The sequence below is a fragment of the Cydia amplana genome, chromosome 27 (genome assembly GCF_948474715.1).
Source record: "Cydia amplana chromosome 27, ilCydAmpl1.1, whole genome shotgun sequence".
Classification (NCBI taxonomy): domain Eukaryota; kingdom Metazoa; phylum Arthropoda; class Insecta; order Lepidoptera; family Tortricidae; genus Cydia; species Cydia amplana.
In genome coordinates, this window is record NC_086095.1 from 7,119,123 (window position 1) to 7,263,301 (window position 144,179).

At 38.8% G+C, this 144,179-nt stretch overlaps 8 protein-coding genes across 9 annotated transcripts in view; 2 read left to right on the forward strand and 6 right to left on the reverse strand.

The window, feature by feature from the left end:
• Positions 1–6,757: 6,757 nt before the first annotated feature.
• LOC134660438 (protein rtoA-like) lies at positions 6,758–7,905 on the forward strand. The gene is made up of 2 exons (XM_063516181.1): positions 6,758–7,728; positions 7,848–7,905. Exons 1-2 carry the CDS (start codon positions 6,758–6,760, stop codon positions 7,903–7,905), a joined length of 1,029 nt encoding a protein of 342 aa, XP_063372251.1.
• Positions 7,906–7,957: 52 nt separating this feature from the next.
• On the reverse strand, positions 7,958–13,292 carry LOC134660583 (uncharacterized). Of its 2 annotated transcripts, XM_063516360.1 has the most exons (4): positions 13,000–13,292; positions 12,286–12,375; positions 10,636–10,743; positions 7,958–8,105 (listed from the first exon to the last, which is right to left on the reverse strand). In XM_063516360.1, the coding sequence occupies exons 1-4, from the start codon at positions 13,225–13,227 to the stop codon at positions 7,965–7,967; spliced, it is 567 nt and encodes a 188-aa protein (XP_063372430.1). In that variant the 5' UTR covers positions 13,228–13,292; the 3' UTR covers positions 7,958–7,964. The 2 variants fall into 2 exon arrangements, with proteins under 2 accessions (XP_063372430.1, XP_063372432.1); XM_063516362.1 differs by lacking the exon at positions 12,286–12,375 and having other exon boundaries at positions 13,000–13,290.
• Positions 13,293–23,507: 10,215 nt separating this feature from the next.
• Positions 23,508–40,877, reverse strand: LOC134660439 (uncharacterized). Its single transcript, XM_063516182.1, has 3 exons — positions 38,739–40,877; positions 24,257–24,378; positions 23,508–24,138 (listed from the first exon to the last, which is right to left on the reverse strand). Exons 1-3 carry the CDS (start codon positions 40,530–40,532, stop codon positions 23,508–23,510), a joined length of 2,547 nt encoding a protein of 848 aa, XP_063372252.1. The 5' UTR covers positions 40,533–40,877.
• A 2,715-nt stretch (positions 40,878–43,592) lies between these two features.
• LOC134660566 (cullin-2) lies at positions 43,593–69,309 on the reverse strand. Its single transcript, XM_063516342.1, has 18 exons — positions 69,149–69,309; positions 68,202–68,358; positions 66,203–66,327; positions 63,957–64,052; positions 62,929–63,022; positions 62,426–62,500; positions 61,226–61,387; positions 60,572–60,725; positions 58,389–58,561; positions 57,997–58,137; positions 53,985–54,187; positions 52,854–53,001; positions 52,227–52,397; positions 50,824–51,033; positions 48,673–48,807; positions 47,431–47,584; positions 45,449–45,570; positions 43,593–43,809 (listed from the first exon to the last, which is right to left on the reverse strand). The coding sequence occupies exons 2-18, from the start codon at positions 68,262–68,264 to the stop codon at positions 43,648–43,650; spliced, it is 2,388 nt and encodes a 795-aa protein (XP_063372412.1). The 5' UTR covers positions 68,265–68,358; positions 69,149–69,309; the 3' UTR covers positions 43,593–43,647.
• A 16,094-nt stretch (positions 69,310–85,403) lies between these two features.
• LOC134660565 (putative fatty acyl-CoA reductase CG5065) lies at positions 85,404–94,115 on the forward strand. Its single transcript, XM_063516341.1, has 11 exons — positions 85,404–85,608; positions 86,024–86,181; positions 86,620–86,710; positions 87,461–87,606; positions 87,808–87,917; positions 88,431–88,623; positions 89,329–89,405; positions 90,424–90,586; positions 91,589–91,739; positions 92,888–92,994; positions 93,965–94,115. Exons 1-11 carry the CDS (start codon positions 85,411–85,413, stop codon positions 94,062–94,064), a joined length of 1,494 nt encoding a protein of 497 aa, XP_063372411.1. The 5' UTR covers positions 85,404–85,410; the 3' UTR covers positions 94,065–94,115.
• A 3,219-nt stretch (positions 94,116–97,334) lies between these two features.
• LOC134660563 (putative fatty acyl-CoA reductase CG5065) lies at positions 97,335–117,618 on the reverse strand. The gene is made up of 13 exons (XM_063516335.1): positions 117,532–117,618; positions 116,789–116,905; positions 116,100–116,257; positions 104,573–104,663; positions 104,169–104,314; positions 103,580–103,689; positions 103,241–103,324; positions 102,965–103,073; positions 102,108–102,184; positions 100,883–101,045; positions 99,618–99,726; positions 98,177–98,325; positions 97,335–97,477 (listed from the first exon to the last, which is right to left on the reverse strand). The coding sequence occupies exons 1-13, from the start codon at positions 117,604–117,606 to the stop codon at positions 97,342–97,344; spliced, it is 1,524 nt and encodes a 507-aa protein (XP_063372405.1). The 5' UTR covers positions 117,607–117,618; the 3' UTR covers positions 97,335–97,341.
• A 17,782-nt stretch (positions 117,619–135,400) lies between these two features.
• LOC134660453 (adenosine 5'-monophosphoramidase HINT1-like) lies at positions 135,401–138,814 on the reverse strand. Its single transcript, XM_063516202.1, has 2 exons — positions 138,380–138,814; positions 135,401–135,638 (listed from the first exon to the last, which is right to left on the reverse strand). The coding sequence occupies exons 1-2, from the start codon at positions 138,707–138,709 to the stop codon at positions 135,477–135,479; spliced, it is 492 nt and encodes a 163-aa protein (XP_063372272.1). The 5' UTR covers positions 138,710–138,814; the 3' UTR covers positions 135,401–135,476.
• Positions 138,815–141,013: 2,199 nt separating this feature from the next.
• LOC134660567 (putative fatty acyl-CoA reductase CG5065) overlaps positions 141,014–144,179 on the reverse strand; it is a 16,737-nt gene continuing 13,571 nt past the window's right edge. The window contains exons 8-12 of the mRNA XM_063516343.1: positions 144,115–144,179; positions 143,220–143,309; positions 142,555–142,719; positions 141,816–141,914; positions 141,014–141,181 (exon numbers count right to left, since the gene is read on the reverse strand). The exon at positions 144,115–144,179 is cut by the window's right edge and continues 82 nt beyond it. Coding sequence (XP_063372413.1) covers positions 141,025–141,181; positions 141,816–141,914; positions 142,555–142,719; positions 143,220–143,309; positions 144,115–144,179 — 576 coding nt within the window. The 3' untranslated portion in view covers positions 141,014–141,024. The remainder of the gene's footprint in view (positions 141,182–141,815; positions 141,915–142,554; positions 142,720–143,219; positions 143,310–144,114) is intronic.

Genomic DNA, 144,179 nt, shown 5'->3' on the forward strand with positions numbered 1-144,179 from the left:
CCGCAACACCAGAAGGGTTGCAAGCGCGTTGCGCGTTGCCGTCTCTTCCCAGAGTGTCACTTGCCTACGTCACAATAACATTGCCACTTTATTTCAACATAACATGTTACATGGGTACATTATATCTATGGTTAATAAGTTAAAATATTTCTTTATAATTTTCATTTATATGTATTTTATCTTAAATTTTACAATAATACGTCATTTTTAATTATTCGTTAGCAATATCTTCCGATTCACGAAAGAAATTTCAGACGTTCGGGTAATTCTGTTTACACTACTGGCAACACAGGATAGCGCTGTCACATTTGACAATCCGCCATTTTGTCCCTGACCGTCATCCTTGTCGAACGCGTGTTAATTGTTATTTCCTTCTCGCTCAGTGTCAGCAGTCGCAGTGTTTTCCAAACTTTTCACGTCGTAAGCTTGGTAATTAATGTTTTGTTACGAAAATGGTTGGCCGCTCTATTCGGAACTGTAAGAGTAGGAGTGAAAAGTGCAGTATAGATTTGTTTTATTTTACTATGTTTCTACATGAATAACTTAAAATTAATGCCGTTAAAATAATTTTCACCGTTGGTTAAAATTCTCCCACATTTTAAAGTTTGAGAACCTGTAAACAGCATGATGACGTAGGCAAGTGACAGTTAGGTCATTCGCGAATCTCGGAAGAGAGTACCAGGCGGAGTATATTATTATACCATGGTAGAAGGGTAAAAGCAGAGAACGGCCGTCATACTCTGCGAGATATGTGTATATTTTATCGTCATGTGCAAGTCATGTCTTATAATAATAATAATGATAAAACCGCTCTGACAATGACAGACGTCTCGTAAATCTTATTTGCTATAATTATATTTTTATACGTTTTTATTGTTAAAACTATTGTGTATTTTGCCATCAAATGAACCTTTGACCTGGCTAAATATGTGAAAACATAAAATATCGACTATAATACGTGTGACTCAAACTCTATACACACGCCACGGACATGACATTTGTTTGACAAAACGGTCAACACAATATTACGGCAAAACGGTAAAAAAGTATGAAACGATGATTACGAGGAGTCAAAAACGTGCAGCGGAGTCGACCAACAACGCACGCCCACCACCCCCGCCCGCCTCGTCCACTTCCTCGTCCACACCGTCGTCAGGCGACGAGTTCGCAACGGCGCCTGACACAGACGGGTCCAGTGACGAGAGCGGGCCGCCGCCGCCGCCGCCACGACCACCTGCGCGACGAGGGCGGCCACCGCTGCCGGCACGCTTGGGGCCTGCGGGACATCCTGCCCCGCCCACGGCTCCCGCTACCGGTGGTATAGTGCGACGCATGAGATGGACTCAACAAATGAACGAGAACGTCATGCGCGCCTATTATGGGGCTACAGAGGGGGGAACACAACTATCCGCATATCGTTCAAGAATACTGCCTCTGTTTCAGGCTCTTGAACCCACCATCACCGTGTCGGAGCAGCGATTATCGGATCAGGTGCGCGTCATTCAGCGGCTAAAGCGGTTGGATGACTCGACACTTGATCGGCTTCGCCTGGAGGCTCTCTCTGCTTGCGCGGCCTCCACCTTGGCGCAGGACCCGCCCGCGACGTCGCCGGATCCGGTGCCGACACCCGACCAGGCACCGGGGGCACCGCGGGTGGATCTCAACGCCGACGAGGAGGAGATCGCGCAGTGTGTGAGTAGTACAGCCAATGAGCAATTGAGGAGGACTCTGGATGAGGCGATTACGCAGTATCGCTCCACTCCCAACACTAGGCCACGATTACCACGTTTGCCTATGAATAGACGCAATCTAGCGCTAATGGGAGCCCTAAACGCTTTACTAGAGCCATATCTACGGACTAGTAAAGATTTAGATGATACGCACGCGATCATGTATTGCGGAGCCATCGCGGCGTGCCGTGTTGCACGAGTCAAGCTTCCGGACTCTGAACGTGCACCTAGGACCGACGGAGGTGCCCCCGCATGGCAAATACGGATCGAGCGACGTATCAGCTCTTTTAGGACTCTTATTGCAAAGCTGATCTGCTTTAGGGGGGGCAATAACCGCCCCCGAGTAATGCGCTTTGTAAACCAGGCGTTCGCGGGGACGGATATCAGGCCCCGCGACTACATGGCCAACGTTACGGAGCGCATTGACTTTCTAAAGCAGAAAGTCTATGCATGGGCAAACCGTATTCGCCGCTACAGAGAGCGTGTGGATCGATTCCAGCAGAATCGTCTTTTCCAGAGTGACCAAAGGAAGGTGTACCGAAAGTGGGAGGAAACCAACCTTCGTGAGTCCGACACGCAGCCGCCGGATCCTACTGTCATGACTGACTTCTGGCGTAGCATCTGGTCGGTGCCTGTCGGACACACCGAGGGGAGTTGGATGAATGTTGTCGAGCGTGAGTGCGAGTCCATCGAACCTATGGGGGTAGTCACTATCACCCCCGATGACGTAAGTTGTGCCATCCGCACGACCCAGAACTGGAAAAGTCCTGGGCCGGATGGATTGCACAACTTCTGGCTAAAATGGTTCCGATGCTCGCACTCCTGCTTAGCAGCACAATTTCAACAAGCCCTCGAGCTTGGTTCTCTCCCACCTTCCTTAACAACTGGTGTCACCTTCCTGCTCTTCAAGTCCGGTAGTACCACGGAAGCAAAAAACTACAGACCCATCACATGCTTGCCTACACTCTACAAGCTCCTTACATCCATTTTGAGAGCAAAAATCAACGCGCACATTGTCGCAAATAATATTTTGGCTTCCGCTCAAAATGGATGTAGGGTTGGGTCCCGTGGTACTAAAGAGCTCCTCCTCATAGACATGACCATATGCCAACAAATCCGGCGGAACAAGGGGGCCCTCTCAGCCGCTTGGATTGACTACAAGAAGGCCTATGATTCGGTGCCTCATTCATGGCTGGGGAGGGTCTTAGAGCTGTATAAAGTTGATGCAACTTTGAGAGCCTTCCTAAGCGCGTGTATGGGGCGGTGGACCACCGTCCTTCGTCAACCAGGAGGCGGGAATGACCGCTCTGGTCCGCAGGATTTTATAAGGATTGAGCGAGGAATCTTTCAGGGTGACAGTCTGAGTCCCCTGTGGTTCTGCCTAGCTCTGAATCCCCTCAGCACCCTGCTGAAAGATTTGGGACTAGGTTGCCGGCTTCGGAGAGAGGGTGAAGTCATTTCTCACCTTCTGTACATGGATGACCTCAAATTATTTGCACCAAATAACCAAGACTTGTTGGACCTACTGAAAACTACCGAAGTCTTCAGTAGTGCCATCAACATGGAGTTTGGTGTCGATAAATGTGCGGTTATACATGTAGAGCGGGGGAGGGTTGTAAATTCAACAAATTTACAACTCTCTGAGACAATGGCTTTCAGATCTATCTCTGAATCAGAAACCTATAAATACCTCGGTATGTCACAGTCGTTGGGTATTGAGGACGAAGGTATTAGACGGTCGGTGAAGGAGCGCTTTTTCAGTCGGCTCACAAAAGTCCTTAACAGTCTTTTGTCAGGAGGCAACAAAGTGCGCGCCTTCAACGCCTGGGTAATGCCCCTACTCACATACTCCTTTGGCATACTAAGGTGGACTCAGACCGAGCTGGACGCCCTGGATCGGAGGGTCCGATCACTGCTTACCGCACATCGCATGCTACACCCACGCTCGTCAGTTATGAGATTGTACATCCCACGGAAATGTGGAGGCCGAGGCTTCCTAAACGCCAAGGATCTCCACAACCGCGAGGTGTACAATCTCAGGAATTATTTCCTTAACAACGAGTGTGGGATGCATCGTGATGTGGTGGCAGTAGACAGGAACCTCACGCCGCTCTCCTTGGCAAACGAGAACTGGCGCAAACCTGTGGTACTAAGTACTGCGGATCGCAAGGCGGCATGGGAGAGTAAGGTGCTACACGGGCGGTTCTACAAGGCCCTCACGGGACCCGATGTGGACCTGCTCGCGTCGGTGAACTGGCTACGATTCGGGGACCTCTTCGGAGAAACCGAGGGTTTTGCCTGTGCAATTGCGGACGAAGTAATGATGACGAACAACTATCGGAAATATATCCTGAAGGACGGTACGGTCGACATTTGTCGGGCATGCCGCCGTCCCGGAGAGTCACTCAGGCATATCATTTCCGGTTGTTCTCATCTTGCTAACGGCGAGTACTTGCACAGACATAATCTCGTAGCCAGGATTATTCACCAACAGCTTGCTCTTCTATACGGTCTTGTGGACCGCGAAGTACCGTACTACAAGTATTCACCTGTGCCAGTTCTTGAGAATGGTCGTGCCACGCTCTATTGGGATCGATCTATTATCACTGACAGGACTATTGTAGCCAATAAGCCTGATATTGTGATAATAGATCGAGCGCAACGCCGGGCCGTGCTCGTTGACATCACCATCCCCCATGATGAGAATCTCGTGAAAGCCGAGAAGGACAAGTCCAGTAAGTACCTAGACTTGGCTCACGAGATAACCGCCATGTGGGATGTTGACTCGACGATCATTGTCCCGATAGTTGTTTCAGCGAACGGTCTAATAGCGAAGAGTCTCGACCAACATCTTGAGAGACTCTCGCTAGGTGGTTGGATCAAGGGCCAGATGCAGAAGGCGGTGATCTTGGACACGGCGCGGATAGTCCGCCGGTTCCTCTCTCTGCGGCCCTGACCACCGGTAGCTTGGGCCCTGCCCCGCTGCCGGCGGCATTCTAGGTTAGGTTTTTTATAATGTGTTTATATGTATTTTTTATTGTTTTGTAAGTGTTTTTATATTTTACTTTTATATTCATATTATAAATAACCTAACGTAAGAGGAAAGATAAATAAATGAATAATGATAATAAATACCATAAATAAGCATATACTACAAACAATTTTTTTGGCTACTATTTGTTTGTGTAGGTATTCTGTAATTTGTATGTTATAATTGTTTTATGTGTTAGTGTTAGATAAAATTGCAATACCCTTACAGGGTGTCATATTGTGAAACATTATTAGTTAAGAACATCTGTATGAACACCAATATGAAAGCAATAAATATTATATTATTATATTATATATATTAACTTACACATCGATATCTAGGCCCGATTTTATAGAGCTACAAAACTAGTAATATTACCTAAGTCTAGGTAACACCGGTCATAGGTCGCATTGCTCATCATTGTGTGCAGATTGTGAGTCAATCGCATGAATGTTGTCATATTCCACCTAATTAAGAGGCAACAGGAGTGGTCATTTCTCCATACAAACGTACTCGACTGTTTCCTCCGTGGGTTTTGAAGCTAGAGCAATGATTTTTTCAACACAGATTAATATTGTCAATATCTATGTCGGACCGTTTTGCTTTTTTTTGATATTTTTGTTTTTTAAGGCGCTAGAGCCCTTCAAAAATGGCCAAAATGGCCTAATTGACTATGCCGCAATGAGAGGCGTGCTATTCAAAACTGACATCAATTAGTCAAAAAAGCAAAACGGTCCGACACAGATAACGTCATAATCATTTAGATTTCCAAATTTGGTTACGATTGGTTAAGTTTTGGAGGAGGAAACAGTCGAGTACGAAACCTCGATTTTTGATATTTTTACGCAGGATTTTTCGCCTTGTCCTTATCGCACTAGTTTTAGGAGCCGCTTCCGTTAGCGAGACGGGTATATTTACCTAAAATATTAAAATCTTAGCTCCTGTTGGCTCTTAAGTATAATTTCTAAATGTGTTATACTCTGCTAGTGTAACAGGCTATTGGCTATGTAATGCAGGAAATTCGTGTAAATATCAGATATTTTATGTTACAGAATAATTTATTTTATCAGTTTAGTCAAATAGAGTTAGGTCAAATAAACATAATACAATTTAAACTAGTGGCTCTGTGAGCTGTAGACCTCGCGAGCAGAGCTTAAAACTGAATAAATGTATGGCAAAAATATTTATTAAAATATAGGTATAGTACATGTAATATAAACAAAAAATTAAAACTACATAAAGCTACAAACAAAAATTAAACGCATACGCATTTTCAAAATAAAAAAATAAAATAAAAAACGACTATACGAAATTTAAGTATAAAAAAAATACAAAAAGTTATGTAGCAGTATACAATTACTGGGGATGGAACCAGGGACCTGCCGATGCAAACAAAAAAAGCGAACGTTTGCAAAATACGCCATTATAGTTCTTACTAAAGCTGACGAAATTTAGCTACTCATTCTCAAGTAAAAACGAAATATCTAAATACCGCCAAAACCAGCGATACAAATTTTCTGAATTTTTGGCCATTTAATCTATAAACATATCTCAAAAAGAAAAAACTCTTATGATACCGATACGACTATTTGTTTAGGCGGGAGCTATCACGACTCCGCCATTTTGAAAAATTTCCAAAAACCGGATCGACAAAAAAAATATTTAGTCATAGAATTCGGTCACAAAATTTCACGAAAATCGGTTAAGAATTGCGACCTGTAGAGGAGAACATCCGGACATACAAAAGCAAAATGCCCGAGTCAAAACGTAGACCTTCGCTACGCTTCGGTCAATAATAACCATTTTCAAAGCTTTAACGATTCGTAAAAAGCACGTCAGTTGGAAATATATGACTGACAAAACGAAGAATGTAGACAAATCCAATAAAAGTCCAGATTATTCCGAAATAAGTCCGGAAAAGCATAAAATCGACTAGATAAAGAACCAAATGCAGTAAAGCAGTGGTGGAGCGTAGAGGAAAGTGGAGAACCGAGGGATGGGCTCAGCTAATCCAGGCCGTTCCTGCGCTGCGGGCACAGCTTCTGCTCAGAACCGAGGGATGGGCTCAGCTAATCCAGGCCGTTCCTGCGCTGCGGGCACAGCTTCTGCTCAGAACCGAGGGATGGGCTCAGCTAATCCAGGCCGTTCCTGCGCTGCGGGCACAGCTTCTGCTCAGAACCGAGGGATGGGCTCAGCTAATCCAGGCCGTTCCTGCGCTGCGGGAACAGCTTCTGCTCAGAACCGAGGGATGGGCTCAGCTAATCCAGGCCGTTCCTGCGCTGCGGGCACAGCTTCTGCTCAGAACCGAGGGATGGGCTCAGCTAATCCAGGCCGTTCGTGCGCTGCGGGCACAGCTTCTGCTCAGAACCGAGGGATGGGCTCAGCTAATCCAGGCCGTTCCTGCGCTGCGGGAACAGCTTCTGCTCAGAACCGAGGGATGGGCTCAGCTAATCCAGGCCGTTCCTGCGCTGCGGGCACAGCTTCTGCTCAGAACCGAGGGATGGGCTCAGCTAATCCAGGCCGTTCGTGCGCTGCGGGCACAGCTTCTGCTCAGAACCGAGGGATGGGCTCAGCTAATCCAGGCCGTTCCTGCGCTGCGGGCACAGCTTCTGCTCAGAACCGAGGGATGGGCTCAGCTAATCCAGGCCGTTCGTGCGCTGCGGGCACAGCTTCTGCTCAGAACCGAGGGATGGGCTCAGCTAATCCAGGCCGTTCCTGCGCTGCGGGCACAGCTTCTGCTCAGAACCGAGGGATGGGCTCAGCTAATCCAGGCCGTTCGTGCGCTGCGGGCACAGCTTCTGCTCAGAACCGAGGGATGGGCTCAGCTAATCCAGGCCGTTCCTGCGCTGCGGGAACAGCTTCTGCTCAGAACCGAGGGATGGGCTCAGCTAATCCAGGCCGTTCCTGCGCTGCGGGCACAGCTTCTGCTCAGAACCGAGGGATGGGCTCAGCTAATCCAGGCCGTTCGTGCGCTGCGGGCACAGCTTCTGCTCAGAACCGAGGGATGGGCTCAGCTAATCCAGGCCGTTCCTGCGCTGCGGGCACAGCTTCTGCTCAGAACCGAGGGATGGGCTCAGCTAATCCAGGCCGTTCCTGCGCTGCGGGCACAGCTTCTGCTCAGAACCGAGGGATGGGCTCAGCTAATCCAGGCCGTTCGTGCGCTGCGGGCACAGCTTCTGCTCAGAACCGAGGGATGGGCTCAGCTAATCCAGGCCGTTCCTGCGCTGCGGGAACAGCTTCTGCTCGGCCTGCTCGGCGCGCCGCGCAGCGCCCGCCAGCTGCCCCGAGGCCGCCGCCGCGGCCGCGCCGCATGTCTCTGCTATTTCTTGTATTCCAAGCGATACCTGCCCCAAAACAAATCATGATCAAATCTCTCATTTATAAAAGTACATTTATAAAGGATTGAACGATTGCAAAAACGATTTACTAGACATCTTGCGTATCGCTTTGGAACGGGCTGCCAAGGATATAATACAAGACTAAAACAATTTAAATTAATATCTCTTAGTAGTAGGCGTATTATGCTGGACCTAATGTTCTTGCACAAGCTTCTGAACGGCAGGATTGATTGCATGCATATGGTTAGTCAGATAGGGCTGAAAGTGCCGTCTCGTTTGCCACGTTACCCTTGTGCCTTACTCTATGTGCGTCGTAGTCGAACTAACCTATTAGCTCATTCCCCTTTGCCTCGCCTGGCTCGCCTATACAACAAGCATGCTAACAATGTCCCCTCATTGGATGTGTTTCACGACAGTGAAGCCTTATTTAAAAACAAATTATTATCTGTTGGCAACCTCGGCTAGCTCGTCTAACTCACCTTAGTTGCGTTGTGTGGAAAATTTATTGTTAATGTTAAGTTGTTAATTAGTATTTTATAGGTACTTTTTAGGGTTCCGTAGCCAAATGGCAAAAAACGGAACCCTTATAGATTCGTCATGTCTGTCTGTCTGTCTGTCCGTCTGTCTGTCCGTCCGTATGTCACAGCCACTTTTCTCCGAAACTATAAGAACTATACTGTTGAAACTTGGTAAGTAGATGTATTCTGTGAACCGCATTAAGATTTTCACACGAAAATAGAAAAAAAACAATAAATTTTTGGGGTTCCCCATACTTTGAACTGAAACTCAAAATTTTTTTTTCATCAAACCCATACGTGTGGGGTATCTATGGATAGGTCTTCAAAAATGATATTGAGGTTTCTAATATCATTTTTTTCTAAACTGAATAGTTTGCGCGAGAGACACTTCCAAAGTGGTAAAATGTGTGTCCCCCCCCCTGTAACTTCTAAAATAAGAGAATGATAAAACTAAAAAAAATATATGATGTACATTACCATGTAAACTTCCACCGAAAATTGGTTTGAACGAGATCTAGTAAGTAGTTTTTTTTTTATACGTCATAAATCGCCTAAATACGGAACCCTTCATGGGCGAGTCCGACTCGCACTTGGCCGCTTTTTCTAAATTATTGTAATTTATGCTTAGTTAGTCTTTTTCTGAGAGTTAACTTACAGTTTAAATTAAACATTATAATACTTAATGCATGCTGTGATTGCCTTTAAGTGGGGGATCAATAATAAATGTGCCCTCTTAGTTTGTAACGTATACTCGTATGTAAATTGTATCTTCTGTTGGTGATCCTAATAAATAAACAAATACACTGAAACTTAAAAAAAAACAAAGTACATACCAACTGGAAGATTTCTAACATCAACTTGACCAATGGTGGAAATTGTCAGTAACAGTTTGGAAGATGGTAATTTCATACAATATGAAAAAACCTTGTATCGGACAGGGACCGGCCCGATATCCCCTTCGAGGGTTTTGGACGGGGTATTTCGTAAGCTTTGCTTAACAAAGCCGTTGCTCTCTAAACCCTTTCATTCGGGTTTTAAAGCGCTTCATAATACGGGTTAGCAGTTCTCTTTGAATTTGAATGCCTGATACCCGTTCCTAAGCGTTGAAAAGGTATCCCTAAAGGGATTACCAGTTCGCCGGACGATATCAGCCTGTCAGTTAAACGCAAAGGGTGACTGTTCCGAACGACTGACAGGCTTATGTCGTCCGGCAGACTGGTAATGGTATACCATTTTGAACGTTCTCTTCATAAAAATAAAACCAATATTGATAATTTATGTTTAAAGTGAAGGACTGGGTGTCTAGCGCGTTAACAGCACAGGTGTCATACTTTTTTGAATTGAAAAGGGGATACCCTTTCATTTGTAGTAGCTCTGAAAGGGAACCTCTTCCTTGAGCTAAGCAAAATGAACGGGTAGTCAATTCAAAGGGAAAGCAAATCGTTTCGATAAACGACAGCCAGTTAAAGGCTCTTTTCGGTGTTGGGGTGGACGGGTCCCTGGTATCGGATCACTCTCTCACCGTACCATCGAATCGTACCTACGATAAGGAAAACCCCAAACAAGCAAAACGGTGTTTAGACGAGGCACTTTTGTACTAGGTAGTTTTCGATGACAAAATGGCTGTATAAAATACCAACAAGTATGTATCCGGACAGATAGGCAAGACAGAGGACTTGACGAAGGTGGTTTTAGGGTTCCGTACCCAAAGGGTTAAAACGGGACCCTATTACTAAGACTCCACTGTCAGTATGTCTGTCACCAGGCTGTATCTCATGAACCGTGATAGCTAGACAGTTGAAATTTTCTAAAGAAATTAATAGGTTTATTAGAAAACACAATTCCCTCAATGAGGGCGCCACTGGACGGACGATATAATCTTAAATGTACTTAGCTATAACCGCCTGAGATAAGTGGTAGACCTAATAGACTAGACCTAACATAAACAATGATATACTTAACTAAATTATTTAATTTAATTTTTTACATTTTCTACCTCAAATTTAACATATACTTACTGCGTCTGCTTCAGCTTTTACTTCTGCTGCAGCTTGGTGCATGTTATCAACAGTTGCCTGCATTTCAGGAACATGCTGTATTGGTTCAGACTCTAATACTGGAACAGCCTAAAAAATAATAATTTAAAAAGTACAATAAAGACTACACTTAAGCCCTTGCTACACGGTCGCCGACAAGCCTTCTAACCGTCTGTCCTTGGTCTGACCTTGGTCAGTTTTGGTCAAATTTTGTTGGAAACAACTGTCTACACGGTCCGTCCAGACCAAGGCCACGCGGTCTGAGGGGCTTGTCGGCGACCGTGTAGCAAGGGCTTTAAAAAGAAATGTTCGTAAATTATTATTTCTACATATTAGATTCTTATCCTTTAAAGTTAGATTCTTATTCAATGGTCAAATGGTGAAAAGCTACATGAGATAATTGAAAGTTTGTACTTTGTACGGAAACCTCGGTGCGCGAGTTAAACGGAGCTGCGCGTTAGATTTGGGTCGATTCGTGTCATATCAAAATATACATAAATACATTCACATTTTGTCGCGCATAGAGTCTGTGCGGAAAGAGTCGTGGAATGTATAGAGCCCAATACATTCCACGACTCTTCTTTTTCCGAACAGACTTTATCAGGCCGTCAAGGGAAGAAATTAATTTAGTTACTCGGCATGGATTCTTTTTTATAAACCTGGTTTATAACACTTTCAGGTTTTTTAATTAGGTAACACATTGGCTGCCATGAACATCACTGTGGGATCAAGAGCTCATTACCTCTTTATTAGCCTCAGTAATAATCCAATGCTGTGAGCAACATTAAATTTGTTTGGGGTATGGGAGCAACACTTTAGGTGAAGTATGGTGGCCAACCAACATGTTAAAAACAAATTACTAAATCCCTATAAGCATGGTAATAAACTTCCATTGACATACCTAGGTACTCAATGTACACTGCTTATGGTTATACATGTATATTATAATACAGTAAAACCCGCTTAATACGATCACGTTTAATACGATTTCCCGCATAATACGCCATTTTACGCCGGTCCCTGCAACTTTAGGCCTGTTTTCATACATTTTTTCACGGTTAATACGACTCGCATCCCGCTTAATACGCCATCTAAAATTATATATTACTTATCCGTCCCGTTACGTACTATCTGCACGTTTGTGTTTTGACATAACCGTCGTATTGTTATGCAATCCGCCGTTAGCCAACATTTTTTAATGTGTTTATTACCAACCTTAGGTTTTTTGTTTCGTCTAATATCTTTTGTCGGGTCCTGCGGGGTTTTGTCGGATGTGCGTGAGAATGCGATGCCATCTGCTTGACCGTTATGGACCACAGAGTGCAAGCTATCGCTCCCAGATTTATTTGCAGTCAGTTACTCCACGACTTTCTAGTTGAGCCTATCGTTAGATTCGTTAGTGTTCCTAGATTATTTAACCGCGTGTGAACTTATACCTACCTACACTTAGATTTCATTCGCTCATTATCACCGTTATTATAGTTCACGTTTAATACGATTTCCCGTTTAAGACGCTTTTTTTGCTAGGTCCCCTCAGAATCGTCTTAAGCGGGTTCTACTGTATTAATATTAAAAAATACAAGCTGTGAACAAAGTAGGTTGTACATATTATTTGGTGTATTGATCAGTAACCTGTTTACAGCGGTGCATGCAGAAGCAGTGGTGGCGCAGCACGGGCTCCGCAGCTGCCACCGCCTGCTGGCGCTTGTCGCTCTGCTCGCTCTGAACCAAAACAAATATTTACATTTCTAACAGCTACAATACTTTTGTTTAATGATTCTGAAACTAAAAAAAAAACCATAAATATTGAAATAGGTATTGTTTTTGTAAAAGATCAATATTAGGATTTATTTCGTAGTAAATTCATACAATCTTTAACTATGGTTATCTCCATAACCATGGGGTTCCGCGCCATGGGGGTTGGACTCACGTCACCCTCACGGGTAGCCCTTTGCTTCTCTACCCCCAACACCCCCTCCAAATCGACGGTCCATAAAGTAAAGTTTATTTTTGACACATATTTGATGGCAGATAAAACTGTAGTAAACACTACTTCATAAATTGTGGCGGCGCGCCAGATGATGCTCAGGCGGTCTAGCACAACTTGCGTTCTCGCGCGCGAGTCCATACTTGAAGTCGCGCCTGATGTATGCGCCGCGCCGCGAGAACGCAACTCATGCTAGACCACCAGGTGACATTAGAAAGACGGCAGAGCCAACCTGTCATACAACCTCCACAATCAATAGTACATGCCCAAGAAAGGGGCATATGTCGAGCAACGGACGTGAATATACAGAAAAGAAGAAGCGAGAGAGTTATAAATTATACGTTTTAAAATTCTCTTACCATTTCAACGAAATTTGGGTCGGTGTAATTATTCAGTTCATTGGCCATATTCACAGCTTCAGTGAGCTTTTCGTGTCCCACTGTGGCACTGTTCATAGTTTGAGCCGCGTTTAGTAAATGGCTGGTAGCAGAATCTCCCTGTTGACCGTCTGGAGTCGAACTCACAGCTAAACCTAATTTTGCTTCAAGTTGTTCAATTCTACTTTGTAAAACTGTGATTGGATCCATTTCAGAAATGATCGAAACAATTCAATATAAAAAAACGAAACCAATATAATTTGTTACACCGAGGACTGCAAGTAATGTGATAAACTTATATTCTTTTCTTGAATTAAATATGACACTGACACATGAGTATGACAAGTGTCATTATGACAGTACAATTTTCACTAATAGGGTCTATAGTGTCTATGGACTATTTTTTGTTAGGTTGGCGTGCCTGCTTTTGCCTGTACAATAATTCAGTTTCTACAACGTGTGTGCTTATACCATAGATATAGTATTTTAGGGTATGCGCGCACGGGCAACTTAGTCGCCAGGTGACTTATTTGTCTCTTACGTCAAATTAATCGCCTCCTCGCCGTGATGCGCGCACGAGAGCGACAGCAACACGACTTTTTTCTACGCAGTCATCAACATGGATTTCAAAGAGACGGCTGTGGTCGTTGCACTCGTTAAAAATAACCGATGAAAACGTCGAAAAAATCAATATTGGGTGCATCCATTATGCCTATGTTGTTGAAGTTAAATAAAGGATTCTACTTAATAAATAATTATTACAAAATATATAGAGGTCTCCATTCCACTTCTTCAATTAGCCTACTATTGACGATTATCATCTTCTACGACCGGCATTTTACTTCGTATTGAATGCGAGCGCGTATCCGTACACGTACACATACAAGCTCTCGCCGCGGCGGTCGAGTGGCATCTGGCCGGCCGGCGACTTATTTGTCGCCCGTGCGCGCACTAGCATTTAAACCAATAGGGAAGGAGACAGTTGCGTCGCGGGCTTGTCTCCGAACCCGCGGACAAAAAAGTCTCCCGGGAGTCGCGTCGCTACGTGTGCGCACTTCCATATTAACCCATAGACTTGACGTGAGAGACAAAATAGTCGCGGCGACAAAAGTTGCCCGTGCGCGCATACCCTTATGCAACCGTTGTTTAAGAGGGGTCAAAAAAGGCGAGTGGCGTGAGTAACAATTTGAGGCGAAGCCGAAAATTGTTAATAAAGACGCCACGAGTATTTTTTGACTCGGTTAAACAACGTTGCATACAATACTTTTTCTACGACCAAACACTTACTTTGAAATAAAATTGTAAATTTAACAAATATTTTTCATGTCATCTAGTGGACTTCTACCGGTATCTACCTGTTTTTAGTGATTATTGTGCTATTACTGATATTTCTTCAGGCGTAGACACTAAGTTTTTGTCTTCATCCATTTTAACTTGAAAGACAGACTGTTTTTTAACACAAAAGTTAAGTTTTCATTCGACAGGCACAATAGTATTCATCAGGGGGGGGACACTAGAAATGTAGTTAACGTCAGTAAAGATGCAGGCGATTTCTATATTTTGCCCCCGACAACATACTATTGCGTAAAGTTGACTTCCGATTACACAAACTACGTCACCAGATGGCACTATAAAATTCATATAATTTTAGTGGCATTAATATTAAAATTAAAATAAGTACGAATTAATATTTTTAATTATTATAATTTTCAATTAATTTCACGAAAAAATAAGAATTTTGTTAAAATGTGATTTAATTATGCTGTTTGTTTATGCTGGCAACACTTGCATAACCGCCTAGACCATAGATTGGCTTATAGGTCTCGTAACCAGGCCATAAAAAAAAAAAAAAAAAACAAACAAGACCATAGAGGTACAATCATATATAGATGAAATGGGCAAGGAGCCAGTTGACCGAACAAGATGCACTTAATGGAACTTTTAGTATGAGTAGCAGAGAAAGCGCTTTTGAAATAACCCGACCAAATTACGTAGGTTATGTTTGGTAGGTTGTCAGGAACGTCAAAACGTGTTTTTAATTTGGTCGCATTACGTATGTTCTGTCCCTCACGGACGCACGCGTATAGCTCATCTAAGTATATAATACTAGGTGTATGGCCAAGACATGCAATTTTTTAGCTGTCACTGTAAGAGCGTAAATTAAAAATATTTTAGTGATGGTTGAGCCATTTTCTTCGTTATGGTTTGGTTATGGTGCTGGAGGAAATTAGATTAAAGCCCGAATGAAAACACATGCCTGCCCTGCCCTGCCATGCCCTGTTGTGAAAACCTCCAGAAAGTGCGTTGAGTTCTGTGTTATTTTGTGCAATATGGACGCTATTTTAGAGTAAATTTATTTCGTGGTAGGTATCTAATAAGTACCTACTTTTGATAAGTTACGCCACTATCGATAAATCTGCTACAATGCCTAGACTATGTGCTTGTATTGTGCATAGTAAATTATTCAAATTTTCTTTTTAACATGTATTTTCTTGTGTGTGAATGCTTTTTCACCACACTCGCTTTCTTTTCTATTGTTTACCTAAAATTGTACTTTCCTAGCGATAATGTGATGTAAAACATGTATGCAATAAACATATTGAATTTAATATTCTGTTTTTTTCTTTATTCCATTATTGATAACATTAACCTTTTCCACATAATGTTAGGTCTACTTGGGCGGTTTACAAGTACATTTTTTGTTTGATTTCTTGTAAACAATGAAAGGTTTTTGTTACAAGAAACCAAACAAAAAATGGACTTGTAAACCGCCCAAGTAGACCTAATATTATGTGGAACGAAAGTACACGTATGGATGCATATGTAGTTGTGCACGCACACAAACATACTTAGTTTCGGCGGAGAATCAGAGATGGTGCGTTCAAATGAGTTTCCATAAAATGCTTCAAGAGGGCTCTCTTTACCTATATACTTACTTTACTCTTTGGTATTCATATTCAAGAAGTAGCAAAGAATGGAGGGTACGAGCGGGAAAAGAATGAATGAAATTAAAAAAAAAATGTCTATGGTTCACTTATTTGTCAGATATGATATTCACATCCATAGATGGTAGTATTTCTATAGATGTGGCCTACCGCGTGCCCCCGTAAGGGATAGACATAGATGACGTCACAAACCCGGGGATACCATATAGGTAAAAATTACCCCAATATTATCAAATATTGGGGTAATTTTAATCACGTTCGCGAGTTGTTCGCCTACGTAAGACGCAGCGATAAATAAAATATCAATGAGACAATTTTTTTTTTATTTATTTAGAAAACAAACAGCCTTTTACAAATAAGTCTTACAAAAATGACTAAAAATAGGCCTAAAGTTTCATACGTTACTAAGTTGACTATTACAATGAAAAGTCAATAGATTTAGACCAAGAAAAGTCTGCAGCGATTTTGATAGCCCACGCAGTGCAAGTGTTATTTTCACGTCATAAATTTTCATAGAAGTTTGACATTTAAAATGACACTTGCACTGCGTGGGCTATCAAAATCGCTGCAGACTTTTCTCGGTCTAACTCTAGGTTACTTAATTATAAATTACCCGTAGGTATAGTTGTGAGTACAACACGCAAATAAAGTAAGAAAACAATGCAAAATATTTACTTGAAACAATTTTCCAATTACTAGTAAACAAAATATGCCGAACTTTGTTCTTGAAAACGAACAAACTATGAACAAAAATGCCTATATCATTAAGCGATTCATTATACATATTACAAGTACGCCTAAAGAAATAATTTTTAGCATACTGTGTGCCACAGGAAGAAATAGAAAAGGTAGGTTTTCGTAATATGCTTTGATCATATGCGGCAGTTTTGCGTCGGTGCCCAGTTTCTCCTTCCGGTTGCTAAAATCCATTTAGCACGCGTGCCTGCATCGTGGAAATCTGGAGGTAATAAACGAAATATTCATTTTCTAATCTGTCACTCTTATTGCAAAATTAAGAATTAGTGCCTGCAGCATATCATAGAATTAGATTCTCTGAGTCATGGCAAAACCCCCTATAACGTTAGAAAGAATCCGTAATGCTTAAATAAATATAATTTACATTCTAATTTAAACACAGTTCAATTTTATTGTTCGTACCTATATGTCCAGTTCTACAGCAAAATTATTTATAAAAATGTTATTAAAATACAAAATACCCGAATTTTGGGGTAATTGTATGCATCACGGGCTGGTATCCCTCGAATAATAGCAATGCGACTAAATTGAATACACGTTATTAAAAGGGTGACGGCTTACTGTCAATATGCGTACGTAATTTGGTCGGTTAATTTATCAGGAAATATTTATAGGTTAATTTTTTTACCCGAGTTATTATTTACTGTAAATGCTTTTTCTACTCAGATTTTAATTGATATAGATTGTAGGATGCTGTTACTAAGCATGATAATGTGACCGAAGTATAAAATACTGTATTTACCTGTGAAATGTTACGTTGTCCTGTTTTTGCCGGCAGTCACTTGTACAGCGCAAAACTGAGCAATTCACCATATTTGTTGAATTGTTAAGTACTACTACATGCACACTAAACACTGATTTCAATATTTTTCCTGATAATCTTTGCACTGTTCATATGTTTCACACCAATTTGACGTTTACGCATTGTTTGTATCCCACCATAAACTACGGTGGGGAATAAAAAAATATGAGACTGTGACAAAGACAAACAATAATAGCGCTTTCTCTGCTACTCCTAGTGTAAGATACATAAGACTATCCCGTTCTGTCAGTTATCCCCACCACTCATGCCATGCCCTCGTTCACATCCATAAGCGAGAGCGAGAAAGATATATTTCTTTCTCGTTCTCACTTATGGGTGCGACGAACCAAGGTCGCATTGCGGTGCGACAGTGTGTTATGACTATAAGGTTGGCAACAATGTATTTTTGAAGATGCCATTACACGAAGTATTGTAAAAGAGCCAAAAAGCTTTTTTAGGGAATAGACTAAAGACTTGTCTTGACAACTTTAAGATAGGGTTTTAAAGATGTGTGCACATAGAATTAATATGACTAGAACAACTGTCAATCTTCAAAAGTGCGACCAAAAATGAAATGCAAGTGTGTGCGTAAATTGTCTATGTGAGATCGAAAATAGTGATATCATGTTACAACATATTAATAATCTGTCGATGTTTGATTGCTTTATCGACTACTTTTTCAAATGTGTTATTTTAAACGTTAAAATTCTACGACATTATGACGTATAAATAACACTTGCACTGTGTGTACTATCAAAATCGTTGCAGACTTATCTTAATGTAACTCTTACTGTGTTGGAAAGTGAAGTTTAAATTTACCGCTAAACATGAGCACCTTCAAAAAGGTATAACAATCGTTATTATTTGAAGTCGGTTATAAAAGCTAATATCTTAATGATGTCTTGTGAAGAAATAATTACATAGCTATTAATATACCGACAAGTTATCGATACTGTCATATGAACATTTTGTCAAGCCCTAGCGTAAAGTAACAGGTTATGTTTTTACACAAAATATTTTAAATTATAGGCTAATATGATAAAATATTAGCACACAAATGAAGAAAAACTTATAATGAACTTTATAAACCGGCTTCTTACACTTTTTACGCTGTTAATTTGACAAAATATCGTTATGAAAATTTCGCTAGGAATATCATAAATCCTCTGAAATTAGTGTTTGCTTGGATTATTTGGCACTGTAACACTGAAATCCGGCACACTACAAGACACAATCTTCACTGAATTACTTTATTTAATACTTTTCGTCCTAATCCGTGTATATTTTTCAATTTGAAAATTACTGTGATACGCTCTTGGCCGTCCGCGGCCGTCGTCAAAGTCAAAAGTGGTCACGTTTTCTCATTGGTAGTCTGACTCTTTCGCACTCATGGTATGTTCATATACGTGATGGCTTCCCTTTCGCACACTTCAGCTGTCTGTCAAGCGCGAGCGCGAAAATGACAAGTCTGTGTGTGTGCACGACCCTTTAAATGACAAATAAAAGTACGGGAGTAGAAAAAGACATTTATGCATTAGTAAGCCCTCTATTGCGCAATAGAACAAGCTTTATTTGTTCTACTCGACAATAAATGGCGCTAATCTAACGATTACGCTTAAAATTGCAAATTGTTGTAAGTTTGAAATTGTAAAATTGTCATGAATGTTAACGCGCATTAGCGAATTTCCCTTTTTTCAGGTATTATTTTCCAAAATTGCTGTTCAATGTTTCTCATAAACGTGGAAATGTGTACTTTGGATGCCATTGTCTTGTGAATAGGCAAAATTGCTGAACAGTTAGAGTTAGACCAAGATAAGTCTGCAACGATTTTGATAACACACGCAGTGTTATTTTAAACGTCGAACTTCTATGAAATTATGACTTAAAAATAACGCTTGCACTGCGTAAGCTATCAAAATCGTTGCAGACTTGTCTTGGTCTAACTCTGTGGATTTTAGCGTTGAGGGCTAAATTAGATAAAAATAAAACAAGGTGTTTGCTTTTTGTTACAGTGTATTTAAAAACCGAACCTTTTCCTTACATTAATGCCAAACACGTAATTTATTCACATTTTTCACCAAAATATGTGCCATTCAAACTGTTTAAGGGCCGCCACAGAGACATGTGAATTCTTATCTCCGTTTTCAAATCTACTTGTCTATTGGTTACATAAATCTGTCAGATAGAATATAGTCTGTCAAGCCATTTCCGTCAGTAGAAAAGAGCAGCAAATTTAAAAAATGTAGGTGCGAAGGGTTATCCTCCCAATAAATTCATAGAACATTTGAATTTCGCGCCTTTTTCTACTGACAATGTTATTTGACCGGCTGAATGTCATCCCTCTGAACCGACGACCTACCACAAAGCAGAAAAATCGTAATTTCGTCATGCTCTCGACAAGAGTGATAGAGGCAGATTACGAAATTTCGATTTTCTTGTTTCGCGGTAGGCCCTCCGATTTCCGTGACTGAACTTTCAGATCAGAATGTAGATATCTGTGGCCTATTTTATAAAGCTACAAGTTACAATTTACAAGCGGAAGTCTCGTTCTAAGACATAGGGTTAGAAAGAGACTTCCGCTTGTAAATTGTAACTTGTAGCTTTATAAAATAGTCCACTGCTAGCCCTTGAACATTTTACAAAGTTTAAAACAAAAGTCTGCTATATATAGTCTGTCAAGCCAATTCCGTCAGTAGAAAAAAGCGGCAAATTTAAAAATGTAGTCGCGAAGGGTTATCGTCCCATAGACAATTTGAATTTCACATCTTCTTCTACTGACATACTTGTCTGACCGGCTATATATGTTAATTTCTGAAATTTTAACTCTTTATGATATTAACCTAAAAAACAACAAATAATAGTACATATAATTAAGTATAGGCTGTTTTTTATATTTTGATGGAATATTTCGAATAGGGGGTATTACTGCAATGTTCTGCCGCCAGAATGCAGCACTAGCGCCTATCGTAAACCATAGAGTAACTTATACATACTGTGCCTTAAACTGTTTTTTGACAAGTTTTCACAGACAATAAAATATGACATTGATACATCAAGGCGGTTTGTTTACAAAGGGCCTCTACCGGGAAACGCGAAAATCGAAACTCATCTATCTGCCTCTTTATCGCTCGAATATGCAAGAGTGATAGAGAGGTTAGATAACAAAATTTCGATTTTCTTGTTACGCGGTAGACCCTTAGATTGTGATGGATTATGGTAGGGGCGCCCCTTACGCAGAGTTTAGCGTAATATTCCCTATTACTCAAGAAAATTTAGTCACAAATGCACTGTTCTAACTCTAAATAATATTTTATAAACCATAGATAACAAAATATAATTCCATTATAACTAACTTTTATACACTTCAGGATAAAATGTGTGTTTGTCTGTCTCGCTTTAAATTTTCACTATTTTATCCTAAATTGATGATTAACAAAATATGTTAACAGAAAATCACAATATTACAAATGTTTACAACACTTATTATAACAAATAATATCAAAAGAAAAGGAACTTACATACAATTTACAGTGTCCATGGTAACATTACAAACTTTTGTATGAAAAAAACATTTTTGATAGGTACTTTAAAATTATTCTAGAGACCTGAAGAGATCCCTTAAAGGGATAAGTCCGCATTTGAACATTATTTTTAGTTTATTTATGTAAAATATACCATACAATACGAGTTTGCTATTTTACCAGTATAAAATAAAACTTTTTAGCAAAGAATCTGAAAATAAAGTCATTTCATAGCGTAAGGCAAGTTTAGTTTACATACAATTTATACACGAATATATTATTTTATATACATCTTTATATCTATGATACAGCTTTTTTTACAAATAAGGTGATTATTTAAAACTTATAATTTAAAGTTTCAATCACAAAAACATGCTACCTCGACGTTTCGGCCTTTTCATTCTATTGTTTTTAAACCTAATGAATGCTTTAAGTGATGTTTTTTTTTAATTTTAAATAAAATATATACTTTTAGCTTTGAGTATATAGCCTATGGAGATGTGATACACGGGCGACCCCTCCGGCAAAGTACATTGGTCAACTGTTAAAACACGTTATATAAAACTACTTGAAGTCGCTTCACCGCCATTTTGCATCGTTCCGTGTCGCGAGACGTTTCTCTTAAAAAATGGTGACTTGTGCAGTATTATCATGTAAAAGGCGATCTGATAGCTCAAATTCGCAACAAGATCGCGTTTCCTATCATAAATAAGTATTTATACTAACTATTAAATGTATATTGAAGTACAATCTCCATTTAAAGAAAAAACCGTTGCGATACATAAACGACAGAAAAATGTAAACATGAATACAGTGGTACGGGGACGGATCGGTCTTAAGGGATGTGACAAAGTCAAAAAAGCGACTCAACATTTGAATGACTGAATGAATCATTCATTCATTCAATCACGGCAGTTTGTTTAATATAGCTGATCAAGCAAATAATGTCAGTAAAAAAATTCAAATTTTCTATGGGACGATATCTTTATTCTTTACCTATGTATCAGCCCGGAAAACTCGCGGGCGACAGTTCATTCCACAGTTTAGCTGTGCGTGCTGGCTAAGACACAAAGACACATAAATACAGACAGCCATACATCCAAACAATCATTTTATTGACTACCTCAAATCTTCAATGTACAGAATTTTCACTTTTACAATTTATAATAAATAGTATAAGACAATTCAGTTCAATCATCAAACTGATTTGACTCATTCTTCAGATGTGACACATCACTATCATGTTCGTATGTATGCTGCATAGTTATGTGAAAACTCTGTGTGCGTGTAATTTTTTTGTAGTGTGCGTTTGTCGCAACAGCAAAATCTGTGTCTGTTGAGTTACTTATCTTTTGGTGGTGTGCTGTAGGTGTTTACCTCGCCCCCCGCTTAGTGACGAAAAAATTTGTTCGAAGAGTTTACGCTATCACATCTCCATAGGCTATATACTCAAAGACTTTTAGGCACTCCGCATCCTCTTATAGAGATAGGTAAATAAATCTCATATTATATGTTTATTTTTATTTCAATAAAATATAAGATCGTAGTGTAAAAGAAAATTAAAATGCAAATGTGTGAAATAAAAGTGATGGGGCGTTTCCAAAAAAATAACAATAAATATATTAATTTTCTTAATATTTGTTGAATTTATTGAAATGGAAAGTGAGGATTTTTTAAAGTTTTTCGTGTTTTTTTTTCAAATGGTTTTACCTACTTTAAGAAGTCAAAGGTACATTTTGTAAACACGGTGCTTTTAAAATGATGTACCGTTGAATGTTTCTAAAATTGCAAAATTTACACATGAGCGTTTTCCAAAAAAAGTGTACATTTCATTCATGTCTTCAAAATATTGACTTCTTGGGCTCATTTTACTCAGAATCATTTGTACATTCACGCCTCATACATGAAAAAATGTGTCCCAAAATTTTGTATGAAAAAAATTTTGTCCAGTGCGTCACGTTCATAAAAAAAAAAATTATTTCATACAAGAATGTGACGACCTGGAAAGGAATTTTTTGGACACATTTTTTTATGTATGAGGCGTGAATGTACAAATGATTCTGAGTAAAATGAGCCCAAGAAGTCAATATTTTGAAGACATGAATGAAATGTACACTTTTTTTGGACAACGCTCACATGACAGAATTTCAAATTTATAAGTTTCCGGAATGGAAAACTTACTTAATTTCCTGAAATTTTCGGAAACTTTATCAACTTTTTGGAAACTTTCCGCAACTTTCAATCTGTAATTCCTTAACTTTCGGAAGAATCAAAACTTTCAGCGCAAACAGCGCAACGTTGCTAGGTGCGATCTAAACACTAAAAGCTTTGATAGAAAATTAGTAAGCATTTTCCAAAAAAAACACAGTCTAAATAAAATATACAATTCTTAAATTCATCAACCTAAAATATTTTTGTAGATTTTTTGAATGTATTTGACAGTTACATCGACATAATGAGAGAGTGTCATGTGTCTACAACAAGTTTGGATGCTAAAATAGAATTCGCCTTCGACTCGGATTTGTCATAAAAATCGCACTTCGCCAATGATTTCGCTATTTTATCTACATTTAAATCTATCTTTACATCATTTACTTTTTCATGTGTTTCATCTAATTTAGGTTCACAATCTTTGTCACCAACATTAAGATTTATATTATTACCAACTTTATTTTCCAGTGTTTTCAATTGTAATTTACTTTTACTCGTTAATTTCTCGTTATTAACATCAAGATCTGCGTTATCTACTTTCTCATTGATTAAGCCATTTTCATAAACTCCATTAATATTATTTAAATCGTTATCAACCCCATCAACTTTTACTTCAACACTATTTCCACTTTCTGTATTTCCTTCATTTACATCTCTACTAACATCCTTACCTTCATCTTTCTCAGCTGTTAACCTTTCTTCTTCTATCCTCTCATCTTCTATTCTCTTCTCTTCTGCTAGCCTATCTTCTTCTTGCTTCCGCTTCCTCTCTTCTACTTCCAGTCGTCTCTGCTTGTTCCACCATGGCATGAAACGCTGGAACATGATTCGGCGCCGGTGTTGGGGCTTCAGCACCCACGATACTGCCATGTCCACGTCCGCAATCCTGAAGAAAGAAAAAGTCAATGATCAGTTCATGCTAAAAATGTGCCGAAAACTTGCCGATATGGTTGCATTTCAGTGTTATAACGTTGCCAATTGGCAACTAAATGTGCAATACTCACTTCCGCTTAAATCTGTCCCGGTCCATAGCATCCTGCTCCCAGTTGCCTCGGCGCGCCTGCCTCGCCGCGAACGACCACACCCTCATTACGTGCACTTTTGGAGGCTTCTCCGAGAAGGACACCTGAAAGGAAAGAAATTGTCATTAAAGCCTTGTTATATTGGACCTTATATTCTTAACTTTATAAGTAACCGAGTTCGCCAGTGGCAAAAGACAGATTCAAACCGATGTCTTTTTATATAGCTAACCTCTTAACCTTGGTAGACATTTAGTCTTATGTCTAAATTTGACCCATTTTGTACCTTGTATGAGCGACTAGCGACTTTCATATTTATTGTCAATGTGACAATGTACGAAGTGGGTCATAAATTAATACTTTCGACCATACAAACTACAAAGTCGCGGGTTGATGATTAGTTATTCATATATCTTTAAAGTCATCTTGCGCGCTAAAACAAAGGAGCATTGTTTTGACAACTGGCCAAGCGTCCATTGTATATGCCTTTATATCTTTATAATTAGACAATCATTGTTTTTTTAAGCTCTATGCTTACTGTGGGGCTAAATGGATCTGTGTCAAATTGTAAACATTTATTTACGTATGTTCCCCGATGAATGTAACTGTAAAACTTAGACTTACAAGGACTCAACGCATTTTGTTTACACTCTGCCGATTTCCAGACTATGACGTAACGATTAAAAAAAGTCTACGTCATGAGACTCATGATTGGCAATGAAGTCCAAGTGTAAACACCCGGATGAGTCACGCGTGACGTCACGAGATGACACGACAGGGGACTGGGTCAATGAAACCATACAATTCATCGAGTAACGACGTTGCTTCGAAAGATACACATTTCTAATTACAGTCGCGATCAGATATATCAGAGCGGCGAAGGCGCTCACAAATATCTGAACACTATTATCAGGGCGCTAGAGTGCGTGTTCAGATATTGCGAACACCTTGGCCGCTCCGATATATCTGATGGCGATGTACACATACTATATTTAGACATTGCAGACAGCTCTGGTGGCCTTGCAGACAGCGGTAAGAGCGTGTGACTTGCAATCCGGAGGTCGCAGGTTCAAACCCTGGCTCGTACAGTCGTACCAATGAGTTTTTCGGCACTTATGCACCAAGTTTTCCAATTTCTAATTTGAACCTTGTTCTATAAGTAAATTGGAACGAATTTCGTTTATTAACACGCAATGAAATAAGAGAAATGCTACTTTATTTGTTTCATGTAAGGTTCAAATTAGATTGCAACGAATATGTACATTTTAATGTACATTTAGACTCACGAGGTTACGAGTAAAATACTTATGCTAAGGTATTTTACACGTCACAAAAGTCCCTGACTATAATATATCCTCTACATTACTTTCAAACCCTCAGAAACCAAGTACAACCAGTAAAATGATGAAATAAGTGGTTCGTATTGCGATAAGGTTATCTGTATGCAGTTAGTTTTACTGTATAAAACAACTCTACTATAATTAGCTCCAGTATACGAGTAAGTTGACTTTTTAACTCCCTAATAGAGAGATTCTACGTGATTACGACTAGGTATCACTTCACTACATACCTACATAGCATAAAAAGTCGCTTTCCGCAGTGTGTCTGTATGTATGCTTAGATCTTTAAAACTACGCAACGGATTTTGATGCCGTTTTTGTAATAGATAGACTGATTCAAGAGGAAGGTTTATGTATAATTTGTTAACCCGAAGCCGGGGCGGGTCGCTAGTTATTATCAGGGGTCGGACAAAAAGTGCCGATCACGTAAAAATGACGTAATCTTGCACACAGGATGATGTTTGAGTTTGTATTTAAACTTCCGTGTGACATGTAGTAACAAAGTAGTATTAATGAAGTAACAAAATAATCGTAAATAAATCCATGGAATTAATAATACAGGTGGTAGGGTGATGTAGTGAATAAAATAAATGTCTTCGTTGGTATATCTTGATTACAGCAAGAGCAGTATACGTGTTTGTCACGTACCTCCAAAAACGGAAAATTGCCACAATATTCGAGTACAGATGACATTTTAGAGCGTTTTCTTATACATTAGTAAATATACATTTTAGCTAAATATAATCGTGAAGATACAATAGCTAAACAATAACGAAGTCAATTTATTGTTCATCCGGCCCCTATTTCACCACGCCGACATTTGTCAGTGACATATGTCGAGTCACAATTGTCAAGTGACAGGTGACAAGTGACAACTTCGTAAACTATTTTTGTATAGAAGTGCTTATAGACATGACAGGCATTTAGTTACAATTGTCCATCTTTCATTTAATGACAATGATTTGGTGAAACAAGAGTAGTTTTTATAAGTCGACATATTTGTCAATTTGTCGGTAATTCTTGACATGAGATCGGAGCTGTGTCAGGCTTGGGTGACAATTGTAGTGTTTTCGTTGTTAGCAAACCCCGTTATCAATGTTGCAGTTCATTGAAAATAAACGTTGGCAAAACTTTGTACCCTAAATTCGCCTTTAGGGTACAAATAAAAATCGCTTTAAATCGCTATTAAATTCTTCTTAACTAGCATTAAATCATAATTCCATTATAAATTGTAATTGTTGCCTATGAAGGCGTTTAGTAATTCAACATTTAGGATTTGGAATAAGTTTTCATAATTTAAAATTATAATGCGAAGTTGGGGACCGGTAGCGAAATTAGGTATGTTTAGGTAGGTATTGTTTTTTTAATAATTTACTTGGGCGAAGTTGGGCACTAACAGTAAAGTTAGGGATTTGTTTAGTTAGAAAATGAATATCCGCGAAAGCAATATTATTAGTGGTGATATTCTTATACAAGGGAATATTTAAAGTACGAATAGATTCCTACTTTGACCGCACTGACTTTGCATTTGCAGAAAAAAATACTTAAAACAACAAACAAAAAAATAATTCTTTGACGCCTTGTCAACAAATAATGTAGGTATACGCTGCATTAGATGGGGTCGGGACACAGATGGGATCTCAATCAATATCATGTTAGTGATGACAACACGGCACATCGAAAGCAATTAACGATCTCTTGTGAAGAATTGACAAATATGTCGACTAGTAAATATTACCCTTGTTTCACAAAATAATTGTCATTAAATTTAAGATGGACAATTGTACCAAACTACCTGTCATGTTTATATGAAGTTCTATACAAAACAATTTACGTAATTGTCATCTGTCACCTGTCACTTGACAATTGTCACTCGACATATGTCACTGACAAATGTCGGCGTGGTGAAACAAAGGTTGAAACATTTTTTTGACAATTGTCGTACCTGTCAGCTTGGTGAAATAGGGGCCTGATTGACAATGTGTCAGTCAAAAACGTACTTACTCATTTCAAGTGGGGATATCGTTTAATAAAGAGGTTGATAAATGATAAGTGATAATTGTTTATGAAAATCAAAAATACTATTTGAAATCATCCTATAAGTGGTTTGACGTCATCCGCACTTTTTGTCCGACCCCTGGTTATTATATATGAATTGACGCAGCCGGCACCAAAATATTAGCACATCAGGAATTTTGTCAGATAAGGTCAATGTGGCTAATTCCGTCATAGGGACTATTCCGTCTACTAGCGTTTTTCTCAAACAACGAACAAAATTTATAATTTCATCGACAAAGCAGCGATTGCTTTTAGGGCCACCCCACATCTAGCGTCTTTCGAGCGTCGGCGTCTGGTCAGCGCTATGGAAAATGACGTTGCGTCGACGTTCGACCATAGAGTTGTAGACGCCGACGCTCGAAAGACGCGAGATGTGGGATGGCCCTTAGTTTCAGCAATCAAAAGCAATGGTTTTTTTACTACGATTGTAAAGCAAAGAAATATACGCTCGTGGACGGAGTAGCCCCTATGACAGGTTAATTCAAAATTTGTATCTGGTACTGGTAACCGTAGGGTAGGGTAGACGCAATTGGCCCATGTTAGTCCCACTTTATGATGGTTACGGTCTAAATATGTCACCGATCTGGGTTCATCGACCTTCCAGACAATGCTACAGTATTCACGAACATTCAGGTCTTGATGTTATCGGTGTCAATTGGGTCACGCGGTCAACAGTGAAAAACAAGCCGTATTATTTCAGGATTTACTGGTAGAGAAGGCCATTTGGCATTAAGTCCGCCTTACGTCCATTTTTCTTTGGTTTTGTGCAATAGATAAATGAAATTAAGGGCTACACAACTCAGAGTATTATATAGTATACTATTAATAATATTATTGCGGTGCTATGCGACGTAAGCGCCAGCCGCCATAAGGTACCTTTTCCCGTAGAACGTCACCTTTGTAACTAGTAAAAAGTCAGTGACCCCGACAATTTACCCACTTGATTCATCCCTTGCACAAGTAAACCTTGTTTTACACTCAGAATGACGTGGCATAAAGCTTTTGTCTCTTTCTTACTACAGCATGATTACAATATTGCCGACTCTTTCCCACATGACGGTTATGTGTCATATATTGCGTGTGAACTGCTGAATTAGACTTTGGATCAATGATCTATTTGTAATACATCACTACATACTATAAAACAAAGTCGCTTCCCGCTGTCTGTCTGTCTGTCTGTATGTATGTTTAGATCTTTAAAACTACGCAACGGATTTTGATGTGGTTTTTTTAAATAGATAGAGTGATTCAAGAGGAAGGTTTATGTATAATTTGTTAACCCGCGCGAAGCCGGGGCGGGTTGCTAGTATCTTATAAGTACCTTTAAACGAGCGATTCTTGTGTAATGTAGATATTGACGATGCAAAAGCGATCCAACAGAGGATATGAGGACTTGAATAAATGGATTTTTTCTTTATCTTTTATATATTTCGGGGATCTCGCAAACGGCTCTAACGATTTCGATGAAATTTGCTATATGGGTGTTTGCGGGGCCGAAAAATCGATCTAGCTTAGGTCTAGTCTCTAGGAAAACGCGCATTTACGAGTTTTAAATGTTTTTCGAGCAAGATATTGACGTGTGACGAGCTGATAGTCGGTTGAGACGTGGGAGTGGTAGTATAGATAAATCGGTACTTTTTTTATCTACGTGCAGCTTGGAGGATACAACTAAACGCAGTAGCCATTAACAGGCTTTCCCCTCTGTCGAAAATAGGCGGCCAACGGTCATACACAATGTATGGACTGATGTTTATCTGACATGGCTATTTTTACGTTACGCATACATTTGACGTTCCCCTCCCCCGCAAAAATCGGCAGACTGTTTTGTACAGAAAATTACAGACATGGCGTCTCCGTTTGATTATATCCTCCAAGACGTGCAGTTCCGTTACTTAGATACCTACTCACGAATAGTGTCGTACCTAGCTTACGGGTATTAAACTGGATTTGGCATGAGTGGTGGGGATAACTGATAGAACGGGATAGTCTTGTCTATCTTTCAGTAGGAGTAGCAGCGAAAGCGCTATTATTGTTTGTCCTTGTCACAGTCTCACTTTTTTTTTATTCCCCACCGTAAATTAGTATGATGATTGGTCGAATTTATTTGTTGCCCACCATAACAAATAAATTCGACCAATCATAGCCGCATAGCGTCGCATTGCGTATGTTTTGTCCCTCACGGAGGCACGCGTAGACCACTTCTATAGGATGCGGGAAGTGTCAATCTCAAGTTTAAGTTGCCAATTTAGGCCACAAGATGGCGTCGTAGCGCGCACGGTCCTATATATGTACTAAAAACTTTTTTGTCGTTAAGAATTACAAGCAATGTACGATTTTCTTATCAAAAACTAATTAAATTGAAACATGTTCGTGACAACACATGTGTAGTTGTATAGGTACAAATAGTGAGTGCAGGTGTGAATTTATCAAGCTGATAAAACGGTCACGCCTTCTGCTCGCGTCACTACAAAATACACAATCACACATACATTGGGAATACCATACATTCCTCTCAAAAGGCTGGCATAAAGCATTTTTGATAAATTGTACAAAAACATGGTGATTTTGAATACGGTCAAACATAATCGTCATCTTCCTCGCGTTGTCCCGGCATTTTGCAACGGCTCATGGGAGCCTGGGGTCCGCTTGGCAACTAATCGCAGGAATTGGCGTGGGCACTCTGTTTTACGAAAGCGATTGCCATCTGACCTTCCAACAGTTCCAACCCAGAGGGTAAACTAGGCCCTTATTGGGATTAGTCCGGTTTAGGGTTTGCTCCCGGGAAATACCGGTACCGAAAGTACCGGGAATTCCCGGGATTTAGAGCCAAGCAAAGAACCGGGATTTCAAAATTAAAATCCGGATTTTCGGGACTAAAATTTCCGGTACAATATTTGACTGCTTCCTGTTACTTAGCATGAAATATCATGTTTTATAAGGAAAATAAATATATTTTATCAATCTAAGGCTGATGGTAATACTTTTACGGCTGACCACTACATTAAAATAAATTTAAAAAAATGTCAATGGCTTTGACAAAGCCGACAATATAAAATTGCGTAATTTGATACTTTAAGGGCATAAATGTTTGTACGATAAATAATTTTATACGAACAATTAGTTATTTCATATTTGTATACTAACTAGAAGCAAAAATAGAGACAATGTTGTAATTAATAAAATACTACTTTTAATTCAAATTCAAACACGGTATAAGAAACTCACATATGATAATGATATTGTAAATATATTAATAATTGTGGCTGAATAATTTCTTGATTTGTCGTATTGATAGTTCTGTTATTATATGTTCGAAAATTATCAATTTTTTTATCCTTTTTCACAAAACGTCTTACATATTTAAAAAAAATGATGTTATTACTGAGCCACAATTCAGTTTTTGCCATTCAACAAAGATAGTAAAAATATCATGTAGTTTAGGAAAAAAAAACAAATTATATTAATGATTGTGTGACTTAAAGACACATATTATGGTACAAAAGAAGTGTGTACCTTCACTGTGCTACTTTTTTATTGTTTTAAGAAAGATTCGTGGTCGTTTTACGCTTTTTTTTTTACTGAAAATTGATGTGAAAACTAATTTTTGAAGGCAGTCCCGAAAGTACCGAAAATACCGGGAAATCCCGGTTCCATTTTTGCCCGGTACCGAAAATCCCGGTTCTTTTAAATAGTACCGGTTCTGCAATCCCTAGTCCGGTTTCCTCACGATGTTTTCCTTCACGGAAAAGCGCCTGGTAAATATCTAATGATATTTCGTACATAAGTTCCGAAAAACTCATTGGTAGGACCCGGGATTTAAACCCGCGACCTCCGGATTGCAATCGCACGCTCTTACCGCTAGGCCACTAGCGCCTTAAAAAAACGTTCTGTATAATATTAGATATAGTTTGTCAAAGGACTGTCTCATTTCAAACATAGAGAGAATCATACTGTTTTTGTCTTACACTAGTATTACTTGCACCCAAAAGAAAAGGATGAGTATAGTTTTTTTGTTCTTATTTACTGACAAATTGGTTTGACCAACTATAGGTAGATCAACTGTGGACAGAGACGAGAATTCCAACGTGACGTCATTCAAGGTCATATTTCACTAACACGAGACGAGATAACAAGACATCCCTCCTAAGTATGTGTGTCACATTCATTCATTAGTCGTTCGTTACGTTCGTACACTAAACTGCCAAAGCGATAAAATCTCACACGTCACTGCGTAGATATACTGGACACATTCTTATCAACGAAAAACTATAATCCAATATCCATTCGTCCACAATTCCACATATGGGGCATTATCTATGAAAAGGGACGTTATTGTCGATGGCGCTTACGCCGCTCAGCGTCGCGCGGCATTCTATTTATATCAGAGCATCGTTAATAATGGCGTAAGCGCCATCGAAAATAAGGTCCCTTTTCATAGATAACGTCACACATAATGAGCGAGCAAAAGGCGCGTACTGGACGGGAACGGCGCGCGGCGCGTCGAGCCAATAAAAGCCAGGCCACACCGGCTGCGTGTGCGTAGACGTGCACGTGCGCTAAAATGTTGGAGACGCACACGCACACGTCACGCCAGCGGTGCGTCGTCTCTCATAAAGAACTGTATATTACAACGCGCACGCCTACTCTACGCACACGCACCCGGTGTGCACAGGCTTTAAGACTCCACTGGCCATCTGTCACCACCACCACCATGGTCTGTCACCAGACTGTATCTCATGAACCGTGATAGATAGACAGTTCGAATTTTCACAGATGATGTATTTCTGTTGCCACTATAACCAAAAATACTAAAAACGGAATAAAATATTATTTAAGTGGGGCTCCCATACAACGTGTTTATTGCCGTTTTTTGCGTAATCGTACGGAACCCTTCGTGCGCGAGTCCGACTCGCACTTGCAGGTTTTTTGTATATCTAAAGGGGCCCACTGATTACCAGTGCGCCGGACGATAACGGCCTGTCAGTTAAACGAAAAAGGTGACAGTTCCGAACAACTGACAGGCCGATATCGTCCGGCGGACTCAGTGGGCCCCTTAAATGTGTAGTTGTGTCTGTCTTATTACGAGGGTGAATCAAAAAGTCCTTAGAACTGGCTGTTTATAAAAAGTTTTTAAATGAAGTTTTTTTTTATTTTGAAATGTCATTATAACGTAATATTTGACAGTTGGTTTCATTCGAATTGTTCCCGCCGTTACATGGTAAATCAATATTTTGCGAAATAAGTCGACTAAAACGTCCCATTATGGAAAAAATGAGTTACGTGCCGTGATAAAGTACTTGTGTATGAAAAAAATGACTACCAAGGAAATTTTTTTGGATATTCAGCAAACCGTAGGCACTAGTGCTGTATCCTATTCCACCGTCGCTTTCTGGGTTGCCGAGTTTAAAAGAGGCAGATCTAGCTGCGAAGACGACCCCCGCTCCGGCCGGCCATCTACCTCAGTTAACGCAAAAACCGTTGAAAAAATTGAGAAAATGGTTTTGGACGACCGGCGACTAACAATTAAATACATAGCAGAGACTCTAAAGATTTCGTTTGGTAGCGTACATTCAATACTAACCGATGTTTTGGGTTTTAAAAAAGTGTCAGCAAGATGGGTTCCGCGAATGTTAACGCAGGCTAACAAAGACTTGCGTTTAGAAGTTTCGAAGCGGAATCTAAAGAAAATCTTGCATGGTCCGGACACTTTTTATCGTCGTTTCGTAACAATGGACGAAACATGGGTTCACCATTTTGACCCTGAAACAAAAAAGCAAAGCATGTCCTGGAAACGGCCATCCTCCCCTCCAATAAAGAAATTTAGAGTATTTCCGACAGCAGGTAAAGTTATGGCCTCAGTTTTCTGGTATGCAGAAGGAATCCTTTTTATTGATTATCTGCCTAAAGGGAAAACCATTACAGGTGCCTATTACACCGATTTGATACCAAAAGTGCGTCAAGCAATCAAAGAAAAACGTCGAGGAAAATTGAGTGCGGGAGTGCTTTTTCACCATGATAATGCTCCGGCTCATCGATCACAAATGGCTCTCACTGCAATCCGCCAAGCTGGTTTTGAGATCTTTGATCATCCGCCCTACTCGCCAGACTTAGCTCCTAGTGATTTCCACTTGTTTCCGAAACTAAAGGAGCACATTCGCGGAACTAAATTTGACGACAACAACGCGGTCATGGGTGCCGTAGAGGAGTTTTTTGAGACTCAAGAAAAATCGTTTTTTATGATGGATTAAAAAAACTTGAAAAACGGTATAATAAATGTATAGAACAAGAAGGAAATTATGTTGAAAAGTAAAAAAAATAAAAATGATATTCGTTTGTTTTTGACCCTATTTCTAAGGACTTTTTGATTCACCCTCGTATACTGGTCGCCTCAAACACTCGTCATGTCGGCCATTGGAATATAATTCCAATGTCGAGCGCGTGCCAAAATATTCCACGAACGCCATGATGAATTGACGGACGCCATAGGCTTTTTTGACGGACTGACACCAAAAAGGTAATAAATCTGTTGTCTTGTATGACGCGAGTACGCGACATAGCTGGCCCACGTTTTACCATTGTGACCATTTTCATTGTCAGGTCCGCGCCACAACCCATAATAATAGAACTATTATATACTAAGTACTAGTCAAATCAGTTTCTTTTTTCGAACTGTCAAAACGATTAGGCTACTATGGAATTTATATGAAACACTAGCATGTGACGTCAGAATCAAATTACCTACTGTTTATAGTTTTATACGGGTTTTAAAATAAATAGTGTGGCTAAAAATAACTGCTGTCTACGTTTCTCCATTAATCTTCTGGTGCTTTGTTTAATGCATGGTGTAAAATAATTTATCTTAAATATGTACAGTGAAATACCCTATTATAGAATAGAATAGAATAGAGAGCGTTTATTCGTGACCAAAAATAAGTAAAGAGAATAACAGGTAACATAACAACAAAGTCACGAAATGGCATACCCTTACATACCAAGCGAAAAGAATGCTTCCAACGTCACGGCAGCACACGCAATATACATCTGTGATCGATGCGGCAAGAAATGCCGATCGGCCATTGGTCTATATAGTCATCGCAGTCGATGTAGGCTCTAGACTACCTCCTCAAAATACTGATGATGATGATTACCTACATACGCATGAAAGACGGCATAATTAAAAGAATCCCCAAGTAAAAAGAGACGATTAGTGGAGCCAGGGGGTTCCCGAAAGTCTACACCTCACAGAGCCTCTAATACAAAATATTTAAGATGAAATTGAAGACATAATACACGATAACCTTTAAACAGACATATCCTTTGTTAAACAACAACAAAGTATTTCAAGCATTTTAAGTCATTCATTACTTTATCTGTTTATCATTAAATGTAATTATCGTTAAGGGTCCAGGTTGTATAAAAACAAAGTCATTACACTCATTAGCAACTGCATCATTTAGACTAATCACCGCGGCCACCAATTATATGAAGACTTCGAAATTAATTTAAAGAAACAGGCGTAAGAGTAGTGTTTTTGTCTGCGACTCTGCGTGTGTACGGCGCTTTATACTACACTTAAGGTTCCGTCACACAGGCGCGTTTTCCGGGCGGGGTGTGAGCGTTTTATAAGTAAAAGCGGCGCGCTCCGCTCACGCCCCGCCTGGAAAACGCGCCTGTGTGACGGAACCTTTAGTCTAACACGCGCCTACACGCGCTTACAAAAACGACGCTCGGGTTATTCGTCGACCGCCATTTTGGTAACATCGCCTCGTGATTAATTTCTTTGTTTTTGCTTATTAATATTGTTTAAAGTGTAATATTGATAGCGTATTATGCAGTAAACTAATGTGGAAGTGTGCAGATAATGAATGATATAATCATGAAACGCGTTTAACCACCATTCTGGCGTCAACGCCGGGAGGCCCACGTGGGTTCTTGTAAAGTCCAGCTATTGCCTTACAAGAACTGAGAACCCCTACTACCGAACAACGTCGTGCCCTAGAGCATTTATTTTGGTATTTCTACTTCTAACCGTGGCTGGCTAGAGGCCATAATTTTATACTTTTATACCGTACACTGGCAGAATTTTATTACAAATAATATTAATTCAATCCCACGTGGGATCCACTTTGACGTTGGCGAAATCATCGATAGTATCGATGGAGCCATATTACCCAAAGATTGAATTGAATTGAAAACGACGCGCGCGCGTATAAAACGCTAGTCTGAAACCGCCCTAATATTAGGGCGTTTATAGTTTAAATTTGACTTTAAAAGGCTCGAGTCTTACACGTTTCCGTGTTATCGTGACGTTGCAATCTCACAATGTAATCTATCGTATATCGACCCCAGATTTATGTTCGTTGTCGTGCCAACTGAACATGAATAAAAAGCAGAATAAATACGATCCGATTCCGATTGTATAAGACGTAATACTTTTGGCACACGGTGCACGCTATCTGTCAAAATGTTTAAACGAATCAAATGTAGCTAAAAAGTAGCGTTTAATTAATGGAGTTGTTTTTGCTGAGATTCAATACCCAGAAGATTCGAGGACTGTTGTTTCTAACAGTGTTTATCTAGACTTAGTTTTACTAAGCGCCTGTGCACACCACATGCCTGTACGTGCGCGCTGTAATATACAGATGTTTAAGAGAGACGGCACACCGCTTGCGTGACGTTTTAGCGCACGCGAACGCTTTAAAGGTCCCGTCACACAGGCGCGTTTTCCGGGCGGGACGTGAGCGTTTTATATGTAAAAGCGGCGCGCCCCGCTCACGTCTCGCCCGGAAAAACCGCCTGTGTGACGGAACCTTTACAGTGACGGACCGATTGGTGTAACCGACCTTTAAGTCTTTACCGGAAATGTTTCCATTCATTCTTATTGTTTTATTGTATTTTTATCACTTGAACACGCAATGATTGCATGCAACATTACAAGTGCACGGTAACGTAACATGCTACCTCTGTCTTGCAGGAAGTGGTGGCAATCACATATTTTAGCAATGCAAAGTGTTTTATAGAGTAACGTAAGAATTGTTTTGGACTGTAATGAATTGACCCATATATGAAGAAAATTTGATAAAATTACGAGATTTTTTCATTGGGCCTTCACCTGCGCCTATAATTTCACATAAATATAGGTCTATTGCATACCTAGTCAGCAGCAGAAGTTGCTAAGCGGGCGAGGTGTTCTAAATTACCTTGACACGCTCGTATTCCCTTATGGCTCCTCTACACGATGGGCCAACGCCGGCCACTCCAAGGGACGCAGCCATGCAGTAGAATGAGATAGCAATATCACTTGCTCCCTCTAACGCATAAATGCGTCCCTTGGAGTGGCCGGCGTTGGCCCATCGTGTAAAGGAGCCATTAACAATAAAGTCGCGTCAAGATCATTTTGAACACCTAGCCCGCTTAGCAATTTCTGTTGCTGACTATACAAATAAGTAGACAAATTGACAAGGTAATCTTGGTTTTGTACCCTCAATGGAAACTACCACTTGGATGTATTGATCGTACCCATATTAGTAAACATTATTCGAAAGAGATAAAGTTACTATAATTATGAGTCATTAATAACAATAAACATATGATTCCTAATTTCCTAGTATATTTGTTAGAGATGCAACGGATAGTTGTTTGGCCGGATACCGGATATCCGGCCTGGACACTGGCCGAATATCCGGTATCCGGCCGCCGGATATTTGGCCGGCGGAACTATACCTATATTTTGAGTTTTGCAGGTGCGCGTCGTCCTGTTTCGTAGTGAACGTTCGCGCGGACACATTTCTAGGATCGTAACGAGTTTTATCATGTCATTAACGTATCACAATTTGCCTTTGATGGATTTCCAATATTAAAGACAAATAATTCGTTTTTTTAATGATCATCAAACTTAATTAAAATTGTTTTATTAAAAAAATATTAAGTTAATATTGTTTTAAAAGAATAAACTGATTCGACTATGACCGTGACCGTGACTGTTTCAGATTCCATTTTTTACCCCAAAATGTGTTAATTTTACTATCCGGTATCCGGCCGGATAGTAGGTCGCTATCAGGTATCCGGCCGGATACTAAAATAACGGCCGGATAGGCCGGATACCGGATAGTAACCTGATATCCGGTGCGTCTCTAATATTTATTTGTCCACTTTTCCTCTAGTTATTAATTTTGAATATTTCATCTATGTGGTTCAGGCGGTAAATTTTACAGAAATGTAATTACCCGACTACGGCGAAGCAAAAGGAGGGTTATGACTTTGAGTGGTATGTTTTTAACTTTAAAGACTTTTGCACATATTAAAGGTACATAACGACTATTTTATATTATATGTACTAGCGACTCGCCCCGGCTTCGCACGGGTTACACAAAACAACAAATTATACACCTAAACTTTCCTCAAGAATCACTCTATTGATCGTATGAAAATCCGTTCAGTCGTTTTTGAGGCGCGGCGGGGGACTTCGTTTTATAAGGTGTAGTGACTATAAAGTATTAACTAAACCTTGCGATGACACACGTCCACAAAAGGTCAGTCAGTGTGTTGATACTTTTCAAGGTCAATTGACAGGTTCCGGAAATTATTGCTAATTCATTATTATCCTTTATGTGTAACATGTTCTTGTGTGGATTGTGATTCATTGGTCGATTTATATATTTACACTACAGACGCCATCAGATATATCGGAGCGGCCAAGGTGTTCACAATATCTGAACACGCACTCTAACGCTTCGACAATAGAGGCGTGTTCAGATATTTGTGAGCGCCTAGACCGCTCCGATATATCTGATGATACTTTACGTGCTAGTGACCGCACTATTTTCAATCGAATTTTTCGATATAGGCACGTAAACTCGTAATCAATAGGCAGATATATTTGTTTCATGCATATGCATATACATAACATTGTAGCCATAATGATGTATATTTATACTGGTTCTGTATCTCATGAATAACAGAACTAAACTAATAAGTCTTTTGGAATCTAAAATCTAAACTAGTAAGAAAAATCGTTTCCCCAAGTTAGTCAAACCCAAAACATCAAAATCAAGTAAAAAAACACTCACCTTCTTAGGTGGCTGCTGTCTTCTCAATAGTTTCTTAGCGTCATTCAGAAGCAATCCTGTGTTCACCTCCTCTGCCAAATCCAACTCCTCACAAACTGTCACACTGTCCACTTCATCCCCACTCTCCTCCCGCACTGTATCGTCAAACAAACTGTCATCCGTCAAATCCCCAACGGTCCGGGTCAGCGAATGCGACAATTTACATGACACACCTGAGTCACTAACATCCGAATCAGAGTCGCTATCGACTGTGGAGTCACCAAACACATCGTGAGATGTGTAGCAGCTGTCTGGCGAGTCCTCGAAGACGATGAAGGAGTCTTCGGAGTCGCAGTCGGATACTGCGCAGTGTCTTGCCGCTTTCGGGCTGTCGGTGAACACTATTTGGAATGAGTCGTCACTGTCTGTTGACGTAGAACGGAAGCGACCATGGACTTCATCAAAATATTCAGGTTCCGGCTCAGGTATCAGCTTCGGTAAGTTGATTACATCACTAAGCTTAGTCGGTGGTAATATCGGAGAATTATCAGGGCTTGAGACTTCAGTGTCTAAAGAGTTACCGAAACACATATCGTCTTGAATATTCTTAATTAATTGCGATTGCTTTCTTTTATCTGTACTCCTCGCCGGGTTTTTAAAGTGCTTATCCTGTACTTTGTTTTTTATGTCTGTTACGGGTTCCAAGACAGAATCTGATTCAGTTTTCGTTCTAGATTTAGGTTTTCGGCTTTGCAGTAAAGCTTTTAGTCTGTTTACTTTGTCTTCGCATGCTGCGATAACTTCTTGTTTTTCTTTCGCTTCTTTTACAGGTAAAACATTTGGTAAATCTGGTTTAACTTCAATTTTAGCTTCTATGTTGTCTGTTGTTCCTTTTGATTCAGTTTTTTGACTGTCATTCACATCTACTTGTGATTTTACTTGAGTATTAGCTTTAGCCTCCCTTATTTCTACATTTTGACTGTTAGTTTTTTCTACTGGAGCAATTTCAGCGTCCGGCAGAGCCTGGATGATGTCCATAACTTCCTTCACCTCCGTCTTGACTTTCAGAGCTGCGGCTTCTATCACCTCTTCCTTATGATGGTTAGACAGACTGATGTACTCAATATGGTCGCTGTTTGAGAGTCGGACAAAGTCTTCGGGTGAGAAGGCATCTTCGAAGGATTCCTCAACCGAACCGGGCTCGACAAAGACTCTCTTAGGCTTTCTTCTGTATTTTGGGGTGGTGGGAACAGGTTTGCTGGTGAGTAAGTGTCTTACTCGGTTGAGTTTGTCCTCGCAATGCGCCGCGGCGCTTCGACAATCCGCACTCATGGCGTCGTCTTTCTTGAGCGACTGCGAGCGTGTAGACTTATTTAAATCCGCTTCGCTGGCCGTCTGCCAGCTCGGGTCGGGATCAAAACAATCGTAGTATTGGTGCGCTGGCTCGCGACGCCTAAAAACGCCGCTCGATATTGCACTAATAACCCCCGAGAAAAAACTACCAAAACTAAAAGAATACTCAGTTCTAGTCTGTTCTTTTTCCATTTTTGGCTCTGGAAATGCTTTAGACTCCAATTTAGGCCCTGTAAATGGTGGTTTTGGCTTTTCTGCTGTTGGTATGGTGTCCGCTAAGTTCTTTTGAAGCGGATTTGGCATCATATGCAAGTTGTGTATCAACATTTCTTCGGCGAAAGTCTTTGATAAGTCTGTCTTTGATGTATCGGTACTATAGTTTGCTATTGAGTACATGTTAAACGCTGGAATAGGGCTCAAATTGAGCTGATTGCGCCTATTGCGCCACTGATTAGTATGCATTGTGGTTACGTTATTTTACTAAGACACTACGCAAAGTCTGTGAGGATGCTAGGCCATTTTAGCACTCAGGCTGCCATAGGGTCCAAAAATCTTGCTGTACAAGGATCTAGGAACGGCTTATCAGTGAGTCTACACCACTTTCTAGAGCACTTCAAGGAAGGATACACTGATATCGAATCGAAAGAGTTCAAGGGAATCACTATTTCGCGACCAAACACTGTATCTCCTCGTGAAACGATGTCCAATACGACTGTAGAACTTGTAGATTTGTTTTCTTCGTAATAACTAACGTTGTTGGGCTCCATTATTGCAAAATTGCGAAAACACATTAAACACACATCTTTACACTTCGGCCATTTTGAGAATAATAAAGGACAAAGATAAGGAAATAGTATTTATAAAAATCTGTAGTCTATGGTCAGAGTGGCTGATGTAACAATAGTGAATCGGTATAATTTTCACATTAAAAACACATATTAAACCATGATGACCAATACAACAAAACAAATAAATAATACAATCGTACGTGAGTCATGTCACGAGTGTTTATGGTCAACATGTCCGAGGACTTTTGGGTGCCATCTCTTTTACTCTTGCGACGTATGTAGTTAGATAGAAAGAGAGAGGTAGCGAAAAACATTGTGACGTATCGTGCTACCACAGATAGCACTACATTTTACAAATAACTGTTGTATCGGCATATCCGACACAAGATGACGCTGAATGCAAGACTGAATATTTAGAGTGCATTTTATATTATATTACAATGAAATTGAGATTGTATTGCATGTGTTTCATCATTTTACTGTTATTGGTCATGGTTTATTAAATACTCGTACGTATTGTTTAAGTCATTATTTCGACAGACCATACCAACCAAGTAATAAGCTGGTAGAAGTTTTAGTCGGTTAACATTTTTTATCGGTATGTTTCCGTCCGTTCCGTATGCTATCGGTCGCATTTTTATCACTTGTCATGCTATGCGTCACTTTTGCACTTACATATTTGTTAGAACGTGACAGACAGCCATAGTGACAAATGATAAAGAGCCGGCCATCTTAGCCCTACAGCTCTAGTTTCCGTCCACTTGACGGAGTAGCAACTATACGAAGTGTCATTTAGTATCTGACACAACTGCTGGGACATAAATAAATAGATATAGATAGATATTATAGGACATTCTTACACAGATTGACTAAGTCCCACAGTAAGCTCAAGAAGGCTTGTGTTGTGGCATAGAGAAAAAATACATAGAGTGCTCACTCCATACATCAGTTCAGACTATTAATTTCAGTGTCTACATCTAGCATCGAGTAGCGGAACTATCAGTACTGCTACTTGACAATAGATGTAGCACCGACCGGAAAGTCTTATCTCAACAGCATAAGACTTTCCGGTCGGTGCTACATCTATTGTCAAGTAGCAGTACTGATAGTTCCGCTACTCGATGCTAGATGCTAATAGTCTTTTTGGTACTAAAACTGATGTATGGAGTGAGCACTCTATGTATTTTTTTCTCTATGGTTGTGGGTACTCAGACAACGATATATATAATATACAAATACATAAATACATAGAAAACACCCAAGACTCAGGAACAAATATCTGTGCTAATAACACAAATAAATGCCCTTACTAGGATTCGAACCCAGGACCGCGGCTTAACAGGCAGGGTCACTACCCACTAGGCCAGACCAGTCGTCAAATAAATACACAGCCAAACACAGGTCTTATAAAGTAAGGAAGGACCCTAATCACTAAGAATCTCGTACATTGATCCGCCATTTCCTATCTCTTTCGCACGCGCCTAATTATATTGCTGTCCCGTCCATGATTCGGTCAATGCCACTGTGCGAGCGGGACTGCAATATAATTATGCGCGTGCGATAGAGAAAGGAACAGGCGGTTCAATGTACGACATTCTTCGTGCTCAGCGTCGTTACTTTACAATGAAATTGTAACTTGTAATTAAACAATACGCTATATTTTGTAATATATTTATTGGCCCATAACATAATCAACTTTACACAGTACAATACATCTACATTACTCTAATATATTATGAAACTTTATTATATTGTAAAAGTTAAAAATAACATGTCTCGCGCGTCATACAAACTCATTCACCAAATTGGGTTTTATAGTTATAGTTGGTCAAACCAATTTGTCAGTCAGTAAGAACCAGGGAAACTATACTCATCCTTTTCTTTTGGGTGATAGTACTAGTGTAAGACAAAGATTGTATGATTCTCTCTATGTTTGAAATGAGACAGTCCTTTGACAAACTTTATTTTATTACATTTTATAAGGTTATTGGGGTTATTCTGAAAATAAACAGTGGAATGAACTGTCGCCTGCGGTATTTCCGGATCGATACGACGTTCAAACCTTCAAGAAAATAGCGTACTCCCATCTTAAAATTGTCGATTTGTCGACTTCGAAATAACTCGCGTTTTGGTATGAAAACTGATGTATGCAGTTACCACACTTTCTTTACTTAATCTGGGTGACCGAGCTTCGCTCGGAAAACATAAAAACTCGAAAATGCGCGTTTTCCCAGAGATAAGACCTAGCTAGATCGATTTTTCGCCCCCGAAAACCCCCATATAGCAAATTTCATCGAAATGGTTAGAGCCGTTTCCGAGATCCCCGATATATAAATCAATATACAAGAATTGCTCGTTTAAAGGTATTCGATATTTCTCTATGCTTACGGCGGAGCGTCAAAAGGCAAAGCCAATTACCCCGCTATTTACGCATTTTCGTAGATTATTACCATAGAGAAAAAATACATAGAGTGCTCACTCCATACATCAGTTCAGACTATTAATTTCAGTGTCTACATCTAGCATCGAGTAGCGGAACTATCAGTACTGCTACTTGACAATAGATGTAGCACCGACCGGAAAGTCTTATCTCAACAGCATAAGGCTTTCCGGTCGGTGCTACATCTATTGTCAAGTAGCAGTACTGATAGTTCCGCTACTCGATGCTAGATGCTAATAGTCTTTTTGGTACTAAAACTGATGTATGGAGTGAGCACTCTATGTATTTTTTTCTCTATGATTATTACGAACGAGACACGACCTAGGTAGTCTAAAGACGTAGGCTAAATCTAAGCTAAATAACTGTAAGTATCAAGACGTCCCGGCGCGCGTTCCAAGTACTGCTTGTCTATGAGGGCCTCGATACATTTCTTGATCATTGCGACGGAAGGCGCGAAAGAGCCACGCGCTTGTGACACCACTTCTTGGATTAGCTCGTTGTGGCGGAGTACCTGGAAGAAAAGATTCGCCGTTTGAGGATTGTTACAATAAATAAGTTTTTGGCAAAAATTTAATTTTTGGTACAAGCTTTTATCGCTGACTGTACTTTTCTTACGACAGACAACTAATACTCATCGAGACAATTCTAAAAACCCCAAACACAATTAGGTTGCGTTGTTTGATCACAGAGTTCCTATGGCCGCCTCCTGTCTCCATCATCAGATCAGCTCGATGGTACCATAATATTGCATTGTCACCCGACTTACATGTGTATGCAAAATTTCAGCTCAATCGGTAACCGGGAAGTGGATCAAATTTAACTTGCAAGATTCCATTACATAGTTACATACAGGTCGACCTAATAAAAGCTTGTTAAAAACCGGCCAAGTGCGAGTCGGACTCGCGTTCCGTACGTTAAGTCCGACTCACGCTTAACTGCACATTTCTAATAGGTTTTCCTGTCATCTATAGCACAGAATAAATAATAGTACTAGTACAGAAGACTCACTCTCTAACAAAACGCGTTAACAGATATGGCCGCTAGATGGCGACAGCGCCACGCGCGGCTTATGGCTTTCCCCAAAATTGGTGTGGAACGAATGTACTTTTAGCTACCTGTAGCAAAGCGACGAAATCGCGGAGTGAGCCACGCCTGTCTATAGGTAAAGAATTATTATTTTTTTTTCAAAATTTTAGACCCAGTAGTTTCGGAGATAAAGGGGGGGAATGGTAATTTTTTGGCTATATCAAATTTTCTATGGGACGATATCCCTTCGCGCCTACATTTTTCAAATTTGCCGCCTTTTTCTACTGTCAAGATCTGCTTGACCAGCTATATGTACCTTTCTCCGCTTCATGACTCGTACTAGCGAGGCCTGCAGGTACAGTCAGCAGCAGAAGTTGCTAAGCGGGCGAGGTGTTCAAAATTACCTTGACACTTTATTCTCTTAACAATAAAGTCGCGTCAACATCATTTTGAACACCTCGCCCGCTTAGCAACTTCTGCTGCTGACTGTACATATGCGGTCGCCGTCGAGTCCGGGTTGTAAATATGGGGCATTATCTATGAAAAGGGACCTTATTGTCGATGGCGCTTACGCCGTTCAGCGTCGCGCGGCATTGTATTTATATCGGAGCATCGTCAATAAAGGGATCATCCATTAATATACGTCACACGAATTTCTAGGTTTTTTGACCCCTCCCCCCCTCCTTGTCACACTTGGTCACATTTTGCAAATCCCTCCCCACCTGGTGTGACGTCACATTTTAGGCAATTTTGTTTTTAACGAAATCAGCAATACTAACTCGGCATTATTTTTTAATAAAAAAATATTTTGAGAAAACAAATATTAGTAATTTTATAACACAAAACCAATTAGGAACGAAAATTACCTACTTCCAAAACCTCATTATTTAAATGTACAGCGAATAAAAAAATATAAATTAATTTTCGGTTACTGATGAATTGTGATGAAATTAAAATGACGTCACAATGTTTGTGACTCCCCCCTCCCCCATGTCACAACATGTCACATTTTCTTGACCCCCTTTCTCCCCCTAAACGTGTGACGTAATTAATGGATGACCCCAAAGGCGTAAGCGCCATCGACAATAAGGTCCCTTTTCATAGATAACGTCGCATATATGTACCTTTCTCTGCTTCATGACGCGTACTAGCGCGGCCTGCAGGTACATCTTCCGATCGTCGTCACAATGTGTGGGTTCCGTTGAATCCGGATTGTTGGTGGCACTGTTGCCCGTGACGCTGGGACCTGCTGCAACATTTATACAATACAATACAAATACAATACAAATCCTCTTTATTGCACAACCTCAGAATAAATGTACATCATCTTCCTCGCGTTGTCCCGGCATTTTGCCACGGCTCATGGGAGCCTGGGGTCCGCTTGGCAACTAATCCCAGTAATTGGCGTGGGCACCAGTTTTTACGAAAGCGACTGCCATCTGACCTTCCAACCCAGAGGGTAAACTAGGCCCGTATTGGGATTAGTCCGGTTTCCTCACGATGTTTTCCTTCACCGAAAAGCGACTGGTTATAAACATCAAATGATATTTCGTACATAAGTTCCGAAAAACTCATTGGTACGAGCCGGGGTTCGAACCCGCGACCTCCGGATTGCAAGTCGCACGCTCTTACCGCTAGGCCACCAGCGCTTCCTGAGAATAAATGTACATGGAAACACAAATAATACATGAAGAGGGTAATACATTTAACAAATTGACACATATCAGTGAGAGAATAAGGATCAAAGTCAAATGGCGTTCTAACAGTTTTAATTTTCTGTCGAAAGATGGCAGTAAATTTACTGTGACTACATAATTTACTTTGACAGTAATCATTAAGAAAAAACATCCTTTTTACGATTTGAAACAATGTAGTTTGTTTGATTCCTAGTAAAGCGTTAAAATACTTAGTTATTTTCGATACAAGTGCGAAAAAGTGGAAATTTGAAACGAGTGGCGATAAATTAAAACACGACCGAAGGGAGTGTTTTAAATCGACACGAGTTGCGAATTACCCATTCGCACGTGTATCGAACAACGTTTTACAGTACATATGGCACTTTAAAGTTTCGACATACGCACAAAGCGCTATTTTACGCACTAGTGCGGAAAAGTAGCCCCATATGTACTGTAAAAGGTATTTCCTCAAACATGGTTAATTCTTCAATAGCCCATAACTAGGCAATAGTGACAGGAGAAAAAAAATGTGTGTACATATTTATGCCTACTAGTACTATAATTGACCGGAATATAAACAAATTCCACGACCTCAATTATTTGAAGTGAAAACTTCTTTAGCGGCGCTGTGCACTTTTTGAGGTGGGGAAAAAATGTTAAACTCGAGACAGCGTAAGACGATCACGTGACCGTAAGATTTAGATGGCATTTAAATCAATAAACAAAAACTTAATGACATTACCTACATGAAAAACTGTTACATGTAATGTCATTGAGTTTTTCTTTATTGATTTAAATGCCATCTAGTGAGTTTCGCTGTAACTGGTATTAATATAACTCGAGTACTAACAGTGATCTGCTTAGGGGTTTCAAGTAATTAACGCTAACGCTAGATGTCGTCTCAATTATACATAGTGCATTTTGACTCTGCCGGCACTCCCTGAGTGCAACCCGTTGTTTTTAGGGTTCCGTACCCAAAGGGTAAAAACGGGACCCTATTACTAAGACCCCGCTGTCCGTCCGTCCGTCCGTCCGTCTGTCACCAGGCTGTATCTCACGAACCGTGATACCAAGACAGTTGAAATTTTCACAGATGATGTATTTCTGTTGCCGCTATAACAACAAATACTAAAAACAGACTAAAATAAAGATTTAAGTGGGGCTCCCATACAACAAACGTGATTTTTGACCGAAGTTAAGCAACGTCGGGCGGGGTCAGTACTTGGATGGGTGACCGTTTTTTTGCTCGTTTTGCTCTATTTTTTGTTAATGGTGCGGAACCCTCCGTGCGCGAGTCCGACTCGCACTTGGCCGGTTTTTTTTTCCTTGTCCGCTTGACGTGAAATGCCCCTATATTTATATAAATATAATTTATATTTTAAATATAATTTATATTTATATATACCTACAGTCTATCTCTATGTACCTACCCTGGTGTGTGGCGGCGGTGGTGAGCCGTATCTTGGTCCGCTTGGAGCTGAGGTTGAGGTTGAGCGCCAGCACCCCCTCCCCGCGCGCCGCCCCCCCCTCCCCCCCCTCCGTAGACGACTCGGATTCACCCTCTGCCTCGTTTTCCACGTCACCCTGTATGTTTTTAACAACCTTTTATTAGGTCGACCTGTATGTGACTATGTATAATTATATTGAGTTATTTTTTTATTTAGCATAGTCATGATTTATTCTTTTTTTAGGCATTCTCTACAAAACCTTTGGGCAATGCAAATAAGTTGTAGACGCTTTATTCGGAACGTCAGGCCGTATAATAAAAAAAAGTTTACGCGATTACGTCGAGTATTAAGCCCTTGTTACACGGTCGCCGACAAGCCTTCTAACCGTCTGTCCTTGGTCAGTTTTGGTCAAATTTTGTTGGAAACAACTGTCTACACGGTCCGTCCAGACCGAGGCCACTCGGTCTGAGGGGCTTGTCGGCGACCGTGTAGCAAGGGCTTTAGTTTTAAAATTATGAATGAAAGTCGTCTTAGCTTAAAATTTAAATCAAAATAAAATTCGGACCCCCAACACCTAGAAAACGACATACACGACTTTTACCAAGAAGCATCAAGAGTTGCTAAGCGCCCTTATTCTCCTTACAATAAAGCCGCGTCAAGATCATTTTGAACACCCGGCCCGCTTAGCAACTTCTGCCGCTGAGTGTACCTGTGCTAGGAGCAAGCCGGCATCTAGAAGCGGTCTCAGTTGTCTGGTCCACGCGTCTCCCGTCAGCTGGAGTCTGGCCCTCAGCTCTTTGAACACCCGGCCCGCTTAGCAACTTCTGCTGCTGAGTGTACCTGTGCTAGAAGCAAGCCGGCATCCAGAAGCGGTCTCAGCTGTCTGGTCCACGCGTCTCCCGTCAGCTGGAGTCTGGCTCTCAGCTCTAACACCCGGCCCGCTTAGCAACTTCTGCTGCTGAGTGTACCTGTGCTAGGAGCAAGCCGGCATCCAGAAGCGGTCTCAGCTGTCTGGTCCACGCGTCTCCCGTCAGCTGGAGTCTGGCTCTCAGCTCTAACACCCGGCCCGCTTAGCAACTTCTGCTGCTGAGTGTACCTGTGCTAGGAGCAAGCCGGCATCCAGAAGCGGTCTCAGCTGTCTGGTCCACGCGTCTCCCGTCAGCTGGAGTCTGGCTCTCAGCTCTAACACCCGGCCCGCTTAGCAACTTCTGCTGCTGAGTGTACCTGTGCTAGGAGCAAGCCGGCATCCAGAAGCGGTCTCAGCTGTCTGGTCCACGCGTCTCCCGTCAGCTGGAGTCTGGCTCTCAGCTCTTTGGCTGCCAGAGAATCCACCGTCTCGAAACATAGGAGGAGGGCGCACTGAAACAAATATCCTGAGTTAGAGAACAAGAAGTGTAATTTTTTTAAAGTACAAAACTTGATTTCTTCAAATTCATGTTTTTAGGGTCCGTACCCAAAGGGTAAAAACGGGACCTTATTTCTAAGACGCCACTGTCAGTCTGTTTGTCTGTCACTGTATCCCATGAATCGTGATAACTATACAGCTACAGTAGAAATTTTCATAGATGATGTATTTCTATTGCCGCTATAACAACAGATACTAAAAACAGAATAAAATAACGCACTTGGTTGGTTTTAAGACTGTGTGTTTTAACAACATATGTTGCATGAAATAAAATTCTAACCGCTGAAGGAGGCGCGGTGAAAGGCCTCGAATTACAGACTTGAGTTTCCGAAATTAACTAACTCACAAAACTAATCACACACTTCCTAACGGTGACAAACTGAAACACGAATTACTAACACTGTCACCTACTTTTTAACGGTGACAAACTGAAACATTCTTGAGTGTACTACCTGAACGAATTGCCTTTTTTCAGATTATTTATATGATAGAATAAATAGTTTTTCATTTTTTCATTTTTCAATACGGTTAAGACCTTAAGATACCTGCGGAGTGCTAGCGCTGAGATGGTACGGGCGAGGCGTGTATCTGGTCCTGAGTTCGCCCGTGCACAGGTGGTGCAGCCAGGCGAGGCGGCGGCCGCTGAAGGAGGCGCGGTAGAAAGCCTCGAATTACAGACTTGAGTTTCCGAAATTAACTAACTCACAAAAGTCACAAAACTAATCACACACTTCCTAGCGGTGATAAACGCGAATTTTACTAACACTGTCACCTACTCCTTAACGGTGACAAACTGAAACGTTCTTGAGTCTACTACCTGAACGAATTGCCTTTTTTCAGATTATTTATATGATAGAATAAATAGTTTTTCATTTTTTCATTTTTCAATACGGTTAAGACAGATGTTAAGATACCTGCGGAGTGCTAGCGCTGAGATGGTACGGGCGAGGCGTGTATCTGGTCCTGAGTTCGCCCGTGCACAGATGGTGCAGCCAGGCGAGGCGGCGGCCGCTGAAGGAGGCGCGGTAGAAAGCCTCGAATTACAGACTTGAGTTTCCGAAATTAACTAACTCACAAAAGTCACAAAACTAATCACACACTTCCTAGCGGTGATAAACGCGAATTTTACTAACACTGTCACCTACTCCTTAACGGTGACAAACTGAAACGTTCTTGAGTCTACTACCTGAACGAATTGCCTTTTTTCAGATTATTTATATGATAGAATAAATAGTTTTTCATTTTTTCATTTTTCAATACGGTTAAGACAGATGTTAAGATACCTGCGGAGTGCTAGCGCTGAGATGGTACGGGCGAGGCGTGTATCTGGTCCTGAGTTCGCCCGTGCACAGGTGGTGCAGCCAGGCGAGGCGGCGGCCGCTGAAGGAGGCGCGGTAGATAGCCTCGAATTACAGTTGAGTTTCCGAACTTAACTCACAAAACTAATCACACACTTCCTAACGGTGACAAACACGAATTTTACTAACACTGTCACCTACTCCTTAACGGTGACAAACAGAAACGTTCTTGAGTGTACTACCTGAACGAATTGCCTTTTTTCGGATTATTGACATTATAGATTTTTTTTTTTTCAATAACATTAAGACAGATGTTAAGATACCTGCGGAGTGCTAGCGCTGAGATGGTACGGGCGGGGAGTGTATCTAGTCCTGAGCTCTCCAGTACACAGATGGTGCAGCCAGGCGAGGCGGCGGCCGCTGAAGGAGGCGCGGTAGAAAGCCTCGAATTACAGAATTGAGTTTCCGAAATTAACTCACAAAACTAATCACACACTTCCTAACGGTGACAAACTGAAGCACGAATTACTAACACTGTCACCTACACCTTAACGGTGACAAACTGAAACGTTCTTGAGTCTACTACCTGAACGAATTGCCTTTTTTCGGATTATTGACATATGATAGATTTTTTTTTTTTTTTCAATAACATTAAGACAGATCTTAAGATACCTGCGGAGTGCTAGCGCTGAGATGGTACGGGCGAGGCGTATATCTAGTCCTGAGCTCTCCAGTACACAGATGGTGCAGCCAGGCGAGGCGGCGGCCGCTGAAGGAGGCGCGGTAGAAGGCCTCGAACTGGCGCGCCGGGCGCTCCAGGGCGGCCGGGGGCGCCAGCGGCGCCATGGCGCCACCTAGCGGCCACGCGCCCGCTTGGAGCACCTGAGGAACATCATTTCAAGCTGAGAATATCGTTTAAATCCATATCTGGAAGACCGAGCTTCGCTCGGGAAACATATAAAAACTCAAAAATGCGCGTTTTCCCAGAGATAAAACGTAGCTAGATCGATTTATCGTCCCCGAAAATCCCCATATACAGCAAATTTCATCAAAATCGTTAGAGCCGTTCCCGAGATCCCCGAAATATAGGTATATATAAATAAATATACAAGAATTACTCGTTTAAAGGTATTAAAGGTATAAGATTTTGTTATCAGTAACGTAATATTTTGTCAATTGGACACAAATACAAATCGAATTATGTATTCCTCGACAGTCTTAGTCATATTAAAATTAAAATGATAAATAGTTTATTTATAAAGTGAGGATACAGCACAGAAATATAGGGTAATCGTTAAATATATACGATCATCATTTAACAAAAAGGTGACTGTTGATGTACGCTCAAATGTTGCTGGGTTTTGTTGTTGAGGTCAGCTCTGAAAAGGTCAAGATACACAGTCCTCCTCGCTTCGCTCGGGTCGTACCTGCAAATTAAACCCTGGCATCCCCGCTTGCGACTGTTCTTGTTTTCTCAGATATTGTTGCAACTTGTTCTTGAGGTCAGCTCTGAAAAGGTCAGGGTACACAGTCCTCCTCGCTTCGCTCGGGTCGTACCTGCACGCTGAACCCTGGCATGCCCGCATTAGGTTGTTTCCTGCTCTCTCAGATGTTGGAACTTGTTCTTGAGGTCAGCTCTGAAAAGGTCAAGATACACAGTCCTCCTGGCTTCGCTCGGGTCGTACCTGCACGCTGAACCCTGGCATGCCCGAATTAGGTTGTTTCCTGCTCTCTCAGATGTTGTTGGAACTTGTTGTTGAACTCAGCTCTGAAAAGGTCAGGATACACAGTCCTCCTCGCTTCGCTCGGGTCGTACCTGCACGCTGAACCCTGGCATGCCCGAATTAGGTTGTTTCCTGCTCTCTCAGATGTTGTTGGAACTTGTTGTTGAACTCAGCTCTGAAAAGGTCAAGATACACAGTCCTCCTCGCTTCGCTCGGGTCGTACCTGCACGCTGAACCCTGGCATGCCCGCATTAGGTTGTTTCCTGCTCTCTCAGATGTTGGAACTTGTTCTTGAGGTCAGCTCTGAAAAGGTCAGGGTACACAGTCCTCCTCGCTTCGCTCGGGTCGTACCTGCACGCTGAAGCCTGGCATGCCCGCCTGAGGTTGCTCCTGCTCTCTCAGATGTTGTTGGAACTTGTTGTTCAGGTCGGCTGAGACAGCAACATCGGTGAACATGCGATGAAGTTTGTTGGTGAATTCGTAACCGCAGGCAGCTTTCAGACGGTTTATCATTGCTTCTTCCTAAAAAAAACATCTTATGAATTACTAAAGTAGGTACGCTGAGCACGAAAAATTTTATACATTTCTTTTATTTAAAATATTATTAAGGGACATCTTACACATATCAACATAGCCCCAAACTAAGCAAAGCTGGTTCGAACCCAGGACCATCGGCTTCACAGGCAGAGCCACTACCCACTAGGCCAGACCGGTCGTCAAACATTAAATGTTTCCACTATTCATAAATTTCTAAGCTTTACCAGGCGTGGCTCACTCCGCGATTTCGTCGCGTCGCTACAAGTACCTACAAGTACATGCGGTCCACACCAATTTTGGTGTCTAGCCATAATAGTTGCCGCGCGCTACGGAACGGACGCCTCGCGCTTGCGCCACCTAGCGGTCATATCTGTCGTAATAGACGCGTTTTGTTAGAGTGGCCCTTCTGTACCTAGTACTATTATTATCCTGTGGCTTTACCTGTTCCATACTAGCAGACAGCTGATGTATGAGCCGCCTGGCCAGGGCCCTGGCGTAGTACTTCTGAAAGACATCCTTATCGTCGATATACTTGAAAACCAAGATGGCGGCGGCGAGGCGGGCTTCCGGTTCCGCTTCGCTTCCGCGTCTGTCAATAAAAAGCTATTTTAAATCGCAGTTTTTACAAGCTTTTATTTACTTTCACCAGTCCCGTTGTCTGTCGGTCTGTAATCAAATCTTGCAAGTTAAATTTGATCCACTTCCCGGTTTCCGATTGAGCTGAAATTTTGCATGCACATGTAAGTCGGGTGACAATGCAATATTATGGTACCATCGAGCTGATCTGATGATGGAGACAGGAGGTGGCCATAGGAACTCTGTGATGAAACAACGCAACCTAATTGTGTTTGGGGTTTTTAGAATTGTCTCGATGAGTATTAGTTGTCTGTCGTAAGAAAAGTAGTCGGCGATAAAAGCTTGTACCAAAAATGAAATTTTTGCCTAAAACTTTTATACAAGTCTTTTCTACTAAATGTATGGAAAATATTTATCTTTTTTCCGATTTTTTAGCACCCTCATCTAGAATAAATATGGGGATGATTCAATCTAAACTAATATCCCTGTTTCTAACTAAAGAATCTCGCCTCAGTAAAGTCCACCCTGTATACAGGGTGATCAATAAATGAGTAAAAATAAAAACAACCGGCCAAGTGCGAGTCGGACTCGCGCACGAAGGGTTCCGTGCCATTACGCAAAAAACGGCAAAAAAATCACGTTTGTTGTATGGGAGCCCCACTTAAATATGTATTATATCCTGTTTTAGCATTTTTTGTTATAGCGGCAACAGAAATACATCATCTGTGAAAATTTCCACTGTCTAGCTAGCACGGTTCATGAGATACAGCCTGGTTGCAGACAGACGGACAGCGGAGTCTTAGTAATAGCAGGCGTGTGTCACTCCGCGATTCCCCAATTTTGGGGAAAGCCATAAGCCGCGCGTGGCGCTGTCGCCACCTAGCGGCCACATCTGTGCTGATCGTAACAGACGCGTTTTGTTATAGAGTGAGTCTTCTGTATTTAGTACTATTATTTATTCTGTGCCTTTGGGTACTTAGCCCTAAAAAAACTTACCTTCTAAGCAGTGCGTCGCAGTACCTAGCCAGCAACTCAGGCGCCCTAGGCGGACTATTGTCGTCTGGTCTAGAGTTGACGACGCTAGAACAAGCCCGGTCCAGGGCACCTAGGAACGCCTGGTTGTTGTCGAACACTTCAGCGAAAAGCGCCGAGTATTTAGTGTGAAGGGACACCATGGACGAGACGAAGTGTGTGTGGGCCTGAAAAAAAAAAACAATGACGTTCCACGGGAAAAGGTACCTTATTGCGTACGTCGCATAGCACCGCAATAGCAAAGACGTATGTAACTCCGTATTGGCTACGTGCGAAGTACATGGTGGGGGTGAGTAAAGCGATCGCAGCGCATGCGGTGGTGAAAATTGGAACTAAAAAAACAACGGGTTGCTCTCAGGGAGTGCCGGCAGAAGTGAAAACTCAATGACTAGCGCAAAATGTCTGTATAATTGAGGTTAACGCCATCTAGCGTTAGCGTGAATTACTTGAAACCCCTAAGCACATCACGGTTAGTACTCGAGTTATATTAATACCAGTTAGAGCGAAACTCACTAGATGGCATTTAAATCAATAAAGAAAAACTCAATGACAGTACATGTAACAGTTTTTCATGTAATGTCATAGTTTTTCTTTATTGATTTAAATGCCATCTAAATGAGTGGCCATCTAAATCTTACGGTCACGTGATCGTCTTACGCTGTCTCGAGTTTAACATTTTTTCCCCACCTCAAAAAGTGCACAGCGCCGCTAAAGAAGTTTTCACTCCAAAAACAAATGTGACGTTCCACGGGAAAAGGTACCTTATGGCCGCTGGCGCTAGCGTCACATAGCACCGCAATAGCATAGACATATGTAACTCCGTATTGGCTACGTGCGTAGTACATGGTGGGGGTAAGTAAAGCGATCGCAGCGCATGCGGTGGTGAAAATTGGAACTAAAAAAGGATAGTCTTTAACATTTCATACAAGTTATATGACTCGAACTGGAACTTTAATTTACGATTACTCCTGAGATATTTATTTAAATTGTATGGTGTACCATTGTAATATGTATGAAATGCTTATTTTAACTAACGTAATTAATTTGATAATAATTATTGCTGCATCCGTGTAAATGTACATACGACGTAGGTCTGCGCTAGACAGAGATAGATGTATAACTCACCTCGTCTTTAGTATGCTTGTGTTGTAGTAACTCTGTCCCATCTTTGGCACACTGGGCGTGGGCCGCGTCCACCAATGGGCGCAGCGCGTTCGCCCCGAGCGGCCGGAGGTGTACATACGACACAGGTCTGACAGGTCTGTGCTAGACAGAGACAGATGTATAACTCACCTCGTCTTTAGTATGCTTGTGTTGTAGTAACTCTGTCCCATCTTTGGCACACTGGGCGTGGGCCGCGTCCACCAATGGGCGCAGCGCGTTCGCCCCGAGCGGCCGGAGGTGTACATACGACACAGGTCTGACAGGTCTGTGCTAGACAGAGACAGATGTATAACTCACCTCGTCTTTAGTATGCTTGTGTTGTAGTAACTCTGTCCCATCTTTGGCACACTGGGCGTGGGCCGCGTCCACCAATGGGCGCAGCGCGTTCGCCTCGAGCGGCCGGAGGTGTACATACGACACAGGTCTGACAGGTCTGTGCTAGACAGAGACAGATGTATAACTCACCTCGTCTTTAGTATGCTTGTGTTGTAGTAACTCTGTCCCATCTTTGGCACACTGGGCGTGGGCCGCGTCCACCAATGGGCGCAGCGCGTTCGCCCCGAGCGGCCGGAGGTGTACATACGACACAGGTCTGACAGGTCTGTGCTAGACAGAGACAGATGTATAACTCACCTCGTCTTTAGTATGCTTGTGTTGTAGTAACTCTGTCCCATCTTTGGCACACTGGGCGTGGGCCGCGTCCACCAATGGGCGCAGCGCGTTCGCCCCGAGCGGCCGGAGGTGTACATACGACACAGGTCTGACAGGTCTGTGCTAGACAGAGACAGATGTATAACTCACCTCGTCTTTAGTATGCTTGTGTTGTAGTAACTCTGTCCCATCTTTGGCACACTGGGCGTGGGCCGCGTCCACCAATGGGCGCAGCGCGTTCGCCCCGAGCGGCCGGAGGTGTACATACGACACAGGTCTGACAGGTCTGTGCTAGACAGAGACAGATGTATAACTCACCTCGTCTTTAGTATGCTTGTGTTGTAGTAACTCTGTCCCATCTTTGGCACACTGGGCGTGGGCCGCGTCCACCAATGGGCGCAGCGCGTTCGCCCCGAGCGGCCGGAGGTGTACATACGACACAGGTCTGACAGGTCTGTGCTAGACAGAGACAGATGTATAACTCACCTCGTCTTTAGTATGCTTGTGTTGTAGTAACTCTGTCCCATCTTTGGCACACTGGGCGTGGGCCGCGTCCACCAATGGGCGCAGCGCGTTCGCCCCGAGCGGCCGGAGGTGTACATACGACACAGGTCTGACAGGTCTGTGCTAGACAGAGACAGATGTATAACTCACCTCGTCTTTAGTATGCTTGTGTTGTAGTAACTCTGTCCCATCTTTGGCACACTGGGCGTGGGCCGCGTCCACCAATGGGCGCAGCGCGTTCGCCCCGAGCGGCCGGAGGTGTACATACGACACAGGTCTGACAGGTCTGTGCTAGACAGAGACAGATGTATAACTCACCTCGTCTTTAGTATGCTTGTGTTGTAGTAACTCTGTCCCATCTTTGGCACACTGGGCGTGGGCCGCGTCCACCAATGGGCGCAGCGCGTTCGCCCCGAGCGGCCGGAGGTGTACATACGACACAGGTCTGACAGGTCTGTGCTAGACAGAGACAGATGTATAACTCACCTCGTCTTTAGTATGCTTGTGTTGTAGTAACTCTGTCCCATCTTTGGCACACTGGGCGTGGGCCGCGTCCACCAATGGGCGCAGCGCGTTCGCCCCGAGCGGCCGGAGGTGTACATACGACACAGGTCTGACAGGTCTGTGCTAGACAGAGACAGATGTATAACTCACCTCGTCTTTAGTATGCTTGTGTTGTAGTAACTCTGTCCCATCTTTGGCACACTGGGCGTGGGCCGCGTCCACCAATGGGCGCAGCGCGTTCGCCCCGAGCGGCCGGAGGTGTACATACGACACAGGTCTGACAGGTCCGTGCTAGACAGAGACAGATGTATAACTCACCTCGTCTTTAGTATGCTTGTGTTGGAGTAACTCTGTCCCATCTTTGGCACACTGGGCGTGGGCCGCGTCCACCAATGGGCGCAGCGCGTTCGCCCCGAGCGGCCGGAGGTGTACATACGACACAGGTCTGACAGGTCTGTGCTAGACAGAGACAGATGTATAACTCACCTCGTCTTTAGTATGCTTGTGTTGGAGTAACTCTGTCCCATCTTTGGCACACTGGGCGTGGGCCGCGTCCACCAATGGGCGCAGCGCGTTCGTCCCGAGCGGACGCAGGAGTGTGTACATACGACGCAGGTCTGTGCTAGACAGAGACAGATGTATAACTCACCTCGTCTTTAGTATGCTTATGTTGGAGTAACTCTGTCCCATCTTTGGCACACTGGGCGTGGGCCGCGTCCAGCAATGGGCGCAGCGCGTTCACTCCGAGTGAGAGGAGTGTGTACATACGACACAGGTCTGACAGGTCTGCGCTAGACAGACAGATGTATAACTCACCTCGTCTTTAGTATGCTTGTGTTGGAGTAACTCTGTCCCATCTTTGGCACACTGGGCGTGGGCCGCGTCCAGCAATGGGCGCAGCGCGTTCACTCCGAGTGAGAGGAGTGTGTACATACGACACAGGTCTGACAGGTCTGCGCTAGACAGAGACAGATGTATAACTCACCTCGTCTTTAGTATGCTTGTGTTGTAGTAACTCTGTCCCATCTTTGGCACACTGGGCGTGGGCCGCGTCCACCAATGGGCGCAGCGCGTTCGTCCCGAGCGGCCGGAGGTGTACATACGACACAGGTCTGACAGGTCTGTGCTAGACAGAGACAGATGTATAACTCACCTCGTCTTTAGTATGCTTGTGTTGTAGTAACTCTGTCCCATCTTTGGCACACTGGGCGTGGGCCGCGTCCACCAATGGGCGCAGCGCGTTCGTCCCGAGCGGACGGAGGAGTGTGTACATACGACGCAGGTCTGTGCGGTGCTGGAAAGATATCGATTTTAATTAGTATAAGTACAAATATATATTTTTTATACCACATCGGTGGCAAACAAGCACACGGGCCGCCTGATGGTAAGCAGTCACCGTAGCCTATGGGCGCCTGCAACTCCAGAGGTGCGCGTTGCCGACATTTTAAAAACCTGTACACTCCTTTTTGAATGACAATTAAGTTGCCCCAATTTGTCAAACCGATCTTGCATTCATAATCATTCATCATTATGGGGGGGTGTCACCTGAGCGTTGTCGGGCCTGGTGTCGTCCGTGGCGTGTTTGAGGAGGGTGGCGCACTCGGCGTGCAGGGCGGGAAGGTGCGCAGCGACCGCCGCTCGCTCGTAGCATCCCCTAACCGCCTCACTAGAGGATGAGTGGAGAAAACGGGCCCCTAGGGCTACTTCACGTTGGAGACCTGGAAAGAGGATTAGTTTATTAATTACTAGCGACCCACCCCGGCTTCGCACGGGTTAACAAATTATAAATAAACCTTCCTCTTGAATCGCTATCTATTAAAAAAAACCGCATCAAAATCCCTTGCGTAGTTTTAAAGATCTAAGCATACAGACAGACAGCGGGAAGCGACTTTGTTTTATACTATGTAGTGAAACTACACCCCTAGGGAGTAATACACTTTTCGTCAGTCGCGACACTCGTGACATCTAGTGTTAAGTAGCAGTACTGATAAATCCGATACTTGACGTTAGTAGTAGTAGTAGTAAACACTTTATTGCACAAAACAAGTACATAACACAGAGATAATCCAGTAAATGTGTACAAAGGCGAACTTATCCCGTTAAGGGATCTCTTCCAGCTAACCTTTAAGTAACTGAGAGATACATTATGAAATGGTAGTCAAACTAAGATAAACTGTACATGACGGCGAGACTTAAAAGAAGTAGCTAACCCTAGAAACATAACTAAATACGATGCGATGCATTAGGTGCAAAGGCATATACATGTATAAATATACGAAACAATTATATATCCATAAAAATATTAATACATACATTTAAATAAATATATATATATATTTAAATACCTACAAATATACTAATATATATAACCGCACAATCCTACCTACGTGTCGTTCAATTGACATTAATATTATTGCCATAACCTCTTTAATTTTGCCTTCAGCGACGCTACAGACTGACACTGCCTCAGCGGAGATGGCAACGCGTTCCATAGCCTCACAGAGTGTATCGTGAATGATTTATTGTAGGACCGGTGTTTGTGGGGAGGAATAGCGAGCGAAAGATCCGCACTAGATCGCAGCCGGTGGTCACTTCCATCCGCCAGAAATCTAAACCGTTCTGCAAGGTAAGCTGGAGAAGAGGGGCAGAACAGCACCTTATAAAGTAGAGATAAGGTGTGCAAGTCTCTACGGCGGCGGATAGGTAACCACTCAAGCTGAGAACGGAACGATGAAACATGGTCAAATTTTCGCAGGCCAAATATAAATCTTATGCAGACGTTCTGCAGGCGCTCCATCTTATTAAGAAGTTCCTCATTAAGGTCCAGGGTCGCAATGTCCCCATAGTCCAAAAGAGGAAGCAAGAGAGAGCGGGCAAGGATAACCTTCGTTCGAAGTGGGAGAAAAGTTTGTAGGCGCCGCAGGGAGTGCAGTGAAGCGAAAAGTCTTTTGCTGACCTCGGCAACGTGAGCTGACCAGGAAAGAGTCTGATCCATGATAATGCCTAAGTTCTTGACAGTAGAGGAGAAGGGAATGTGAGTTCCATCAAACAAGATATTAGGCATTATCTGACCAGCCAACTTGGAGATGAAATAATCACCACCAACCATAATTGCCTGCGACTTCTTAGCATTTATCTTCAAACCAAACGATTCCGCCCAGTCACGAATAGAAGTTAAATCGTGATTTATTTGGCTTATCAACGACTCCACATCATCAAGGCTAGCCGCTGCGTATATCTGCAAGTCGTCTGCGTATAAATGATATGACGAATTCAGGGATTTCGTGATACCATCAATGAAAATTGATGACGTTAGATGTCGACTACGAAAATAACTCGCGTTTTGGTAAGAAAACTGATGTATGGAGTTAGCACTCTTTCCTTACTTATATTTTTCTATGGTAATAATATAAATGGGGCATTCTCTATGAAAAGGGACCTTATTGTCGATGGCGCTTACGCCGCACAGCGTCGCGCGGAATTGTATTTATATCGGAGCATCGTTAATAATGGCGTAAGCGCCATCGACGATAAGGTCCCTTTTCATAGATAACGTCGCAAATATACCTCTATTTGAAAAAGTATTTCAGGGTGACAGATATTTTGGCGCTTTGTTTGATCCGCTAATAGCCAACCATACCCTGCAACACCCACCCTCGTGTACAAACCACCCACCCACACCACCCCACCCTCCCTCACCCTCCTATGTCCTAGTGTCCTGTACCCACCTTGCAATACGTCCCGCATGTAGTGCGAGATATCGCCCGCGCGCAGTAAGTCCGCCGCGAGCCGCGCGTGGGCCGCCTGGGCTTGGGTCAGGTACGGCTCCAGGACTAATTGCTGGTACAGGGCGAGGGGAGCGCGCACTCTGAACGATTGTACCTGTGGGACAAGGATAGAAATGTTAATTGAAGGTATTTTAATTTTTTACCACACAATACGGATACGGATAGGGCCCTTAACTTAAAAATGGTGCTTTTACCGTGATAATAACAAGTTAACTAAGTTAAGGTTGGAATTACTTACATCTACAGCACTATGGATGGCGCGGCGAAGTACAAGTTGCGAGCCTTACTAAGCGCGGCCACTATACGGATACGGACACGATACGGATAGGGGCCTTAACTTGCGTATCACAGTAAAAGTACTGTGATAATAGCAAGTTAAGGTAAGAATTACTTACATCTATAACAGCACTATGGATGGCGCGGCGAAGTACAAGTTGCGAGCCTCGCTGAGCGCGACCACTATATGGATACGGATACGATACGGATACAGATACGTACAAGATACGGATACAGATACGGACACGATACGGATAGGGACTTTACAGGGGTTGATTTTACTATGCATAATAGTAAGATTAGGTAAGAATTACTTACATCTACAGCGCTATGGATGGCGCGGCGCAGTACGTCGGCGTGTTTGGGGTCGGGTGCTGAGTTGCGCGCCTCGCTGAGCGCGGCCACGATACGGGACGAGAGGGCCGAGGACAGGGGCCGGATCAGAACCCGCTCCCAGATCACTAGGCCCAGCTCGCCGACCTGGTAATTGTTAGGATTTCTGGTGAGTTAGGAAATTTTGAAATACACCCTAGGCGAAAAGTATGGAAACAAACTTATATGACGACCGGTCTAGTGGGTAGTGACCCTGCCTGTGAAGCCGCGGTCCTGGGTTCGAATCCCAGTAAGGGCATTTATTTGTGTGATGAGCACAGATATTTGTTCCTGAGTCATGGTTGTTTTCTATGTATTTAAGTATTTGTATATTATATATACCGTTGTCTGAGTACCCACAACACAAGCCTTCTTGAGCTTACTGTGGGGCTTAGTCAATTTGTGTAAAAAAATGTCCTATAATATTTATTTATTTATGACAATAAAAAACTGTAATTTTCAATTTATTCTATTTATTGACAATTCAAAAACAAAAGAGTAAAATGATAGTAGAACATTTTAAGATTATTTTACTTATAATTTTCTTTAATAAAACTGTAAATTCAACCTTTCGTAGAAAAACAATTAAGAAGGTTGATTTGTATGTTTTTTTTTTCTCTCAAATTTATATTTTTTTCGCATATATTAGGATGTTTTAATACTTTGGGTGCTGTTTTAATCTTATAATGCTGCCTAAAGTAATTTTTGCGTTACCAGTACACAATAATAATAATGGAACTACTTTGTTTCCATACTTTTGGCCTGGGGTGTAATATAGTTTACTAGCGACCCGCCCCGACTTCGCACGGGTTAACAAATTATACATAAACCTTCCTCCTGAATCACTCTACCTATTAAAAAAAACATTGAACAGAATAACTTGTTTTATTACAACAGTAATTAGTAGGAAAAAGAATTTAAAAAAAAAGCGGCCAAGTGCGAGTCGGACTCGCACACCGGGGGTTCCGTACTGTTAAGTATTTGTTGTTATAGCGGCAACAGAAATACATCATCTGTGAAATTTTCAACTGTCTAGCTATAACGATTCATGAGATACAGCCTGGTGACAGACAGACGGACAGCGGAGTTTTAGTAATAGGGTCCCGTTTCTACCCTTTGGGTACGGAACCCTAAAAATTAACTTACTTCCAGTTGACGCGAGTCACTGTCAGGACAGCTGACAGTTGCGGCCGAACCGTAGATTATCTCAGCGTCTGACACCTGCAAAAAAAAACTCACATCAGTTGGTCTTGATTCAAATAAATAAGTTCTTCTTACACATACGGCATTATCTTATGGGGAAAATGATTTAGTACATTTTTCTTACTTATCTAGTTAGTTCTTGACTAGAGGCTATTTTAGTGACAACAAAGATACGTACAGTCAAGTGTAAAAATATGGGTGCACTCATCATACTCAAAAATATGTCCCATAGCTCTTATGTCAGCGAATTAACAACTTTGGGACATATTTTTGGGTTAGTTGTCTACACCCATATTTTTACACTTGATTGTACAAATACATACCTCCTGCCTTTTATGTTACTATACTGCAAGTTTCTTACCTACTCCGCGTATAACGCTTACGTGCATCCTTTTTTCTCATATGGCATTATAGTATGGGGAAAGAAAACATACATAAAAACATACCTTCTGCCTCCTGACGTGCTGTAAGTTCAGGTAAGAGTAGAGGCTGTTCAAGTAAGCCACGCCTTCGGAGTATTCGCGCCACGCGTCCACGTAACTGACAACAGACATACAGATATGTCAGTAAATAAGTCAAAAGACTGACACCAGGCTCCTATTTCACCACGGTGACAGGTGCGACAATTGTAAAACATCACTGATGCTGACGTCACAGGCATCCATGGGCTACGGTTACCGCTTACCGTATTCCTGTTTGCCACCATAACAAGATTTAAAAGAATTTTCGGTAATTCTTGACAGGAAATGAATTCTGTGTCGGAATTTCGTGACAATTGTCGTGTTTCTTGTGACAATTGTAACTTTCGCAAGTTCGCAAGAGAAATATCCGTTTTTAGGGTTCCGTACCCAAAGGGTAAAAACGGGACCCTATTACTAAGACTCCGCTGTCCGTCCGTCCGTCCGTCCGTCTGTCACCAGGCTGTATCTCACGAACCGTGATAGCTAGACAGTTGAAATTTTCACAGATGATGTATTTCTGTTGCCGCTATAACAACAAATACTAAAAACAGAATAAAATAAAGATTTAAGTGGGGCTCCCATACAACAAACGTGATTTTGACCAAAGTTAAGCAACGTCGGGCGGGGTACTTGGATGGGTGACCGTTTTTTTGCTTGTTTTGCTCTATTTTTTGTTGATGGTGCGGAACCCTCCGCGCGCGAGTCCGACTCGCACTTGGCCGGTTTTTTTTCCGATATAATAAAGTTTTTTTTAAATAATACAATGATGGTGGCAAACAGGAATACGGCCCGCCCGATGGTAAGCGGTAACCGTAGCCCATGGATGCCTGTGACGTCAGCAACAGTGATGTTTTACAATTGTTACAATGTGAAATTGGGGCCTGATAGCATTAATATTAGTACTGGTGGTTACCATGGTTACCAGTACAATTTGACACTGGGTTAACAGCTTAACCCTGGGTTAGCGGGATTGGGCAAGCGGGCCTAAGAGTGTTGTTTGTGCTCATAGTTACCGGTCTAGTAGTCCATCGTAAGGATCGTTGTTCTCGAGGGGGGACGTGCCGCGGACTCTTTCCAGCAGGCCCTCCACATGCTCTTCTAGAAATCGTCTGAAACAAGAAATTGTATAAATATAACATTTATTTCACAAATTCCAACAGTAATAATGGGAAATAAACATTTCTATTTCAAGTGTAATTTGAAGCGCAGAATGCTCAAACAAACTGAATGCTTATACATAGTATGAAGGTAGTTATAGTTTTTTCTACTCCCGTACTTTTATTTGTCATTTAAAGGGTCGTGCACACACCTTTAAACCCCTATTTTATAGTTGTCAAGACAGGTCTTTAGTCTATTCCCCAAAAAAGTATTTGTGCATACACGCAGTATCTTTTTGGTACTTTTACGATACTTCGTGTAATCACCACTTAAAAAATATTGTATGAAATACATTGTTGCCAACCTAATTTTAATTGTCATCTCTGACAGATGAGTACTAACTAGTAGAAAAATAAAATTGCTTCAGAAGTCGGAAACGCGCATGTGACACCCGTAATATAGCAAGATCCATAGACTACGAACACCGCTTAGCGTTTGCTTGTTAGTCTCCATAGCCTACTGTGGCCTAAATCGAGAAAAAACTGTCCAAAATTGTAATTTAACTAAGAGCAAGTACCAGGGCCTCATGAGTTACAAGAAGGTGTCGCTGACCAACCGGTCGTGGGGCGCGGGGCGCGGTGGCCGGGTCGCGTATCTTAGCTGTATACTTTTGGTTTGTTTACCTACATACTTATATGTCCTATATGATTCCACTTGTTTAAAGTATTATTTTTGTTGAATGAAAAATATTTGTTAAATTTACATTTTTTTTTTCAAAGTAAGTGCTTGGTCGTAGAAAAAGTATTGTATGCAACGTTGTTTAACCGAGTCAAAAAATACTCGTGGCGTCTTTATTAACAATTTTCGGCTTCGCCTCAAATTGTTACTCACGCCACTCGCCTTTTTTGACCCCTCTTAAACAACGGTTGCATAAAATACTATTTATTGCATGTTTTATTTACTTAATCTATTAATGTATAGTTATATCTAGTTAGAAGTAGTAAAGTAGTGTAAAAGCCTCGAACTGCTTGAATGTTGTTGCACACCTGTTATTGGTGCATAAATATTATACGTGTCTACTGTCTTATGTAACTTTACTTGCTCTGTTTATGTACTGTTGGTGTGTCTAATGAAAAAATAAAAATAAGTGCTTTACCGGCTGGAAGCATTCTACGTTACTCTACAGATTCTATGGGGCATAACATAATTTAACCTACTAGTGATACCCCTAGCTTCATTTGTAACTGTATATTATTTGTAAGTATTATTCCAGGGTCAAATACAATGGTTATTTTTATGATAATAGGAGGCAAACGAGCAGACGGATCGCCTGATGCTAAGCAGTGCCCGTCGCCCATGGACACCCGCAACACTAGAGGGGTTGTAAGTGCGTTACCGGCCTTTAAGATGGGAGTACGGTCTTTTCTTGAAGGCTTAGGGTGGGCCACGCAAGATTTCACTGGCATACAATGGTTATGTGCGTCGATTTTACTCATACTGCACTATATTATGGGGTAATTCCTTTAGTAGTTATTTAATAACAAAACTTCCGTTAGACACGGGTCACTCACGTATTTTAAGTCAGAAGAATTATTTCTTATCACATACCTAGTTTCGTCATAAAGCCGATCCGCTAGCGGTTCAGGGTGGGCCACACAAAACGCGTAAACTCACGTAAACTACACTGGCGTACTACGGTTATGTTCGTCGATTTTACACATACAGCACTATTTTATGGGGTAATTCCTTTAGTACTTTTAGTAGTTATTTCTTATCACATACCTAATTTCGTCATAAAGCCGATCCGCTAGCGGTTCAGGGTGGGCCACACAGAGGGCGTAAACTCACGTAAACTACACTGGCATACTACGGTTATGTTAGTCGATTTTACACATACGGCACTATTTTATGGGGTAATTCCTTTAGTAAGTATTTCTTATTACATACCTAGTTTCGTCATAAAGCCGATCCGCTAAGGATACAGGGTGGGCCACACAAAACGCGTAAACTTCACTGGCATACAATGGTTACGTGCGTCGATTTTACCCTTATGGCAATATTTTATGGGGTAATTCCTTTAGTAGTTATTTAATAACAAAACTTCCGTGAGACATGGGTCTCTCACGTATTTTAAGTCAGTAGAATTATTCTTATTAAATACCTGGTTTCGTCATAAAGCCGATCCGCCAGAGGTTCAGGGTGGGCCACACAGAGGGCGTAAACGTCGCTGAAGCGGAGGTTCCACACGCCGCGCTCGACCGCGCGGAGACCCACCACTCCTGCCACCTGCAGGGAAATAGATTTGATAGCAATATTGAAAAAAAAAGGCAAATACGTAAATATTAATTCAACCAAATATCTTCATTAGCCTTCTTGAAAAATTGGTAATAGAATTAAAATGTTCCAATTACGCGAAAGTCTGCGTAGGGGGCGCCACTCCCAAAACAAGTAAACAATCTAAGGGTCTACCATTACTAACATTTGCTGTGCCCTAACAGGGTTCATGTGTGAACTTACCCTGATGTAATATCTGTCCTGTACTCGTACCACATGATTATTATGCAATAAATTATGAATTATTATGAATTACCACAAACGAGAGAGTCGACATTTTGTTATCTAACCTCTCTATCACTCTTGCATATTCGAGCGATAAAGAGGCAGATAGCTGAGTTTCGATTTCGCGTTTCTCGACGATCTACCCTTTGTAAACGAACCGCCTTGATGTATCAATGTCATATTTGATTGTCTGTGAAAACTTGTCAAAAAACAGTTTAAGGTACAGTATTTATAAGTTACTCTATGGTATACTTAAGTCACTAGTGCTGCACTCTGGCGGAAAAACATTGCAGTAATACTCTCTATTGGAAATAATTTAAATTACACAGAAGTTATTAGTCCTATGGATAGAATGTAGAATGGTGGGTCTTAGAGGCCCAGTCCGCCGGACGATATCGGCCTGTCAGTTGTTCGGAACTGTCAACTTTTAATCAGTGGGCCCCTTTAGAAGGCTAAGACGCGTAAGGTACGCGCGAGACCATAGAAGGTAGCATCCTATAGAAGTGGTCTACGCGTGCCTCCGTGAGAGACAAAACATACGCAATGCGACGCTATGATTGGTCGAATTTATTTGTTGCCCACCATAATCCATACTAATTTATGGTGGGGAATAAAAAAAAATTGTGAGACTGTGACAAGGACAAACAATAATACCGCTACTCCTACTGAAAGATACATAAGACTATGCCGTTCTGTCAGTTATCCCCACCACTCATGCCCAATCCAGTTTAATACTAGATTCATGCGCGAGACGCTTTCAATATAGATTTTCGTACCTAGACCGGCTGTTGCCATCTCTATTGCACGCGCATAATTTATATTGCTGTCCCGCCGATGATGCCGGTTGTCAATGTCACTGTGCGAGCTTGACAGCAATATAGTTATGCGCGTGCAATAGAGATAGCAACAGGCGAGTGGAAAGTCTCTGCTTTAGTACAAAATAATTTCCCTTATAACCAACTCCAAGTGTGACAAAAAAAAGAATAATTTTATAAGTAACATTTCATGCCAAAGACAACCTTAAGCAGTTGCCATAAGGAACTTATTTATATGGAAAGCCACAAATAATCTGCATATTGCCTCACCAGTCCCCAGAGTGTTTTAGGTCACTGTTTTAACACAATGCATATAGGTGAATCGTATTTACTTAAATAAATATTTAAATTCTGTTTTGGTACAACAATCCTTCGGGTGTGAGTCTGACTTGCAAGTGATTCGTTTTTGAGTTAAAAAAAAAAACATTTCATCATCTTCCTCGCGTTGTCCCGGCATTTTGCCACGGCTCATGGGAGCCTGGGGTCCGCTTGGAAACTAATCCCAGTAATTGGCGTGGGCACTAGTTTTTACGAAAGCGACTACCATCTGACCCTACCCAGAGGGTAAACTAGGGCCGTATTGGGATTAGTCCGGTTTCCTCACAATGTTTTCCTTCACCGAAAAGCGACTGGTAAATATCAAGTGATATTTCGTACATATGTTCCGAAAAACTCATTGGTACGAGCCAGGGTTCGAACCTGCAACCTCCGGATTGCAAGTTGCACGCTCTTACCGCTAGGCCACCAGCGCTTCAAATAAAAATTTATTAAGTTGAATGTAGTTACCGTCTCACGCAGGTTGGCCCAAGTCTCCTGGAAATCAATGTTCCTCGGCTTCAGAGACATCATCGGAGTTGATGCTTCTCTAGCCTCTCACTCCTTCTCTCTTCTCTTTCTTACAAAGGCTTCTACAATAGGTTTCGGTGTTCTAATTGTTCTGTATCTGAAAATAGGATAAAACAGTGAATAAGTCAATAAAGGAAATGATTGATGGTTCAAGCAGACAAATTGCCTAATGGTAAGCAATGACCGTTGCCCATGGACACCTGCAACAAAAGAGGGGTTGCAAGTGCGTTGCTGGCCGTTAAAATGGGAGTACGCTCTTTTCTTGAAGGTTTGATGGTCATATCAGTCCAGAAATACCAACATTCATTTTAACAGTTAAAATAATAATGTGATAGCAATAATGTTGTATTTTTCTTTATTAATTGTTGTCAGACAATGACAATTATATCTCATCATCCTGTATATCAAAAATTTTTAGACTAAGGTCAATGTGGAAAAGACACAATATAAAGACATGCTATTAGTACACTAAAAACTTTGCAAGTGGCTATATGCTTTATGACTTTTATTTATATCTTTATGGAAACTAAACATACCTATAAAATACCTAAGGTTCACTATAACACGGCTGTTTATCTAATATCTTTAGCCTTATCTGTTCAACTATTAAAAAAAACAATTAAAAGTTCAAAATCCACTAGTATTTTTTCCACTACAGCTGGGCGGTTCATAACAATAAAAACACGGAGTTTTCACCTAGCCGGGAATCACGGGAGCTCTGAACCAACGTTTATATTGAATAAGCCGAACAAAGACCCGACTTGGCACCGTGTCAAGCAAGCGACCTTAAAATTACTCAGCAAAATTGGCAACAAGAAAAATACTAACAAACCTGCATAACCAACAAAATATACTCTTTTAAGGCATTAATACATCACTGAACATACCTTTTATGTCCTATACGGATAGTTTAATACGTCGAAAAATGGAAATTACGTGTATATCAGCAGTTCCTGCTTATTTTAGGTCGAAATAAACACAATTTCATCGCACGCAATAGATTAAGAATCTGCCTACGATAAGTTTGACATTCGGAAGGTGTCATGGCGTTGTTGACAGCAGATCAACTGCGTTTTGGTTTTGCACTGATATACATATTTGTAAATAGCTATTTATCTTAAAGTTCTTGTTTATAACTTTGTTTAAACAACTTAAAAAGTAAAATATAGAGCATATTTTGAGATCAAACATTAATTACAATAAGGCATCTGTCGTATAACTTGTAATGATGTCAATAGATGGCGTTAATCTAGGCACTATTATTTAGTTTTACTACTCGCCGACAGATGACGCTAACTATTACGTAAATAAATGTAGGTAATTAAATTATCTTGGGAAACCCGCACTGAGTAATTGTGTATTCTACGTATACGTATGTTAGAGATCCATGATTAACTAATTACCCTGTTATTGGTTAATAATAAGGTAATAGCAGTAACTGGAGATTAAGAAATATTTATGGAATTTTACATACTTAATCTTTTTTCAATAAAAGACCTCACCACACCAGCTCTTAAAGCCTTCCTTTATTCTTCAAAAATTGATGAAAAAGTTGCATTTTATCCACAAGAGTGGCAACTTGTTTGATGCAAATTTTGAGTTGTTTCCTCATATTGGATGACGGAATGTACCTATCTTTTAGTTATGATTTTGAAACATTCATTTGAATTTGATTTGTAATTTGTAATGTTTTACAGTACTCGCGTAGTTTTAGTAAAACAAAACTGTTTCACTTGGTAGCAATTTGTAGTTCAACCCTCGTTATTTAAACCTGTGTTTAAACCCTCGCAAAACTTAAGCATCCGCTTTTCGAATTACTACCTACGCTCGTGATTCAATTTTGGAATTTTTCGCATGCACCGAGGTGATTGAGATGACCTTCTTTTATCTGAAGTTGGTTGGTTCAGTTGTTTGTAGGTTGGTTGGTGGTTGGTTGATGGTAAGTAGGTTCGTGAAAATTATAAGAAAAAACCCTAAGTTAAGTTTGTTTTTTACTTTGCTATAGTCATTATACAGTAGAGTAGAGAATTATAGAAGTTGAAAACGCTAATAACTAGCAAAATGCTAAATTTATTATTAAGTAGGTATAAATAATAAATCACCAAGAAAAAATGCCATCGTCAATGTTCAGTACTAATCAGTACTTATAAAAACCTTCTGCGAATTAATTTATTGATTTTCTAGATTTAAAGATTGACATATGAAAAGAATGTGACAATTTGATATAGATTTGCACAAAAAGCATGTATTTTAAATTATTTTAAACATTATTTTAAGTGTTAAGTTAAATTAGATATGCATGCATTATAATTGGTATACTCACTAGAATAAAATACATATATATAAGTAGGAAATTGGGTACCTCATAAGTACTAACATTATGCGCCCCACCCGGGTGTCATGTACTGACTATTACATTCTACTAACATCTTCTGTAATGCACATGACTTTTAATGTTAAATAAATGAAATGAAAATTTTATATAGGTAATTAAAAAACCACAGCGAGAAACATGTGTTTATTTTAATATGTTATACATTTTAATCCACTTCATTTTTGGTCCTTCGAACCGCGGATTATTTATTGACCGAGTGAAAGCAAAGGTTCAGCTTAGCCAAAAATGAAATTAAAACGTTTATTAAAATATATTTATGTATAGAAGGTTGGTAAATGTTTTCGTATGCGGACGCCCCGTTCTCAAAAAATCTTTCTTCGGATGTGTGCGGATATATTGTGTGTTGCGTGTCGGACTATTAACAATAAATAACATGTAGTGGGTGGTTTGAAATTGTGATGTCTACCCCAAACTTTTGTTATAGACATTTCGTCGGGTAGTTTACACAAATCTCTGTTTTGACATTTGCTAGGACATCAGTTTTGACCACGACCAGTGAAACCTGCGTCGAAAGGTCGAAAATAAAGTTAACAAAATAAATTCGCGATAGGCCCGATTTTATAAATATGTACCTACCTATTTAAACATGGTAAAATGAAACCCATGACTAAAACTCATTAGCTAAAGCACCGTACTCACGGCATACGCAGTGTTATTATACAAACTTAACAACACGAACGACGAAACAGCAAACTAGTCTCTTCCCACACACATTTTGTACATTTCTTAGACAACAGCGCCACGTTCGGCGGCAAATGGAAGTTGGTTTGGTAATAGCGCTCATTGCATACAAGATACCCTATTTATTTCGCGCGCTATGAGATTGCCATCATTTTGATATAGAACGTCGTGCAATCGTGACCTATTTTTTTATTGTGAGTGCGTTTCGTTCGTGTGTTTGTGTTTTTGGCAGGTTTGTGTTTTTTATTAATTATTTTTAATTCCTACGTTGGTTATCGTGTGTTTTTGTTTTAATTTTGTGTGTTTGGTTTATTTACGGCTGTCAAGGTTTGTTTTTGATTATTTATTTTTACACAGCGTAAATAAAAAGAGAAAACAACTATTATTTTTTTATAGTGTTTTGTGTTTGTGAAAAACACGTTCATTTATTTACTTTTAAATTTACTAACACAAAATATATTATTCTATAATTTTTACATGATAAAAAGTGTAGGTACCTACGTTATTTAAGGAATCTGGCAAAAAATACCATCACCACCATCTTCGAAATTTTACATTTTTGAAAATATACTTGGTCAACCAGATCTTGTCAGTAGAAAAAGGCGGCAAATTTGAAAAATGTAGGCGCGAAGGAATATCGTCCCATAGAAAATTTGAATTTCGCGCCTTTTTTTACTGACAAGATTTGGTTGACCATCTATATATATTATACCTAAATTACAGAAAACCCTAATAAGAAGTCTACGGTCAAGCTTGACTCGGACTTTAAAAAAATAATGTTAAAAATGTGAGAAGTACGGAACCCTTGGGGCGCAAATCTGACTCGAACTACATTTTATCAATTATTTTATTAGATTTTCCAAGAATTGTTATGTTGCAATGTAGGTATGTTAGTCTAATTCTTTGCGCAGCAGCCAAAATAGGTAGCTAGAATGTAAAACTATTGGGGTGTCAAAATGTAATTTAATAAATAAATTACAAGAACAACATAATTTTCGCTTAATCAATAGGAAATAATAACAACACATTATTATATACAATAGGTATAAGTATATAAAATAAGTCTACATAAGGCATGATGGCAAAAACATAAACACGTATTTAGGTACGTAGGTACTATAAATATTAAATAAATAAATCAATATTATAGGACAAATATTAACTGCAAATTCATATCATAAACTAAACTAAAGTAATATAATTATAAATATAAAACATAAAATAAAAATAACTAAGAAGGCATTTCTTTGGGGCAGGTACCTTACAAACATACTACATCTCCATACTACAACATCTAGCGCCATTTGCACCATTCCACTAACCCGGGGTTAACCGGTTAAATCGTTAAATCAGTGTCATATTGGTACCATGGTAACTCCAGGTTTAACCGGTTATCCCCGGGTTAGTCAGATGGTGAAATTGACGTAAGACTGCTAAAATCATAAGTTCTTTTACCTGTAGCCGCCCAGAGACCTATAAAAAGGTCTCCTGTTCCATTCTAATTTGAACTTTGTGTTGACAAAATAAAATTTCATTTTGCTTGGCAAGGTTTGACGTATGGGCGACTAGAGGATAAAGGTCATTTTATAAGTACTTTTATATATCCGCTTACTTTATTACCGTTTAAATATTCCGTGAAGGAAAATTTCCTGAGTCATCATTACGATATCGAGCTAATTTGTGAGAAACTAAATCCAATTAATTAATTTGCTGTAAGGGGTCATCCATTAATTACGTCACACGTTTAGGGGTAGGGAGGGGGTCAAGAAAATGTGACATGTTGTGACATGGGGGAGGGGGGAGTCACAAACATTGTGATGTCACTTTAACTTCATCAGTAACCGAAAATTAATTTATATTTTTTTATTCGCTGTACAGTTAAATAATGAGATTTTGGATGTAACTTTCGTTGTGTTATAAAATTACTAATATTTATATATCAAAAATATTTTTTTATTAAAAAAATAATGCCGAGTTAATATTGTCGATTTCGTTGAAACAAAATTGCCTAAAATGTGACATCACACCAGGGGGGACGGGGGGTTTGCAAAATGTGACCAAGTGTGACAAGGAGGGGGAGGGGTAAAAAAACCTAGAAATTTGTGTGACGTAATTAATGGATGATCTTCAACTTCAACTTCAACTTCAACATTTATTCAGCAAATAGGCCACAAGGGCACTTTTACACGTCAACATTGAATTTACATAAAAGCAAAATAATAATAATTATACATCAACAATTATTAAATACAACTACAACTACCAAATCAAACTAACGTAATACAATTACTTAGAGATGTATAAGGTCTCTTAATGTCGAATTACATAAAAAAACTATAATAATAATATTAAAATAAAAACAAAACAGATACATGGAAAAAAAATCTAAACTTATTTAGAGGTGTAAATGTCTCTAAGTGTCAGAACTAAAAAATAACATAGTTTATCAAATTATCCTTAGAGATGTATAGGGTCTCCAAGAGTCACAATCCTGTATGATTAACACATTACGAGAAAAAAAAAAACATACGAGAACCGAATGAGGCGTCTCACTGCAATTAAATTAAAAAATAAAGTTACTAAATATATTCGTGTTAGCTTAAACAGACCCGTCTCCACAAACAGCACCCGTTCACGCGTACGACGCGTATCTCAGCCATCCCTAATGTAGACTAAGTAATCGTAGTTAACTGTCATTAATAATTAGTTAATTATGAAATAAAACTATTTAGTCGGATTAACATCGCGATGGATAATACATCCCGAATCAACATTGGTTATTATTAAATATTAGAGACAATGTTTTATTTTTATTTTTTCTACTCCCGTACTTTTACTTGTCATTTAAAGGGTCGTGCACACACCTTTAAAGCCCTACCTTATAGTTGTCAAGACAAGTCTTTAGTCTATTCCCCAAAAAAGAATTTGTGCATACACGCAGTATCTTTTTGGCGATTTTACGATACTTCGTGTAATGACCTCTTAAAAAATATTGAATGAAATACAGTGTTGCCAACCTTATTTTAAATGTCATCTCTGACAAATAAGTGAACCATAGACATGTTTTTTTTTATTCCATTCATTCGTTCATTCTTTTCCCGCCTGTACCCTCCATTTTTGCTACTTCTTGAATTAAAAATATTTGTTAAATTTACAATTTTATTTCAAAGTAAGTGCTTGGTCGTAGAAAAAGTATTGTATGCAACGTTGTTTAACTGAGCCAAAAAATATTCGGCTTCGCCTCAAATTGTTACTCACGCCACTCGCCTTTTTTGACCCCTCTTAAACAACGGTTGCATAAAATACTATTATAAACAATTTATTTACATATAACATATACAGTGGTACTACTAAATACTGGAATTAAGTTTATAGTGAAATGTAAAAATATACTGAAATTTGAAATTAATCATATTAGTTTTAAATTAAAACAAAATATTACGAGTTAAATAGTACATATCAATAGTAAATAATATTAAAATTTAACATGAAGAAAAAATATATTTTTGTAAGGGAAATACTGCCGACAATCATTGATGTCGAGAATATTGCCAAAAAATATCATAAGTATTAAAAATAGTTACTACAGAATACAGAATAAAGCCTGAGTTAAATAACGGTAAAATAAAGACATGGCCAATGGCCAAGGCGTGCTTTTTTATCTCAATTACTCTGAAAATATAATATATATATATATATATATATATATATATATATATATATATATATAGTATTTTAAAAAATTTGTTCATTACATATCTAGGTCATTTAAAACTAAAATTACACTGCTATAGTAAGCAGTAGTGGACAATGGAAAATAAATGGAAATAGACATATTTTCGTGACTTTTTTATCAAGCCAACTTTATTTTTTTAAGATCATTATGATTTTTTTGATAGTCGTATCTTAAGTAATTGTCATCAAAGGACTTAAGCACTAGGATGTTTGTACCTTTAATACTTAAGTCAATAATTAGCAATCTCTGTAGCATGTGCATGTAGTATTATAACTTATAACTATAACGTGGTGCAGACGTGAGTTTCTAAATAAAAAAAATATTTAGACGCCATTGTACGACTAATTCTCACAGTCTGTGGGAATTGTTTAGCATTCCTAAATAATTAATCTAGTTAAGCGCATGCACTAAACTTTGCTCTGTGATATATGTCGAAAATATAGGCAACTGTTGCAAAATTTGCAAAGGTTTATGAACACCCAAGCGAATGACCTTGAAAAGGCCATTGCAACGAGCAGGCTTAACTAAAAATAGACCAAGGATGCTTATTCCGACCGCAAGAAAAATAAAAGATATGGCTGAAGCCTTAGGGGATTCACTCACACACAGTCATCACACAGTAGGCTTAGCACAGGAGCGCCGCGGCAGTATCTCGTCAATCTCTAATGAAATAGGTAGGTACATTTTGCAAAAAACTGTGAACATCTAGGTATCTATAAGCCAGCGTAATTTGTAGGGTTCCGTACCCAAAGGTTAAAAACAGGATCCTATTACTAAGACTCCACTGTCCGTCTGTCTGTCTGTCACCGGGCTGTGCTGTAAACCGTGATCTAGACAGGTGAAATTTTCACAGATGTTTTATTTCTGTTGCCGCTATAACAACAAATACTAAAAGAACGGAACCCTCGGTGGGCTATCCGACTCGCACTTGTCCTTTTTTTTATTGCAATCATTTTCATAATATATTATTTTTACTGTGTCACCAATCACTATATGTATTATTTTGATATGTCCTATGATTATCGCATACGTGCCGTGGTTTTAAAACGAGCAATACAAATAAAATAAATAGCGGAGTAAGCCAAGCTCAACGACACGTCCGCAAAATAAATAAAATAAGGATGCTCTGGAACGTTCTACCTTAAAGTTGTACAATTATATAAATATATAGCTTAACTAATATTACAAAGTTGCATTGGGGTTTTATTTAAATATCAAAAACATAGTAAATAACACTTAAAATAAAAACGTATAAATAAAAAAATTGGCCTAAGTCGTAGTCGCTCAGAAGGCTGGCCGCATTGCCCCGCTGGTTGGCAATGCTGATCCACTGGGCAAAATATTGGCCAGCCCTCTGGTCACCAGAAGTCGCTTTGACAACTCCTAATAGACTATAGAGCAGGGGTTTTCAAAGTGGGAGGCGCTCCCACATTTTAAGGAGGACGCGGGGCCTCGCGAAATTTGAACACGATTACAGAGATTACAAATTTGAACAGTACCATCGTCCACACTGATACTGACGTTTCGTATCATCATCATATCAGCCTTTTATCTCCCACTGCTGAGCATAGGTCTCTCTTCGAGTACGCCACTTGACCCGGTCCTGAGCCAATCTCATCCAGTATTCTGGTATACTGACGTTTCGTACTCGGATATAGTATAGGTACCTTATTGCAAAGATTTTTGGTTATTTAGTGAAGAAAACAGCAACACAAGAAGAAGTAGAAAACAGGCGGTCTTATTGCTAAAAAGCGATTTCTTCTAAACAACCTTTTAGGTAGCGGAAATGAGTAAATTTAGGTACACATGTCAGTAGGAGTTGCCAATGCAATGCATACCTACTCGTATAATGTAAACACAAACCTATACCTAATCGAAAAATGGACCCTGTGGTAAAAAAGTTTATTTTACACGTGCAGATGTGTTTGTAACTATAATATAATAGGAAATAACGTATAATTAGTATTATTACCAAATTGAATTAAACCGTTGCATTTTACTTTTACACCGAATTATCGACCTTGAACGAACATACTTAAAAAAAGCAGTCGGTTAAATCACAATACTATCAATGTTAATGAAAAAAAGCAGATTTTGATTGCAAATCTGTTGGAAGACGGCAAAGTTAAATTTGTATTGAGATGTTCTTACAAAATGGCTTAAGTGGCTCCTGTGATGTTGCTTATGTCCATGGGCGACGATGACCGCTTCTCATCAGGCGGCTCGTCTGCTCGTTTGCTGACTATCACATAAAAAAAAAATGAGTTTGATGTGTGAGGTGTGAGTAAATTAGGAAGTTGTTTTTTTGTAGTGATTGGAATAAATTAAATAATTCTTTATTGAATCGTTAGGCATAATAAAGTAGGTAACTGAAACAGGGAAATCAGAAATCTGAGTCCAGATGACACTAATAATGAAATAAAAATGTTACAATTGCAGAATGACTATGTTCATGACATTCTTAATTTCTTATCGACTGATAGTTTCGGAAATCGTATCATAGTGAACAGCAAAATTGATAAAAAAAAACACATTTAACTGATTTTCAAGACCCAAGTGATCTCATAAGTGGTCCGTGAACAAAGTTTTGTACGGAACACTAAAAATTAGAGTCTTAATTTAAGCATGTGCAATTTGAAATGAGAGTGAAAGATCTAATTATATATATTTTGCATATTGCATGCATTTAGCACCTTTATAGATATCAATTAGATTTGTTAGGGTTTTATTTTATCGCTTCATTAAATTCTAGAATTTAAATTTTAAGTACATTAAATTTAATTGCTTTACATTGTCTTTAACTGCTAACTTTGTATGTTACCTAACTTAAGAGGATAGTGGACGACGCTTCTCCATATAAACGTAATCCCCATTTTCCTCCCTGGATATTGAAATATTGGAAAATATTTTTCAACAATGTATTGTATATTGACCATAGATGTGCCCCTTCTTTTGACTTTTTTCTATCTTTTGATTAGTATTAAAGTTAGGAGCGAACTCTTTAATAATCATAACCGCTGTCTCGTCTCCCAGTCGTCTCCGTATCGTATCCGTCGCATATAAATCCTTGCTAATTGTGCTCGTAAGAGTAATATTGCAAACTTGCGTACGCAAGGCCGTTGCACTCACCAAACCGTATTATTGCGTATCTAAACTAAACAAGACAATAATTACATCGATATCCGAAATTACCGGACATAGTATTAAATGTAATTTCCACTATTCGATACAAAAACATTAAATTTGTTAAATAAAAAAAGTAGAAAATATTGCCGGTAATATTGCCAAAAAATTGGCAATATTTTCAAGTAAACTTATACATATTGTCATAAAATTTAGTCCTCGTCTTGGCATTATTGTTTGATATTTATTACGTAAGTAAGAATCCAAAGGAAAAATTAATACATATTGGGATTATTTTAAGTTTGATTTTCAAAGAAACAGTTTAAGACACTTTTATTTGTAGGAGAGGCACTAAAAAATATGTTTTTAGTAATAATCAACTTTGATTTAATTTTAAAGTGTATTAAAAAACTATTATTTTATTGTTTGTATATTTATAATGACGTAACTCCTCAAGTTATAGAAGTAATAAAACTATTATAACATGACTTAAATTTATTACAAAATGATGCATAAACATGATTCATTGATGGTACATCATTTAATGAAAGTTCATTGTATGGCATTAAATAAAACACGTCTTTCGCACAAGTATGCGAAATACGTAAGTACAAACGAGGTCAGTCAGACTTGTCTAGTCAGACTAACTATTCAAAAATATGTAAACTCTTAATGTAGTTAAAAAGGTGATCTTAAAATAAACAAATAATTCAATATTATAGTAAGTTTGGTATTTCTAAAAAAAATACAATTTTGTTGTTATTATAAAGACAAAGTTGGCTTTATATATATTTTTTCAATTAGGCACTAAGTTTTTATTTAACCGTCATGATTTCATAGTTTTTTATTGTAATTAATCTATGAAAATGTAAATCTAATTACTACATACATACATATAAATATATTTGCGTAAGATTTTTCAGAAAAGCTTTTTATTGGGTTTTTTGACTCAATAAATAAAATAGAGAAACTCATATATTTGTGATAAAAAACTAGTGTCGTTAGGAGGATAAGTTAAAAAAACTTATGTAATAACTATTATTATAAGTTAACTTGGAACACAGTATGACATCAACGATAGGTAATTACGTTCACGCCACGTTAAATAGCGTATTTACATAGTACATACAAACATACATAGCTATAGTATGTATACATACATCCGTATGAGATCGTTGTCTAGGTAGGCCAGCCTATTCAGTTCATTATCAAACGGTCGATTATTGATATCTGTCGACTGGTGGTTCGACGTTCGTATTTCGTATAATTTATTATTATATAATTATAGGCGAGCAGCTATTGAGCTGATGAGCTATGTCACATAGTGTCCAGTGTTATATACAGGGTGATTTCGGGGTCGTGATCCCAACCCTTTTTTTCTGACTCAGTAAACGATTGCGATGTTACCTGTATATATTTCAATTGAAATGCCGATGATTCATTATTTACTTATTTTAATTAAAAAAAGTACAATTTCTGAAAATGCGTGGTCACCCTACTTTTCAAATCGTTACGAGAAACTAAGCTAAATGCTCCTTGCTTGCTCCACGACCCCGGAATCTTCCTGTAGTTCAAAGTTTGTAAAGTCATATCACTTCACTAGTAATCATCAGTCTAACTTATTGTTTAAAAACCACTTGTCCAACAACACAACACACCATTTTCACAACCTTTTGAAAAAGGGAAACCAGTAACAATAATAAATAAATTCAATAGTATTACAACTTCGCCTAATTTTATTTTTTCTGCTGAAATTGCTGCTTTTAATGCTGAAAATTATACGATTCGAACTCGTAAATGTTAAACACAGACCAATTGTTTAAATTACTTAGCGTTCATGATACAAATAATAGTAGAATTATGATTTTAATGCTAGTTAAGGCGTAGTTATGTATATATCGTCGTCTATAACCCACCACACATTATTGAGCTTACAGTGGGACTAGGTCGGTAAGGTCGGTCTGTGTACAATTGTCCTATAATAGTGATAAATAATAACTCTGCCTGTGAAGCCGCGGTCCTGGGTTCGAATCCCGGTAAGGGCATTTATTTGTGTGATGAGCACAGATATTTGTTCCTGAGTGTTGGGTGTTTTCACAATAGGTATATATTTTATCGTTGTCTGAGTACCCACAACACAAGCCTTCCTGAGCTTACTGTGGGACTTAGTCAGTCTGTGTAAGAATAAGAATGTCCTATAATAATATTATTAATTAATTTAATTAATTCATTTACTGAGCAGGCTCATCATCTCTGTTCGTGGTTACTTACGTGTTAAAATGATGCGATGACACGAATCTTATGTACAATCGCCATCAGATATATGGGAGCGGCCAAGGTGCTCAAAAATATCGGAACATACACGTTAACGTCTTGATAATAGAGCCTATTTCAGATATTTGTGAACACCTTGGCCGCTCCGATATATCTGATGGCGACTGTACACGTACAGTCAAGACTCGCGATCATCATTGTTCACGCTATTTGACAATACACGCGCTAATAGCATTTTTTATCTCATTCTATCACATGATTCCTTCTTTTTTTATTCGGTTTGTTAACAGAAATGATCGGATTGTATTTTTAACGCATAGATATTAATTCTCTGGAATATGCTTTTTTTTAATTTGTTGTTTTTTTGCAGTTACAAGATGACTATTAAATAATTTTGTATTTTATTTCCTCTTTAAGACTTCCAACAATAATTACGAGTAATATTTCTAAAAGGACTTTTAGTACCTAAGTCTGGTCTTTTTTAAATTATTCCTTATAAATAATCAGTTTACTTTAGTGTGTAGGTGCACTATGTCATAAAATAACCACTTAAGTATGTACATATATATAAAAAAAATACGAACCCTTCCATTATAAACCTTTTTTTACGACTGTTTATGAATTTTACGTACCGGTATTTAACTTTTAAAAAGGCGTATTAAGTAAATAACACAGATCTATACTATAGCCATAGGTATAGCCGGAATACCTACATATTCATACCTATTATTGCTCTTTATCTCTTCAATTGTATGAAGACATATTTTTTCTGTAATAACAACAAATGTTATTAGCAAAATTGAATTAGCACCAATTCAAGCGATCTAAGGCCAAGCGCGCACCACGATTTTAAATCGTGCGACGCGATTTTAAAATCGCGCCGTAATACATATTTTCTTGTCGCATGTGCGCTAGGGTGGAGCGAAATCCAAAATTCTTGAATATAGCAATGGAACCCCTCTAAAAGGATGTCTAATTTTTTATTATTTAAGGGAAAAAAATTAAAAAAAATATTGGTATATACTTTTAGCCCTCTACTATTCGATTATATATAGCAATATATGTATATTTTTAATAAATTTCATTTATGCTTGTTTTTTTTATAACAAGTTTTATTCATTAAATAACATTTTTTTGTTACAGATATACTCGATTCCTATACTTATTTTTGTTTATAACGTATATTTTTATGACTCGCTAAAACCACGAAAATAGAGGTTTATGGAAAAGGCCCTTTTACCCGGATATTGTGCACAAATTGGAGTTTACAACTTATTACAGAACCGTGAAAACTATTTTGAACGTGATAAGATAATAAAAATACTACTAGTAAAAGTAAATATATGCCTAACATACGTGTGAACATGACCCAAAAAGGGCGTAAGCGACGCCGAAGGGCAAAATTTGACGCTCAAATAAATGTTTATTTCAAAGTATCATTTTACTGCAAAAAATGGGTTACTTATATGTATAAGTAACCCATTTTTTGCAGTAAAATGATACTTTTCGTAATCAATAACACCGTTACTTTGGCACAAGAACGGCTAAAAAAAATAACTCATATATTTTTTTTACACTGTAGCATTTTCCTTGTTTTGCATGAAATTGCTGTTTAATATGAAAGTTTGAAATTGTATTATTTCATAAATATTGAAAAAGGCACAACATTTTTGGTAAAAACTTATTATACGCTTATGAAGTATTATATAATTTCAATAAAATGTACACATATTAGTGAAATAGTATATTTAAATAATTGATGAAAATTTACCTTTATTAATTTCTTGAGCGGCTGGGTAGAGGGCTAAAAGTAGTGTTTATTTTGAAACTTTATATAATCACTATAATCTACATGACAAACTGCAACTTTTTGTACCGGTTCCACATTGATAATCAAATTTTTATTTTTTCCCATACAACGACGCTCCACCCTAATGTGCGCGCACTGGCATATAAACACATACGTTGCATTTCTGCGACAAAATAATCGCGCGACAAAAAATCGTGGTGCGTTTTTGGCCTAATAGTAACCTTGAACGTAAGATAATACTACACAGCTTATAACTAAAGCATTGCAACCTGTATCTTATACCAACAACGTAAAGCCTATATTTGTATTGCCATTTATATTAAAAAGTACATGCCAAATAATTTGAGCTGTATCAAGTGTTTTTGTATACTCATCAGTTGCAACATTGTCCGCGGCAGTGCGTATAGCACGCTCGTTGCAATCATTAATATCATTATGGCATTTGCTTGTACGTAAATTTGAAGGACTCTTGGTAAGGTACATACTTTTTTAAGAGTGCCCCAGAGAGTATTGTTAAAACAAATGATGGCCTTCATATCGAATAATAAGTAGGTAACGTTAATTGAAAATTTAAGTCACAAGAATCTAGCTGCCGAAATACAATAAAAGTCACTTTTTCATATTAAAACTACATACTGATATAACATGAAAACGCAAAAGCATTTACCCCGTTTGACTATATAATATAGCTTTAGCAAAATGTGGCAAAAATATGTTTAAATTCGGCGCAAATCTTGTTCACTTTACTGCGGCAATATTCCCCGGGTAGGGAAATATTGCCAAATCACTTTAATGTAGTTTTGGACACATATAATGGTAAAAGTGACACATGACGACGTACCATAGACGATAAAAATTGCAACCATCATACCTGTAAGTACGTACAGTTATTAGGTAAGTACTAAACGATAGCCTAAAAACTAAACCTTGCAACTTGCAACAACAAGCTAGGTCATACACTCTTGTTTCACGACCTAGACATTTTACTAATAAATTATACTTGCCTAAATGTGAAAATAGACATTCTATTTAATATTATAAATGTCAAAAAGATGTTTTAGATATTTGTTAGGACGGATTATGATGACACCGCAAAAATAATGTGACACGATCTTATTTGTAGAGGCATAAAAGCGTGTCACATATTTTTGCGGCCTTCAAAGGGTAACATATTATTGCAGGTGACTGTACATATGTATTAATCGATACATATGTATATACAATTTGTGTTTGTATATAGCCCCCAAGAGGGGCCTCCCGCGAGGCCCCTTTGGGCATAGTGAAGGAAAAGGGCCTCGGAGATGCGATTTCGCCCACGGCTAGATTAGTTCAAATCAAACTACGCGCATCTCAGCAAAGAGGCTATCCTTTAACTTTAAACGACATTGTTTCATAGAAATTTGACATTCATGATGACACTGCTTCACTTTGTTATTGCACATGCAGATTGCAGAGTTAGTTAATAGCCTGGTGTTCTACTTAATTGATAATTGTTGATGATGTGTAGTTAACCTACAGTACAGTTTACAGTTTCGACATACTTCATCAAGCTCTACCTTTACTGACCTAATGATTAATAGCTCATCAGGGGGCCTAGCCAAGATGTCCAAGATGCAGTCAATCGTTTGCACCGTAGCGAACGAAACGCCTTTCTCTCTCTATCGCATTAATATATAGAAGAGTGATAGAGATACATTAGCGTTTCATTCGCTTACGGTGACTTAAATATTAAATGAAACAGTCTTCAACAGTTTTAGAACATTGAGTACCTAATAATCCCTATCGGGCCCGTTTCTCAAAAACGTGTACTTAACTTGTAATACAAGTGGAAGTCCCTTTCAAACAAAAGCTGTCAAAAAATTACATCCGCTTGTGTTACAACAAGTTACAAGCTTTTGAGAAACGGGCCCCTGAACGCGAACTTTCTATTTTGAGAATGTTTTGCAATCTGCACATTGCTAATAGAGTTCGTTTTTTAGCATTAGAAAAAAGATAAACAATCTTGACGTGTCTTTTTATTGAAAAACACTTTTGAAAAATAAGTTACGGCAAATATGTAACAATTATGAATCATATACGATTATTTACATTCTTTTGCTTTCATAAGTAATGGTTACTGATTTTTAAAAAGCGTATTTTAAATAAAAGACACGTCAAGATCGCGTAGTCTATTTCTATAGTTCGTTTTTTTTAGCATTAGAAAGAACTCGAAAGAAGGTAAGCGATTTTGACATGTCTTTTATCTGAAAAACACTTTTTAAAAATCAATAACTATTACTTATGAAAGCAGAAGACTATAAAAAATCGTATTAGATTCATAATTGTTTCATATTTACCGTAACTTATTTTTAAAATGTGTTTTTCAATTAAAAGACACATCTAGATTGTTTACCTTATTTCTAATGCTAAAAAAACGAACTATAATGCTAAAAAAAACGTTACGATTACGAACTATAGTCTAACGTCAGTTTGTATGACATGTCGTTAAAATCAACCTTGCTTCGTATAACGAGCCGATTTATATGCAGTTAATATGAAGACAATTAAACGCATTAGTTAACGTTAACTAATCGACATTGTGACGAAAATGGAAACGACATTATAGAGAAAGTTGGCATGTTCGCTATTACGAAAGCGTTAATGATTATTTGTGTCTTTATTTTCGCTACACTTTATAAAACAAAGTACCCCGTAAGTAAGTAAAGTGTGTATGTAAGTAGTTCTGCTACTTGACGCTAGATGTAGACTACGAAAATAATAGTCGTTTTGGTAACAAAACTGGTCTATGGATTGAGCCCACTATGTCTTGTTAATTTTATTTGTTTTATCTCTTCAATTCCTTTACCAGTGGGTAGACACTACTGACTTCGGGAAAACTCGGCTCCGTTCGGCTCAGCATTGCTCCGAGCAATTATTAGGGTTGACACAACTTGACGTCCCTTTGCGTGCACGACCACAGATAAGATAATGACTTGAATTTTGACAACCTTAAATAGCCGAAAGGGATAGTGCCATAAGTTAGAAAGGAATATCATGATTCGACCCTGAATCGCTGTCAAACTTCGGTTTTGTAGGAAGTGTCCTTTCTGTACGGTAGTACTATTATGCTGTGCCTTTACAGAAATCCACCATGGCGCCCTCTATGAGCGTAGCGGAGTACTACGCAAACAAGACAATCTTCATCACCGGCGCCACTGGCTTCATGGGCAAGGTGCTGGTCGAGAAGCTGCTGCGGTCCTGCCCCGACCTGAAGAGGATATACATGCTGATGAGGGCGAAGAAGGGGCAGAGCAGCAGCGAAAGGCTTGAGGGGTTTTTGAAGTGCCGGGTAAGTTGATTTTAACGCCATCTAGCGGCGAGTAGCAGTACTATGTTAAAAACTAGATTTCATAGCATCTTAGCATTTTCGTATTGAATAGTGGGATCAAATAGAGTTATTGTGTCGTCTATTTGCTTTAATTTTTCAAAAATCTCGAGTTCAGTCACAAACTTTGTCATATCCCTCATGACACAACGTTGAGGGTATGAAACGCGATCAGACAATAACACAAAACCAGCCTGTATGTGTGTTATAGGCGGTACTGATAGTTCCACTACTTGACGTTAGATGTTGACTATGAAATAACTTGCGTTTTGGTAAGAAAGTTGATGTATGGAGTTACCACACTTTCTTTACTTATATTTCTCTATGGTTTAGACAAAGATGTATGTACGTATGTAACTTCTTTTCTCTTTTGGTTTAGATATTCGACCGCCTTCACGAAGTCAACCCCAAATGCTTCGAGAAACTCCGCCTGGTCCCAGGAGACATCCTGGCTGTCGGCATGGGCATCTCAGAGGAACACCGCCAAGAACTGAGGAGGGAGACGCAGATCATCTTCCACTGCGCCGCTTGCGTCAGGTAATAATGGACAGCGCCATCTAGTGACTAGTAGCAGCAACGTTTAGTGAAGAACTAAAGAACGAGACTCGGATCCTCTTCCATTGCACTGGTCATATTTTTATTCGTATAAATAAAAAGCCTTTAGGCGAAATAGAATACAGTCTGCGTCTAGGCAAAACCCTTTCGAACACACTTTCTAGGTCACATATAGGGATGATACTTTTGAAGTCCATTTCGGCTGGTGGTTGTTTATTTTAAGCTTAGAATAAATTTAAAAGTGGAAAAATTAATGTCTTGGGTGAGACTTGAACTCACGGCCTGTGGATCGACACTCCAGCGCTCTGCCATCTGACCCACCAAGACCTCATCCATAGCCAGCAAATCTTTTCACCAACCGTACGAGCGTGTTCTTAAACGTGTTTATTTTTCTAATGTATCCTCCACTTCATATTTCAGGTTCGACATGCCGCTTAAGGACGCTACGGACCTCAACACAGGCGGGACCCAGCGCGTCCTGGACCTTACCGACGGCATGTCACAGCTCGAGGTGGGTACCATAAGTACAGTGTTGGCCGAAACATTAATGCAATTGTAAATGTTGGCCATTAACCATTATAAATTGAACCGTAAACTGTAATCGTCCGTTACGGTTTAAGGTTCAATTTATAATGGTTAATGGCCAACATTTTCAATTGCATTAACGTTTCGGTCAACACTGCATAAGTATAGCCGACCCACTAACGCAGCGTACTACGGAGGCGACCACACGCGAACGCGAAGCCAAGCGATGCGGCGCGGGGAGAATCAATCCTTTGATACCTATAGAAGTGTCCTACATGGGTTATCTCGTTGCGAACGCGAACGCCTTGAGCCCGCCCGCCGCGTCGCGACGCTTCGCGTCCGCGAGTTGTTCGCTTACATAAGACGCAGCGTAAGACAAAACTTATTATAAATTATTACTATGTTTATGTGTGCGTCCGAAATCGTCTTGTCATGGAGTCACAAAAGCTAATATTATAACCGGGTTAACGGGAACTCTATTTTCAAGTCCTGCTTGTAATTCTAGTTGTAAATTGTTGAGCAATGCACTTTTCGTCAGTTGCGACACACGTGACATCTAGTATCAAGTAGCGGTACTGATAATTCCGCTAGTTGACGCTAGATGTAGACTACGAAAATAATAAGCGTTTTGGTAAGAAAACTGATGTATGGAGTGAGCACTCTATGCTTACTTATTTCTGTATGTTTATATTTATTAAACACAGAGTGTTCCTAACGAATGTACCCTCGTCCACAGGTATTCGTCCACGTGTCCACAGCGTACTGCCGGTGCGAGCTCCCCGTGCTGGAGGAGCGGGTGTACGAGACCAAACACAAGCCGCAAGAAGTCATGCAGTGCGTAGAATGGATGGACGACGACCTAATCTCGCATTTACAACCAAAGTAAGAACAACATACAGTGGCCGATTTGCAGTCTTGGCCCATCATATAGACTGCCGCCTTTTTACCGCCCCTAATGTGTATAATTTGATTATAATATATAATGGTACTATATAATTTCGACAGTTGACATGGCGACAACCCTAAACGATTTCGGTTAATAAACTCTGAATTAAACCCTTAAACTCTGGTTTAATTTTCCAGACTGATCGACCCCCAACCAAATACCTACGCGTACACGAAATCGCTGGCTGAATCACTAGTAGCGCAGTACGAAGGAAAGTTTCCTATCGCCATCGCAAGGCCATCTATCGGTGAGTAGCTGAAACTTTTTATACTAAATCAACCCTCAACCTAACACCTGATGCGGACATACTTGCTGTCGGTCTCACTAGTGGCGCAGTACGAAGGAAAGTTCCCTATCGCCTTCGCTAGGACATCTATCGGTGAGTAGCTTAAACTGTTTATAATAAATCGACTCTCAACCTAACACCTGATGCGGACATAGCTGCTGTCGGAGTCACTAGTGGTGCAGTACGAAGGAAAGTTCCCTATCGCCATCGCAAGGCCATCTATCGGTGAGTAGCTGAAACTGTTCATAATAAATCGATTCTCAAGTCTCAACCGAGCGGACCTGTAGCGGTGCTGATAAACTACTTGACTAGATGTCGACTACGAAATAACCCGCGTTTTGGTAAGAAAACTGATGTATGGAGTTAATAGCACTCTATCCTTACTTATTTTCCTATTGTGTTATGTATTTATTTTACTACTACTCATTTATGAATATTTTTTTATTGTTTGATAAAATTTGTTTACATTTCCAGTGACAGCAGCCCACAAAGAGCCCATGCCGGGCTGGGTGGACAACCTGAACGGGCCCACCGGCCTTTTAGTGGGCGCGGGCAAAGGAGTCATTAGGACCATGCACTGTAAGGACACGCTTAAGGCCGATGTCATCCCGGTGGACTTTGTCGTCAACGGCTGTATATTGGTGGCTTACAAGATCGGCGTTCATAAGTAAGTGCTATATGTACCGTTAATCTTCTTCTATTCCTATTTTTCCACTCCTTCCACTTGTAATATTAAATAGCTGTAAATTGTTAATGCTGTACACTTTTCGTCTGTCGCGCCACTTGTGACATCTAGTGTCAAATAGCGGTACTGATAAATCTTGTTAACGTCGATACAATAGGGATGGGCTGTCTATAGTATCTGTATTATTAGTCTATGGTGTGGGGCATGCGTCGCATGGTGGGTCGGGCCATAGAGAAATATAGTAAGACAAGAGTGCTCACTCCATACATCAGTTAGACTATTAATTTCAGTGTCTACATCTAGCATCGAGTAGCGGAACTATCAGTACTGCTACTTGACAATAGATGTAGCACCGACCGGAAAGTCTTATCTCAACAGCATAAGACTTTCCGGTCGGTGCTACATCTATTGTCAAGTAGCAGTACTGATAGTTCCGCTACTCGATGCTAGATGCTAATAGTCTTTTAAGTACTAAAACTGATGTATGGAGTGAGCACTCTATGTATTTTTTTCTCTATGGTCGGGCTTACTAATGGAGTTGGGTCTGACAAACTAATTCATCAGTAGATCTAGGTGCGAAATTCAAATTTTATTTCGGGCCTACTCTTTCCAAAACCACCCTTTTCGACTCACAAAATTGGTTTGCCTGACTATGTAATCGTTTTTTTTATGTTTTATTTTTTACAGACCAAAAGAAGTACAAGTGGTGAATCTGACTGAATCAGGAAGGAATCCCCTCACGTGGGGCGCGGCGCTCGACATGGGTAAGAAAACGACATATTTCTAGTGTCCGACCAAAGATTCGGTTTCGGTTTCAGCCAGTTTCGGCCAATAAATCATGTTTTGGCCGTAGTTTCGGTTTCGGCCAAAAAAAGGGCCGGTCCTTTCGGCCGGGCCGAAACATACAAAATAGTACTTCGTACTATGAAACTAAACTATGTGATAAAGCCCAAAAGTTGGGGAGCAAGCAGGACAAGAATATTTATGTACGGTCAGCCAAGAAAGTGGTCTACCACTTTTCGACTCTATCAATCAGATGATAGAGTCGAAAAGTGGTAGACCACTTTCTTGGCTGACTGTACCTAAGTATACAGAAATTTATTGGTTTTTAAGAAAACACAATTAAGAGGGGTCAAAAAAGGCGAGTGGCGTGAGTAACAATTTGAGGCGACGCCGAAAATTGTTAATAAAGACGCCACGAGTATTTTTTGACTCGGTTAAACAACGTTGCATACAATACTTTTTCTACGACCAAGCACTTACTTTGAAATAAAATTGTAAATTTTACAAATATTTTTCATTCAAGAAGTAGCAAATAATGAAGGGTACGGGCGGGAAAAGAATGAATGAACGAATGAAATTTAAAAAAAGCATGTCTATTGTTCACTCATCTGTCAGAGATGACAATTAAAATTAGGTTGGCAACAATGTATTTCATACAATATTTTTTAAGTGGTGATTACATGAAGTATCGTAAGAGTGCCAAAAAGATACTGCGTGTATGCACAAATACTTTTTTGGGGAATAGACTAAAGACTTGTCTTGACAACTATAAGATAGGGGTTTAAAGGTGTGTGCACGACCCTTTAAATGACAAATAAAAGTACGGGAGTAGAAAAAGATATAAATGACACGCGATTTTCGAACAATTCAAACGTAGTGTTGCTAAGTTGCTAACCCGCAATTTTTCAAATTTGCCGCCTTTTTCTTCTGACAAGATTAATTTGCTTGACCCAGTATATTCCTAAAACTTTTGTCACCAACGATTTATTCCTTCCCCAGGTCGTATCCACGTGCAAGAGTTCCCATTCTCCGTGTGCCTGTGGTACCCTGGCGGCTCGCCGAAGTCCTCGCGACTGTTGCATCAGATCGCGCTGCTCTTCACCCACATCATACCGGCTTACCTCGTCGATTTGTTGCTGATGATGCTGGGAAAGAAAACTTTGTAAGTATAGTTGCCCTAGTAGCACCGTAGCATTTTTATCGTTTATCACCATGCCTGTCACGTTCTAACAAGTATGTAAGTGCGAAAGTGATGGGCATAGTGATAGTCGATAAAAATGGAACCGTGCTGAGCCCGCTGGTCAAACCAATTTGGCAGTAAATAAGAACAAAAAAACTATACTTTTTTTTGGGTGCTAGTACTAATACTAGTATAAGACTAAGATAGTATGATTCTCTCTGTCTATGTTTGAAATGAGACAGTCCTTTGACAAAATATATATCTCACTACATAGTATGAAACAAAGTCACTTCCCGCTGTCTGTTTGTCTACATGTATGTATGCTTAGACCTTTAAAACTACGCAACGGATTTTGATGAGCATTTTTTTAATAGATAGAGTGATTCAAGAGGAAGGTTTATGTATTAATTTGTTTAACTGTGCGAAGCGGGGGCGGGTCGCTAGTTTTATTTATAAAATATATATTTTTACACGTCAAATTTAGTAACATACCTATTATGTAGTTAAATAATTAAGAAGGTACATACTTAGGCGGTGGAAGGTGCCGCGCGCTTTGGTGTAAATAGATAAAAGCTAGCTCCATCTGTTGGTACAGCAATACATTTAGCGCATTTTTAATACTTATGGCGCCATCTTTCGTTAAAATTGTGTATCGATTATGTACTGTCGATTTTTTTTTGTTGTAAGGTTTTTTTAACCATGAGGAAAGATACCTAAATAAACATTTGTGGCAGGTTGTGTGCATACCATTAAAAAGGCCAAATCCTAAAACAAATCAACCGATTTCATTGTGTTTTCTGTAAAAGATTCGTGATACATTTTAATTTTTAATGCTTAGATTTGATTCATTAAATTAGATGGCTTAATACAATAGGTAGGCTATTTCTGTAGTTTTAATGGTAGGCTATATCTTAATAGTAGGCTATTTCTGTAGTTTTACATTGTTATATATTTTAAAATTTTATAATATTATTGTTTTTCCAGCATGGTCCAAGTCCAGAAGCGTATCAGCTACGGTCTGGAGGTGCTGCAGTATTACACGACGAAGGAGTGGCATTTTAAAAATGACAACTTTGTGGCTCTACGGGGTGTTATATCTAAGGAGGACGATGAGACATTCTACACGGATGTTAAGGTTAGTTTCCAGTTTCACGATAACTTGCCTCTGCAAAACAAACTATGTGTAAAACTAAATTGATATAATTAAAAAAATATTTTCAGTAGATTGTTGTTATCCCTATTACCACCCTAAGTGCCACTTGCAGCTTGCATCATCCCACTAACCCGAGGTTCCCGGGTTTAAACCGTTAACCCAGTGTCAAATTGCACTGGTAACCATGTTAACTCCAGGTTTAATCGGTTATCTCTGGGTTAGTGGGACGATGCAAGTGGCGCTTAGGCATTTAAAACCATTAAGGGAAGGATTGGAAAGATTCTCAGTTGGCAGAAGCGATTGGGCCGGTGTCCCAATGGTCGCAAGTTCGAGTCTTGCCGGAGGTGTACATTTTTCAATTTTTCCTTTAATATTTATTTTTAGGGTTCCGTACTCAAAGGGTAAAAACGGGACCCTATTACTAAGACTCCGCTGTCCGTCCGTCCGTCCGTCCGTCCGTCTGTCACCAGGCTGTATCTCACGAACCGTGATAGCTAGACAGTTGAAATTTTCACAGATGATGTATTTCTGTTGCTGCTATAACAACAAATACTAAAAACAGAATAAAATAAAGATTTAAGTGGGGCTCCCATACAACAAACGTGATTTTTGACCGAAGCAACGTCGGGCGGGGTCAGTACTTGGATGGGTGACCGTTTTTTTGCTTGTTTTGCTCTATTTTTTGTTGATGGTGCGGAACCCTCCGTGCACGAGTCCGACTCGCACTTGGCCGGTTTCTTTTAGTATCGCTCGCAGATGTTTCTGCTTGATAAAATACCAGTTTTACCGTCTACTCGCTATCGGACTGACTTTAACAACTCGAAAAGGATTTGTCTTACCAGTCTGTAGCGAATATGCGACCTAAATCTGGGGGCACGGCAGTGCCCCCGCCAAGTCGAGCGCGATTAGATTATTTAAATTTACGCCGTTTTCGTTATTGTCGTGTAATTGTAATTTTTTTCTAATTTTAATTTACGTCGTTTAGGTTGACTGGGAGAGATCGCTCTTTAGCGATAAGGCCGCCTGTTGCTCCTCTGTATTCATGTTTTATTTGTGTTTCCGTGTACATTTATTCTGAGGTTGTGCAATAAAGAGGATTTGTATTGTAGGTGTATAATTTCTACTTTTAGATGATAAACTGGAGTTCATACATCCGCGACTACATCTACGGCGCGCGCCAGTACTGCTGCAAGGAGGATCCCTCTAGTCTGCCCCAGGCCAGAAAGCTGCAGAAACAGTAAGTACAACAGAAACTCATTTAAAATTACACAAACGGGTCTACCGCGATATAGTTTCATTGTTTTTACCATAAATTCCGACGTTTCAGCTGAGTTGCGCCAGCTGTGGTTACGGAAAGACTGACGTCCGACATTTGCTGGGTCGTCAGATATGTGTACAAAACGCGAGAGTTTAAAGTGTTAAACAGAAACTCATTTCCGAATAAAGTTATCTACTCGTAATAAAAAAAGACATCAAAATCAATTGAAATCGGTTATTAATATGACAAATTGGTCGAATCAATAGGGTACCTACTTGCCAGAGTCGTCAGCTAGTCAAATATTGCTTTATTCTACTGTCGAAACGATTAGCCACTATGGAATTTATAAGAGAACAGAACAATGGCGTCACGGTCAAGTTACCTACATTGTTTAGTTCTATCCCAACTTAAAATCAACCCAACTCATTTTTTTATTGTGACTATTTTGAGTAAAGATTAATATTAATATTAATAGTGTGATTTTAAACTCACAGTATACAAAAATGTAGATAAATCCATTTATCAAAAGATGGCGCTACAACTACAAGTATTCAGTACACGCTAATCTTAGTTCTGCACTAACAGGTGGCGCTGATAGTATTAAGTACTTATTCATCAAATTTTACGTCCGACGCACGATTGTTGGGTTAATCTTGTTAATATTTGTCTCTAAAATGCTTCCAAATAAAGGAAATGTGGAAAAACTTAGTGTCTCGGGCGAGACTCGAACTCGAGTCACTGGTGCACAAGCCCATCGCTCTTCCAACTGAAGTGAAGTGATATTAATGGAGACGTTCGCTGTCTTCGGGTAAGTCTCGGTAGCTCAGTTAGAGACATTGAGTTTTTCCACTTTTGCTTTATTTCTAAACGTTGTAGTATCGTTTGGAGACTTTTCTGCTGATTACTAAATTAATTACCTATATATTTTATTATTTTTTCTCTCTTTCAGATTGTACTACCTAGACAGAGTCACAACTATCATCATATACTCGCTCTGCGCGTACTTCTTATACTATTATGTTAAGATGTTTGTATCCGTTATGTTTTAAAACGCTATTTATTGAATGTTTTACTCGTGTATTAAATAAATTATTAGTAATAAATTTATAATCCGTCCAATGAAACTGTATTTTATTTAAATAGCTATTTGTTTTACACCGTAATAATTATAATGTAACTACTTACAGTCTGATAAACAAATTTGTCAGTAGAAAAAGACACGAAATTTTAGATTTTTCAAATTTTCTTCTGAAGAACTGCCAGACTGCCAGACTGATGTCAGACTATAAGTGAAAAATGATATGTAAAAATACTTAAATGAAATATAAATTTTATCTGCTGTTTAAAAAATGTGTATTGCAAGTTTTTAATTAAATATAAAAAACTGTGCCTATTTGATTGTTAGCAAAATAGTTTTTTCTTTAGACATGTTTGACAAAATATTGATAGGATTATAGAACTTACTGCCTGTTCAAAAGTATTTACGAAAAAAGTATAATTATGATTTATTAAAATTAAATAAATTTTTATTGAAACATTATTTACTTTATATAATGGCACGGGATCATTTTATATGCAGATTTTTTTTTTCAATCTTTTAACTAGTAGGTATTGTGATCAGAATAAAATAATTATTTTAGCTGTGAAAATGTTGGGCAATGTAATTGTTGTAAATAAAATAATAACAATTTCTTATTATCAGTTGGTTTCTACTTTAATTCATTTTGCTGGTTTATATTATTGTAATATTTTATTCGTACGAGGGGGTTAAAGTGGTTAACTAATATTAATCAATTAATTACCAAAAACGAAATTATCCATTACAACATTTATTTACATCACAAAACAAACATATACAATTATTACTAAAGTTACTTAAATCTGGCATATTCATCATAAACGCTAGCATATGTAATTTAAAATAAGAATGTAAACGAGCTAAAATTACGAGTATATTTCAAAATAATATTTTTCTACTCAAGTACTTTTATTTGTCATTTAATGGGTCGTGCACACACCTTTAAAACCCTACCTTATAGTTGTCAAGATAAATCTTTAGTCTATGCCCCAAAAAAGAATTGGTGCATACACGCAGTATCTTTTTGGCGATTTTACGATACTTCGTGTAATGGCCACTTAAAAAATATTGGATGTAATACAGTGTTGCCAACCTTATTTTAAATGTCATCTTTGACAAATAAGTGAACCATAGACATGTTTTTTTTTAATTTCATTCATTCATTCATTCTTTTCCCGCCCGTACCCTCCATTTTTGCTACTTCTTGAATTAAAAATATTTGTTAAGTTTACAATTTTATTTCAAAGTAAGTGCTTGGTCGTAGAAAAAGTATTGTATGCAACGTTGTTTAACCGAGTCAAAAAATACTCGTGGCGTCTTTATTAACAATTTTCGGCTTCGCCTCAAATTGTTACTCACACCACTCGCCTTTTTTGACCTCTCTTAAACAACGGTTGCATAAAATACTATAATCTATGATGAAAAAACACATACTTAGGTATACTAGATAAGTTTATCACAAGTAAATAATAGAGTTCATACCTACAAAATATTAGGTAAAGTCCGTCAACCAAATCTTGTCAGTAGTAAAAGGCGGCAAATTTGAAAAATCGCGAGTTAGCAACACTGTGTTCAAATAATTCCAAAACGCGTGTCATCTGTGTTTTATCTGTGGAATGTGGATCGTGAATGACAGCCGTCACCTTATTTGTTTTCATTTGGTTTTCGTTCTGAATCGTTTCTGTTTCAAGAGATATTTCTGCAGTCACCATTAAATACCAATACATTAAATAAGAATAAGCAAAGCTAAGGGGCCTACAATGTACAATCATGCTCGTTGATGGTAAACATTACTAAAAATTGAGGTTATGACAAGTATTGGAAGAACTCTTTCGAACTTTTAAGATTATGTTCAGTTTTTTTGTTTTAGGGTTAAAAGGCATAAATAAAATTAAAACGTATGCCTAAATCTATCCAACAAGACCATAAATTGTGTCCTGGAAACCGTCCATATAATATTTTCTAATATTTCTAAGTGTTCTAATATTTTCAGCAATCAGTTGTGACTATTTACAAAGGTAAACCTTTTAAACAGTATTAAGAAGAGCCTTGATTATATCGCCGTTCTTTCGCAATATCTACCTAATCCATACATGTTTGTTGCAGGATTAAATCTTGCCCAATATAAGGCGTTCGTAGTAGGTAGTATCTTTTCAGACAATACTTACCTATGGCGGTTTATGTACGTGTACAACGCAACCAAGTCGAAAAGTGACCCTTATCTTATTTACCTTTAAATTAAATAAACACCCATATATCAGTTGTTTTATTTTTAATATGTATATTGTACAATATATACCAATCAAAAAAATTACACAGGTATGTCATATTCATCCAGAACAGTACACTAATTTACATTAACAAGTGGCATATTATATTGTAAATAACAAATATATGCACTATCTAATTATCTGCATTTTGATATGATTTTATTTTAGTAAACTTAGAAGACATAGATAGGGAACAAAGAGAATATAAGCACTACGGTAGGGAGTTGTTTTTGATATCTTCAAATTTGTTAATCATTTTGATTAACATTGTTTTAACATCGCTTTTAAATTGTCCGTCCATGTTTCAATTTTTTTCAATAAACCGTGAGTGACAATTTGAACTGACGTAGGCAGGGCGCGCTCAGCGGAAAAAAAAACTGTTGGTTCGATGTACATTGCTGCTTTTCTTAGCGCAATACTGCTCTTTGAGTGTTGCCCTACTTTAGTTTGCTTTACATTGCTACTGACAAGATTTGGTTGACGGACTTTACGTGCATAGAGAAATATAAGTAAAGAAAGAGTGGTAACTCGATACATCAGTTTTCTTACCAAATCGCGAGTTATTTCGTAGTCGACATCTAACGTCTAGTATTGGAACTATCAGCACCGCAAGATATCACAAGTGTCGCTATTGACGAAAAATGTACTACTAAAACAATTTACAAGTAATATTATAAGCAGAAGGAGTTGAAAATAGACTTCCGGTGCATCCAGTTATAAAATTAGCTGAAAATTGTTGAGCATTAAAGTTTTACTTTGCCGCGACATGTATTGTCAACTAGCAGAACTAATATCCGCTAATTGACGTTAGATGTCGACTACGAAATAACTCGCGTTTTGGTAAGAAAACTGATGTATGGAGTTACCGCTCTTTCTTTTACTTATATTTATCTATGGTGCTTTGCGTTCTTACTTTAGTGCTAACGTAACACCAAGGCATTCCAATCGTTATGATAGCTATTAAGTATAACCTAAGCATTAATAGGGAGATATATTTTTCAATGAAACGTCGAGGTATTCGATGGCCGCGGTGAACACATGCGCGTAGCTGTAGAGGAACCAGCAGAGGAGGAAGATCAGTATGCAGCGAGTCACGCGGTCTACGTAGTACCGTCTGTGGAAACACACAAAAAAGTAAATAATATATGTATTGTAATTAAATACGTATATAAAAGAACATATTAAATTATTTCGCTGTCCTCGAGTGAGGTCTCGGTTGCTCAGTTGGCAGAGCATGGACTAGTGATCCAGTGTCGCGAGTTCGAGCCTCGTCCGAGACAGGTAATTTTTATACCTTAACTAGCTTTTGCCCGCGACTTCGTCTTCGTGGAGTTAGCAATTTTGGTAGCTTACTTTTTATCCAATCTGCTTTTATCGATTTTCCATACAAACTTCCACCCCCCTTTTCACCCCCTTTAAGGACGATTTCTGGGATAAAAACTACCCTATGTCCTTCCCTGGGTCTCATACTATCTTCTATCCATACCAAATTTCAACTAAATCGGTTAAGCTATAGACAGCCAGACACAAACATTACAGAGTGTACAAGAGAACTTAGGGTACCAAAGGCGCCATCTAGTATTCAAGTACAATAAACTGATTAAATATTACTTAGTTTCTATAGCCTGACCAGTAATATATTATAATTGTCAAGAGGGCGCTGTTATTCTCATGTATAGAGTGACAATTCAGTGTAGTATGAAAAAATTAGTTCCAGTGAAATTCCGCAACATGGCGCACCCTCAATAGATCCTGGTTGACCTATACATATGATCAACAGATGGCGTATCAATTAGTCGTACATTACACGTACATATTATGCAGTTTCCTGGCCCGCTCCAGGTTGCTCGGGTCCTCCTTGCAGCAGTACTCCCTGGCTCCGATCATGTAGTTTTTCAGGTAGTCGTTCACGTCCACCTTGCTCACGTCGGTGAAGAACGTTTCGTTGTCGGCCTCTGACACCTGTACAGTTTCATAAATTTCTATTTGTTAGAAGGGGTATTCTCTTTTAGATTTTTGTAGGTAAGTATATTTTATAGTTTATGAAACTATATCGCATTTGACTTGTTTGTGTAATTAAATATGTGTACATAACGCGAGAGTTTAAAATGTTAATTTGTGTTTTTATGCTATATCTAGATTTAATTCAAAGTCAAAGTCTATAACTAAATTAAGACGATAGTGGACCTGGACGACCGCTTCGTCATACAAAAATAGTCCCCATTTTCTATACCTACCTAATACCTACACAAAATTATCTCGCCTAATGTACATCATATGGATGGATTGACCGATTTAGTGGCGGTTTATTATTAATGACTTCTGATTGTTTTTAGATGAGTTTTATATCAAGAAGACGCTGCTATACCTTTTATCGTCGGTGATATTTATCATGAACTAGGAAATTTAATTTTGATGTATAGACAATAATAGACATACCACACCTAACCACAGAAAAGATAATAGTACTAAAGGTATCGGCATCAGGGCTGAGGCATAGATAAATATAATAAGCATAGAGTGATCACTCCATACAGTCCATACATCAGTTTGGGTACCAAAACGCCTATTATTTTCGTGGTCGACATCTAGCATCGAATAGCGGAATTATCAGTACCGCTACTTGATACTAGATGTCTCGAATGTAGTGTTGTGAATAACGCTCATTTCGAGGCTTAAAGACTCAAACCCTTAAGATTCTCGAGGCTTAACGCCTCAAAGGCGGCAAAGACGATTTCTGACATCCATACGCGTAAAATAAATACATACAATTCTCTAATATAGTCGAGTCTTCAAGACTTACGAGTCTTGATGGCTCGAGTCTTTAAGCCTAAAAATAAGCGTTATTCACAACACAGCTCGAATGTCGTGACTCACGAAAATTGTATTGAACAAAAATTTACATTATTTACAACTAATATTACAAGCAGAAGGAGATGAAAATAGAGTTCCGGTTAATCCGGTTATAATATTAGCTGAAAATTGTTGAGCATTAGAGTTTTCGTTCGTCGCACCATCTATTGTCAAGTAGCAGTACTGATAAATTCCGTGACGCTAGATGTCGACTTCGAAATAACTCGCGTTTTGGTAAGAAAAGTGATGTACCTACTATGGAGTTACCACTCTTTCTTTACTTATATTTCTCTATGTATACATGCTTATACACAACAACCAATAATGCAATGACAGCGGAATTTTGACATTAGAGTTCTTTACATTTGCCCCATAGTTTCTCTTACCCCACCTAACCTTACCTTAGAACGAAGAGCAATGAAGTTAGTGTTCTTGAAATACCATTCCTTGGTCGTGTAGTATTGAAGCACGTCCAGCCCGTGGCTGATTCGCTCCTGGACTTTCACCATACTGCGGAAATAAAATAAAAGGTATATATTATCCACTCTCCATATAACAATAGGTAATTAGCAGTGAACGGAAATAAAATAATTAGACACACGGCTTTAATTTTATGTTACATTTTAATCGCTTGGTTGAGTGAATCAGTCGCTTAAAAGGGCTGACTTTCAACAATTAACAATAGGCCTAGGCATCAAATTGGATGTCGGCGTTTAATGAATGCCCTAGGCGACTAATTAGCTGGCTAATTTAACCAGATGGCTGCGACAGAGTCGTGACCCTGAAGATAAAGATAAAGATAAGATAAAAGATAGTTTATTCAAGTAGGCATATACAGGGTGTCCCAAGAAGTAGTGATATACTGAAGCTGGGAGTTAGAGGACCTAGAGGGCTATCTGAATCACCCCCATGTATGTTCCGCGATTTTTCGTATTTTCGGAGTTATGATTTTTTTTAATTTTTCAACTATCGCCGAGTACGATGAGATTTTTATTTATGGTGACGTGAATTATTGCGGTAGATGCTTGATTTTTTTTGTGTGCTAAGCTGATAGATAGGCCAATTCAGTATGGTAACATTTACTATCGTTAGATCTCTGAATGGAATTAAAAAAAAATAATGCCAAGAAAGATAAAATTACCCAGTATGTTTTATTTTTCTAAGCGCCCTTGAAGTTGTGAACATACTGGGTAATTTTATCTTTCTTGGCATTAATTTTTTTTTTATTCCATTAAAAGATCTAACGATAGTAAATGTTACCATACTGAATTGGCCTATCTATCAGCGTAGCACACAAAAAAAATCAAGCATCTACCGCAATAATTCACGTCACCATAAATAAAAATCTCATCGTACTCGGCGATAGGTGAAAAATTAAAAAAAATCATAACTCCGAAAATACGAAAAATCGCGGAACATACATGGGGGTGATTCAGATAGCCCTCTAGGTCCTCTACCTCCCAGCTTCAGTATATCACTACTTCTTGGGACACCCTGTATATTACAATGCGCTTATGAACGTCAAATAAAGCTACACCGGCTCCAACTCTACACCTCTGTCTCGAGAAGATTTAAATCCCCCCTCAATTGGAGGAGGGCATTCCAATATGGGACCGGCAACAAACCCGGACACATCTTTTCAAAACATTATTACATCAGTACTTACAAAGTCTTCTTCCCCAGTAGAAAGAGTAGTACATCGATGAGATAAGCCGGTATCAGCTGTGTGGTGACCAGGCAGAACTGGTGCCAGAGCCAGTAGGACTTGATGGAGCCCCCCGGGTACCAGAGCGCCATGGTCGGGGGGAACATGTTCACCCAATACTCCCCTGGAATAAATTAACCCACATCGTTTAGTATAAAGAAAGAGAAAAGATTTTATAGAGAGTTACTGTCATGGTAAATTGTGCAATCTTTTCGAACGATGGCGCCATGCTGCACCTTTGGCCTATGCTCGGCTAGATGGCGTTTATTTCAATATTTACCAAGTAACAGATATCAGTGAAAGAATAAGGATCGAAGTCAATTGGCGTTCTAACAGTTTTAATCTTCGGTCAAAAGATAGCGGTAAATTTTCTGTGGCTACATAAATATTTTACCATGACAGTAAAGTCTGGCTAATGAAAGTTGAGCCTGAGATTTATTTAAAACTTTTTTCCTATCAAATAAGCTGTCAGTTTCAAGCTGTCATTTAATTTCATAGTAATAATTATTGCCAGGTGCGGTTTTTATTGAAATTCCCGCGTTATCTCAGGTTCAACTTTCATTAGCCAGACTGTAACTCTCTATAAAATATATTCTCTTTGGTAAAAAGAAAGATCATATCAATACTAGTACATTAAATGAGTAGGAGATTACCTAAGCTAAGCTATCCTATTCCATAGAGAAATAAGTACCTACCTAAGCATTGAGTGCACCAGTTTTGTTACTTTTGTTACCAAAACGCTTATTATTTTGGTAGTCGACATCTAGCGTCAACTAACGGATTTATCAGTACTGCTACTTGACAATATGTTGACAATAGATGTCGCGACGAACGAAAAGTCTAATACTCAACAATTTTCAACTAATAATATAACCGGATTAACCAAAACTCTATTTTCAACTCCTTCCGCTTGTAATATTAGTTGTAAATTGTTGAGCAATACACTTTTCGTCAGTCACGACACTCATGACATCTAGTGTCAAGTAGCGGTACTGATAAATCCGCCATTTGACGCTAGATGTCGAGTCGACTAAGAAAATAATAAGCGTTTTGGTAACTGATGTATAGAGTGAACACTCTATGCTTACTTATTTCTCTATGCCTAATATAAGGGGGAAATTTAAACCAGCTGTGCTTTCATAAAAATGGTGGTTCAGTGTCAATCATTGGGCCTATTTATACGTACCTAGCCGTATCATCTCCCCCCACGTACAGCGCAGCGCACCGGACATCGTGACGTTGAAAAACTTGGCCTCTTGTGGTCTGTCAACAACAACGCCATCTATCGTAAATTGACTTATCTAAAAAATCTACTAATATAAGCAGTTGGTAATAGCAGTAAAGGTAAGGATGCTAAGCCACAGAATAAATAATTGTACTAGGTACAGAAGATTCACTCTCTAACAAAACGCGTCAATTACGACAGATATGACCGCTAGGTGGCGCAAGCGTTAGCAGGCGTCCGTTCCGTAGCGGTGCGCGGCAACTACTATGGCTAGACACCAAAATTGGTGTCGGCCGCATGTACTTGCAGGTACTTGTAGCGACGCGACGAATTCGCGGAGTGAGCCACGCCTGGTAAAAGGAAGGACGCTTAGCACGAAGAATTTTATTGTACATTGACCCTACCTTTCCTTTCTCTATCGCACGCGCGTAAGTATATTGCTGTCTTGTCTATGATACCGGCTCTCAATGCCACTGTGCGAGCGGGACAGATAGGAGCTGGCAGGTCAATACGCGGTTTCGATTCCGGCCTCTGCCATTCGAGCTTTTTCTTAATAGTATATCAAGTATATTCTTAATAGTACATCTATTTCAGTTTCATTTGATATTTACCAGTCACTTTTCGGCGAAGGAAAACGTCGCGAGGAAACCGGAGTAATCCCAATAAGGCCTAGTTTCCTAGAGTGGAAGGCAGATGGTAGTCGTAAAAACCACGCCAATTCCTGGCATTAGTTGCCAGGCGGACCCCAGGCTTCCAATAGCCGTGCAAAGCGCGCAGACAACGCGAGGAAGATGATGATCTATTTCAGTTTATCTTACCTCTCAATGGCAGTAGCGAAAGCTAGAAGGATGCATGCGTTGACGACCACGTCGACCGGCATGGCGTCGGCTAGGTAGGAAGGTTCACAGTGCATCGTGCGGATAACGCCTGGACAGATAGAAAATAACGCTAAATTTAATCGAACGAAGCCGAGTTTGCCCGAAGTCAGGTGTGTCTCCCCATTGATGAAAGTTTCTAGCAATTTCCGCCAATTTTGAGAATGTTCTGCATGCACATTGCTAATCCTAGATAAAAGTGCAAAGTTCTAGACTCACCTTTCCCACTGCCAATGATCAAGCCCGTGGGCCCATTTAGGTTGTCCACCCAGCCGGGAATCGGCTCCTTCAGGGATGCCACCACTGAAATTATCACACAGTTAAATCTTTGGAAGACACTTGTTAGATCCCATCAGCACTGTAGGCATAGGTAACTTTTCTTTCGTAGTTTAAAAGATAGCGTTATCAACAGCCTTGTGTAGTGTCAAGACAATATATATACCAATAGAACGCTGGGATTTTTTCGCCCCAGGACAGTGGCATTGAGTCAGACGGAAATTAAGATGGCACTGTTATCTAAGCAACCAGTTTTTGTCACTATATAATAGATGGCGTTACCAATAGAAGGCCTCGCGATGGCGACAGGGAATTTCTTGCCGTACTCTGCGACCATGTCTTCAGTTATGGCCTTAGTATATGCGTATGTGTTGGGCTCGGGGGCGATCAGTCTGTGGAAAGAAATAAAAGTATATTTACTCAAATAATGGTTTTAGTAAGAAAACTGATGTATGGAGTTACCACTCTTTCTTTACTTATATTTCTCTATGGTTTTAAAGGGTAGGTCAACAAAGGCATAGAGGAATATAGTAAGACAAGAGTGCTCACTCCATAAATCAGTTAGACTATTAATTTCAGTGTCTACATCTAGCATCGAGTAGCGGAACTATCAGTACTGCTACTTGACAATAGATGTAGCACCGACCGGAAAGTCTTATCTCAACAGCATAAGACTTTCCAGTCGGTGCTACATCTATTGTCAAGTAGCAGTACTGATAGTTCCGCTACTCGATGCTAGATGCTAATAGTCTTTTTAGTACTAAAACTGATGTATGGAGTGAGCAATTTATGTATTTTTTTCTCTATGACCAAGGAGCCTATTATTGTCATCATTTTACAGCAGATGGCGCTGAAACTAAAAGCCATATACTTGGGTTCCAAATAGTCCAGCATGCTGTCATCCATCCAGTCCACTATGTCCATGATCCAGGCGGGCTTATGGACGGCGGGGTAGAGCTTTTCTTCCAGTACGTCCAGCTCGCAACGGCAGTAGGCGGTCGAGATGTGGACTAATACCTTAAATAAAATAATATAGTTGGTCAAACCAATTTGTCAGTCAGTAAGAATCAGGAAAACTATACTCATCCTGTTTACTTTTGGGTGATAGTACTAGTGTAAGACAAAGATAGTATCATTCTCTCTGTCTATGTTTCAAATGAGACAGTACTTTGACAAACTGACAGTTTGGCAGAAGAAAAAAATATGTATGAAAAAAAAAACTATATAAACTGAAATAGATAGACTGACTGAAAATAGCAAAAGTAAATACTTTACCTCCAAATTCTCCATTTTTTCAGCTAGTTTCAAGACACGCAATGTGCCGGTTGTGTTCAAGTTTACGGCATCTTTGAGTTTTTGGTCAAAACTGAAACAGAATGTTAAGGTCAACGGGGATAGAGTGCTCACTCCATACATCAGTTTTAGTACCAAAAAGACTATTAGCATCTAGCATCGAGTAGCGGAACTATCAGTACTGCTACTTGACAATAGATGTAGCAGTACTGATAGTTCCGCTACTCGATGCTAGATGTAGACACTGAAATTAATAGTCTGAACTGATGTATGGAGTGAGCACTCTTGTCTTACTTATTTCTCTATGACGGGGGTAGATGCAATCGGGGTAGAAACCGCTAGGTCAGCTCAATGTTAGCCAGGTCAACGTTACAAAAAGCCAGATGTAATGTGTTATAGGCATAAAGAAATATAAGTAAAGAAAGAGTGGTAACTCCATACATCAGTTTTCTTACCAAAACGCGAGTTATTTCGTAGTCGACATCTAACGTCAAGTAGCGGACATTATTTTATCTGCTAGTTGGCAATAGATGTAGCGGCAAACAAAGAATCTAATGCTCGATAATTTTTAGCTAATATTAAACGGATTAACCGGAACTCTATTTTCAACTCCTTCTGCTTATAATGTTAGTTGTTAATTGTTTTAGTGGTACATTTTTCGTCAGTAGCGACACTTGTGATATCTGGCCCCTATTTCACCAAGCTGACAGGTACGACAATTGTTAAAAAAATGACAGACCTTTGTTTCACCACGCCGACATTTGTCAGTGACATATGTCGAGTGACAATTGTCAAGTGACAGGTGACAGATGACAATTTCGTAAATTGTCTTGTATAGAACTTCATATAAACATGACAGGTAGTTTGGTACAATTGTCCATCTTAAATTTAATGACAATTATTTTGTGAAACAAGGGTAATGTTTACAATAAGTCGACAATATTTGTCAATTCTTCACAAGAGATCGTTAATTGCTTTCGATGTGCCGTGTTGTCATCACTAACATGATATTGATTGAGATCCCATGTGTGTCCCGACCAGGGACCGGAACCGGTTACCTTAACCGGGGTTTTTCATAGGGTTATTTTAGAAGTGGTTATAAAAACCCCTACCATAACGGTAACCGTCTGATAAGGTAACACTTTGATTCGGTAACCGTATCAGATCGAGTTAACCCCTGTTACCGGTAACCGAAATAAAAACCCAGTCGATTCTGTTACCTCATAATAAGGTTTTGAACCAGTTCAAACGATTGTAATCTTTACGCAGACTTAAATTCAACTCATTATTGAATAACCGTGGTTGGCATGGGCGGTCTATGAAGCCTCCAGCACAAACAAGTTTTTTTGCCGGTAACTTCGCTTATTGTCAATTCAAACAATATTGCACTTTGAGTCCTTAAGCTAAAGTTGAAAACATAAGTGAGCGATTACAGTATTATTTTGGAGCGACAGCCGCAGGCAGCGTGGTTATTCCTTTGTTTATCTTTATACCTGTGTGTTCCTATTGTTGTGTTTCGGAGCAATTCTAGTTTAGAAATGTTTAGAAAAGGGGTTGCAAGTAAACAACATCCTATCCTAGTAATATCTGCTATTATTTACATAGTTATATTTTATGCTACTTAGATTATTATTTTTATTTTCGGGTTCACACTTGGTATGTACCTACAGATTAAAGACTGATTTAAAGAAAAATTTTTACCTAACTAGTAATTTTACTGGTACATAGTTAGGTATAATTTATCTTTAGATTCCAGAGAATAGAGATAGAGTGATTAAAAAAAATCACTTTGTGATAAAGATACATGCGCTAGTGGATTGTGGTAGATATTTTACCATTGTTAACAAATGACATATGTACTAGTTATTACGAGCTTATTTTATAATAAGCAATTAAAGTCTATTCTTTATCCGGTAGACTAAAATGACATTTCACAGTATGAAATGAAATGACACATGATGTTCATTCATACTATGAAATGTCATTTTAGTCTACCGAATAAAAAAATAGACTTTAGTTTAAAATGTTTTCATATGCGGTGAGTTTGTATGAGCTAAAAGCCGTAATTTACCTTGTACCGCTTAATGCAGCGATCAGAAAATATATATCTATAGCAGTGATAAATAAACTTATTTTAATACTTCAAATCTTTCATTAATACCAGAATTCATTATATTTATTGGGTATCTATAACATTGCTAGGTGAAATAGTTTTGTTTAAATTAAATAGATACATACATACTTAGTAAGCAGTGTTGGTCATTCAAGAATAAAATCATTATTTAAATAAGAATTCCTAAGAATAAAATCATGTTGATTTTATTCCCGTCAAAAGTATTTAAATAAATTTGATCGGAAATAATTAGTATGTGAAAAAATTGAATAAGAATAATTCTTAATCAAATAAATGTAATCCCATCAAAAACATTACATGTAAAAAGGTGCAAGTCTCGCAACGCTTTTACTACAAAAAAGTTTTGAGACGTAATGTGAAACCAAGTCGGTTATTTTAATCAGTGCCAGGGGGTGTTAAAACCGTATCAATATGATATCTTTAATTTGTAATACGTATAATGACTTGGCCATCGCACGGCTGCATAATGGCAAAAGGATCATCGTCACCTATTAAAATAATTCTAATTGAACATAACGCTAGCGCTAATTGCAGTTTGAGCATTACACATATTTACGAGTACGGTACGAGTAAAGCATTATGTGCGATTGCCAAGTCATTATATGTATTACAAATTAAAGATATCTTATTGATACGGTTTTAATACCCCCTGGCACTGATTGAAATAACCGACTTGGTTTCACATTACATCTCAAAACTTTTTTGTAGTAAAAGCGTTGCGAGACTTGCACCTTTTTACATGTAATGTTTTTTAAGGGATCTCATCTCTTTTTGTAGGCAGTCCTTCTTTTCGGGTACTCATACCCATACTATGTATACACATATCATAACTAAATATATCTTCATTTATGAACTGCAACAGTAAATTTGTAATATCATATATTTATATGGGATTACAAACTTACTTATGCAGTTCTTAGATCTTTAAAACGTGAGTGATATTGCAATATTTTTAGGTGTACCCTTTATGTGGCCATTAAACCCTAACTCTGTACCAAATTTCAGCTCTCTGAGTTTATGGGAAGTACTAGTTCTATTCTGATGATCATGAGTGAATGAGTGTCATAAATGCGAAACTTTGCTTTCGCTTAACTTCGGAACTAAATGACCTACAGACTTGAAATTGGATTTTAAGTATGTGATTATAACTTACTGGATGACGAAAATTTCTGCGTTCTGGTCTTATCCAGAGGTTCTCAAATAGGGGCCTGAAAATGCGGCGAAATGGTTCCAGTAAAGGATGGTACGGCAGTGTTTGCTTCGCGCTCGACTTGGCGGGGGCACTGCCGTGCCCCAAGATCATGATTTTATATTCTAAATAATATTCCTAGATTAAACATGCAGTCTGGGTGCCGTATAGGCGTTACGTATAGATAGAAGTAAATTAGACAAGAAACTACTATGTTTCTTGTCTAATTTATACCTGATTTTATGCAATAAAATCTTACAAATTTAATTTACTGCCGCATAGTCTTGGTATTGGACGATACCCGTATTTCTTTTAATGTGATCTAAATCATCAGGTACAATTCAGCTGCTATGAATAAAAAAAACCGGCCATGTGCGAGTCTGACTAGCGCAGGAAGGGTTCCGCACCATTACGCAAAAACCAACAAAAAAATAACGTTTGTTGTATGGGAGCCCCACTTAGATATTTATTATATGCTGTTTTTAGTATTTGTTGTAATAGCAACAATAGAAATTCATTATTTGTGAAAATTTCAACTGCCTAGCTATCATGGTTCATGAGATACAGCCTGGTGACAGACAGATGGACAGCGGAGTCTTAGTAATAGGGTCCCGTTTATACCCTTTGGGTACGGAACCCTAAGAAAGATGTTTTTAAAGGTAGGATAAGGAATGGCTCGATATGGTGTATTCCTATTTCTCCCCGCCGGGCACAGATGGGAATAGGCGCTTCATTTAAATCATTCCCATATGTCCCCGCCTCATGTATCGCGGCGGTCACGTTGGGCAGGAACAAATGGGGAAAATACTCATGTTTATTTTCTGTTTTCGAATTATGTTTAGTATGTGGTTTCAGTGTCCGAGTTACTACCAAGACTTATGGTGTTTTTAAAAGTTCTTCTGATATTTAAAATTTGCATTTATTATTTAGACGGAAATTAACAGATATTAATATCGTTTGACACAACGCTTGCCGCACGTGTTTAGCAAATGCTGACAAAGAATTCACCACGCCACGACTTAATCCTATTGTTATTACCAATGAGTAATAAATGACGGTCTCAAGTGGAAACACGCCTGCAACTTTCTGCAAATCTAGTGATAAGCGTAGGACTCTTTTCTTACCTGCAGTAATTTACTATCTCATTCACTTTCCGTAGGTGTGAAAGAGATAGCACACGTATGACCTCAAGGCTGATAGGAATCATAAACAAAATACATACATACTTAATACGCAAAGAAATATACATTGAACCATCATAATTATAATTTCGCAGTTTACTTTATATGTAGCTTCATTATAAAATTATCATCACCGTTTCGAAGACTTCAAAAAATGTACCTATCTATCACAATAAAATCTTTTACGCTAAAAAAAAATTCAAATCAATCCGACCATTGAAAAGAGGGGTGAAATTGAAGTGGATTATGTATTGTATATTTAAACACGTATCATCGTTGTTTCTTATTTATTAATAAAGAATACATGTTTTTGGTGGAAATCTAAATAGAAAAGTCACACTCTTTTAATATGTCAATGTTTTAAATGTATAAAATCAATTTAACTAAACGGAGAAGGTTTTAATACCGAACATTCATTTTACTATCTATCTATAGTTAACATTCTAATTGAATAAAACGTTATTTAGAATAATCCTACACCTGGAATAAATATTCCGTTTTTTATTTTTCATTTAATAAAATAAAAGTGACATGATTTATTAACTTTTATTTTATTCTAAAATAACGAGTGTAAGAATTATTCTTATTCAAATCGATTGGAATAAGAATAAAATGTATGTTCTTATTCTTCTTCTTATTCAAGTTATTTTTAGTCCAACTCTGAGACTTGAGACTTAGTATGCTTTTTACATTCCAACAAAACTTTCTTCTCCAATTCACGGGATTTTTTTAAACCCGAAAGAGTAAAAGGAATTAAGTAGTAATGTATGTAGTATAAAAATGCAAGCTATATCAATATAAGCCAGAAACCCCAGAACGCCTGAATTAAAACTTGGGAACATTTAACTATATACCTAAAGGAAAATACGTCAGGTCTTCTAAATGTTTAATAGAGTAAAAAAATGTTTAACAATAAAATTAAATAAATAAATGCTTATGACAAAAATTAATGAACAATGGTTAGGTTATGTTTAATAAACAAAATTAATAAAATTAAAAAATAAATAAAATAAATAAAATAAATAAAATAAATAAAATAAATAAAATAAATAAAATAAATAAAATAAATAAAATAAATAAAATAAATAAAATAAATAAAATAAATAAAATAAATAAAATAAATAAAATAAATAAAATAAATAAAATAAATAAAATAAATAAAATAAATAAAATAAATAAAATAAATAAAATAAATAAAATAAATAAAATAAATAAAATAAATAAAATAAATAAAATAAATAAAATAAATAAAATAAATAAAATAAATAAAATAAATAAAATAAATAAAATAAATAAAATAAATAAAATAAATAAAATAAATAAAATAAATAAAATAAATAAAATAAATAAAATAAATAAAATAAATAAAATAAATAAAATAAATAAAATAAATAAAATAAATAAAATAAATAAAATAAATAAAATAAATAAAATAAATAAAATAAATAAAATAAATAAAATAAATAAAATAAATAAAATAAATAAAATAAATAAAACAAATAAAACAAATAAAACAAATAAAACAAATAAAACAAATAAAACAAATAAAACAAATAAAACAAATAAAACAAATAAAACAAATAAAACAAATAAAACAAATAAAACAAATAAAACAAATAAAACAAATAAAACAAATAAAACAAATAAAACAAATAAAACAAATAAAACAAATAAAACAAATAAAACAAATAAAACAAATAAAACAAATAAAACAAATAAAACAAATAAAACAAATAAAACAAATAAAATAAATAAAATAAATAAAATAAATAAAATAAATAAAATAAATAAAATAAATAAAATAAATAAAATAAATAAAATAAATAAAATAAATAAAGTAAATAAAGTAAATAAAGTAAATAAAGTAAATAAAGTAAATAAAGTAAATAAAGTAAATAAAGTAAATAAAGTAAATAAAGTAAATAAAGTAAATAAAGTAAATAAAGTAAATAAAGTAAATAAAGTAAATAAAGTAAATAAAGTAAATAAAGTAAATAAAGTAAATAAAGTAAATAAAGTAAATAAAGTAAATAAAGTAAATAAAGTAAATAAAGTAAATAAAGTAAATAAAGTAAATAAAGTAAATAAAGTAAATAAAGTAAATAAAGTAAATAAAGTAAATAAAGTAAATAAAGTAAATAAAGTATATAAAGTAAATAAAGTAAATAAAGTAAATAAAATAAATAAAATAAATAAAGTAAATAAACTAAAATTAATACAATAAATACAATATATACAATAAATACAATAAATAAAATTAATAAAATTAACAAAATTAATAACAAATAAAATAAATGAAATAAGTAAAATAAACAAAATAAAAAAATAAACAAAATAAGTAAAATAAACAAAAACATTAAAATAAGCAAAATTAAGAAAATTGACAAAAATAACAAAATAAACTATTATAAAATATGTAGTTAATTTATTATTAACAATTTTTCTTAGTATTTGACTGACGGCACATCACTAAATACGAATGTAGCAAACCAATAAGCAACCGATAATAAAGGTTACCATAACTGAATAAAAACCGGTTAAAAACCCCTAACAAAAACCCTAACGCGATGGGGTTTTGAGATTAACTCGGTTAACGGTTAAGGTTACCGTTTCAATAAGCTTACCGTTACAATCAGGTAACAGTATGATAGGGTTACCGAATGATAAGGTAACCGAATTGATTGGGTTACCGAATGGATAGGATTAAGCGTAAAGAGGGGTTTTCCGGTCCTTGGTCCCGACCCCATCTAATGTAGCGTATACCTACATTATTTGTTGACAAGGCGTCAAAGCATTATTTTTTTGTTTGTTTTAAGTAATTTTTTCTGCAATTGCAAAGTCAGTGACGTCAAAGTAAGAATTTATTCGTACTTTATATATGGGTCAATTTCTGAACACGATTTTTTTTCTGTCCGTAATGAAAATCGCGGGTTAGCATCAGACAATACTTACGAATTTTTTTTTACATAAAGAAGTCACACTTTCACACCGAGTTCCATATGAATTCACTGATTAGTTGGTTTTTAGAGTACACATAAAAATACCTAAAGGCTCAAATTACTACTCCCGTGCCCTGTCCGGAATCTACTTTTGAGCATAATGAAAAATCCTACGAAAAATTCTACATTAGTATCACTAATTTAGTGTCAAATACTTAAACTAGATGATATTTACTATCACTGAGCACATATACTATTAACTTCATTGTGGTAAATAACTCGTGATCGATGTTTAAATTTTGTCCGAGCGCGCGAGTAAAATTTCGTCGGCAAAACTCAAAGGGCTCTGACAGCCGACGTTTGTATTTGAACCGCCTCGTATCCCGCCTCACCTGTACTGGCAGTATTCGGCTGTCTCTCAAAGCAAGCGGATGTAAGTCAAGCCGCGGCGTGTTCGAGCAAATCGCGTAAGTATTTCGGAATCCGGGTGGGCGACAATTTTTTTCTAATTTCGATGCCCCTTATAAATTTTATTTTCCACATAGCTTTTCAATAGCAATTGTCATATTTAGGAGCCCTTTATGTATCTTTATGTAAGCGATAACATAACAGTTTGGTCAAACACGATTTAAATTTTTGGCGAATTTTTTTATTACGAATTCTAATTTCCGTGCCCTAATTCCCATAACAAATTTACCTAAAACAGCTGATTAAGTGGCACGGGAATTAGAAAGTATTACATATATTGTCAACAAATCTTTTATTGGGGGCACTGTAAGTTAATTGGCAATGTTTACGTCATATTATTATTACTTATATATATTGGCATTGAATATATATTATATGTAATAATAATACGACTTATATTTTTCTATTTTACATTTAAGGAAATCTTAAAGAATGCACAAAAATCTGTGAATAGTTTTTTAGTATAAGTACTATAGTACTTACATACAGGATCGACCCGAATAACCCGGGCAATTTTAATACGTAAGGTAAGGTGGGGTAAGACGACACCGGGGTAAGACTATCACTTGTATGGAATCCTTGTACTGTTAGTCTTGCCCCACCTTACCTTATTCATTGATCATATTATAACATTAAAATATTATATAAACATAAAACTATTTCTGGAATTATTACATATTATAATACCTGTATCTAAGGTTACATGAAACAAAATAATCACATTTGCAATGTTTTGTTTTTGTAAATTTGACAGCTGACAGCGTATGCCGTATAAAGTTTAAATATCTGGGAGACCGAGCTTTGCTTGGAAAACATATAGGTACCTACCTACCTAAAAACTCAAAAATGCGCGTTTTTCCAGAGATAACACCTACCTAGATAGATTTTTCACCCCAGAAAACCCTCATATATGATAAAATTTCATCGAAATCGTTAGAGCCGTTTCCGAGATCCCCGAAATATGTACAAGAATAGCTCGTTTAATAGATTAGTTGTTATAAATTAGCTTTTCTAATACAAGAAAAATTAAATATATCCTATTCTTACTATATTATAAATGCGAAAGTATCTCTGTCTGTCTGTCTGTTATCTCGTCACGCTTAAACCGCTGAACCAATATCATGTTGATGATATTTGGCATGGAGATAGTTTGAGGCCCGGGGAAGGACAAAGGATCTGGGGACACGGCAGTGCCGCCGCCAAGTCGAGCAAAACAAAGTGGCTCGGTCAAAATAACATTTAATTTGAACATGTAATCTAAGAATTAATGCACTTTAAAATCTCTTAGTTTTGTCACTGACACAATCACTCACGATCATCATTATTCTAAGGTACTTCTAGCATACCCACAAGTTCCAAATTTGAAACGTAATTAGGTTTAAGCTTTTTAAGCCAATAAAAATCTAATAATACTGCAATATTAGTCACGTTCTAAAGATCTAATAACTGCATAAATAAGTTTGTAATCCTATAGAAATATATGCGATAACAAATTTACCTTTTAGTTCTTACAATTAGTAGGGAAAGTAAAGGTACACTACGATGTACGATGTGAGTATGAATAAAGATGTATATAGTTATGATATGTGTATACATAGTATCAGTATGGTATGGGTATGATTACCTGAAAAGAAGGACAGCCTACAAAAAGAGATGGGATCCTATCAAAAACATTACATGTAAAAAGATGCAAGTCTCGCAACGCAGTTCTTCTACTACAAAAAAAGTTTTGAGATGTAATGTGAAACCAAGTCGGTTATTTTAGACAATGCCAGGGGGGTATTAAAACCGTAATACTATTAGATACCTTATTAGGGTTCCGTAGCCAAATGGCAAAAAACGGAACCCTTATGGATTCGTCATGTCTGTCTGTGTGTGATAGTCTTACCCCGGTGATAGTCTTACCCCACCTTACCTCATATGTGGTTAAACAATTGTTTGTGTTATGAATTTATGAAGGCAGCATATTCGATTTCTTCAGATTAACTTACACAATAACTTCTTCTCTCTGTGCCCCTATTTATTTCTTAGTATCATTTCCTATACGGCCATAAAGCAGATCATACACCTTGTACCTATCTACATGCAGATACATAATGACACTTTTTAATGAATAGTTTTGTATGTAAGGCGGACATGTTTACGCAACTACTCAAAGTATTGTTTTGAAATATATATATTTTACTAAGAAAGAGAGATTAGTTGCCATAAAATCAAGGAAACTATTAGTCAAATACGTAGTTTTTAGTGTATCATACTTTCGTAGATTTGTCGTCCGAAACTAAAATTAAAGTAGATAAATATGTTCGATGCCGCTTCAGTATGGTTGAAGTATATTATTGTAGATTAAAATATACATAAATAATAGTTTTAACTACCAAAATAAGCTAAGAAAACAATTCCTGTGCCATGTTCTAATTTCCGTGCTAGTAAAATCTAATTCCCATGGACACACTAATTCCCGTGCCCTGACCAAAATTTTAAATTGAAATAACTTTTATAGTTTTATGAATATTTTTACCCCATAAGAAAATTAATGTTTATTATATTTTTTATCAAATTATCAGCATATTTTTTTTTGTGTAATGTTGGTATTTCAAAATTCCATGGGAATTAGACAAAAATGCTCGTTTGGTGAAATTGACCCATATTCCCTTGTATAAGAATATCACCACTATTGCTTTCGCGGAGATTCATTTTCTAACTAACCAAAACCCTAACTTTACTGTTAGTGCCCAACTTCGCTCAAGTAAATTATTAAAAAACCAATACTTACCTAAACATACCTAATTTCGCTACCGGTCCCCAACTTCGCATTATAATTTTTTTAAATTATGAAAACTATACTGAGACTTATTCCAAATCCTAAATGTTGAATTATAGGCAACAATTACAATTTACAATGGAATTATGATTGAATGCTAGTTAAGTAGAATTTAAAAGCGATTTTTATTTGTACCCTAAAGGCGAATTTAGGGTACACTGTTTTGCCAACGTTTATTTTCAATGAACTGCAACAGTGATAACGGGGTTTGCTAACAACGAAAACACTACAATTGTCATCCAAGCCTGACACAGCTCCGATCTCATGTCAAGAATTACCGACAAATTGACAAATATGTCGACTTATAAAAACTACTCTTGTTTCACCAAATCATTGTCATTAAATGAAAGATGGACAATTGTAACTAAATGCCTGTCATGTTTATAAGCACTTCTATACAAAAACAGTTTACGAAGTTGTCACTTGTCACCTGTCACTTGACAATTGTCACTCGACATATGTCACTGACAAATGTCGGCATGGTGAAATAGGGGCCAGTGTCAAGTAGCGGTACTGATAGTTCCACTACTTGACGTTAGATGTCGACTACGAAATAACTCGCGTTTTTTGTAAGAAAACTGATGTATTGAGTTACCACTCTTTCTTTACTTAGTTTATATTTCTCTATCGCATATTGTTTTCGGGGGCCCTTGCGGACACACTTCGACCCATAGGGATCTTTGGCATAAGTCAAAAGCTAAAAAGAAGAAGCCACAATCATGTTATATTATGATGATGATCATTATCATCAGCATCATCATCATATTATCGTACCGCACACAAGCCGCGCTGTGGAACACCACATGGCAGCACCTCTGCAGCTCCTGTCTGTCATCATTGCTGAGGCCCAGTTCCTCTTCCAGGATGTCTCCGGCCACAAGACGGAGCTTGGTGAAGACCTCGGGCTGTTTGGCTCTCAGGGGATTGAAGAGCTGAATACCAACAATAGATTCAAGATTCTAAATATTCAAGTAGGCCTAGCAATAAACACTTTATCTTATACAAATATATCGTATATATGTGTTAAGCTAATTATCAGAGCGATTTATTGATATTATTATTCTTTAAAAAGGCTTGTTTTGCAAATGAAATCGAAACGAATTGGCCCCATAAAAATCAGACACGAAATCACTCAATAGGGTATTTTACTCATCAGTCAAATAATAATAGGTTGTCTGGAATGGAAGAGATCGCTTTTTAGCGATAACACCGCCTGTTGTTACCTGGTTCTATTTTCCGTTATAATTTCTTTGTAGTTTTACATGTATGCAAAATGTATTATTATTGGTGCTATAATGAATATTTATCTACTAACTCTTTATGAAACGTGAAAATATTTTTTTACTAATGTTACTATGAAATTCTCACTGCTCTTTTTTCTTAAACAGACTCCGGCCTCACCTCATTGCTGCCGAGCGGACTTAGGCCTCGCCCTATTGTTAGCAAGCGGATTCAGGCCTCACCTTATTGCTGATGAGGTCCCGCAGCCGTTCCTCGCTGGACACTCCCTTCTTCTGTCGCAGCAGAAGGTAGATGGTGTTCAGCTCGGGGCAGGAGCGAAGCAGTTTTTCCACCAGGATCTGAATAAACAGCTGTTATCAGAACCAATGTGTACAGTTGCCTTGCAAACCAGCGTTGCAGTAATTTTACTGCGACATTATGCTGAGTCGTGACCCCTTTTAGCACCACGCTGTATGACTTAATGATTGATCTTTAATGTAAAATGTACTTTATTTGGTGTTAAAAAAAGCTATCTCTCTCTCTCTCTCTCTCTCTCTATTTTTCAATATGTAAGGAATCTAATGGTACAATTTGCTTTTTCATTTAGGGAGTAAAAAGACTCATATTTTGAAAATTTGAGGTCTTTTCTTTATTTTTTATTGTTTTATAGAATTTGTTATGAAATTAAACATATGTGTCATTCATTCCAATTGTGCTTGTCATCGTGATGTGTTGGGGGTTGAGGGTCGAAGGTTGGGAGTTAAGGAATCGGGGGTTGGGAATTGAGAGGCCGAGGGTTGGGTGTTGAGAGGCCGAGGGTTGGGTGTTAAGGGGGTTGGGTGTTGGGTGTTTAGAGGCCGAGGGTTGGGCGTTAAGGGGTCGGGGGTTGGGAGTTGGGTGTTGAGGACTCAAGGTTGGGAGTTATTATTTATAACGATTAATCTGTAATATTGTTTCAGGGTATCCTGAAAAGTATACAACTGACCTTCCCGACGAATCCAGTCGCCCCCGTGATCAGCACATTCTTGTTAGCATAGTACTCGCCTACTGTAGGGGCCATTGCCCTGCAATAATTAATTATGCAATTATGCATCCTGTACATCGATTATAAATGCAACAAATATTATAAATAAACCTTGTGTGTTGGTAATAAGGTGTAAATTTGCAGTTAACAGTGTTACGGTATAACGGATCTTTCTTTGGTCAAGGGTGAGTCGAGGTATTAACTATCTTAAATATCGAAACGGACAAAGTGCCAAAAATATGTACATTCTACCTTAATGTGGGCAATAACGTGTGTGCTGGACCAAGCTAACTCTACGTGGCATTCGCGGCAACGCAGCGAGCGTGATGGGCACCTTTGCGTCGGGGACAGCCCGGGACGGGTAAGTAGTTATTTTTTATATTTTTAGTTTGTATTTATATTTAAGTTTCTACAATACATTTTTTAGACAATAAATCTTCCATTTTCCTTTTTATGGATGGAAAAGTCATCATTAATATCAAATTTATATGAAACTAACTAGCGACCTGCCCCGGCTTCGCACGCGTTAACAAATTATACATAAACCTTCCTCTTGAATCTCTCTATTTATTAAAAATAACGCATCAAAATCTGTTGCGTAGTTTTAAAGATCTAAGCATACATAGGGACAGACAGACAGCGGGAAGCGACTTTGTTTTATACTATGTAGTATGTAGTGATAATGGCGTTTAAAATGACACTACCTTACTTTGTTTTGTTCAAGTCTGCATAAAGTTAGCTTAGGACTCTACTTACATACTTGAGATATTAAACGAGCTATAGGTACAGTCGCCATCATATGTGACGTTATCTATGAAAAGGGACCTTATTGTCGATGGCGCTTACGCCATTATTAACGATGCTCCGATATAAATATAATGCCGCGCGACGCTGTGCGGCGTAAGCGCCATCGACAATAAGGTCCCTTTTCATAGATAATGCCCCATATATATCGGAGCGGCCAAAGCACTCACAAATATCTGAACACGCCTCTATTGTCAAGGCGTAAGAGTTGTGTTTACATATTATTGAGCACGTCGGCCGCTCCGATATATCTGATGGCGACTGTACTATATAATGAATTTGAATAAGAAATTTAATTAGTAATAACCCGCGACCCGCGACGCTAAAAGAGGGCTGTTATGTATGTTTTTGACGTCTGCAATGTCTGTCTGTCTGTGGCATCGTAGCTCTCCAACTGATGGACCGATTTAAATGCGGTTTTTAGGGTTCCGTAGCCAAATGGCAAAAAACGGAACCCTTATAGATTCGTCATGTCTGTCTGTCTGTCTGTCCGTCTGTCCGTCTGTCTGTCCGTCCGTATGTCACAGCCACTTTTCTCCGAAACTATAAGAACTATACTGTTGAAACTTGGTAAGTAGATGTATTCTGTGAACCGCATTAAGATTTTCACACAAAAATAGAAAAAAAACAATACATTTTTGGGGTTCCCCATACTTCGAACTGAAACTCAAAATTTTTTTTTTCATCAAACCCATACGTGTGGGGTATCTATGGATAGGTCTTCAAAAATGATATTGAGGTTTCTAATATCATTTTTTTCTAAACTGAATAGTTTGCGCGAGAGACACTTCCAAAGTGGTAAAATGTGTGTCCCCCCCCCTGTAACTTCTAAAATAAGAGAATGATAAAACTAAAAAAAATATATGATGTACATTACCATGTAAACTTCCACCGAAAATTGGTTTGAACGAGATCTAGTAAGTAGTTTTTTTTTATACGTCATAAATCGCCTAAATACGGAACCCTTCTTGGGCGAGTCCGACTCGCACTTGGCCGCTTTTTTTAAGTGATGAAAGCTAGTTTTCTTGCGGTAGTTCTTAGCTATGTTTGATAAAAATCGATCCAGCGGTATGAAGAGTATTCAGCTCTTTTCCAAAATGATGATATTTGTCTTAAAATTGATTTTTTGACGTATAATGATTTTTTTATTTAATAGTTATAAATAGTGACTTACTCGATGCACAAAGTGCAAGCCCGATGCACACTAATCAACACAATGCACTACCGATCCGGCATCATGCATTTTCATTAGAGAAAATCAAAATAACTTGTTTCAATAAAGCCGCGAGTCTGGTTAAACACGCTGCGTGTTTTTGCGATTTTACGTGTACAGTGCAATCTAGTTATTTTGTTCCGTAATCTTTGTATAATATAGCTCACCAAAGACTAAACTAAAATAAAATTACACAACCTTGGGAACAAATCAAAAAAATCTTTATTAAATACCGTAAAATGGGGTGAGTAGGGTCAAAACTGAAATTCAAACCTCGGTAACATTTTATTTTTACATATGAAAACTGAATGGTGTATATAATAAGTGTTCCGGACGTTTGTATTTTAGTTTTTATTTTATTTTGGGTAGTTCCATTTCATAACTTTGACGATAAAGAGGAAAACCCACCTCACCCCGTAGTGCCTCGTATTTGGGGTGAGAGGGGTTTTCATACAAAGGTGATTTTGGAAGATTGTTGGATCGATTTTTTTTATTATGCGTATTACTATAGGTCCATTTTAAATTGAAATACATTATTTTTGTAGCAGTAGCCTTAAAATCCCTTCTCATCCCCCTCTCAAACCTTCTCTCCCCATTCATAACCCACCTCTCCCCGCGAAACCTACTAACCCCGTTTTACGGTATTTTGAATTGTGTTTTTTTTTAAGTAGTCACGCTAACTATACCTATACGACGACCTAGAAAGTGACGAGTGAGACACTTTTTCTTTAATATATGACATCTAAAATATTACACACACACCATACATCTAATATATTTCAGTTATAATAAAATAACTTACTTTCAAGAGACGATCCTTTAGATAAAACGTGAAACACGTTTATTCAGAAAAATTTCCTACTCAAACAGTATTTTACAAGAAAAAATCAAACAAAAATCATTTATGTACTTTCAAGAAATGATCCACAGAGCAACACGATTTTTAAAAACCCTTTACCGCATACCATGATGCCATATTACGTACCTATGGCGGATACGATATTCAACTTGACAGCTATTAAAGTTCAAATTTAAACAATAATTTTTGACTTCCAAGATATTTAATTAATATATCCTTTGCCTTAAAAAAAAACACTGATGGCCTATATCGTGCGACTTGCAATCCAGAGGTCGCAGGTTCAAACCCCGGCTCGTACCAATGAGTTTTTCGGAACTTATGTACGAAATATAATTTGATATTTACCAATCGCTTTTCAGCGAAGGGAAACATCGTGAGGAAACCGGACTAATCCCAATAAGGGCCTAGTTTACCCTATTGGTTGGAAAGTCAGATAGCAGTCGCTTTCGTAAAAACTAGTGCCCACGCCAATTCCTGGTATTAGTTGCCAAGCGGATCCCAGGCTTCCATGAGCCGTGGCAAAATACCGGGACAACGCGAGGAAGATGATTATCCTTTCCCATACCCCATTCACAAGAACTTTCTAAGAAATGTTTCTTTAAACACCAAAAAACTAAAATTGCAATAAATGCCTTACTTTCAAGAAACGATCTTCCCGGTCACTAACTCACAAAACACCTTACTGTCACTATTCGATTGTCCGTCTGTCTGTCAGTCCGCTATACTGCTGCGTTAGTTGGCAAACTAATGATGGGTCACATAATCAGTGTTATTGTTCATTGACTTATTACATGTGATAGCAATTAAGTGCAAACGCTTTTATAGTAGGAGAAACGTAAGAATTGATATTGACAAGTATGTTAACCCACCTCTTACTCCGTGGCGGCCGCCATTTTGCACATTTCTGCATATGTGGCATATTCCCGCTGCTGCCAGGGGGTCTAGTTAAGATGACAATCGTTTGCGCCGTAGCGAACGGAACGCAAAGAGGTAAAGATCCCACTAAATAATATGAAAGAGTGATAGAGATACATTAATAGCGTTTCGTTCGCAACGGATGGCTATGGTGCAAACGATCATCTTGGCTATACCCCCAGCTATAACCGCGAAAATCGAAGTTCGCAAATTGCGGGCATCTTTCTCTGTCACTCTAAGTACGCCTTCATTGGAAAAAAGAGAATGATCTCCGCAATTTGTGAATTTCGGGGTTTCGCGGTAGGCCCTCTGGTTCTACACTACTCTTAGTAGGTACCTAATCTTATACTTTTAAACGAGCAATTCTTGTATATATAGGTATATATGTGTATTTGTATATTGTATATGGGATCTCGGAAATGGCTCTAACGATTTCGATGAATTTTGCTACATGAGGGCGCCAAAAATCGATCTAGCTATGTCTTATCTCTGGAAAAACGCACATTTTCGAGTTTTTATATGTTTTCCGAGCGAAGACCGAGCCCTAGCTCCCAGATATTATAAAATAAACCAGTTCGCCGGACGATATCGGCCTGTCAGTTGGTCGGAGCTGTCAACTTTTTGTTCTAACTGACAGGCCGATGTCGTTCGGCGGACTGTTAATCAGTGGGCCCCTTTAGTAGGTGCGTAATATCACAGAATAAATAATAGTACTAAGTACAGAAGACTCACTCTCTAACAAAACGCGTCTGTTACGATCAGCACAGATATGGCCGCTAGAGGTAGCGACAGCGCCACGCGCGGCTTATGGCTTTCCCCAAAATTGGGGCCGAACAGATGTACTTTTAGCTACCTGTAGCAAAGCGACGAAATCGCGGAGTGAGACACGCCTGGTAATATAAAGTAAGACCGATCAAGTGTTTGAAAGCAATAGCGAGACGTAATACCGTCGAATCGTCACGGCGTCTAGGCGTTACCGTGACGTGATAACGCAACTAAACGTATGTTGATAGCCACTAATTGTAACAAACCACCGGTTGCCTGCCCACTGTTGGGAGTGCTGAGCAAATAGCAGAGACTAGGGATATTGTGGAGCAAGTTGGCGATGTATGGCAGAAACTAGGGGTATTGATTTTGGCAAGGGTAGCAGGCAAAGGGCGCACACAGCACATTTATTGATACATCTTGTTCCTGATTTTAGTTTTAGTTTGATATTGTTATATATTGTTTCTGTTTTTTCTGTCAATGTGTGTATTGTGGCAAGCTAATAAATGGTTTATCTATCTTTATCTATCTAAAGTCAAAAACTGATTTAAACTTTCACGATTTTTACACATTATTAATTTGTACAACGGGACTTAATCGCGTGTCTAAGTTTTAAGATTAACCTCCGACGTTTCGAGGACGGCGTTGTCCCTGTGGTCTCGGAGAAGACTGGCGTAAGTTGACATCAGCATCTTCTAACCGCCCGAGTTTTTTTTTAGGAAAAACTTAAAACTTAGATACGCGATTAAGTCCCGTTGTACAATTTAATAAAGTCAAAAACGTTGCGTTTTCTTTCTTCATATTTCAACGCCTTATATTATTTATAAAGTTAAATTTATTCTAAATATTGATGACTAGGTAATCTAGGTATTTGCATTTATTCACACAGTCAATGCACTTCGGACCGCGGAAGTCTTAGGGCCACTTGCACCATTCAGTAACCCGGGGTTAACCGGTTAAACAAGGAGTTACCATGGTTACCAGTACAATTAGACACTGGGTTAACGGTTTAACCGCTTAACCCTGGGTTAGTGGGATGGTGCAAGTGGCACTTAGTAGGTAAGTAGGTCCCTACTTTTTGTATGACCTTATGAAATAATGGTTTTGAGAATACGCATATTCAAGAAATATAAAGTCATATGCAGCGTAAAATGCAGTGCAGTCAGTGCATTGTAATCATGCGCTCTAAAATGAGTATGCAATTAAATTCAATGTATTGACATCAGCGCCATCTTGTGTCGGGTAGCAGAACTATAAGTAGGTATGTGACATGTTCAGCGACTATGAAATACAAATGTTGTATAGGGGTCGTGCGCGTTGGAGGCTGCCACTTCAGACCAAAGCAAGTGCTGCCCTCTAAAGCTCACGTAGGTACATTTTCTTGTGTATTATAGGTTCCGCCATCTCGTGACCTACATTGGAAACTTAAACTTGACGCTTTGCGCCAAGCTCCTGTGCTCTGCTGCCCCTACAGTTCATGCACGCTCCCTACTCCCTAAAAAATTCCTCGTTTGTAGCAACTGACTAATTAATAGGTAAGTACCACAGACAGCGCTACTAACACTATATTCAATATGCTCTATGCTATTAACCCTTTAATTCGCAATATAAATTACAAATTACACAACTTTTCACCCTCTTTCTGGTTACATATCAGAATACCGAAAATCGATTTACCTAATGTTGAATCACCTATGCTCGTTTCACCTATTTTTTAAAATACCTAATGATCAATTAACCTAAGCTTATAACACCTAATGAACGAATTACCTATTGCACGTTTCACCTACAATTGGTTTACCTAAGCTCAGAATACCTATGGTCGATTTACCTAAAGTTGAAACACCTAATGCTCGAAATACCTAAAACCGATTTACCTATTACACGAAATACCTAAAGCTAATATACCTAATACATGAAACACCTAATGTTGATTTACCTAATGCACGAAATACCTAAAGTCGGTATACCTAATAGATAGATAGATAGATAGATAAATCCTTTGTTTGTTTGCTGCAACAACACACATTTTACAAATAGGTAGGTAGATTACAAACACGACGAAAATAAAATATGTACAAAATTAACCAATACAAAAAATAATAAAAAATACTTACACACGAAAAATGGGTTTACCTGCTATACCTGCCATCACCCTGCCATACACTGTGTGCATTGCAGCAAAAACAAAAGGGCTCCGACTCAGCTATACATGGCTATACGCTCCACTCTACTGAGCAAAGCACTGATATTCTGCCGGAACCCAGATCACGTACAGTTGAGTAAAAAGTGTGAAGTGTGTTACCTATAAGTGTTCAGAAATAAAATACATAAATAAAACAAAAATAAGAATTACAGTGGCCATAAAATAAAATAAAATAAAATAAAAGTGAGAAAGTGCGTAGGGTTTGACTCAAGATCTCCTAGAGATTCTCCGAATTACCGATTAGATCCTGAAATCCGCAACCAAAAAGCCGTATGGTATCCCTGTTTTTTGTTTATCAAGCAGTATCTTTTTAAACTGGTGTTTAAAAGTTAGCTTATTTTTGAGCCGTCTTACAGGTGGAGGGATATCATTCCAGCATTTGGTCGCGAGATATCGGAAACAACCGGTAAATGCAATCGTTCTATGAGGGTACATTTCTAAAAGACAGCGCCGAGTTGACCTAGTGGCATGACGGTTGTGAAATGTTGAAATGTTAATTTTGGAAAAGAGATATTCTGGAGTTTTATTATTTAAGACGCCAAAGAGACGCCTAATGATCGAATTACCTAAAGTTAACATACCTACTGCACGAATTACCTAAATTCGGTATACCTAATGATCGAATTACCTAAAGTTAACATACCTACTGCACGAATTACCTAAATTCGATACACCTAATGCACGAAATACCTGAAGTCGATGCACTTAAAATACCTAAAATCAAAATCAAAAATATAATTATTGTTTAGTAGAATATTATTAGGACAGAACATTTGGTATAAATTGTTTAGCCAAATCATTCAATTGGCTTACTATTTTTTATTATAAGGTCTAGTCATTTGACAGAGTCGAGATAGGTGCGACGACGAGCAAAGCGAGGAGGAGCGTGTTAGGTTAACTGCGGCCAAACAGTGCCAAAACCGACTTTACTTTCATCGGCATGATGTTAACTTACAAAAATAAAGTTTTTGAAACGCAACGTGGACAATTCTACCAGCAAACATAAGAAAACAACTCAAAATTTGCATTTTATTACTTTGCCTCACATGTGAATAAAATATGCAACTTTGCTATCGGTTTTGAAGTGCAAAGTAAGCCTTTCCGTGCTGGTGTGGTGAAAAATACTTTTCATATAGACTAATCAGCAACTTCTTACCACAACTGCCTCAGTTAAACAATATACATAATACACTCAATACTTTAGGTACCTATTGCAACCTTTGATATGTTGTCAATGGCCTACCGGCGACGTTGCGTCTGACCAAACATGTGTGCGTGTATGCACGTACGCGCATGTGTTTCATAACCGAGGATATACGAGAATATTATTTTGTTTTTTAGTCGGCAAGAGCGGTTTTTGGGGTCAGTACCCAAAGGGTAAAAACGCTATGAATCAAGTCCGTTTGTCTGTAACCTTTAGGATAAAAAGGATTTTTTTTTTAATATAATTAATATAACTTGGGCTAACTTAGCCACCAAGTACCGGTAGAGGGACGTGGACGGGGCAGACCCAAACGGAGATGGCGGAATGACCTGGACAACTTCCTGAACAACTGGCTGGAGGAAACACCAAATCGGGAGTCGTGGAAATCAAGGGGAGAGGCGTTTGCCCAGCTGTGTCTGCGCAGGTATCTATATGATATCAGCGCAGGTGTGCGTTTTAGGCACGTACGAGTTTCAACATTTCGCTCGAGATAGCGATTTTATAGCACGTCATTTGCTAAGCGGGCGAGGTGTTCAAAATTACCTAGACACGCTCTTATTCTCTTAACAATAAAGTCGCGTCAACATCATTTTGAACACCTGGCCCGCTTAGCAGCTTCTGCTGCTGACTGTACTTAATGCCGCTCGTACAATGTCAATGTCTAAACAGCAAAGATGCCAATCCTTCGCAGAGAAACGAATCGCTACTGTCTCTCTATCACTCTCATATTAGTGCGATAGAGACAGATATAGACGTTTGTCACCTTGGCTATTAGGACCCCAGGAAAGAGCCATAAGTTCTACGCTAGGTCATGCTAGCGTATGAAAATGAACGTTTTGAGTCTTTTGCCGTCGGCGAGCGGTGTATTGATGTACTTAAAAGCTTATTACCTAACAAACAGCAATCTATAGACACCTGTGATATTAGGAAATAGGTATAACCTAAATAACGTGCTCTTTTAAATATAACTTCTGTCCGATAAGCATGTTGCAACGCCGATAAACTGGGTTTATAGGTCAGAGCTCCGGACAGACAGACATACAAGTCGACATGAAGGCTGCTGTGGTTGTGTGTGCTATTTACGCTTTGCTGCAGGTAATCTGAACATTTCTTTTTAAACATTTTAACGGACTACTAGCCTATAGTCGGTATAGGTATAGTCTGTCTGCGAAGCAGATCTCAGGGTCGAATCCTGGAGCCTTATTCGACAAGCGACGTTTGACGTATCGCGTTTAACTTCCGTTGAATCTGAACAATCCTGTGTTAAAATTTCATCCAGGAACAGAAAGTTGAATTCCTAAAATGTTGAAATCCTGAAATGTTGACTTTCCCAGAATGTAGATTTTTTTTAGTTTCGCAAAATGTTGAATTCTTGTAATGTTGAAATATTAAAAAGTTGAATTCTCAAAATGTATACATACTTTTCCGCAAGGTTTTCCAAGTAACATTTCCTCCTGAACTTAACTAGACGGAGACGGGGCTCCTATTTCTAGGCCGTTTGCCCTTCGGGCATCTGAAGCTACCTAACGGACCTAAACCGTCTAGTTAAGTTGAGAATTAAACATTTTGAGAATTCAGCATTTTTAAGAATTCAACATTTTAAGAATTCAACATTTTGAGAATTCAACATTTTAAGAATTCAACATTTTGAGATTCAACATTTTGAGAATCCGACATTTCGATAATTCAACATTATGAGAATTCAACTTTCTGTTCCTGGAGGCAAAATTTGACATTAGCAATCCACAGTTAGGTGACAACCAGACCAAACCATTATAAACCTTAAAGTTGCAACAAAACAAAGTTGATATTTGTTGAATTATTGGTTGTACCAAATGATATTATTCGCACTTGTTGAACATGCGATTCATTCAACTGTTGAATTGAAGTGGACGTGAAATCTGACAGTTGTACAAGTCGAATAGGGGCGCTGGTAATTCTTTCCGTGTGTACCATTGACGTATAATATCTAAGGACGGGCTAATGGGGCACTAAACATCGTACTAGTTCAGCGGTGCTACCCACGAATTCCAGCCAATCGTGCAGTCGTAACGCGACTAGTTGCGACCAATAGCGCGCGTAATGCGAACTCGTCAACCAATCGCGCGCGTGATGCGAACTCATCAACCAATCGCGTTGTAGCGATTTCACACCGCTGTACTGGCCCCTGTTATGCCTCATTATTGTTGCCCGTAAAGCCAGTCCCTAGATATCTATGTCAATGGTGTGTACCCTCATTATGCTCTAGCACAGTGGTTCCTAACCTTTTCAGTCCGGTCACCCCTATGACCAACTACGGAACCTGATTTTACCCCTCCTCCCAATGGTAATAAAAAATAAAACGTGTACGTTTGTTGTATTGTTATATTAGGTTAGCTTATTACCCCCGTAAAATACCAGTTTTACCCCCACGGGGGTAATTACCCCCAGGTTAGGAACCACTGCCTAGCAGATATGACAGACTAGCAGACATGTGGAGCGTAGGACCAGAAGATAGCTCAGAACAGCAAAGGCAGTGACAATGTGTCATTTAACAACTAATAATAGTAATAAATATCTGGGAGACCGAGCTTTGCTCGGAAAACATATAAAACTCAAAAATGCGCGTTTTCCCAGAGATAAGGCCTATAGCTAGATCGATTTTTCGCCCCCGAAAACCCCCATAGCTATAGTAAATTTAATCGAAACCGTTAGAGCCGTTTCCGAGATCCCCGATATAATATACCTACATAGGAGCCCCGCTTAATTCTTATAGCACAAGCCTTATTGAGCTAACTCTGAGTTTAGATCGTAAGATTGTTCCATAGTATTTATTTATTACTTTATTTTCAGCTCGCAGCAGCATGCTGCAAATGCGGACCTCCCGCGCTCCCCCTGCTCTACGCGCCCCCACCCCCATGCCTGCCGCCGCCGCCACCCCTTTACCTACCTCCCCCGCCGCCATTGTGTCTCCCGCCCCCGTGTTTGCCTCCTCCAGCGCCGATAGTGTACTCAGCTCCGCCGGCGCCGTTAGCTTTGCCTCCACCATGTGCGCCTGCCCCTATATACTTGCCGGCCCCTGCACCGCTCCCCCCTTGCGCCCCTGCCCCAATATACCTACCCGCCCCCGCACTTCCGCCCTGCGCTCCTGCCCCGTTACCGCCTTATAAACTCTCTTTACCCCCCTACGCTCCACCAGCTCCTATAATTTTACCAGCTCCGGCACCTTTAGCCTTACCACCCCCCTTACCTCTCCCCCTACCCCCGTTCGGCTGTGCCCCCCCTTTGCTGCCCCCACCGACTTACCTGCCCCCCTGTGGATGCGCTGCGCCTAAAGTGACCATCCTGCCATACCCCCCATGTGGATGCTAGGACTTTAAAAAATTGGCTACATCTGCGATGATAATCAAATCATTTACAAATTTCAAGATAAAAAGAGACTATGTACCTACTTATAGTGCAACATAAAATAGTAGAAATTAAATCAAAATGGAACTAAAAATGTTCCATACTAAATTGTTGCCATGTTTAAGCATTTTACGTCAAAAAATTGAGTTACGTAGTAAGTGGCGCCCTCATTTAATTTCTACTATTTTATGTCGCACTGTAGGTAGGTAGGTACAGCAGCAGAAGTAGCTAAGTGGGTAAGATGATTAAAATGATCTGAGGGCCTACCGCGTTTCACGTGTTGTCTCCCTGTCACACTTACGTACGAATATACAAGTGCGACAGAGAGTCAACACGTCGAACGTGGTTCGCGGTAGGCCCTCTGAACACAACTTTGTTGCTAAGATAACACAACGTGAGCAACACCTGACCCCCTTAGCTACTTCCGTCTGCTGACTGTACTTACCTACTTTTACCAAGGTAGGGGGCTATTCATAAATTACGTCATTTCAAATTGGGGGGGGGGGGGGGGATTTATGAACAGCCCCTAGGTGCCGTTTTATAAACGATGGACACACAGATGTCCAAAACATCTGATATGTTTTATTACAAGTTACAGGCGTTTATAAAACGAAAGGTTGAGTTACGTTCATGTTCTTGTATGTTTTAAATAAATAATATCACTCAATATTGTCTATAATTTTGAACCCCGACGGAAAACGGATGAACTAGTTTGAGAGCGGTTTTTTTGTAGTCTTGTCTGTCGAGACCACTGACAAGATATCCTCTAGACTGAGGATATTAACGCTACCCCCTCTGCCACTTATACGGTAGTTTTACTCCATCTTCGAGTCAATCCCGTGCCGTGATTGGTCCGTGTCTTTGAACGGACCAATCACGGCACGGGACTCGCTCACCTCGTCCCCCCGCACCCCCGTATTTTTGGCAGCATCGGTTTCATGAAATAATTGCTCTAAACTCAGTCTAGTCGAGACGGATCTTAGAAAGTTCAACCCACTATTACCAAATTCAACAAATGATTAACAAATTATTTTAAAAATGGAACTATATGCTATAGAAACTAGAGTATAAGTTTGCAGTGAATTTTATATTTAAATAGCGCTATTTGGCTTAGCAGGGCAGTATAGATGGCGGTATTAGTTTCACATTTTAATTAACTTGTCTTATTTTTCGATTTTAGGTGGCTAAGTACCTAGTTAAAAATGAAATAACTTATGTAATAAAATAAAAACGTATATTTAACTTCGTATTACAGTTTAACAGGTTGCTAAAGTGCATACAGGTTTGCAGTGGCGCTATTCAACTAGTTTTGCCATGTGACCATTTATACGACATCTAAAACATCTTATCTTAAGGGGCCCACAGATTATCAGTTAGCCAGACGATATCAGCCTGTCAGTTGTTCGGAACTGTCACCTTTTGCGTTTAACTGACAGGCCGATATCATCCGACGAACTGGAAATCTGTGGGCCCCTTTAGTGACAAAAAAACAATGAAAATCAGCATTTTTTTAAAGTTATTTGTCAGAAAAGAGGTTTGTAAGCCATGTCACGAATTTGGTAATATGCAAGTGGAATCGCGCCGCTGCGCTTATGACGACCCATTGCTTTTAGCAACGGGGTCACACACGCATTGCTACTTTAATACTAAAATACGGTCAAAGATAAAAAAGGAATATAACAGTAATTAAATAAGTAATAACATGAATATAAGGCACTAGTTTAAATTTAAAGGTAACTTTTAGCCGACACAAAAAATATAATCGTAAGCAAATATGCGAGATTGCTAATATTTATTTAAATATAATCAGCACATATCTTAAATATGATGCAATAAAATTTATGCAAATGCGCTAGGTCTAATGTAGTTGGTATTATCATAGAGAAATAAATAAGCCTAGATTGCCGACTCCATATATCAGTTTCCTTACTAAATAAATAATAAGTTGTATGGGAGTTACTTATGGTAAAACATATTATTAATAGGGTCAAAATTATTTTCGTTGTCTTGTTTATTGTCCTCAAAAATATGAAGGATTGGAGCTTTTTGTATGGGGTGAAATTTAGTTTTTATTTTTCTCAAGACAATTACATATAATCCACAGCTAGAAAGACATGCAATAGCACTAAACTATTTCTATTTATTTGATAAAAGACATAAATAGAAGCGTGACAGAGTGGTCAGAAATAAGACATCGAAAATAATTTTGACCCAAAATGTTTTAAACGTAAATCATTAAGCTTAATTATTACAAGGAAGCTCGCTTAAAATTTATTATAAATGAGTTTTTATCTATGTATGGAGTGAGAACTCAACCGTTCTTATTTCTCTATGTTATTATTCACATCTTACGATTACATATTTTTGAGCATAATCCGTTTACACTTCACGGCGTGATTGTAAAATAGGCAAATTTAGACTTTGTCTAAAAAACCGTATTTCACATTTATTCTTATGCTTTTTGTGGTTTTGGAAATTCTTTTAAGGCTCGGCTGAAAGGTTTACCATGTAAAATTTAATAAACTAAGTACACAATGAAATGCGACATATAAAAGCTACATTGGAAATATTTATAAACCAGACACCATTTAATAATACTTAAAAATAACAATACTTAAAAATAACACTAGGAATAAGTATTGAGATACCACAGTTTGAGAAGTATACTAAGTGTTACCATACCTATCGATCGATCATCGATTTTTATTCGATAGATGATCGATAGAATGGTACCTATTGTACAAAAACGGTCTAGAGAATATTTGTGACTAGATTCAAAATGGCTACATTTAATGTGTTTTTTTGTAATTTATACATAATATGTTTTATTTATTTAAACTTTATTGCACAAACAAAGAAAACTGTACAAATGGCGGACTTAAATGCCAAAAGGCATTCTCTACTAGTCAACCACTGGGTCAAACAGACAATTATGTCAGTACACTGATTTAAACTTTCACGATTTTTACACATTATTAAATTATACAACGGGACTTAACGGGACTTATAGTAATTTCAATCGGGACGAGGGTTTCAAGATCTCATCCACATGGAATCCAGTCATTAGTAAATGTAAGCGTAAACGAATATCGACAGTCGATAAATCGAATATCGTTAGTGTTGTGTGTCGACAGAGTGACATCCCTAGTGCGCAAAACGTTCAAGCGGATAAACAAGACCAAGTGCGGGTAGTTCGGAAAACTCGCGCGGTTAGACGATGCTGATGTCAACTTAAGCCAGTCTTCTCCGAGACCACGGGGACAACGCCGTCCTCGAAACGTCGGAGGTAAATCTTAAAACTTAGATACGCGATTAAGTCCCGTTGTATAATTCAATTATGTCAGTGACAAATGGTATAAATATTGAGAACGAAATATTAAAATTTCTAAGATAAGAAGTGTTTATCAAACTTTCACTCTTCATTTATAGTTTTTTTTAAATAATATTTCTTAAATTTTGCGAGATTCAGGTAATTGAGGTAATTTTGGTATATTAAAATATTTTTCAGTTTCTAAAATATGCCAAATAAAATAAAACATTGGTATTCAAAATTAGAAACCAATTTCAAAACTGTCACAAGTATCTCCAGTTTTGGTCTGAAAAGTACAAAATAATGTAGGTAAATTTAATGTATTATAATGTGTTGTATTTTTTTAGCCATAAGCATAATAGGTAGCTAAAAAAACTAATGTTTTGCATTTTCATATTTAATATACCACCAACTAGTGGCATCCCATACATTTCTTGTAAGTTTGTCTCAAATAGATGTGACCATAGTAGATTAAATAAAATGTGGTTGACTATTAACATTTTTGAATTTTCTGAAAAATCCTATATCAAATATTAGATGTACATTGCGTAATGGGGTAAATATTATAGAAAGCAGTGACAGAAAAGGTATGTTTAAAAAGCGGCCAAGTGCGAGTCGGACTCGCCCATGAAGGGTTCCGTATTTAGGGGATTTATGACGTATTAAAAAAAACTACTTACTAGATCTCGTTCAAACCAATTTTCGGTGGAAGTTTGCATGGTAATGTACATCATATATTTTTTTTAGTTTTATCATTCTCTTATTTTAGAAGTTACAGGGGGGGGGGGGACACATTTTACCACTTTGGAAGTGTCTCTCGCGCAAACTATTCAGTTTAGAAATAAATGATATTAGAAACCTCAATATCATTTTTGAAGACCTATCTATAGATACCCCACACGTATGGGTTTGATGAAAAAAAAATTGAGTTTCAGTTCACAGTATGGGGGACCCCCAAAATTTATTGTTTTTTTTTCTATTTTTGTGTGAAAATCTTAATGCGGTTCACATAATACATCTACTTACCAAGTTTCAACAGTATAGTTCTTATAGTTTTGGAAAAAAGCGGCTGTGACATACGGACGGACAGACGGACAGACAGACAGACAGACATGACGAATCTATAAGGGTTCCGTTTTTTGCCATTTGGCTACGGAACCCTAAAAACGGTTTTGACCGCCCTTTTTAAAGGTACCCGACCGTTAGAGTAGCATATCTAGCAAAATTTCGGTACAGTTGTGTCGAAACGTCGGTAAATAAAGGTAATAAAAATAAATAAAGGTAAAAATTAAATTTTGCGATAGACCCGTCTATAAATGTGAGTTAATAAACGAGGTAACCTTAACCCTAATAAAGCCCTGTGCACACCGGCTGCGTGTGCGTGACGTGCACTGTTGGATGTTGGAGCCGCACACGCACACGTCACGCAAGCGGTGTGCCGTCTCTCATAAGGATCTGTATACTACAACGCCGCACGCGCACGTCACTCACACGCAGCCGGTGTGCACAGGCCTTAAATGTAATATATAGTAAGGTTTTAGTAAAATTGCCAAACAATAGGATACATCTATTTCAGAAAAACTTCACATCTTACCTTAATGTGATAACAATTTGAGATATTTCATAATCCTTAACCAATTTGGCCAAATTATTGCACAAAATTAAACCTAAATTACTATCTATAATGGCGAATTTATGACACTGGGTAATTCTTTGTTTTTTGGTCATCTTCTAATAAAAATATAATATCATTCGCCTTCCAAAAAATACATTTTACCGTTGAAGAAATTTACCAGAAACTGTTGAAATAAAAAAGGGGGAAAAAAGCTACTTTTAAAGGGTAAATCCAAAACTCCAAATTTGTTTTTTTACCCATCGATACATTTGTGTCATTACGAGTTAATATTTCTCCATCAGTAAGGTTTATTTCTGTTGATATATTTTTGGATAATGGTAACAAAATTATAAATAATGGTCTATATCTTTAGATAAATAAAGATAAGCCATGAATTACCAAATTCAACGTAATGAAAAGAAACAACAAATCTTTTAATTGCAAAAAGTTGAGCGTTTCAACATTGTCCACACTGTTAACCTCGGATGGCCCAATTTTAATTTTTAATTTGTACCTTGTTGTATAGTAAATAGGGATGATACTCTGTTGTTTGATAAAGCAAACTACTTTATTTGGATAATGAAAGGTTGTAATTAGATTTAAATGGAGTGCACATTGTAGTGCACATTGGGCCCTACGAGGTTTAGACAGTTTGTGAACCTTATTGCAAACACATAAGGTCCACCCCGTTATTGAAGTCTACCCCCAGCCGAGCGGTAGCATAGTTATGATATAGCCATATTCACTTCACATGACGACCCTGACTATGTTGGCTGCATCACTACTACACTAAATTTTTCCCTTCCCTCTCCCCCCTAAAAGTCCCGTAACAAAGGTGCGTTTTCCGGGCGGGGCGTGAGCGTTTTATATGCACCTGTGTGACGGAACCTTTATCCTGGAGGCCAGTCCATCTGACGCCCCCCAGAATATGCAGAAGCATATGGTACCCTACCTCCCGTTGTTGACTCCCCCCAGCCTAGCAGCATAGTAATGATAAGCCACAAGAAAACCCTATAACTGTAAATACAACAAATAAATCAGTGCACTTTTCGAATGTTTCACTTGTTTTCCTTACATGGCGACCCTGACGCGACTTATCTGGCTACATCATTACTCTTCTAAGTTCTGTTTTTACATCCCAGATACTAAATTAACTGTTCGATTGCAATCTATCGAATCATCCTGCTTTTGAACCAATTTTGTGCCAAAATGATAGGACAAATGACAGATTAGTTGGACTAATGTCAGAATTGAGCTGTTTAATATTTGGGATGTAAAGACAAGGGGCCCGTTTCTCAAATGCTTGTAACTTGTAATACAATTGGATGTCACTTTTTGACAGCTTTTGTTAGAAAAGGACTTCCACTTGTATTACAAGTTACAAGCTTTTGAGAAACGGGCCCAAGGTTTAGAGTAGACTCCCCTATTTAACCTGGTGGCCAGCCCATCTGCCGTCTCCCCATATGCAAAAGGTAGACGCCCTGCCCCCCCCCCCTCCCCCAAACGTTGTTTACGACCACCCCCCCGCCGAGATAGTAATGATGTAGCCACAATTCTCTTCACATGGCGACCCTGACAATGTTGGCTGCATCGCTACTACACTACAGATTTTCTCCCCTCTTCCCCCCTTAGCCTGGTGGCCAGCCCATCTGCCGGCCCCCCAGAATATGCAGGTGCAGATGGTAGACGCTCTGCGCGCCCTCTCTGCCGTTGTTGACGACGAGACGCCAGCCGAGCGGCGCGCGCGCAGTGGCCAGCGCGCGGGCGACGGACATCAGGTGCCCGAGGAGCTGTGGACGACGATAATATATATTATGCAGACGTACAGTCAGCGTCAATAGTAGGAGATGAAACTACGCGCCAAAAGTATCTACCACCCTGGAATAATTTTCAACAGGGTTCGATATTATGCAGATAATTAGTGTTTGATGTTTATCGCGATAATTATCCGATAAATATCGTATAATTATCCCAGGTATGGATTATTTTCTTTGAATTGTTTGTTATTAAAAATAATGATTCGACTACCTTGACGTTAGATGTCGACTACGAAATAACTCGTGTTTTGGTGAGAAAACTGATGTATGGAGTTACCACTCTTTCTTTACTTATATTTCTGTATGGTTCAAAGTGAAAGTAGGCTAAGTTTTTTTTACAAAACTTCTAACTAACACACCTAATACTAATTGATTTATTAAGGTGAATATTAAAGGTTAAAAACCTAAGTTATTTCAGCGTAAATGTGTACTTTCTTTAGGACGCGTTATCAAATCAAACATCGTTATCACATTCCTCGTGTATGTTATCTTTTAATTACAACTCATTGTTAGCTAGGAATTGCGAAAACTATTTGCTGTTAACATATTTCCAAGTTTAACTAGTTGGCAAAACCCTAAGGGCGTCCGCTAGATGGTGCGGTTGCACGCAGCGGTTGCGCAGTTGGCCAAAATGTTAACACAATGGTGGACGCTTTCAGACGAAAGGAGTGCCTGGCGTCCGTTGGCTCGTTGGACTTCTGGATGAGATTGGCTCAGGACCGGGATAAGTGGCGTACTCGAAGAGAGGCCTATGCTTAGCAGTGGGCGATAAAAGGCTGATATGATGAGTATGAGCAACGATAATAGGCGGTTATCACATTGGATGCGATTCTCGTCGTTGTCTCGCTAACATCGGGGCGATGTGCGAATTTCAGTGTGATAACTGATAACCAGCGTATGTCCACAGAACAAATAATAGTACTAGGTACCAGGTACAGAAGGTTCACTCTCTAACAAAACGCGTCTATTACGACAGATATGACCGCTAGGTCGCGCAAGCGCGAGCAGGCGTCCGTTACGTACCGGTGCGCGGCAACTACAATGGCTAGACACCAAAATTGGTGTGGGCCGCACTTGTAGCGACGCGGCCAAATCGCGGGATGAGCCTGGTATGGCGCGGACGCCTGCGATGTATTTTACCTACCATGGCACCCGCGTGTGTGCGCTCGCTCCGTGCACCCGCGCCATCTAGCGGACGCCCTAACCCCCTTGTTTTGCCATATCTTTCCAAATTGACTTTGAAACCCAACAAAAGAATAAAATCTCAGCGTAACATGAAATTAAAAATGTAAACAGTATTGTAAGTATGCATGTGGTATGATCTCATTTATTTACGATTACTTATCAAAATCACTACAGTGATAACAGATGTAATAACTGACTCGTAATAGAGTGCTATTTTCGGACTATGTGAATGCATACAATTGTTAAGTAAAGAAATGGAGAACACAGTGAAACCTGGATAATTGAAATCTCAAGGCACAGAATTAAATAATAGTACTACCGTACAGAAAGGACACTTCCTACAAAACCGAAGTTTGACAGCGATTCAGGGACGAAATACCTTTGTAATGAATGGCACAAGCCCTTATGGCTATTTAGGGTTGTCAAAATTAAAGTCATTATCTTATCTGTGTTCGTGCGTGCAAAGGGACATCAAGTTGTGTCAACCCTAATAATTGCTCGGAGCGATGCTGCGCCAAATGGAGCCAAGAATGCCCGAAAGGAGGAGTGTCTCCCCACTGCTCAAAGGACAATTTAGTCTCAATAAACCAGGTTTCCCATTTAAGCAGGTCAAATAAAAACAATCTTAATACTTTACTAGCAAACCGCCCCGGCTTCGCACGGGTTAAAAAATGATACATAAACCTTCCTCTTGAATCACTCTATCTATTTAAAAAAAACGCATCAAAATCCGTTGCATAGTTTTAAAGATCTAAGTATACATACAGACAGACAGCGGGAAGCAACTTTGTTTTATACTACGTAGTGATTAACTTTATACCACCAAAAAGCAGCAGGTATATCATCAATTGTGATATTTCTACTCGCTGTTATGAGTACCAGGGGTTTAGTTACAGGAATGATTTTGTGTATTTATAACTTTGTTTTTTGTAATATAAAGTTATAAACCACATATGAAATAAAAATAGGTAGTAATCTCCAAATGTGCTTAGAAATGTTAAGATTGAAGGCTTTTAAGTAATATCATGTCACTGACAATCCAACCTATAGACTGAGCTTAGGCCAATTCTTTCATGAAACCGATGCTGCCAAAAATACGGGGGTGCTGGGGCACGAGGTGAGCGAATCCCGTGCCATGATTGGTCCGTTCAAAGACACGGACCAATCACGGCACGGGATTGACTCGAAGATGGAGTAAAACTACCGTATGTGTGGCAGAGGGGGTAGCGCGACTATGCTATGTCTAGAGGTTGGATTGTCTGTGTATCATGTTAATATTGTTTCTGTTTTTAACAATTTTTTGGCTACACCCTCATAACCATACACAAAATCCCGGGATATGGTTATGAGTCACAAGGCGGGGCTCAAACCACAACCTTTGGCTTGGATTTTACATACTTTTTAATACAAAAGGTGAAACAATATAATCACACTTGCAGCTTGCTATACACTAACCCATGTAATCTTTACCCTTTTTCTGCAAATTAATTATTGTTTGTTTGTTTGTAAATTAAGCTTGAAATCCTTACCTCTTTATCACTTTCTTCCGCGTCCTGCAACCTTGGTATCCTCCTCTTAGGTATCACCAGAAAATGTACCGGCGCCTGCGGAGTTATATCATTAAACGCCATACACAGATCATCTTCATAAATTATATCGGCGTTTATCTCGCGCGACAAAATCTTGTCGAAGATCGTCGGGCCCGGCGTCGATACACTTTGTACTTGCGCTTTCTTCACTTCATCGCTGTAAGGGCGGCGGATGGCGAAGGCAGACCCGCGGGATATATCGTAGATGTTGGTCGGGTAGCTCCGTTTGCAACGGAATTTTAGGGCCCGTTGGATCACTTTGGTAAGCATTTTTAGAGGAATACAGGCATGTCGTAATGCGCAAAAGTTTGTAAAATTGCTGGTTAGTGGACTAGTTTGACGTTTGTGGAATGCGGGCTGGGCGTTTTTCTAGTTTAACTCTAGACTAGCGGATATGTCACTTTGATGCCTAAATCGTTGCGATTTGTAGACATGATGTATTAAATGTTAGGTAAAGAATATTTAAGTATAAACTATTTCCAGTTGACAATCATATATCGTTAATTTATTTAAAACCTTTAAATATTTTGTTTTTATTGACAAAAAGGTAGTTAAGATTGTAAAAATGCCTCAATAGTTGTTGACAGTTTAATGTTGCCATGCTTTAAAAAATTCTTCGAATTGTGGGAAAATTTATTTAAGAAAAGACAATGAACTTTAATAAACTTGGGTATTTTAAAAAACCCCATTCGGCGAGCCGGTGAGGGGGACGCAGGGGACAGGTCCTGGAAGACTTATTTTTATTTTTTACTTTATTTACTTTGTTTTAATTTAGTTGTAAATATTGTAGATGTGGATCTAATAGTTGTAAAAAGAATGTGATGTCAAACTGCTTTAAATGATGCCAAATTAAAGATACTACCAGAGATTAATAAATACTCTCTAGTTTCTATATTAAACTTTCGTGAGACATATTTTAAACTGTTTAGACGGCAAAGGTTTCACTCACACAACATGTCGCCAATAGCGACTAAAAATTCAAGTGAGTGAAACCGTTGTCATCTAAACACTCTCTAGTTTATTTACTAGATTCTGATACTACCGAAAATTTGACAGGATTGATTATATGGTGGAAGAAATCATCCGCTGCTCACTTTTGTGAAATAAAACAACAGTATTTTTCGGTCATATATAAATGTATATTTAGTATCACCTGTGGTATCACAAATCACAAGTATAATAATACTTTATTTAAATACGAACTAATTATAAATATTAAATAGGTAAAATTAAAATCCCATAAATACTACAATACTTAATTGCAAAAAAACCCTCTTAAATATTGTCTGATTTTATTTGAGCTGCATGTATAAAATGTAAATTTCACATAATTACACTTATCAATTATCATTTATTTTACAATTCTAAACAACCTCGCCTTATAATTTTGAACAATACATAATTTTTTACAAGCAGAAACGTCTGCGACGAGTGCGACCGTTGCTATTAACCAGAGGCCGTGAGTTCTAGTCTCACCCAAGACAGTAATTTTTCCACTTTTAAATTTATTCTGAGCTTAATACATAATAATATAGTTCCTGGACGGAAAGTGTTAGTTTTTACTTTTAGGCATAGCACGCACTGCGGTTTTTAAAAAGCGGTTCCGCTACCGCAAAAAATGTAACGTACGGCATTCTTAAATCGCAAGTGCGTGCGCTTATAAAGAATGCCGTATGTTACATTTTTTGCGGTAGCGGAACCGCTTTTTAAAAACCGCAGTGCGTGCTAAGCCTTAGTCATGTTTTAGTACAAGTACCTAGTATGTTTTTAAATTGTATAAAATAATAATAATAGTGCTAAAAGTGCTAAAAGATATGATTGAGTGCAAAGTATCTGAACGCGACGTCGAGGATAGGGCGAAGTGGAAGCGAAAGACACGGAAAGCAGGCCCCGTAGCCAACGTGCCAATCGCTTACGCTCCGTAGCGATCGAAACGCAACTGTCACTGTCGCACTAATATGGAAGAGCGATAAAGAGACACAAAGCGTTTCGTTATCGAAGCGATAGCGATTGTCACCTTGGCTAGGCCGCCAGAGCCCCTACCGCGAACCACGTACGACGTGTTGCATCTCTGTCGCACTTGTAATTTCGTACGTAAGTGTGACAGGGAGGCAACACGTCGAACGTGGTTCGCGGTAGGCCTTCTGATCCCATCACCGTGTGGGATATATAGCTTAGAAGAGAGAGAGAAGGAGAGAGAGAGAGAGAGAGAGAGACGGAGAGAGAGAGAGAGAGAGAGAGGGGGAGAGAGAGAGAGAGAGAGAAACAATAAAAATTACACCTAAACCATTTAACAATAATAGTTATTTCCTTAAATAATATATGTAGGTACTTGATTGAATATAATTACAATAAATAATATAATAGACAAATAACTGAGGAGATATTTAGAACTAGATTCGAGTATTAACTAATAATCATCTGTATACTTCAACAAACAAATAATATACATTAGGTACCTATTTAGAGAGATACGAGTAGATACCGAAATTGCAATTTTTGTTTTTCACAGTCTGGCTCGTGTTTACCAATAAATTATTCTGTTATTCAACTTATCCTACACTTATATTATATCTATCCCGCTCTCACGTGCGCACTAGCCGGTGGTACACCGCGCCGAACAGAGATAGCAACAGTCTGAGGGTTCCGTACACGAAGGAGCGTGCGAAGCGGTTCTGCATCAAGACACGAAGGAAGAGGAGGAATGTGACCAGTTTTAAGACTTTGTGTAGAAACCACATTCTGGAAATAAAAGAGAAATATATAACTATAATAAAAAAAACCCTCAACGCAATGTAATGGATGAACTGATTTTGATAAAACATGTCATTATCACCGCCACCGCTGGAAAATCTGCTTAATTTGAAACAGAAATTCGCATCAAAATCGGTTCATCCGTTTAAGAGCTGTGTCACAAACAGATACACATACACACATCACAGAAAATAGCATCAAAATCGGTTCATCCGTTTAAGAGCTGTGTCACAGACAGATACACATACACACATCACAGAAAATAGCATCAATATAGATTCATCCGTTTAAGAGCTGTGTCACAGACAGATTACACGTACACACATCACTAAATGAAGTCCATTTAAGTTTGCTCTAGTCCGACTGTCATTACTGTCAATGGGTAAAAGCTGTGGTAAAAGGAACAGAGAAATACATACAAAGTCATCCGAAAGTTTCCGGCGGAAATGTAAGCCGTATTTTCTTTATATTATGTACTGTGTGTATTATGAACTTATCTTATCTTATGTTATCTTACTTGTGCATGTGTCTCCTCGCCTTCTCCAGGTCCTGTCCTTTCTCGTTGAGCAGGTACTTGCGCGTGCCTTTACCCAGTGTCGTATCTTATCTTATGTTATCTTACTTGTGCATGTGTCTCCTCGCCTTCTCCAGGTCCTGTTCCTTCTCGTTAAGCAGGTACTTGCGCGTGCCCTTCACGAAGTCCGCGTAGAGCTCGTCCCAGCTGCACTCAAGGAATTATTATCATTTATTTCCTTTATTTACTTAGTTATCCATACTAATATTATAAATGCGATAGTCTCTCTGTCTGTTACCTCTTCACGCTTAAACCGCTGAACGGATTTAGTTTAAATTTGGCATAGATGAGCATATCTCAATAAAGTTTGTACATTTCGATCACATCTTAGATTTCTACAAAAATTGGTATGCTGGTATTGCTGGTAAAGTACATGAAGCTGTACAATTTCCACCATATTTCCCAAAATATCCCAGAAAGTTTGTATGAAACATAAACATTCCTTTTTTGTTACCAGATTTCCTTACACATTTGGTAACAAAAAAGGAATGTTTCTTAGAAACTTTCTGGGACATTTTGGGAAATGTGGTGGAAGTTGTTCAGCTTGATATACCGTACCAATATGTATTGGAATGTAGCATACCAATTTTTATATAAATCTAAGATGTGATCGAAATGTACAAACTTTTTGAGAAATGCTCAGATATAAGTTTGAGTCCCGGGGAAGGACATATGATAGTTTTTATGTCGGAAGTCATCCCTAAACAGGGTGAAAAGGGGGGTGAAAAGCAAATAAATCAAAAATGTAAATTTTGACAAAAAACTATTGTGTTCTCTTTCTACTCACTTAATGCTCATAACATCCAAATTGTAGATCTTCTTATCCTCCGGCGCCAGCCGCTGGTGCAGCGCCCGCACGCGGTCGTTCTCGAAATTGAACTCGCGCGTAGCGAAGAACTCTAGTGCGTCCGTCATGGCGGTTAAGCGCTTGTTCGCTGTTATTAGGTTTACGCTGAAAATATTGTAAAATTTGATGAAATTTAATAATGTTGGCATAGGACCCCTAGTGTAAATTTCATTCGATAGCGTGACGTGATGTTGTGTTAAGTGTAATTTTCTATGAGATTTTGAGTTTCCAAAACGTCCCGCTTGGCGCGCTGTTCAAAATTCCATACAAAAATAGACATAATGCAAACGCGAACGCTCGTCACGTTATCGAATGAAATTTACACTAGGGGTATCTAATGGCTTTTCAATGACTGTTACTAATGTGTGAGGGGGCAGTAGATTCTAATAGGTGGGTTCTTAACGGCAGTAGATTCTAAGAGGTGGGTTCTTAGTTATGTGTGAGGGGGCAGTAGATTCTACTAGGTGGGTTCTTAGTTATTTATGTGTGAGAGGGCAGCAGATTCTAATAGGTGGGTTCTTAAGGGGGCGGTAGATTCTAATAGGTGGGTTCTTAGTTATACATGTTTAGGTTTAACTAAGCTGTGTAATTGTGTATATACGTACGATGTTTTAACTCCAATCATTCTCGCCGTGTACTCCGCCAGATGGAGTGGTACAGTTTGCAGAAGAAACTCTAGCAATGTCCGCGCCCATCTGTCATGAAAATATTGCATTAATTTCATCGTTTTTTTTATTATTATTCGGTTTTTTGATGTAAGGATTTTTTATAGAAAATACATCGAAGGTTACATAATAACCACCAGCATTTATATTTTTTTATACATTCATATATACACATACAAATGACAGTCTAGCTTAGATAATATTGCTCTAATCGTATTAATTGCCAGAACCCATTTTTATCAGTAAATAATAAGTACCTATAATAATAGAAAAATGCTTGGTAGTTTCTTCATAAAAGTACCACGACCTTTATAACTGCCACGACCTTGAAAAGAGTACCGAAATCAAAGTAGTTACTTGGTCTGCACGGCCGTTCCCGACGGGTACCAGAGCTAGGGTTGCCAGATGGTCGGGATTCGGCGGGATTTTCCCGATTTTTAGCATGTGTTCCCGATTCCCGACAAAGTGAAAATTGTCCCGAAAAACAGCTTCACGTTATAAAACAATAATTTCACGTTCCGAACTGCCGTCGAGCGAGCCAGCGACCCGCGTCGAGCCCGTCAGCGCGCGCGGGCGCGCGTGGCGAGATTGGCCAGAGCAGCTGACGTAGTGCCAATAATGTAAAATATCGTTGATTTTATTACCATTAATTTAATTTGAATGGTTTTTTTTTCCCGACTTAAGGCCCAAAATCCCGAAAAATTTATATTTTTTCCCGATAATAGCGCCTTTCGATCTGGCAACCCTAACCAGAGCGCGCCATCTAGCGGGTGGCGGGTAGTTTCATCATATAGCTGCCATGACTCTGAGAGGGTATCGACATAAAAGTAATTACTTGGTCTGCACGGCCGTCCCCGACGGGTACCAGAGCGCGCCATCTAGCGGGTGGCGGGTCGTTTC

Coding starts and splice junctions, on each gene's coding strand:
- LOC134660453 (XM_063516202.1), bottom strand. CDS start 138,709: ATGCTTACCAAAGTGATCCAACGGGCCCTAAAATTCCGTTGCAAACGG. Junction 135,639..138,379: donor CGGAAGAAAGTGATAAAGAG/GTAAGGATTTCA, acceptor CGTCGTCCACAG/CTCCTCGGGCACCTGATGTC.
- LOC134660563 (XM_063516335.1), bottom strand. CDS start 117,606: ATGGCCCCTACAGTAGGCGAGTACTATGCTAACAAGAATGTGCTGATC. Junction 104,315..104,572: donor AAAAAATGGAGAATTTGGAG/GTAAAGTATTTA, acceptor ATTTTATTTAAG/GTATTAGTCCACATCTCGAC. Junction 97,478..98,176: donor GCCAGGAAACTGCATAATAT/GTACGTGTAATG, acceptor GTGTTTCCACAG/ACGGTACTACGTAGACCGCG.
- LOC134660583 (XM_063516360.1), bottom strand. CDS start 13,227: ATGGATCCAATCACAGTTTTACAAAGTAGAATTGAACAACTTGAAGCA. Junction 10,744..12,285: donor GCATGCACCGCTGTAAACAG/GTTACTGATCAA, acceptor ATTATTTTTTAG/GCTGTTCCAGTATTAGAGTC. Junction 8,106..10,635: donor TAAAAGCTGAAGCAGACGCA/GTAAGTATATGT, acceptor GTTTTGGGGCAG/GTATCGCTTGGAATACAAGA.
- LOC134660439 (XM_063516182.1), bottom strand. CDS start 40,532: ATGCATACTAATCAGTGGCGCAATAGGCGCAATCAGCTCAATTTGAGC. Junction 24,379..38,738: donor GACAGCAGCCACCTAAGAAG/GTGAGTGTTTTT, acceptor CTTTCCTTTCAG/GTGTCCTTCTCGGAGAAGCC. Junction 24,139..24,256: donor CGGGACAGATTTAAGCGGAA/GTGAGTATTGCA, acceptor TTCTTTCTTCAG/GATTGCGGACGTGGACATGG.
- LOC134660566 (XM_063516342.1), bottom strand. CDS start 68,264: ATGATGTCTCTGAAGCCGAGGAACATTGATTTCCAGGAGACTTGGGCC. Junction 63,023..63,956: donor TACGATGGACTACTAGACCG/GTAACTATGAGC, acceptor GTCTGTTGTCAG/TTACGTGGACGCGTGGCGCG. Junction 60,726..61,225: donor CCATCCATAGCGCTGTAGAT/GTAAGTAATTCT, acceptor CTTGTCCCACAG/GTACAATCGTTCAGAGTGCG.
- LOC134660565 (XM_063516341.1), top strand. CDS start 85,411: ATGGCGCCCTCTATGAGCGTAGCGGAGTACTACGCAAACAAGACAATC. Junction 86,711..87,460: donor ACGGCATGTCACAGCTCGAG/GTGGGTACCATA, acceptor CCTCGTCCACAG/GTATTCGTCCACGTGTCCAC. Junction 88,624..89,328: donor TACAAGATCGGCGTTCATAA/GTAAGTGCTATA, acceptor TATTTTTTACAG/ACCAAAAGAAGTACAAGTGG.
- LOC134660438 (XM_063516181.1), top strand. CDS start 6,758: ATGGGCTCAGCTAATCCAGGCCGTTCCTGCGCTGCGGGCACAGCTTCT. Junction 7,729..7,847: donor TCAGCTAATCCAGGCCGTTC/GTGCGCTGCGGG, acceptor CAGCTAATCCAG/GCCGTTCCTGCGCTGCGGGC.